The sequence below is a fragment of the Nyctereutes procyonoides genome, unplaced genomic scaffold (assembly GCF_905146905.1).
Source record: "Nyctereutes procyonoides isolate TBG_1078 unplaced genomic scaffold, NYPRO_anot_genome, whole genome shotgun sequence".
Taxonomy (NCBI): Eukaryota; Metazoa; Chordata; class Mammalia; order Carnivora; family Canidae; genus Nyctereutes; species Nyctereutes procyonoides.
The window spans coordinates 13706784-13850962 of NW_026575037.1; the positions used below are offsets into that span (position 1 = coordinate 13706784).

A 144179-nucleotide genomic window follows, 5' to 3' on the forward strand; every position below is an offset into this window, starting at 1 on the left:
TCGTCCTCTTCCTTAAATCACTCATAGCACTACTGAATTGAGGCTGAATAGATAGCTTCAGAAAAAGGCTCAGGAATAACAGAAAATGCAAGTAAGGTAGGAAGATGCAACTTACTTATTTTAGCTAACAAGGTACAGTTTTTGACAAATGTTTGAGCAGTCTATATGGTGCATATACTTGTGCATATACTTGTGCATATACTGATGACACTCTCTTGCTCTCAAGAGGTGTATGGTAATGTGGAGTGTGCTAACTACTGTCAGGGTACACACGATGAATGAGAGCATAAAAACGGGGCATATAAATCAGTATTGGGGGAAAGAAACTAGTGAAGGTTTCAGAGAAGTTCTGCCTAAGAAACTGAGCCCTGAAGAATAGACAAATAAGAAGAGCAGAGCATAAAACTGGGGAAGGGGGGGGGGCAAGAAAGGAGGAAATATTCCAGAAGTATCTAAGAATGTGCAAAAGAGGAGGGCACAATATGTCAATGGTGAGGGGTGGTTTCTGCCTAGTTCTGCTCAGGTGACAGGCTATCTTCCCTACAATCCCCAGAAGCCTGCAAGCACCCAGGACTTTTCTGAATCCAGGACAAAGAAAGATCTTCATTGCAGTTTTCTTTTAGCTGATGGCAACATTCTTACCTTGTTTTCCTACTCAGGACTATTATCTTCTTCCCAGGTGGCTAATGCCAGTAGAATCCTCATAAAATCTTACTCTATGACCTTGATGAAGACAATATAGCAGGATAATCCATTATCCATTCAATAGAAATGCTTCCTTACATCGCCAACATAAAGGCCACTTTCCGGGACGCCTGCGTGGCTCAGCCATTGAGCGTCTGCCTTCAGCTCAGGGCATGATCCTAGAATCCAGGGATTGAGTCCCACATAGGATTCCCTGCATGGAGCTTGCTTCTCTCTCTGCTTATGTCTTTGCCTCTCTCTGTGTCTTTCATGAATAAATGAAATCTTTAAAATAAAACAATAAAGCCACTTTCCAAAGACCTAAGATCAAAGGGAAACTGGATTTTATACCTTTAGGTATAAACTAATGGCATGAACTATGCAAACAAGTTACAGTTCTCTTCATAGAATGAAAATCAAGTTTACTTCCAATCTTTGTTTTGAGAATGGGAGGTTTAGAAAACTTCCCTAAATATGTCATTAGAAGAAGGGAAGCAAATTAAGTTTCTAGAAATCTGTAAGACTAGTACTGCGTTGTGGTTTTCCCTGGACCAGTGTTACCACCTAAAGTTACAATATACCTAATTTCTATAAACCCTAGTTTCTATTTTCAAGCTCATGACTTATTAAAATTTCCCTTTCAAAAGGATAATAACATAAACAGAAAATAGAATGTTTCAGGCAGCAGTGATAAAAAATACAGATGTTCTTGGGTGCCTGAGTGGCTCAGTTGGTTAAGTGTCTGACTTTGGCTTAGGTTACGATTCCAGGGTTGTGGGATCAAGTCCTGCATTGGGCTCCCTGCTCAGAGGGGAATCTTCTTTTCCTTACCCCTCTCCATTGCTCGTGATCTCTCTCATAAATAAATAAAATCTTTAAAAAAAGGCAAATAGATACAATACAGATGTTCTTGAGCATGTGTTCTCAGTGGGGACAAATATTGGTTCTTAGAAGGCAAAAAATCTTATTCTTCTTATGTTTAAAGGACAAAAAGATATATAGTAAACAGATATATAGTATATGTGTGGTATTAGAATTTCAAGGGAGTACAATTAGGGAAAAAATATCTAAAAAGGCTCTTTAGCGAGGTGAGAAGGCAAAATTTGAGAAACAATGCTGTAGATAGATTCTTTTGCCAAGTCAAGAAAATCTAAATTAATTCCAATATAATAATTCAAAATACCTGCATGAAACAGAAAAGCGTGGTAATTATATTTTTAACCAATATACTTGTGAATGGCTCCAATTCTTTGGCCTTTGTTTTTCTCAGAAGTTACTAGAATTGTTCAAGTGTAAAGAAAAATTCTAGGATTAACTGGGAAAAAAAGGACTATGAATCATTAAGTTTACAACACACAGAATACAAACCAAGAAAGTAAGTTTATTTAAATTACTAAAATAAGCTTCTAAAGTCATTTACAGATCACCTGCTACAATTATTTTTCCTGAAAGATATAAGTAACATTTATTTCTTTAAAATTATTTTGGTCAGAGAAACATTTAATAAAAACATTTGTTTCTCCATATAATATATGTGTATAAAATAAGCTTTTTCAAAAACTCTTGTTTTAGAATCATCTATAAATCAGATGGCCTGACTCCTGATAGTCAGGAGCAAGTTTCAATAAAGGGTATCAATTTATGAATACTGGTTGTCCTAGTTGGAAGAAACCAGACCACACTCCACACTATCAGGCATGGGATCCTCAAAAGGTAAATGATAAAGCCAATGACTGCCTCTAGTATTCTAAAACCAGTATTTTCACTTGAAGGTTTGTAGACAATAAAAACAAAACAAAACAAGGTGGATCTGGAATCTTAAGATATTAAGAAAAACCAAGCAATCGATAAATGAGAAAGCTTAATTACAGAAGCAAGGTGACACTTGAAATGCAACAGTAGTACAGGAATGCACAATAGTACATTTCGACATTCTTCACATATGGTAAAGTTCACTTTCTTTTTGGCTTGAGACACTCTTAATAAGATTCATCATGTGCACAGTGAATCTTTACATTTGTCATAAGAGCGTCATTAAAAGACTTTAAAACTGCACGTAGAAAATCAAATCCTTCTTTGACAGTCCAGGAAAGCTGGTTGACCAATGGTTTACCAATTCTGGCAACTATATTTCTGAATTTAAAACAAAGGCTTTAGGATATGTCCAAAATAAAATGCTCTGAATTGACCACACCCTTCAGAGTCAAATGAACAAATATGTTAAACCTTATAATATACATGCTTCAAAATCCTTGGGAGGACCAAAAATTTCTTAAAGGAAAACAAGGACATGTGAAAAACAAATCCCAATAGAATTCACTGAGAATAGAGTTCATATGGCTATGCTCGAGTGACCTAAGTCTCAGTGGCTTATTTTAAATTTCATCTTGAAGACTTCTTCCCCCTTTCCTCCTCATTCCACAATTTCTCTCTTCCCTTGACTCCTTCTCCAGACCTCCAAAAACAAAGAAAAAAAAATCCAAACACACACTCAGATGACCTTTCATTACTCTTGTTCCTGTAAGGGGAAGGTAAGGAATCTACACCTAAATGATGTAAAAGAAAACAAAATGGGAAAACCCATGGCTGTATTTAGAAAGCTGTCTTACTAATAGCAAACTCTGTGAAAAATCTAACTTAAAAAATTGGGAGGATTCATAGGAAGGAGCCCAATACCCCCCAACCCTGGTCTGGTCATACCATAGCAATAATGACTCAAACCCCGAATCTAAACAGATCCTCTATGGGACTGCATATGATTTACAGTCCTCAGAGACCATTAACACAGATCTCAGTGGAAACAGGGAAATGATTCTCTCAAGTAACAGATAATTAAGTTGAATAAATGATTTAGATATTCCATGTTTACATAAGAACTTCCTTTAAAAAAACAAACAGTTCTTTCAAAAAGAGCCCTGAATCCTGTTGCTGGTTAGAAAGTCTGAAAAATTTTTAGAACTTGAGACATGATTTTTGTCCTTTGTCACTCTTTATAAGCAGATGCCACTTTTCAGGGCATTTTCAGGTTGGACAGGCAGGACCAAGTGAGAAATACGGCTCCAGAGTCCACTTAATTTGTCTGGGTCCATATGTTTGTAGGAGTTGGGTGTGTCAGAGTTGGTGAACTTGACTTTGAGAAAATCTCTCACTTTTTCCTCAATTTCCTTTAGGCCTAGACTGGTTCCCAGTGTGTCTTCCTCCAACAAGACAGTCAGGACTAAGGCTACATCTTTGAAGGCTGCATTTTCATGGTCACAATATTTATAGAAGATCAAAGTAGAGCCTGCAGGCAGTGACTCAAAGCGGTGTACCACAGCTGCATTCTGGCCATTCTTGAAGCCGTTGCTCAGTTCCCAATCTACCTCTTGTTTGACAATATCACTGTCTTGAGTAGCTTTGCCCGCCCCATCAATCCGGATGGCACGGACACTACGGAAAGAAGAGTAGGCATCCGCAATTTGTTCGCTCAGACACCTAAGTGCTTCTTCAGCATCTCGAGCAGCAGTGAGCAGCAAGATGGCAGGCTGAGGCCGAGGTTGGGAGCTATTAAGATGTTTTTCAAGGAATGTAAGGCTCCTTCTCCACAGTTTCTCATCTTGACCTTGATACTTACTCATAAGTTGTTTCATCTGGTTCTGGAATTCTTGAACAGCAGTGGTTTCTACCTCAGGAGTAGTAGTGTACAAAAAACTCCCAAGAACAAAAGCAGCTATCAGAACAGCTAGCCACCACCACTTTATCTTGATAAAGGATGCACTTTTGGGTTGTCCAGTCACTTCTGCTCAGGAAACAAACAAACAAACAAACAAACAAACAAACAGATTCAAATACCATTTTCGTAGATTCAAGAACAAGTGACTTTTAAAATCAGTATTAATCTTCAGAAATATTAGATAAGAGAGGAAGGAATTTAAAGAGTGGAGCTGGTAATTTACTATCTTAAAGAAATGTTCTTCACATGTATTTAAGAAAATTTCACATCCATAGGTTTTAGGTGTATGTGTCTCTTCAATGGCAAGATGATAAAAAGCCTTAGAGGAAAAAGTAGAATTTAAATATATGAAGTGTCAAAGCAAGTCAGAAATAATATATAATCTATAAAGCAAAACTATCATTACCACTGCTAGTATCTGGGAGGTAAACAATAAAAAGGTCAATTGATAAAATATTTATTTTTTACTTTATTTATTTATTCATGAGAGGCAGAGAGAGAGAGAGAGAGAGAGAGACAGAGAGAGGCAGACACACGGGCAGAGGGAGAAGCAGGATCCATGCAGGGAGCCCGACGCAGGACTCGATCTTGGGTCTCCAGGATCAGGCCTGGGCCGAAGGCGGCGCTAAACCGCTGGGCCACCAGGGCTGCCCGATAAAATATTTTTTAATTTAGACATTCAGAATTCATACAGGTTATTATCCAAGGTGGAGTGTTTCTGAAGTATACAGAGGGATTAAAAAAGGATGCACTCTAAGTGAACATCATCCATATAATATATGGAGGTAGCTGTCCCTTTAGTTGCACTGATGTCCATTCTTCTGTGGAATGCAAGCTAACACTAGTAAAATCAAGCTCGCAACTCATCTCTAATTATTATTGGCAATAATGATATCAATTTACATTTATCTAGTGCTTTTCAGTTTATAAGCACTTTCTCATGTACCACTTCATTTAGTAGGATAGCAACAATAATACTTTTATACTTTCTATTTTATTTGTACTATGGACTTTTAAAAAAAGATTTAGAATTTTTTATTTTTATTTTTTTAAATATTTAATTTATTTATTCATGAGACACACACACACACACACACACGAGAGAGAGAGAGAGAGAGAGAGAGAGGCAGAGACACAGGCAGAGGGAGAAGGGAGAAGCAGGCTCCATGCAGGGAGCTTGACGTGGGACTGGATCCCACGTCTCCAAGATCACGCCCCGGGCCGAAGGTGGCGCTAAACCGCTGAGCCACCGGGGCTGCCCTGTACCATGGACCTTTTAGAGGAATAGTTCTCAAAGTGTGATTGGTGGGTGCCTCAAGATCCTTCCAAGAGGGTCCTTGAAGTTAAAACTATTCTCATAACACTAAGATTTACTGATTTTTCCTATCATTTTCATTGCATTGGATTGATGGTGCAAAGCCATGGTGGGAAAAGCAACTGATGACTTAGAATCACAGGACAGTGCTAATGTAGTCTTTGTATTCATAGCCAAGAATTTAAAGTTATCAGTGAAACTGCTTCATCAAGCAGTTAAAATTATTCATCTTATTAAAATTCAACCCTTGAGTACAAATCTCAAATGGAATATATGAAGAACTGGGAAATATACATAAAGCACTTCTGAAGCCTAGCAAATCACAGTTTTCTCAAGGAAAAGAATTTTGTGCAACTGAGTCGAGCTGAACTAGTACTTTTAACAAGTGACAAACTATGGTTAGTCAGACTTGAGTATTTGGCAGACATTTTCTTGAAAATGAACAAAATGAGTCTGTTGTTTCTAGGAAAACAACTGACAATATTTTTTGTCAATTATAAAATTTATAATTTTTAAAAAAAACTTTAAAAAAAGATTTTATTTATTTATTCATGAGAGACACACAGAGAGAGAGGCAGAGACATAGGCAGAGGGAGAAGCAGACTCCATGCAGGGAGCCCGATGCGGTACTCGATCCCGGGACCCCGGGATCACGACCTGAGCCAAAGGCACATTCAACCACTGAGCCACCCAGGTGCCCCGAAAATTCAGAGTTTAAAGTAAGAATTAGGATTATGGAAATATTGTATCCGCCACTATAAGCTTGACAGCTCCCAAATCCTTCAAGACGTTTTGTTTTGAGATTGGTGGTGATATCAACAAATGTGATCTTTTATTCTATTTGACAAATGTGTCAACATTTGGAAGATCTTCATAACTTAGTGAACCAGTATTTTCCAAATGATCAGTGCATGATATTCCATTCAAAGTACAAGAAAGACCACTGAATTTTAATGTAACAAAACACAAAAAGTTCATTAATATAGTTTCAGATCTTACATTTTAAGTAACTTGTTGAATTTTGGACAGTATCAAAAGAGAATATCCAAAATTATCTTTAGACTGTTAAAAACTACATTATCTGTATAAAGCTAGAGTTTTACATATACCACAACCAAAACTATATACTGTAACAGGATGACTACAGAAGCAGATATGAGAATCCAGCTCTGTTTTATTAAGCTAGACATTAAAGAGATTAGAAAATATAAGCAATTTGTCACTATTCTTACTAAATTATTTAAAAGTAAATAGGTATTTTTACAATTTTTCAACTTTAATTTCTAGGTAAATATGGATAGGTATAGCCCATATTTTTTTTTTAAAAAAGCTCTTTAAGGTATTTATTAATTTTGCTAGTAGAAAGTAGTTTTGAGACCAAAGTGAGATTGACTGTGAAGTTATTTTCTTCTTATTCACTAAGGATAATATATAGGCTTAGAGAATTACAGAAACTTGCTGCAAGGCTCTAACAGGAGGTTATGTTAAGTGGTCCAATCTAATCCAAATACAGGTCTGCGGACTCTCAAACCCATGGTAATCCTATTACATCATGTTATGTGCCATCTTTCTTTTGACTCAGCAAGGTTCGCCTGGTTATTAGTATTAGTAGTTCTGCTTATTAACTTACTTTTGGACTTACGGATAAATAAGTGAAGGGGAAAACCAGATATTGTTTCATATAGTTTGTCCTTAAAGAATTTCACTGCTAGTAAAATATGTACTTTTTCCTCTTAAGTGCTTACAGTACAATTCTTCAGATAGCACTGTTTTTGTTTTTTGCTGTCAAAAAAATTAAAACAATTAAGAATGACCAATTTTAAAAACTCACTTAATAAAAACTGAACAAACTTACGTTGGCTGGAGGTTGACGGAGACCTGTTTCCAAGCTCTGATTTCTGAATGCTGTCATCTAATGATAGGAGTAATAAAGACTATCAATTTCTGGTTCAGAATTTAAGTATTTCCAACAGAGGAAGAAAATACAAATTCCACCAAGAGAATATAAGGCAGAAATCAGACAGAAACGGAAGAAAAAGCAGATCTAAGTGCCCATTAGACTGACAGCTCCTTGAGACTCAAGAGTTATTTCTGTCATAATTATTCACAGCATGTCATGGTGTCAAGAGTATAAAGGATACTCTTCATACATTTGTTTTATGAAAAAGCCTTAAAGTATTTGACTCAAATTATTTAATGGAAGTAGTGAAACTTATGGCACAAAGTTGAGACCAAAGAAAAGTACAACTAAAAGAAAATAAGACATGTTATACCATCTGAAAAACTGCCATGTTTTGGACTCCTGCCTGGTGATGATGCTGCAAGAGGGGAAAAAAGGACAAAATACGGATTATGAGTTACCTGGATAAGTGGTTTTAAGGTAAATGCAATCTTAATCCTCACTATTCTCTACCTCAGACTGACTCAAATATTTACTCTGGTGCCTCTGATCATTTCAAATATCAGTAATATTCTAAAAATTATATTAAAAACTTTCACCATTTCAACAATCTGTTTTATTTAGGTTTGTAGTTAAACAACAGATTTCAAAAATAATTTTCTCATGACTCCATCAAATCTCCACTTCTATCATTGTTTTTAGCAATGATAGCAAACAAAAACTATCCTCTTTCCTTTTCTCTTCCATCCTTCTTGACATGAGCATAGATTTTTAACATAAAAGAGAGAAGAAATAGAAGGACGTGGTTTTGAAGGTGGAGAGGCTAAGTTACTGACTCATATGACCTATATTTAACAATACTGCCATCTATCATTTGCCTGGAGTTTTATAACTTACGTATATATAAATGACCTTCCTGGTGTTTACCAAGAGCTTTCATTTGAGAAACACTGGACTAAACTGGAGGTATAAAATTAGCACTGTTAAAATATAGAAATAGCCTTATTCTTGATCATATGACAAAAAAACTTCAAATGAAACAAAAATGACATCAACCTTCACTCTAAAGGCATATTGTTTTACAATTACTTGTTTAGCCTAGGAAATTACATCATTTAGAAATTTCTAAGTAAAAAAAAAAAAAAAAAAAAAAAAAGGAACTTCTAAGTTAGGCCACCAAAGCTAACAACTCTAGTACTAAAACAAACAAATTCCATCAAGTGATGTTTTATCCTGAATACCTTACTCTATGGTTGCAAAGATCAAATGAAATAATATATATTATTATAATATAATAACATATAACTATAATAATATGATAATATTGCAATATATATTATATAGAGATCAAATGAGATAATTTTATGTAACACCTAACTACAATAGAACTATAATATATAGTATATTTATAATACTAGTAATATAATTATATAGCAAATATAATACTTACATAACCCAGAGAACAGTTTAAATTTTAAAGTTTAAAAAATTAAGAAAATAATCCCATTTACAGTAGTATCAAAAAGAATAAAATACTTAGTAATAAACTTAACCAAGGAGGTGAAAGACTTGTACACTGAAAACTATAAAACACTAAAAAAATTAAAGCTGACATAACTAAATGGAAAGATACTCATGTTCACAGATTGGAGAATTAATATTGTTATAATGTCTATTGTACCCAAAGCAATCTAAAGATTCAATACAATACCGATGAAAATTCCAATGGCATTTTTTACAGAAATAGAAAACAATCTTAAAATTCATAGGAAACACAAAGGACTCCAAATAGTCAAAGAAATTTTGAATAAGAAGAACAGAGATGGGGGGCATTACACTTTGACTTCAAAATACATTATAAAGCTAGATTAATCAAAACAGTATTGTACTGGCATAAAAACAGACAGAGACCAACAGAAGAGAACAGAGTCCAGAAATAAATCCATGCAGATATGGTCAACTGATCTTCGACAAGGGTACCAAGAATAAACAATGGGGAAAGGACAGTCTCTTGAATTAATGCTGCTGAGAAAACTGGATATTCACAAGCAAAAGAATGAAACTGGACTCATATCATACGCAAAAAGTCAACTCAAAATAGATTTAAGACTTAAACACAAGAACCAAAACTACGGGGGGGTTGCCTGGGCAACTCAGTTGAAGGAGCGTGTGACAACTGATCTTGGGATCATGAGTTCAAGACGCATACTGGGTGTGGAGATTGCTTAAATAAATAAAACTTAAAAAACAACAATAAAAACAAAACCATAAAACTCTCAGAAAAAAAACAGAGAAAAGGCTTCCTGACACTGGCCTTGGCAATGACTTCCTATATATGATACCAAAAACACAGGCAACAAAAGCAAAAACAGACCATGGGATTATAGCACACTTAAAAAATTGTTGAGCTAAATTAAAATCACACCTCACACCTGTTAGGATGGCGATTATCCAAAAAGCAAGAGCAAGGTATGTACAGAGGATGTGGAGAAAGGGAGCCCTTGTATACTGTAGGTAGGAATATAATTGTTACAGCCACTATGGAAAAGTATATGAAAGCTCCTCAGAAACTGAAGAATGAAACTACCATATGATACAGCAATCCTACTTTTGAATATATAGCCAAAGGAAATGAAATCAGGATCTTGAAGAGATATCTGTATGCCCATGCTCACTGCAGTAATATTCACAATAGCCAAGACATGGAAGCAACCTAAATGTTCCCTGATGGATGAATGGATAAAGAAAATGTGGTATATACAGTTAATCCTTGAACAATATAGGTTTGAACTCTGCAGGTCCACTTATATGTGGATTTTTTAAAATAAATACAAAAAATACAATTTTTTTTGAAGATTTGCAACAATTTGAAAAAACTCAAAAGTTGAATTACATAGCCTAGAAATATTTTAAGCCATTAAGAAAAAGCTAGGTATTTCATGAATGCATACAATATATGTAGATACTATTTTATCATTTGCTACCATAAAATACACACAAATTACAGAAAGTTAAAATTTATCAGAATTTACACACACCGATTGTATATGGTGCCATTCACAGCTGAAAGAAATATAAACAAACATAAAGATGCGGTATTAAATAATAATTGCATAAAATTAATGGTAGTGTATACTTTAATAAGGCCATAGTTTTTACAGAAAAAGCCATCAAACCTCAAACAATAAATTCCTGCTGGAGAAAACGGTGTCCAGATACATATGACCTCACAGGATTTACAACAGAGCCAATCAAGGAAATCATGAGACAGCGTGAATATGGCAAACCAGGGAGGGGGTGAGAGGTTTCAAGATATGGATCTTAGATTCAAATATGCTACAAAGCTATAGTAACCAAAACAGTATGGAACTGACACAAAAACAGACATATAGATCAATGGAACAGAATAAAGAGCTCAGAAATAAACTCATGATTATATAGTCAATCTTTGACAAAGGCAAGAACATGCAATGGGAAGAAGACAGTCTCTTCAACAAATAATGCTGGGAAAACCAGACAGCTACATGCCAAAGAATCAAACTGTACCACGTTCTTACACCATACACAAAAATAAACTCAAAATCAATTAAGGACTTAAATGTAAGAGCTGAAACCATAAAATCCTAAAAAAGAGCACAAGTAGTAATGTCTCTGATATCAGCTGTAGCAACATTTTTTTAGATCTGTTTATTGAGGCAAGGGAAACAAAAGCAAAAATAAATTATTGGGACTCCATCAAAATGAAAAGCTTTGGCACAGCAAAGGAAATAATCAAGAAAACTAAAAGACAACCTACAAAATAGGAGAAAATATTTGCAGATGACATATTTGATAAAGGGTTAATATCTAAAATATAGAAAGAACTTCTACAACACACACAAAAACAAATCATATAATTAAAAATGGGCAGATGACATGAACCAGGTATTTCTACAAAGAAGACATACAGATGCAAACAGACACAAGAAAAGATGCTCAATATCACTCATCATTGGGAAAATGCAAATTAAAACCATAATGAGATATTACCTCATATCTGTCAGAATTGTGAAAATCAACAAAAAGAAACAATTATTGGCATAGATGTAGAGAAAAATAATCTTGTTGTATGGTAGGAAACATTTGGTAGGAAGCAGATGCAAACTGGTGCAGCCACTGTGGAAAACAATATGGAGGTTCCTCCAAAAATTAAAAATAATTACCACCCCATGATCTAGTAATTCCACTAGTGGGCATTTACCCAAAGAATATGAAAATACAAATTTGAAAAGATACATGCACCCCTATATTCACTGCAGGATTATTTACAATAGCCAAGTTATAGAAGTAGTCTGTGTCCATTGATAGATGAATGGATAAAGAAGATGTGGTGTCTGTGTGTGTATAAAAACGAATGAAATCTGGCCATGTGCACAACATGGATGAATCTAGAGGGTAAAATGCTAAGTGAAATAAATCAGAGAAAGACCACTACCATATAACTTCACTCATATGTGGAACTTTTTTTTTTTTAAAGATTTTATTTATTTATTCATGAGAGACACACACAGAGAGAGAGAGAGACAGAGACAAAGGCAGAGGGAAAAGCAGGCTCCATGCAGGAAGCCCGAAGTGGGACTTGACCCCGGTTCTCCAGATCACGCCCTGGGCTTAAGGTGGCGCTAAACTGCTGAGCCACAGGGGTTGCCCTCATATGTGGAATTTAACAAAGAAAGCAAACAAAAGAAAAAGGATAAAAAACAGACTCTTAAATATAGAGAACAAACTGATGGTTACCAGAGGGGAGATGGGTAGGAGGATGGGTGAAACAGGTGAAGGGGATTAAGAGTATTACTTACCTTGATAAACTGAGTAACTGCTGAGTCACACTATACTGTACATGTAAAACTAATATAACACTGTATGCTAATTATACTGGAATTAAAAAAAATGATATGGATCTAAGAGAAACTCAAGAGCAAATAGACACACCAGAGGAATTAAGAGAAGATGACTTGATAGAGATGAGTGCTCCTGAACTGAGGAAGAAGACCTAGAAGAAGCAGTGCCAGAAAAAAAAGACTGACATTAGATAATCTGGCAGAAGGACTCCAATTTTAAGACTGCCTTCAACTTCTTTTACAACATGGACCCTTTCATGACAGAGGCACTGAAACTAAAGGAAATGGTGGAAGACAGTTGGTACCATATAGACACATTTTTCAGAGACATGAGAAGGTAAAAAAAAGTCAGACAGAAATCACATATTTTGGAACATGCCTCCCCTTCCACATTCTCCATCTTTTCAGCCTCTGCCACCCTTAAGACAGCAAGACCAATCCTTCCTCTTCTTCCTCAGCCTACTCAATACAAAGAAGACAAAGTTGAAGACCTTTATGACGATGCACTCCCACTTAATGAACAGTAAATAAGCATCATGCTGTACAGTTAATGAACTATCTGTTGTATTAGTGTGAAAAATCTAATACTTGTATGGCAAGAATTGTAGGAGACGTTTTTGTGTTATCATCTTCTCTTTCAAGTATTCATTGTGTAGAGCATTGTGTGCAAGACTTACATATAGAAGAGGATAGCCTATCCTTATATAGGCATATGAGTGATGTTTAATATAAAATTAATAATGTCAGTTTTCTTACTGTTTCATTACTTTGCTTTTAAGGAAATAGGATACTGTATACCTTTCTCTTTAGTAACCAGAGAAACTATCAGCCTATCATTACAGGTAAATGTTTTTTTAAAAAGAAACAACATTCCCAATACTGTGTCATGAATATGACTATAATACTGTATGCTATGGAAGCTTTATAATGATCCATTTATTAGTGTATAGGTTAGGCTACTATGAAGCGATCAAATCAACTATCCTAGGCTACCATAAAACATGCTGCTTCTTCATTATCAATTCATGAATCATTATACCTGTAAATAAATACTCCTTTTTCACATTATCAAGTTAATTATCAATTAACACTTTAATGTCAAGTGTTAATAATACATATAAAATCTACAATGTTTTGCATCATATAAGACTATAGAGTTGTAGGTCCTGACAGACAACTCACTTTGTGCAGAATCTAAAATAGTCAATTCACAGAAGCAGAGAGTAGAATGGTGGTTGAGGGAGAAGGGGGGGAATGAGGAGGTATTAAAGGGTACAAAGTTTCAATTATACAAGATGAAAAAGTCCTAGAAATCTACTATAAATTATAGGACCTATAGCTAACAACACTTTACTGTGTATTTACAAATACAGAACTTATGTTAAGTGCTCTTATCATACAAACACACACACACACACTCACTCACTCAATCAATCAATAAATGGGTGGGAGGAAACTTTTGGAGGTGATACGCTTATGGCATTGATTGTGTTATGGTTTTTAAGATGCATACTGATCTCCAAAGACATCGAGTTGTATACTTTAAATGTATGCCAATCATACCTCAATAAAAGGACTAAAAAAGTTATTATATGAGCATGGCAAGTAGAGGAACCTACAGTGAAAGACCGTATGAAAAATTATCTTAGAAAAAAAATCCATCAAGATAATGCTTATCTTGAATAGCTTACTCCTTGTTGCAAAGATCAAATGAGATAATATATGAAAATTCTGGAAAGTGTTCTTCTATGATGATTTTAATGATGAATAATAGCTCAATAAGTTATTATATAACATGTAATATTTATAAAATTCACAGAATACAAACAAACTTAACAGGCTATAAATTGCTCAGGTGAGCATTCTCTAAGAGATCATTTCTATCCCTCTTATTAAAAATATTATTAGAAATAGTGACAAATTCCTTAAACAACACACACACACACACACACACACACACACACACACACACCACTTTTTAAAAGATAAAGCTCGAGGTTTTCTAGTCTGAAGAGTAACAGTAACAATTACTCTGTAAAAGTCAAGAGCGGATGGCATGAATCTTTCATAGTTGTTATCATTGATCATTACACTGGAAAATAGGAAAAATAGACAGTCGTACCATCTTCCCCAAAAGGTTAGAACACAGGCAGAAACCCAAACTGGAATCTATCTACCTGGGAACTGGTGCTAACATTGGGTGACAATAAGGACCTAAAATCCCAGATTTTTTTTTTAAATCCCAGATTCTTGAACACTTAAATCTAAAACTGAATTTTTTTCTCACTAAAGCAAGCAGAAATGTAACTTTAATGAACTATGAAATTCAGAATGCCAAGCAAACAATTTTTTAGATGATTTTGGATTGAAAAGGAATCTAGGAGCACTGGGTGGCTCAGTGGTTGAGCCTTTGATCCCAGGGTCATGGGATCAAGTCCCACATCTGGCTCCTCAAAGGGAGCCTGCTTCTCCCTCAGCCTATGTCTCTGTCTCTCTGCCTCTCATGACTAAAATCAGAAAGAAAGAAAGAAAGAAAGAAAGAAGAAAGAAAGAAAGAAAGAAAGAAAGAAAGAAAGAAAAGAAAAGAAAGAAAAGAAAGAGAGAAATCTATAAGGCTGTATGACAACACTGCAGTCTTCCACTTTTATTGAAAATATTTTTTCACTGTTCACTGTTATCTTTTTTTTAAAGATTTATTCATTTATGTATTCATTCATTCATTTATTCATGATAGATATATAGAGAGAAAGAGAGAGGCAGAGACACAGGAGGAGGGAGAAGCAGGCTCCATGCCGGGAGCCCGACGCGGGACTCGATCCCGGGACTCCAAGATCATGTCCTGGGCCAAAGGCGGCGCTAAACTGCTGAGCTACCCAGGGATCCCCTCACTGTTTTTATCTTAGTCCTCATGTGGTTAAAGGTCTAAAAAATTCTGTTATCTGCACCTTACTGTGCAAATTTCTGGTATGTAATTTCTATATAACTCTCAAAGTTCTCTCTATATGGTAGATGGCTATTAATCAGTATACAGTTATTTAAGTCTTAATAAGTACACTAAGACAAAATAGGGATGCAAACAGATAAAGTACTAAGACTTAGCTATCAATTTATCTATTTCTACATTCCAATCAGATCTTTAATATAATTATTTTCCCTTCGCTTTGCATTTGCAGTGTCTTATCAGAGGAAATAAAAATGGTACATTTTTTGGTGACAATGTGTACTATACTTCACTTATCTGGAAGAAATTTATCTGTTATTAATTACCCAGAATGTATAGTTAAGAACTAAGAAATAAAAAGTCTCTGAGCTTTTCATAGTGTATATACTTAAACTCATCCATTTTTGCTTCTGAGAGTTTATTTCTCAGATCTACAAAGTAAGTTTTAAATTTTTTTTTTTTCGAGAAATGGAGGGAGGGAGAGAACAGTGCAGACGTAGGGGGCAGAGAGAGATAGAATCTTAAGCAGGTTCCACACCCAGCCCAGAGCCTGACTTGGGGCTCAATCTTACAACCCTGAGATCATGACCTGAGTCAAAGTTAAGACTCAGGCACTTAATCAACTGAGCCACCCAGCTGGCTTTAATTTTTGATACTTTTTATAAATATAATCCTACTAAGCTAAATAATTAATATTTGCCTTCCTAATTACAATAGGTCAGAAAGAGCAAAGTGTAAGAAGAAATGGTTTTCTGATAGCAAGGTACATACAACCATTAAGAATGACAGCTAACACTGAGAGACACCTAACTCTGGGAAACGAACAAGGGGTAGTGGCAAGGGAGGTGGGCGGGGGTTGGGGTGACTGGGTGATGGGCCCTGAGGGGGGCACTTGATGGGATGAGCATTGGGTGTTACGCTCTATGTTGGCAAATTGAAAAATAAATAAATAAATAAATAAATAAATAAATAAATAAATAAATAAATAAATAAATAAATAAATATGACAGCCAACAATAAAGCAATGACAGAATGTTATTTCAGTTTTAGACAGCTGAAGAACTCACATGTGGGAAAAAACTTCACTGGTGGAAAAGAATGAATTGTGACCATCACTACTTTGCTGATGGAAAAATAAAAGCTATAGAGATTTGTTTATCACAAAATAATCTTGTCTTATTACAGTCTGTCATTTTGCCCCCCCCTCCTTTTTTGTTAAGGTTTTATTTTTAAGTAATCTCTACATCCAACATGGAGTTTGAACTCACAACCCTGAGATCGAGTCACATGCTCTACTGACTGAGCCAGCCAGGTATCCCCCTACAGTTAGTCACTTCTTGAGCAAGAGATATGTGATAGGGATTTTTATATTATCTAAATAAAAGGGAATACCTAATGATCTTGATATTTATTGTGATTAGATGAGTAAAGAAGGGATAAAGGTTAAGGTTTTTTTTTTTTAAACAGAGCCAAAATTTATTGTGGACACAGCTACAGAAATTATGATAGATACTGAATTCAAAGCATGATTACTTCACCACATCTATCTATGATATTTCTTAAATTCTGTGACATTTAATCCATCCTAAACATGAATATACTATTTGTAGATTTCATACTTTATTACTTAATATAGTGGGCAAAGAGAGTTGCTCTAAGTGGGTAAACAAGTCTGCTACAAATAAAAAATAGGTACTGTCAATAGAGTAGAATTTCATGATTATGTATGGACTGGACTGCTGCTAGACAGAACTGACAACTTGTGAAGTCTATACCCATCATTCACTGGCTTTCTTTTCTTTCTTTTTTTAAAGATTTATTTATTTATTTATTTATTTATGAGAGAGAGAGAGAGAGAGAGAGAGAGAGAGAGAGAGGCAGAGACACAGGAGGAGGGAGAAGCAGGCTCCATTCAGGGAGCCTGACGCGGGACTCGATCCCAGGACTCCAGGATCGTGCCCGGGCCAAAGGCAGGCGCCAAACCGCTGAGCCACCCAGGGATCCCCATTCACTGGCTTTCTCACACCACTATTTACACTTTAGAGTCAGACCATCTCCTGCTATTCCAAACAGATGGAATAAATAGTAATCATAGCTGTTCTTTATTAATGAAATCACAATCTAAATGCCTGTCTCAAAAACTGAATATTTTTCTATATTGAATAATAAAGAAAAACAGCAAATAAACTTTATATTACTTCAGTAACAGGTAGAGATTTATCAACTTACTTTGCGTTGTAGTTCTTATTCTTGTGGTTTGTTCAAACCATTCCTGAGTTTCTTTTGGATATGCTGAGCCTGAAGCAAATACATACATACATATATATAGATATATTTATATTTATATACATATAAATACATATATCATATATCATTTCACAAACCTTGAAAACATATACCATACAAATTTACAAGGTAATTCTATCAGAAAGCCAAAACAAAGTTGGGGAAAACAACAAAAGCAATAGGTTCAGAAGTAAAAGATAAGGTTAAAGGATCACACCAGTAAAGGATGAGCCACTACTTACAGCAAAACAGGCAGCAAATAAAAATACAATCATCTAATAGACAAAACTATGTACAAGTCCTTTGTTCTGGTCTGAGAATGACTGAGTTCAATAATACTTGAACTTAATTTCAATATTATTTAAGAAGAAAAAAAACAATCATTTATTCTTGCAAATAAGTTACTTTAGGTAAAAGTCCTAAACGCATTTCCATATCACAGAATAATTACACGTTTGGTACCAATGTGTGGTGGGATTAAAAGGCAAAAATGGCAAAATAAACTTAACTTAAATCCTATTCAAATCTAAATTTGACAAAGTCAAAATTGCTTGACTGATAAAAGAACAGACAACCAATCACTTACTTAGCACAGAAGTTTGCTTATCAAAAGTTTTGAAGTTTCGACCTACAAGAAAAAAACAGAGATAGGCTCATACAATACTTGGAAATAAGAACAGTGATGATACTGCACAGACATTTTACTTGTATACTATGGATACTATAAACCAAAAAAATCTCCACAAAAATCAGACCTTTCTTTCAGCCGTCCCAAACATATGCATTATATTCATTTTTTTTTTCTCTTTTCTAAACTTCAAAGTATCCATCCAAGTATTGGATAATAAGTCAATTTTAGGATCAAGTCCATCAAAAATAATAGTTGTATGTACTGAATGTTTACCAGGTATGAAGTATAATTTTACTTAATTCTCACACTTTATGTGATTGATACCATTATTTCTATTTTATAAATAAGGACACTGAAATTGATCACTTGCCCAAGATTACATATCTAGAGGTAGTAGGGATAAGATATAAACTCAGGGTGTCATATATGTTAATATATACTATGTAAGCAATATTGCAGAGATTTCAAAGTTGTTATGAAAGATGCTACTTTTTCTTTTGAAATGGTATCTAAGGACAACTGTAAAAGGAATACAATGGGATGATTAGAAATGAATTTCAAACAATTATAGCAAAGTAAATCAAATCTGCCCTAAAGTTACTGTTCTACCCATCAGTACAAGTGTCACTGTAAATTTTCAATTTTTCTTCTGTATACAAATGCAATATATGCTTGTTGTAAAAGAAATACAACGTTTGGGGCAGCCTGGGTGGCTCAATGGTTTAGCGCCGCCTTCAGCTCAGGGCAGGATCCTGGAGACCCGGGATCGAGTCCCACGTCGGGCTCCCTGCATGGAGCCTGCTTCTCCCTCTGCCTGTGTCTCTGCCTCTCTCTCTCTCTCTCTCTCATGAATAAATAAATAAAAATAAAAATCTTTAAAAAAAAAGAAAAGAAATTCAACGTTCTAGAAATATCTGACTTAAAAATTCATAAATATCTATTGAGTGCCTACTACATGCAGGAATACCATGGTAAATAAGACACAGGAATATTCTTTCAGATTTGTTCTCAGTCTCTATCAACAAAGTACTTTTTAAAAAAGTAGATACATGCTTCTTAAAATGTGTTTCGTTGCTTTTAAATAAGTACTTTTTCTAAAAAAATATTTTATTTATTTGAGAGTGCATGTGTACCTGTGGCAGGGAAGGGCAGAAGGGGAAGGAGAGGGAAAAGAAAAGAACATCAAATAAACTCTGCTGAGTACAGAGCCCAACAGGGGGCTTGATCCCACAAACCTGAGATCATGACCTGAGCCAAAACCAAGATTAGACCCTTAACAGACTGAGCCACCCAGGAACCCCAAGAAATACTTTTTAAAAAAACACCTCTGACTTAGGGCTGTATCTTATAATCAAAGATATGTCATAGTTTAACTAGATGGTTTTTCTAGTAATACATAAAATAATGGCATCTTAGATTTGAGGACATATATCTTGATCATCTATTCATTAGTATACAAAGTATTCATTTTTCATAACTAAAAATTATTCCACTCTATGCATGTAGCATAATTTATATAGCGAGATACTTTTAAGAGCTTCCAAAAATCAAAGATTTAGAATAACAAAAGGCAAACATATAAGATGATTCAGCAAGTAATTTTCCACAAGATTTATTTTTGTGTCTCAGTGGCTTTTATCAGTTTTAAGTTCAAACCCAGAACCTTCTAAAAACTAAATATATATAAAGTGAAATAGAGTGGAATTCTATAAACACAATGATTACAAAACAGATTTCCAAAGACTTTTTCTTTAAAAACAATCTCATATTTCAAAAAAGGTGATGTGGAAAGAAAAGTCCCTGTATATTTCATATACAAGGATATTTTAGGTTGATTAATAATTAACTCAAATTCTGGGACTTGATTTATTTATTTATTTTAGATTAACATTCTATTTATTTACTCATGAGAGACACAGAGAGAGGCAGAGACACAGGCAGAGGGAGAAGCAGGCTCCCTGCAGGGAGCCTGACGTCGCACTCGATCCTGGGACTCCAGGATCAGGCCTGGGCAGACGCTAAACCGCTGAGCCACCCAGGGATCCCTGGGACTTGATTTAAAAATGAAAAAGAAAAAACTGTATCATTTCTGCTTAACCTAAGAAAATACATATCCACTGTAGATAATCAGCCAAATACAGAAGGAAAATGTCACCAATTATTCTACCATCCTAAACAAATCATTGTTATTAGCACTTTAATATATTACTTTCCAACCTTTTGTTATATTTTCTCAACATAGTGAGAATTTTCGAGACTATAAGCAAGGCTGTAAGATTTTTATATACCTATTACCTAGCTTACCATTAACTTTTTCTGTACCTTGGTTTATTATTTATTTATTCAACCTTCCAAGCTTTTTTTTTTTTTAAAGATTTTATTTATTAATTGGAGAGAGAGACAGAGATAGTGACAGAGAGCACAAGCCAGAGTGCACAAGTGGGGAGGAGGGGGAAAAAGCAGGCTCCCCACTGAGCAGGGAGCCTGATGTGGGGCTCCATCTCAGGACCCTAGGATCATGACCTGAGCCCAAGGCAGATGCTTACCCGACTGAGCCACCCAGGTACCTCCAATCTTCCAAACTTTCGTATTAGAGCTCAGATCATACTATATATGAAATTTTATATCCTTATTAGAATATATCCATGTAAATAGGCTCAAACTACATTAAGTTAAACTAAAAACACTAACAAATTTATATGAGAAGCAAGGGACATTCAACAAGTCATGGAATGCAGATTCTTTTTAATTTTTATTTATTAAAGATTTTATTTATTTATTCATGAGAAACAGAGAGAGAGAGAGAGAGAGAGAGAAGCAGAGACACAGACAGAGGGAGAAGCAGGCTCTACGCAGGCAGCCAAATGTCGGACTCAATCCCGGGTCTCCAGGATCACACCCTGGGTTGAAGGCAGTGCTAAACCATTGAGCCACCCGGGCTGCCCAGATTCTTGTTTTTTAAATTCAAATTCAAGCTTGGGTACAGGGTTGAAGCAAATTCAAGATGCTGGATGAGTTTTATTCACTATACCTCTTTTTCAAAACTTCATGTTAAATAGGAAAACAGAATCTTCAAAAAATAAAAAATTTGGGGATCCCTGGGTGGCGCAGTGGTTTAGCGCCTGCCTTTGGCCCAGGGCGCGATCCTGGAGACCTGGGATCGAATCCCACGTCAGGCTCCTGGTGCATGGAGGCTGCTTCTCCCTCTGCCTATGTCTCTGCCTCTCTCTCTCTCTCTGTGTGACTATCACAAATTAAAAAATAATAATAATAAAAATAAATAAATAAATAAATAATTTGACACCACACACAGACTTTTAAGAGTTTAAGACATGGTTTTACTTACTTTGTGATGACTGCCAAGATTCTGGATATTGACTTGATAATCTGGTGGTTTGATCTAAAAAAACAACAACAAAAATAGACATAGTACACTATAAAGTATATTATACTTTTTAAATGCATATTTTTATAAGAGAACAATGTGTAATCAAAAGAGCAAAAGTATTCCATAAAACTCCAGGGAATTCAACACTTGGGGGCACAATTTATTTTTAAAAAGTTTCTAAAGAGTTATGTTGTACCTAAAAAATAATGAACTATTTAATTATCTCTTTTCCCTAATGACTTTCTAAAGCAAAAAAAAATGTAAGACATAGAACATAGCATGAGGTAAGGGAGATAATAAAAGCTTTGAGTTGGGGAACATTTTTAAGGTTCATAATGGATCTTCTTGAAATCATTAATATCCATTTGTCTCAAACTTTTCCTGTAAGTGGTCAATACATTATATATTTTAGTCTACTCTTCCTTAAAAACTTGTTTTCATATAAAAATGGAAATCATAACTAAATCTGTTCAAAAGTGATCGGATTGTTACCTTGGAAGCAGAAGGATTTGACACATTCAGGGGTGGTAGCTAAATATTTTTGTTACCATATTCCTATTACTAAAAAAATTTGAACATCCATCTCTAAAATGTATTATATACATGTACTACTGAAATATATTAACTGATGTGTTGCATTATAAAACAAAAATAGACATCTTAAGTGGATGAAATAAATATAGATATACATAAAATTCTAATATTTTCTTCCTGCATTGCAATGGATTTTTTTTTGTTTTGTTTTTATTTAAATTCCAGTTAGTCAACATACAGTACAATATTAGTTTCAGGGGTAGAATTAAGGTACTCAGTACTTCCATACAATCCCAAGTGTTCATCACAGCAAGTATACCCCTTAATCCCCATCACCTGTTTCACTCATTCCCACCCCCCTTGCAACTATCAGTTTGTTCTCTATAGTTAAGAGTCTGTTTCTTGGTTTGCGTCTCTCTCTTTCTCTCTCTCTTTTTTTCCCTTTTACTTGTTTCTTCTTGTACCTCTTCACTGATAATTAGTCCAGAAAATAATCTAGGAAGATTTATATTCTTCTTAACATGCTCCTCTTTTTGTTCTTTAGAGTTTTCTTCTGCATGCAGGTGTGTGCTTCACTAAGAATTTAATAGAATTTTAGGTGCGCCTGGGTTGCTTAGTGGTTGAGCATCTGCCTTAAGCTCAGGTCGTGATCCCAGGGTCCTGGGATTGAGTCCTGCATCAGGCTCCTTGCAGGGAGCCTCCTTCTCCCTCTGCCTATTTCTCTGCCTCTCTCTGTATCTCTCACGGATAAATAAATAAAATCTTTTAAAAAAGAAAATTTATTAGAATTCTAAAGGGATCACAGAACCTGTGGTTTATGTAGTTTCAAAGAGCTATAAGCTGGTAACAATGGCATTAAACTATTGGCTATATGAATGGCTTAATCAGTCTCTCATTTTTAGAGCTTTGTGTATACATATACCAAAACTAATAAGAACACTTAATTTAAGTGTTTTCTACATGACAGGTACTTTCTAGGTGCTTGCACATGTGAATGAATTTAACCTCTTAATGAGGTTAATTTAACCCCAAATGAGGAAACTGAGGAACACAGAAGTTAAATAATGGCCTGAAGGCACAAACCTAGTAGTAGAGGAGTAAAACCCAGCGATTCTGGCTCAAGAGCCCATGTTCTTAACCACTATGCTAAAATGGTGCATAACTTCTTTGGTATTTCTGTATCAAGAAAGAATGGGGGAAAATGAGGAAGGGTGGGAAATATAAAGAATACTCAATGCCCATAAACCAGATTTGAGCTTATTTTTAAAATGGAATGATGAAGTAAAACAGGAATTATGGAAATTCTCAAAAAGTGGTGAGACTTAAAAAAAAAAAAGTGGTGAGACTAAAGTGGAGAATTACTCTTTCATAGGACTAAAATTTAAAATTATTCATAACTGACAGAGTTTACAAATTGGTTCAGCATCCTCTTAAGCCTCAATTGGTATTATTTTTTCTCTTCAGTCAACTCTTCCCTTTAATAAAACACAGATTCACATGAATAATCAAATGGTTATTACTAATCTGGGGTTAATCTGGACAATCCAGGGGTAAAAGCAATTATCTAGGTATATAAAAACTTCCTAAAAGCTAACTAACATTCCTTTTTTTTTTTGTGCTAACATTCCTAATAGTGTAATGAGTATAACTGCCAATGAGATCAGTTTCTCTAAGATTTTTAAATTTTTAAAAAAGATTTTATTTGAGAGAGAAAGAGTGAGCGCGCATATATGCATGCACATCAGTACACAAGGAGGGGGACAGGCAGAGGGAGAGGGACAAGTAGACTTTCTACTAAGGAAGGAACCCAACATGGGGCTCAATTCCAGAACCCTGGGATCATGACCTGAGCTGAAGTCAGACGCTTAACTGACTGAGCCACGCAGGTGCCCCTCTCTATAATTTTTTTTAAAAAACTACAAATAACTCTCTTAAGCCCCCAAAATATCTTATATTCCATACATAATCAAAGTAGGCTGAAGAGTGACTTGTTTAGATATTACATGGCATTACAGTACTAATCGGATGCACATATGGAATCAGTAATTTTAATAAATATTTAAAAAGTATACAGCTTTTTAAAAAGTCATTATAAGGAAAATACTTTGCAGTATTTTAAAAAGCATATTCACAAAATACCTTTATTTTTTATTTATTTATTTATTTATTTATTTTACAAAATACCTTTATATTTTAACTAAAAAGACAGCTCCTAAGATATAGTCATATGTATATAAAGCAAAGTTACCTGCAGAATCAAGAGAATCCCCGGATCTGATCTTATTAGTAGTAATATCACTGTCAGAGCTGTCTTGATCATCCTGTTCAGTTTCTCCTAAAAAGAAGTAAATAAGACACTAGTATATAGTCTATTCTAATTCTCTGAAGATCTAAATTAAAAAACAAATAATTAAACATTAAAATGAAGCCTCTCTAATTATCAGATATAGAATTGCTATTTATTATGTTTACTATTCTGGATCACAGTTTTTCATATAAGCTAAAACCGAGCTTATTACTGTTCTCTGAAGCACATAATTCTATCTCAAACAAATATTCAGAGTAGTATCTACAACATTATATCGAGGCTTTATCGTAGAGTTGAAGAGTAAACAATGAGTGTTAAATAGCGGAAAAATTTTACCTTATGAAGGGAACTACATGTTGCATGTAAATTCAGACAAGACTAGTATATGCACACACATGTGCTTACATGTGTCCATCTGTGTTTTGGAAAGGAGGTATACACACACCCATATATAAACATTTCAGTATGCAGGTCACCCTTAGATTATGGTGGGCTTTAAAAGGGACTAGATTTTATTGTGCTATTCATAGACTGATTATGAGAATTTGGAAAAAATGATTAATACCATAATCAAAGGCCAGAATACGCCAGAATCGTTTATTAGCTTTACTAACTGGTAACTCAGAAAAAAGATCCTTAAAATTCATAAAAAGGTTATCATCACTCACTCTATCCTATTTCACCTGCCCAATTATGAGTTCAGGCAGGCATGGATTTTTGTTTTTCTGAAGAAAAACACACTATTTTCTCCTCTCTCTGAAGTACCTGTCAAAATTGCTCATGTTAATAGGGAAAAAAAAAGATTTAGAATATTTTAAAAGAAAATACCTCCTTCAGAAAAATTGACCTTCTGTTGGACACTGGTGGCTTCTAGAAAAGAAAAGCAGACATATCATACATAATATCAAAAGCTAAGGCTCAACCATAAACAAAATCATGTAATTTAGAAAAGTGAACATAAAGACAGACTAAGCTTTTTTTCCTATTAAACCTTAAGAAATATATATTATTTCCCTCTAGGTTATTTCAGAAATAAGTCTGACATAAACTAGAATCAGGAAGAGTTTATTCTTCCTTCAGCCACAGATTCCATTTGTACTCTAAAATATGACCTGTTCACTGAGGGGGGCAACGGGATGAGCACTCGGTGTTCTGCTATATGTTGGCAAATTGAACTCCAATTAATACATACACACATACATAAATAAAATGTGACCTGTTTGCAGAAAACATTAAATTCTCTGTTAACAAATATTCCAGTCTCTATAGATTTGCTGTATTCTCATTCTATTTGCTAGATTCCTACACTCAAAGTCAAGTCAACTTGCCTTAGTACTATTCTCTTAAATTTTTTTCATGAATATTTCCATTCGTACAAAAAGGTATCACTCCCTTTTTTGGAGTTTTCTAAGCATACAACTATTATTGTACTTCTCTTATGTACAGCAGTTTACTTTCTTCATTCCTATAATTAATCCCATAGCACACACAAGATGTTTCCTTATTAAGAATCAATGGTTACCTCTTAATGTTTCCTTATTAAGAATCAATGGTTACCTCTTAAGTCATTATCTTAATATCTTAATAGTTAAGCCCTTGATATTTGCCCTGCTAGTTTAAAAAAAAAATCTTCATGTCTGCCATATGATTCCCATAACGTCACAAGGAATAGTCTCCTAGAGAAGGCTCAGAGATACTAAGTGACTTTTCTAAGGGTACCAGAACAAGTGATAAAAAAAAAAAAAAGATTTGAACACAGCTTCTTCTAATTTCTAGTCTACTACTTATCTACTACTGCATCAGTCTTGTTTATAATGGCATATAGTCAGCAATGATAATTATTTTTTTTTTGATTGGAGCAATTTAAGGTTCACAGCAAATTTTTTTTTTTTTTTGTAGGAGCTTGTTTGTTTGTTTTTAAAGATTTTATTTATTCATGAGACAGGGTGGGTGGGGGAGAGAAAGGCAGAGACACAGGCACGTGTGACTCTATCCCAGGTCTCCAGGATCAGGCCCTGGGCTGAAGGCGGCGCTAAACCGCTAAGCCACCGGGCTGCCCTCTCTGCTAGCCTCCATTATCAACATCCCCAGCAGAGTGGTATATTTGTTGGACAGTGGTATCACTGATGGACCTACATTTACACATCATTATCACCCAAAGACACTAATTTACATTATACCTCACTCTTGGTGTTGCACATTCTGTGGGCTTAGACAAATGTATAATGACATGTATCCATGGTATATTTTCATGCTCTAAAAATCCTCTGTGCTCTATCTTATTCATCCTTTCCCTGTCACTATCACCACCCTCAAACCCTTGACGACCATTAATCTTTCTACTATCTCAAGAGTTTTGCCTTTTCCAGAATGCCATATATGTTCCTGAATGTCTTTTCATGGCTTGATCATTTCTTTTCAGCATTGAATAATACTCCATTGTCTGGAGGTGCTAGTTTTATCCAGTCACCTACTGAAATTCATTTTGGTTGCTTTCAAGTTTTGGCAATTATGAATAAAGCTGCTATAAATGTGTTTGCAGCCTTTTGTGTGAACATTAAATTTTCAACTCCTTTGGGTAAATATTAAGCAGTGTAATTGCTGGATTGTATGGTAAGAATGTGCTTAGTATTGTATGAAATCATCCAACTGTCGTCAATGTGTTTGTACCATTTTATATTACAACTAGCAATGAATGAGTTCCTGTTATTCTACATTCTTGTTAGCATTTGGTGCTACCATTTTTCTGGATTTTGGCTATTCTAATAGGTGTGTAGTGGTATCTTATTTTAAACTGCTCTTCCCTGATGATGTATAATGTAGAACATCTGTCATGTTTATTTGCCATCTGTGTATCTGTTGTTGAGGTGTCTGTTAAGTCTTTGGTTCATTTTCAAATCAGATTTTATCATTGAATTCTAAGAGTTCTTTGTATATTTTGGATAATTGTCCTTTATTTGCTCTGTCTGTGGCTTGTGTTATTCTCTCATCATTGTCTTTTGCAGAGCAGAAGTTTGTAACTTCAATGAAGCTCAGCTTACCAGTTCCTTCACGGGTTGTGCTTTTGGTTTATATCTAAAGAGGTATCCCCAAACCCAAAGTCCTTTAGGTTTTCTCCCATTATCTTCCAGGAGTTTCCTAATTTTTTAAAAAAATTTATATTTAGGTCTCTGATACTTTTTGAGTTAATTTTTGTAAAGGGTTTAAGATCTGTCTCTAGATTCACTTGTTGCATGTAGATCCACTTGTTCTAGTGCCATTTAAGACTATTTTTGCCTCCATTGTATTGCCTTTGCTCCTTTGTCAAGTATCAGTTGACCACACATGGGTCTATTTATGGGTTCTGTATTATATTCTATTGATCAATTGGTCTATTCTTTTACCCATACCACACTATCTCAATTACTGGAGCTTTATAGTAAGTCTTGAGGTTGAACCCTCCTACTTTGTTCTTCAATACTGTGTTGGCTATTCTGGGTCTTTCAATTCTCTATATAAACTTAAATTTTTCACTATCCACAAGATAAGTTACTGGGATCTTGATTGGAAATGCACTGTGTCTATACATTAAGTTGACAAGAACTGACATCTTGACAACAATCTTCATATCCATTAATGTGGAATAGCTCTCCATTTTTTTTTTTTTAGTAAATTCTTTTACTTCATCAGTTTTGAGGTTTTTCTTATATACATCTTGTACATATCTTCTTATATTCATACTTAAGTATTTTACTCCCAGGGCAGGGGATGCTTTGTAAATTGTATTGTTTTTAATTTCAAAATTTTCTTGTTCAGGGATCCCTGGGTGGTGCAGTGGTTTGGCGCCTGCCTTTGGCCCAGGGCGCGATCCTGGAGACTCAGGATCGAATTCCACATCGGGCTCCCGTGCATGGAGCCTGCTTCTCCCTCTGCCTGTGTCTCTGCCTCTCTCTCTGTGACTATCATAAATAAATAAAAATTTAAAAAAAATTTTTTTTAATTTTCTTGTTCATTGCTATTATGTAGGACAGTGATTAGCTTTGGTATATTAACCTTGCATCCTTTGACCTTGCTATAATTGTTAGTTTCTATTTTTTGTCCATTCTGTTCGATTTTCTACATTGATAATCATGTTACCAGTGAAAAACGACAGCTTTATTTCTTCCTTCTCAACCTGTATACCTTTTGTTTCCTTTTGTCTTAACTGCATTAGTTAGAATTTCCTGCACAATGTTGATAAGGAGTGGTAAGCAGGGACATCTAAGCCTAAATATGCATTTAGGTTCCTTCAGGTCTTTTCATGGCTTGATAGCTTATTTCTTTTTAGCACTGATACTAATACAGAAGCTTCCAGTTTCTCACCATTATGTCAGCTGTAAGATTTTTTGTAGCATTTTAAAGCTAAGGATGATCCCCTCTATTCCTAGTATACTGAGAGCTTTTATCATGAATGGGAGTTGGATTCTATCAATGCTTTTTCTGCATCTATCAATATGATCATGTGATTTTTCTTTTTTAGTCTGTTGATGTGATAAACTTTCAAATGTTGAACCAGCTTTGCATACTAGGGACAAATCCTACTTGGCTGTAGTGTGTGTTTTAAGATTTATTTTTTTTTAAATTCAAGTAATCTCTACACCCAATTTGGAGCTACAATTCACAACCTCCAGATTAAAGGTTGCATGCTCTGCTGACTAAACCAACCAGGTGCCCCTAATTTGGATTCATTTTGCTAATATCTTGTGGAAGATCATTCCTGCTGTGTTCATGAGATATTGATCTGTAGTTTTGTTTTCTTGTATTTGTCTGGTTTAGGTATTAGGGGAATACTGGCCTCACAGAATGAGTTAGGAAGTATTTCCTCTGCTTCTATCTGTAGTCATTTATCTTTTTTGGTTTCTTTTTTCTTTTTTCCTTAGTTAGCCTGGCTAAAGGCTTTATCCTTTGAAAGATAATTTTGCAAAATACAGAATCCCAGCTTCTTTTCTCTCAACATTTAAAATAATTTACTCCATCTCTTCTTGCTTATATGGTTTCTAAAGAGAAGATGAATGTAATTCTTATCTTTGTTCCTTTATAGGTAAGGTATTTTCTTCCTCTAGCTTCTTTCAGGTTTTCTTTATCTCTGATTTTCTGTAGTTTGAAAATGGTAAATACTAAGGTGGGTTTTTGTTGTTGTTTTTGCATTTATTTTGCTTAGTGTTTTCTGAGCTTCCTGAATCTGTAATTTGGTGTGAACATTAACTTGGGGAAACTCTTAGTCATTATTGTTTCACATATTTCTTCTATTCCTTTTTTTCTTCTTCTGGCACTCCCATTTAAGTGTATGTCACACATTTTATAGTGGTATACTTGGATGTTGTTTTTTTCAGTCCTACTTTCCTCTGCTTTTTGGTTGAGAATTCTACTTTTTACAATTAAGATATAATTGACACATAATATTGTGTAAGTTTGTATATTACATGTTGACTTGATACATTTATATACCATCTTTACCACAACAGCATTAGAGTTAACATCTCTATCACATATTAGCATTTATTTTAATATTCTATCAGTATGCCCCCTAGCACAGAAATTTTTTTCTCAGCCATGTCCAATCTAGTATCAGTGGGTTTTTTTTTTTTTTTTTTGATCTCTACTATTTGATTCTTAGGATTCCTATTTGTTTACACTGTCAATCTGTGTATGCTGTCTAGGGGAGGGAAAGGGCTCCACAGTCCTGTAATTCTTTCAATGAGTTTATGTCTCTGAACTGTGAACTTCACAAGTGGTTTTCAATATTTTTCTTTCTTCCTTAGGTGAGACAGGTTGTCTAGAGTGGCATGGAGTAGGGTATTTTCCTTCTCCCAAGTCAGTTGGGCTCTGATGATACTTCAGTAGGTCAGGCTCTGGTTAACTAGACTACCCTGAAGGCAAGCCTTGTTAAGTACAGAGTGCTCTGGCATATTTAAAAATGATTCCTTTCCCCCCTTCTCCTCTCCAAAGCATGATTTGGTCAAGTTCCTAGAGGTAAATCTCACAGTATAGTAGGGACTCTGTGACAACTGGGTTCCCTAGGCATTTTTAACTCTAACTTCTCCGCACTGAGCACCCTGCAATTCATAAGTTACAGTTCAGGTTCTCCCCCCACAGAACTGGTTCCTGCAGAGGTCTCACTGAGCCTTTGCTCTTGGGAAGCCATGATAACCTGTATTTGTCTCTCTACTCTAGGAGGCAGGGGTTTGTCCTGTGTTCTCTCCTTTCTCACATACCCAAAAAGTTTTTGATTTTTCAGTTGTGTTTATCTGTTATTAGGCTGGCATGGTGACTTCCAAGCTTCTTACATGTGGACGGGAGGGAAACCAGAAATCTCAATAATTTTTAAAATAAATTGATGAAGAAAAGGAAGAAGGCTGAACTCTTCTGAGGTTCCAATAATTTCTAAGTATAACTCAATTAAAACAGCAGCTTTGCTAAAGTTACATTTATAGTGGGCATTACATTTTATATAATTTAAAAATTACTTGGTATAGCAAAATTTAAAGCTGAATTGATTTTAGAATCTGTATATTCCTTCATTGAGCTACCAGCAAAAAATGAATAGTGCAGTTATCTCTCCCTTTTAGACCCCAATTTATTTCTGGATACTTTTTAAACTCCAGGTCAATTTGTTCAGAGACAATTCATCTAATAATTAATCCCTCATATACAAGTTGCTTAAAGTTCAGTTTCCTTTGTTTATGTATGTGTTATCTAATTAGCTTGGGGAGAATTTAAGAATTTTTTCATCAACTTACACAAGGGACCTCCCCATTTATTTTTTATACACTTAATAAGTATTCAATAAATCATGGATTTTATCTATTTTTGAACACTTTTAAAACTTTGATTCTAATCTTTAAAGGTCCTTTCTTTAGAGTTTTATGTTTCTAACAATATTTATCAATATATTCAAGACAATAATGTGAAACAAGGTTTGAGAGTATCACTAATATCATTGTGCTTCATTCATAATACAATGATATCTTATGGATTGGATGTTCTAAATAAAAATAAATCCCATAGGATTATTTGATTTGATAATAACCATCATCATGTCAGTCTACCCATTGTCTTGCCTATATTCACATTTTTTTAAACATGGTTTTCATTTTAGGTCAAGAATTCCAACTCTACTATTAGAATGTCATCCTAAAGTCATTTAGCATAAGATATCTCAGAGTTAGAGATAGCTAATTAGAGACTGTTGACTCTAATGCAAAGGAGTTTCTCATATTATACAAACTCTGAAGATGTCTATTACAAGACATTTACAAGTATTTGCAAATCTCTTTCCCCATTCTGCTTGCTACTCATTCTTCAAAACTCAAGTCAAATGCCATTTCCTCCATGAAACCTTCCCAACCTCTCCTGCAAAGTAGGGCACTTCTCCAGGCTATCACATACACATACCACCATTTTAACACATTACAATAATTTTTCTAACTTTTCTTTTCTATTAGATCATGTCCTGTAAGAGCTAGAAAAAAAAATGTTATGGATCTTTATGGTTCTAAGCATTTAGGACAGTCACTGATTTCATATATATATGTATAGTTGATATATATATATATATATAAAGTTGTTAAAAATAAATGTGTATCTAATAAACGAATAGATTTTGGTATCACAGAATAAAAACTCTTAAGTTAGGGCTTTTGTTAATATTTCTTTTTTTTTTATTTAAAAAAATTTTTTTTTAAATTTTTATTTATTTACGATAGTCACAGAGAGACAGAGAGAGAGAGAGGGGCAGAGACACAGGCAGATGGAGAAGCAGGCTCCATGCACCGGGAGCCCGACGTGGGATTCGATCCTGGGTCTCCAGGATCGCGCCCTGGGCCAAAGGCAGGTGCCAAACCGCTGCGCCACCCAGGGATCCCTGTTAATATTTCTCATACCATGACAACATTACTTAACAACTCAAGAAAATAGTGTGGAATCAGTGTTTAGTAATTAGGTTTCATGCAAGGTTTTAAACATTCCATTCTCATCCTTTTAACCTAAGCTGCAAAGAATATATATTTAAATACAATCTATGGGCAGCCCCGGTGGCACAGCGGTTTAGCGCCGCCTGCAGCCCAGGGCGTGATCTGGAGACCCTGGATCGAGTCTCATGTCAGGCTCTCTGCATGGAGCCTGCTTCTCCCTCTGCCTGTGTCTCTGCCTCTCTCTCTCTCTCTCTCTGCATCTCTATGAGTAAATAAATAAAATCTTTAAAAAAAATAAATACAATCTATGATGAATCAGCAGCATCTAGGATGATATGAAAGCTTTAATTTCACTTCCCTCTTTTGTATTCATCTTCCTTTATATTAAACTCCTTGGCTTCTACATGTAGATGGCTAAAACACTTATTTTTTTTTTAAGGTATTATTATTCCCTATGCTCATACAGAAGCTTTAGGAAATTAAACTCTTGTTTGGAGCAGTAAATCTTTAATAAAAAAATTAAAATATTATAAAAGTTGTGGCAAAGCAGGGAGAATAGGCTGGGTAAGATGTACTAGAGTACATCTGCCCAAGGATGGGGATGTCCTGGTTAAGGGGGGTAGAGCCTGGGCCTCAGGCTGGCAGCTTCACCATCCAGGGTCCTCAGGACTCACCACTCCCCTGCACTGGTGTCCCCCAGATTCACTGTGAGAACATGGCATCAATCGGTCCAGACATACTGGCCACTGACTTTACCTATTACCTGGTTCACAAAAGGATGCCATTCCAATAGGATCACAAGAGTGCCAAGAAAGCTGTGTTCATGGCCAAGACCAAAGAGGTCACTCTCAACCAGCTGTTGCTGATGGAGCTATAGACCATCAGCCCCCTGGTCTTAGGTGACATGAGCTGCCTGTGGTACTATGTAGAGCTGCCTAGAGTGGTATGGCAGGCTCCAGTGTTGACTAGCAGATCAGACAGGTGGAAGCAGTGCTGCAGGCCCAGCGGGCCTAGAGTCTTTCCCACCCCATTTCCAAATAAAGTGGGTCCAAGAGGAATAAAAAGAATATAAAAGCTGTGGCACTTAGTAGACAGATGGCAATAATTAAAGGAGCTGCTGAGGAGGTACTACTTTCCCAATAATCTCAACCAATTAGGAAAAGGTACTTTCAGAAGTCCTATGCATTTGCTGTAAGAACAGATCACCTACAACTATCTCTTCTGGTGAAACAAACCACTAAGTGTACCCCTTTCTTTTGCTTGGCCACAGTTTTTAAGGAAAATACAAAGTTCCAGGTCTCTGATACAAATTATTAGAGAATTTCTATTCCTAGAGACTTAGTGAATGTGTTGGTGTGAGAAGTGAAGGATATTCAAGGAAATAAAACTTTGCTTATTTTGTGTTTTGCCTATTGACAAATATAGGAAGATTTCAGAAGTGAGGCTCTCATGCTTTCTCAGAGAAGATGAGAGAATATAAGAGTCATTATGTCTCCATGACAGTCTCTAGGGACAGTCTTCTTGTGCTATCCATACAGGTACAAGATGTGTGTGTGTGTATATATATATATATATATATATATATATACAGGTACAAGATGTGTGTGTGTGTGTGTGTATATATATATATATATACATATATATATATATATATATATATATATATAGTGCTACAATAAATCTATGTCCAGGCAAGTATGTAACTCTCTAAAATTTACTCTTAAAACAAACAAATGACACTTTGGGTGATTTGCTGTCTTTATTTCTGCCACCGTTATAAACCAGGGAGTGGTAAACTTTTTCCATAAAGGGCCAAATAGTAAATATTTGAGGCTTTGCAAGCCACATGGGGTCTCTTTTCTTAGTTCATGGGCTATACAAAAACAGGATTGCAGGGTCAGGTTTTACTCAGAGGCTGATCCCCTGTATAGACACCTTTAGGATTATTAAATGCCAATCATGCTTTTGAGGACAGAGTCAGAATGGGGCAGCAGGAAGGAGAGTATAAAGAACAGCTGGAGATTATCAGCAGTATTCAAGCTCATGAATAGCCATTTTTAATACTCTAATAGGTACTAACATTACTATGAAAAAGAATCTGAGGATGCCATTTTCTATTAACCCTGTAGAATTTTTTTTTTAAACCAGAAGGCAGTTTTTAAAAAGTTAGTTCTTATTATAAAGTACTTATAATTTCTAAACCTAGCATAGAAAGGAAAAAGTGCTAGATTATTTCAGCTCCAACTTCTCTTCCAATTAAGATACTATCACTTAAAATTTTTTGAAGTTTTTGAATAGAGAACTTGAAAATTTCTGGTGGCTATGAGTTACACATGAGTTGCATGCTGTAAGGATCATTTTCAGTACCCAGACACTAAATCCTGAAGTCTCTAAGAAACAGCCTGAACTTAAATGAAAGATGAATTTCAAAGAAGTTGCAATTCATTATTTTAAAAAAAAGGAAGCTTCCTTCCTTTTGAGTCATCTCTAAATATAGAAAAATACTGTAACTTAAAACCAAGTCCGACCACAATCAATGTAGGTTCACTTAAAGCCATGGATCTTGGTATCTCACATCCAACATGAGGCAAACACTGGAAACCATTTAAACCAGTTCAACAAATGTGGCAAAGGACACTGAACTTCCTAAGAAAAACATCTCGAATTCACTTTCTAAATTAAGAAAAAATGTGAATGTATAAGCTGATATCCGCTTTCCTCTCAGGAGTGTGAATTTTAAAAAGTCTAATAAAAATTAAAATGCATTTGTTATTACATATACATATGTAAGTTTAAATAATATAACAAAAAACATAATTTCAGATAGAATAAAAAGCAGGGTGATTAAGAAAGATCATGGCCATAGGGACAGTGTCCCACAAGCTGAGATAACGAACAACATAATATTCTAAAGCCCATGACAGAATATGTACATTCTTGTATTCTGATAATCAAAATCCTCAAAAAGAATCTAAATGAATTAGAGAGAAACAAACCTAATTCACTCATTTTAGTATTTCCATTTGTTTTGTATGCCGAATCTGCAAGAGAGATAGCAAGAAAATGATTAGAGCTTAAAAGGAAATGCATTCATATGGTTTTTTTACCACAGGTTCTTCATCAAAACCTTAACAGATCTTTATCATTATAATACTTAAAAGAACAGTTATCCATCCATTAAAAAAAAAAAACCATTTTAATTCTTTCTTGAAGGAAAGGATTGAGTAGAAATCTAATGTAAAGATAAATAAGGTTCTTTTTCAGTTCCATGATAAAGCACCCTTATGGGCTAATAAACCTGAAAATGAAGCAGAAGTAGATTGCTTGGAATAATTTTACTAGTTTTCATTCATAGTCACAAAATCAACTTAAGAGCAACAATTTTTAGAAGTTGTAGTCAAAAAGAAATGTAAATGATTTTGATCAATTTTATAGCCCTGAGCTATAAAGCCTCAGTCTTGATTTTTTTTAGTAGCATTATGCTGGGAAGAGTAAAAAGTCCCTGATCCTAGTTTTTTTTTTTTTTTAATTTTATTTATTTATGATAGTCACACGCAGAGAGAGAGAGAGAGAGAGGCAGAGACACAGGCAGAGGGAGAAGCAGGCTCCATGCACCGGGAGCCCGACGTGGGATTCGATCCCAGGTATGCAGGATCGCGCCCTGGGCCAAAGGCAGGCGCCAAACCGCTGCGCCACCCAGGGATCCCACCTGATCCTAGTTTAAAATCATCATGCTAACAAAAGGAATCATAGCAACATATAAGAACAACCTCTTGAAAAGAATGAAGAAGCCCTTTATACACGTATATGGAAAGATATATTAGTATGTTAAGTAAAAATAGAAACTGACAACAGGAAGGTGCAGAAAAGAGTGTTTATTGGGCTAACGTTTGTGTTAAAAAGAAAGGTAAATATCATTTATACATGAATTTCCTTGTATCGCCATAGAATAGCTCTAAAAAAATACCTAAGAAATTGGAAACATTGATTGCCTCTGATGAGGACCCTGAGTGGGTAAAGGATAAAGGGGCCAGGGAGACTTTCACTGCATATTTATAACTTAAAAATTTTGAACCATATGAGTACATGTACTAACCTATTTAGAAATAGAATATATTTATGAAACAATTAAACCAATAGACAAAACAATCTCTTACCAGATCTTGGACTTCTTAGAGGGGGTCTACACAGGCTGATTACAGGATCTTCACTCACCAATATAAGAAAAGAAAACATTTTTAAAAATATGAAATGTCAAACATACTAAATTATACAATCATCTATTTATCCAACAAAGATTTTTTCTGAGCCTTTCATTATGTTAAGTATGGGAATATAACAGTGCCACAAAAAAATTTATGAACATGGTGGAAAAATATGCAGTTTTCTCTAACAGACAATATTTATATAAAAAGAAAAGAATACCAAATAAAACTTTTCTGAATTTCCCAATTAAGAACCAAAATTTGCACTGTAGCACCAACTCAATTATTTATTCCATTTGGGGCTTACTCTCACTACAGATTATTCCTGGCATATTTTAATTTGGGGGGTAATTTCCTGAGAGTTAATATAATCCCTCCAACTATTTAATCTTGTATGTACTCAAGAAATGCAAACTCTGATTTTAAATAAAATGTTAACATTAGCCAAGATTTATTTTAGACTGTCTATGGTTAGGGTTAATGGGGAAGCCAATACCATTATATAAAATGTTAACCTAGTAAACCAAGGTGTGTTTTCTCAAAGAGCTTCAAACAACATAAAGTCCAATATATATTTAAATTTGGATTATGTTTATTTGTCTCTATAAAAAAACATTCTGTTTGCCTCTGTATAACTGTGAAAACCATTCTGAACTGGCTATCACTGGTCCCCTCCATTACATAAGCAGCCTTATGTTTGTTTTTATAAAACTGACTTAGCCCCATGTCCCCTTTAAAGTATCTAGGTGAGAAAGTTTGAAGGGCCAGCCACTCATTTATTCAAAAAATACTTACTGAGCATGTTTCTATGCATCTTAAAAGAGATGTAGAAAAGCAATTAAATTGATTTTATGTAGCTCAAAAAAAGCAGATCAACAAGAGAAAGTTATAGCAAAGTAGATTTTAGTTCATTAAATAATTTTTAAAAATTTTATTTAAATTCAATTTGCCAACATATAACACCCAGTGCTCATCTCATCATGTGCCCTCCTTAATGCCTGGAGCAAATAAATTATTGTTGTTATCTCCAAAATAGAACAGATAGCGAGGGAATGATTTCCATTTCACTGAAAATGTCAGGCACTATAATGAATGGATAACAAAAGGACACCCTGCACTGACGGAAACTTTGAGTAGATGACTTCCCTAAATCTTTCAGCTCTAAGATTTTACAAAATATCTTAGTTGCTAGTGTTTCATGCATCAGGTATTTAGAACTTATAGAAATAGCTTTAAAAATAAATCTTGTACATGTTCATAATTCCATCATTTCAACTGTCCTTGTTTCCTCTTCTGTATTCCCACCCTTTTTCAGGTTCAGTTAAAACCTAAAGCTCGGGATCCCTGGGTGGCGCAGCGGTTTGGCGCCTGCCTTTGGCCCAGGGCGCGATCCTGGAGACCCGGGATCGAATCCCACGTCGGGCTCCCGGTGCATGAAGCCTGCTTCTCCCTCTGCCTGTGTCTCTGCCTCTCTCTCTCTCTCTCTCTCTCTCTGTGTGTGACTATCATAAATAAATAAAAAAAAAAAAAAAAAAAAACCTAAAGCTCAACTTAATCTATACACACCAATTACAATTTCAGTTCCATCTTTTAAGAAGCATTTTCTATATGCACCATGATGTACATAGCCTTATATTAGATACTTGAAGGAGACAGAGTACCAAACAGAGGTATTAAAGAATAAAATAGCAAGCACCCTTATTTTGTAGCAATCTTCGTCCCTTGTCTGCTTTTGCTCACCACTGCAACCCCAGCATCTAGCATGGGGACTGGCATAAAGTAGGTGCTCGATAAATATCTGGAGAATGAATGAATGCTCCAAAGAATCAAATGTTCAGCAGCCAAAGAGTCAAATGTTTGTGACAAAATAGCAGGCATTCAAAAATATTTATCTATGATTTACTTACATAGATACCACATCTGTTAGAACAAAAATATTTAACTTAAGTGAATGAAATTCTCCTAATGTAATTTCATATTGTAAAATTAGCTTCATGATTTCCAGAAAGGAATGAATCTGATCACAGAACAGTTATGTAAATATACATGGACTGAACTGAATGAACAACCCAAAGGCTATTTTAATGTGAAAATATTTCAATTTTGGAACTTTGAACAAGAGTTCAAACTATATCCCTCCTTCTAAACTAATACAATCAACATTTACCATGACTTATAAAAACAGGATGACAAATGATGTAGTTGTCTTTACTAGGTTGTTTTACAAGGTGGCCCCTTGGTTTAAGTCTTTATTCTTTTTTAAGATTCATTTATTTATTTTAGAGAGAGAGAGAGAGCACGCACATACATACAAGTGAGGGAAGGGGCAGAGAGAGAGAATCTTCAAGCAGACTCCCTGATGAGGAGGGAGCCCTACTCAGGGCTTGATCTCATTACCCAAGAGTCATCCAAGTTGAAACCAGGAGTGGGATGGTTAACCAACTGATCTACCTACACGTCCTGCTCTAGGGTGTTATTCTTTTTTTTTTTTTTTTGTATATTTTTTTATTGGAGTTCAATTTGCCAACATATAGCATAACACCCAGTGCTCATCCTGTCAAACGCCCCCCTCAGTGCCCAGTCACCCAGTCACCCCAACCCCCCACCTACTTCCCCTTCCACTACCCCTTGTTTGTTTCCCAGAGTTAGGAGTCTCTCATGTTCTGTCACCCTCTCTGATATTTCCCACTCACTTTATCTCCTTAAGGAGTTATTCTTAAGAGCATCTTTGGACAAATTTCTCTCAGACCAATCAATGATCCTCTATATAATTAGAGCAGTACTTTGAACACCAAAGTTAAACTGAAAGTCTATGATTCTGTAAAGAGGAAGGGCCTATACTTAAACTTGTACTTAAAGCAGTCCTCCATCAAAGACTGACTCCTGGGTGCCTGGGTGGCTTGGTTGGTTGAACATCTGACTCTTGATTTTAGCTTGGGTCATGATCCTGGGATTGAACCCTTCGTCGGGCTCCCCACTCAGCAGGGAGTCTGCTTGTCCATCTCCCTTTGCCCCTCCCCCTGCTCTCTCTATAAATAAAGAAATAAAATCTTTTAAAAATGCCCCATTATCATAATTCCTCTGCTAGACAGACATTACAAGCATTTATTCAATAATTTCTTTAACTCTTTCTCCTTTATGGCATGAGATGGGAGCATGCCAAGTACTAGATACAACATATTTTAAAACATTGAGTTCTTGGTATCCCAAATCTCTCAAAGACGCACCTATCCTTATTTCTAGTTCACAGGGAACTACTGATATATTCCAGATAATTTATGCATGGTTTTCATCAATCTACATAGGGTAACGTTTTGTCTTTTCCATTTCCAATTATAACATAAGCTTCGTGAGAAAAAGAAATGCTTTAATCAAAATTTGATTAACTTCACATTTCTTGTAATGTCCCATGAGGAGGGGAAAAAAACCCTCATACCTGTATGTTTTCCTGTGTACAGTGATTTTGCATACACTGTATCATTTCTGCAGTGGCATTGTGGGTTAGGCAGGAGAAATCATATAAAGGCCTGAGGCTCAAGGTAGCTGGGTAACTCAACCAAAGTTCAGTGCTCTTTGCACAATATTATGTCCCTGTGTACCTCATTAGCAATTCTTAAATGTGAACCTCAAAAGAATGCTGAAGATATATATCATACTTTTATAACAGTCTACAGGCTGGTCCTCAACAATCTTTATGTCAACTTACTTAGCACCATAATTTTTATATATGTTTACTCTATATTTTAAAGAAGAAAAGTTTGCTTATCTAGGTATAAGAGATATGCAATTAAATCTACTATAAATAAAAATCTCAAGAATATGGTTTTTCTAAATGGCTGGAAATATCTAATTTCAGTATTTATTACTCAAAGCACTTTTCTAAGAGAGTTTATAATCTTAACACAGTAACACAGACATTAAATATAAAGGGTGTATTTATTTGGAATTAAACTTGAATCTTATAAATTGAGAACAGAATAGGTCAAATTATAAAGCATAATCTTATTTTTAAAGATTTGAGAGAGAAAGAGAGAGCACATGCACAGGAAGATAAGAGAGATTCTCAAGCAGATGCCACACTGAGTGGAGAACCCAATGCAGGGGTCGGTCCTAGGACCCTGAGATCATGACCTGAACAGTCTGATGCTAAACTGACTGAACTACCCAGGTGCCCCAAAGCATAATCTTATCAGAAGCAATGGATAAGGAAAGAAGTCAAGATATGAGTTTAAAAAAAAAAAAAAGTTAGCAATAGTCAGTTTCATAGCTACCATTATTTATGGTTGTGGGACTTCCCTAGCAAAAAAAAAAAAAAAAAAAAAAAGCAATTTGAAAATAAAGGAATGGATGCCTTGGTGGCTCAGTGGCTGGTTGAGCATCTGGGTGTGGTCCCAGTCTCAGGATCAAGTCCCACACTGGGCTCCTTGCGAGGAGTCTGCTTCTCCCTCTGCCTGTATCTCTGCCTCTTTCTCTGGATCTCTCATGAATAAATAAATGAAATCATAAATAAATGAATTAATGGAACTGAAAACCAAAGAATAAGGATAATAAGCATTAATAACTGAACTAAATCCTTTCCCCTACTTTTCAAAATAGTTTAAACAATTTTAAAATGCAAGTAACTATCAATGTAGCCTACTTCTGTTACACTGATACTTAGATATGAATATTTTTACACTTTAACATCTCTGAAATTGGGATGCATCATACCATCTATGGCATATTACAGTTTAATTGGCAGCATTTCTTCCTTCTAGGTGTTATGTAAAACAATAATGGTGGATCTTACAACTGATGACATTTCAGATCTCATGAAACATTGACCATATCATCTCATGATTTGACTTTCCAGGTTACTTAATCCATTTTATCTTATTTTTAAGTAGGCACCATGACCCTGAGATCAAGAGTCTCATGCTGAGCCAGCCAGGCACCCCCCACTTAATCCATTTTAAATAGAAGGTAATGTGGCATGTTCACGCACACCACACTAATGAACTTCACTGAGTAGCTAATTATTATACAGGATAATGACAATGAGGTACTTGGGGAAAATGAAAAGGCTTTGGAGAAGACAAACCTGGGTCTGAATTTTGGTTCCATCACATATAATGTAATGGTAAGGAAGAGTCTTAGCTTCTCTGAGCTCCAGGTTTCTCACCTATAAAATGGGTACATCTATCCTGCAGAGTTATGTGAATGAATTACCTTATACAAAGTGGCTGGTAATTCATAGCTATCAAGTATTCACCCCATCTTTTCTTGACATATGCCTGTATGGCTTAATTCAATAAACAATCTATAGAAAAGATTCACTGGAAATCTGGGTAAGTTATGATTTGGGACCCTTGATGAATCAGGCTATAATGTGTACATAAAAAAGAGCAGCTGGGACACCTGCGTGGCTCAGTGGTTGAGCATCTGCCTTCCGCCCAGGGTGTGATCCCAGAGTCCGGGGATCCAGTCCCGCATCTGGCTCCCCGCCAGGAGCCTGCCTCTCCCTCTGCCTGTGTCTCTGCCTCTCTCTCTATATCTCTCATGAATAAATAAATTAAGATCTTAAAAAAAAAAAAAAAGCTGGCAGATAAGGCAAACAACAAAATCGCTTTTCTTACCTGTAGTTTCTTGTATTCTCTGGATAGTTTTCTTCGGGACTGCTTGGCTTAAAATAGTTTGTGTAGATGGTTCATCCTCTAAAGAACAGACATTACATATGTCAAAATTCAAAAGACTGACATTTGGGTCCAGATTATGCACCCTAACAGCAATATATAAACAGAAAGGCAAGTAATTCTTTAGAAATGTGTAATTAGGTCCACCAAAACTACTACTCTTAAAAATATAAAAATAAACTATTCACCTTTGATGCTTTATAATAAAACCATATTAATTTAGAAATTTAAAAGACGGTCCAGAGTTTCAGAAATGTCGAAGAAAGCAGAAGTGTGCAAAATGTTTAAGATCCTTATAGAGTTATTAAAACAGAAGTAAATCCTTTATGTATTAAAAAAGTCAGCTTCTATAACTGCACGAGGCTCTGTGCCAGAGTCAATACAATGTAACCTATTTGTTGCCTATCGTGGGCAAAGCGCTCTTCAGATACTGAAGGAGATGGAATCAACCTTAAATAGGATGGGATCTTTGTCCTCAGTAAATTTCTAATCCCAAAAGAGAGATAGAACATACACATAGGCTAAAATGTCTGGAGTAAGCTCCACCCCATATTAACTTAACATTTTCTTTAAAATAAAGTTTTCAAAATCAAGGCATCTTCAGATGTGTCAGTGCTGCATGGGTCAGCAGAGACGAGCGTTGCCTACAGCTCTGCTGTGAGCTGAAGATGCACTTCCTTCTTCCTATCGATCTATCCATGGTCTACCACCAAGGATGCAATCACTTTGTGATTCAAACCCCCCCCCCCGGATTTTTACCTCATTGGTGCCTTACATGGGCCTCCCACGAAACTACACCCGTGATTCAGATAGGGGACAGGGAAGTGGGCGGGAGAGGAAGGCTCAAGGGAGTTGCTTCACCTGTGCCTCACCTAAATCTACACGCTCACTTTGCCAACATCCTTTCGGCCCATTTAGAGGAAAACTAACTCAGAATCTTCCTTGGTCAAGCTAAGTAACCAGTGAGGTTGCATCGAAGCCCTCCCCCCCCCCGCAAAAAAAAAAAAAACCAAACAAACACGTGGCGAATTTTTGCAGAGACCACCCTGCCTGAGAAAGAGCGATCAGCTCAAGCTCATCAGGCATCAGGGATCTTCAAGTTCAGGATAACTCGCCTTACCCCCACCTCGGTAGGAGTATTCGGGTGGGGTCTCAAGTCCATTCAAAAAACGGCGCGCTCCCTCCAAACGCCCACTCACCCAATTTCTCCCTCCTCCTCCCCCGACCTCGGCAGCGATGGAGAAAAGCCTGGGAGGCTACCCCAGAACCATCACTCTCAGCTGGGGACTCGTGGCCTCTGAGAGTTAGAGGAAATGGAAGTGGCTTTGGTAGCAACATCCGCAGAACGGAGGGAACCGACGTGAAAGCGAGCCTGAAGTGTTTCCCTGCCCCGCTGGCCCCCCCGAGCCGCCGTCACCCCCCTGCCCCCCGCGAAGGCCCGCAGAGAGAGGCGGCCCGGAGCCCCCTCCTCCCCCGCAGGCCGGTGCCCGGCGATGCGCGGAGCTCGCCGCTCCGGTCGCGCCCCCGAGCCGCTCCAGCCCTCCCGCCTGCGGTCGGTCGGGGAGCCCCCCGCGCCGCGAGCCCCGGGAGCCCCGGCGGGGATGCGCTGCCCGGCGAGGGGCTGCGCCGGGACGCACGCGCACACGCCCCCGCCCCCCCCCACGCGCCCGCGCCCGCGCCCGCGCGCTGCGCTCGCTCCCCGGCTCGCCGCGGAGACTGTTCCCTCCGGCGGCCTCGCTCACCTTCAGACGGATCAAAGTCCCGTAGCCCTCTCCTGGTCGTCACCGGAGACGGTGACTGCTGCTGCTGCTGCTGCTGCTGCTGCTCCTGCAGGCGGGTCGCCCTTCGCGTGTTCATCTCCTCGGCTCCCTGGAGTCGCGGCTGCCTCCGCTGCCGAGACCGAAGGTAGTAGGCGCTTCCTCGCACTTCCCCTTTCGCAGACTCAGGCCGGAACTCTTCTAGCGAGAGCCGTCTTCTCCCCGGGGACTTTTCTTTGGCCACCGGGGGCTCGAAGTCGCCGTACACTTCTGGCGGCTCTTCCGAGAACCTCACTTCCCGCCGGCCGTGGCGCGACGGCGAAGGAGTTCCGTACGCAGGCGCGTCACTGCCGCCGCCATTTTGAGGGGCGAGCCGGCGCCTTCCCTCCCGTATGGGGGCGCGGGGTGTGACGTACATCCGCCAGCCTTCCCTCCCCAGCTCCGCCCGCCGCCCGTCGCCCGCCATAGTTGTTGACGTAGCTTGAGGCGATCGCGAAGGTGGTTTGCGGAGCGGGGGGGCGCGTCCGTCGGTTCTCCTGGCGTTGGTGGCGACGGCTGTTGCGAGGGTGTGGTTGCGGCGGTCAGGGAGGCAGTTGAGAGGCGCCGGGGCCGCCGCCTGCGTCGTCGCTGCGGTGCTGCGAAGCCGCCTCTGGGCCCATGGCTCGTCCTGAGGGCTGTGGGAGAGAGAGGCAGTGCCGATGCCGGGTCAGCTGCTGCGGGTCACTCCCGCCTCCTGGCTGAAGGCACCAAAGAGGAGGAGAAGCGGGAGGACGACGTCGCTGTCCTTGGCCTGGGGGGAGGGGACAGCCGGCTGCGCCGATTGCCTCCCCGGCCCCAGCGGCTCGCGGCCGCCGCTGCCCACGCGGGAGGCGCGGGTGCTGCCCCCCGCCCCCCGAGCCCCCGGGAAGGCAGCCCGAGCGAGAGTCGGGTGCCCAGCTCGGAGTCCTCGCCGCCCCGGAGTCGCTCTGATTTGACCGCTGCCTTGGCCCTGCCTTTCCAAGTGTTTCTATAGGAGTCACCATGCGAAGACAACTTCTGCCAATGCTGTCTTTTCTTGGGGGGAGGCGCGTGGGGGGGGGGGTGGAAAGAAATTGTGGGATTTAATTCTTCTTGGAGAAACTGCTGCGACGATCGGTACACTGAGCGATGCCTGGCCTTTCTTTAACGATTTCTTTTATAAGGTGCCTGTTACTGTGGCTCACTCTTAAACATCATAAAAGCCTCATAATGTCGTCATTAAAGGATGTGAACCTTTGTAGTGCCGATGTGCAAAGTGCACGTTATGAACGTTATTAGCGCATGTAAAAACATTCACCGGTGCAGTTTTTTTGTTTTTTGTTGTTGTTGTTTTTTTTTTTTTTTTTTTTTTTTTTTTTGTGTGTGTGTGTGTGTGTGTGTGTAGAAGCTGGGCTACAAACTTGAGGAACTCCGGGTTTTGGGGGCATCTTTAAAAAGAAAGGACAAGCGGTTCTACCACGTGTTACTGAGCAGAGAAGATGATGTTCGTATTATTGTGAATAGTCAGTTCACTGCGTTACCCAGGATTCTTGTAAAGGCTCAGGAAGGAAACTTACGGGTTTGGCTTTCCCAAGAAACAAATGAGGAATCTTGAAATCAGGGGCACGATGACTTGAACACCTATATATTGCTTAGGGTTTTCCCCCTCTTTGGGTAATAAGAATGCATAATTCTAGCGCTGCCATTCCTGCCTCCCACACCTAGCAACGTTACAAATACCAGCCTTGATCACTTTAACTTTGAGGTAAAGCTAAACTCTTGTCAAACCAGATTTTCTGCTGTGGATGTTTTCTAGACTCTAAGGGTGGCCCCAAAGACGTGACGTTAGAGGCAGTGGATTCGTAGCCAATAGCGTAAGAGGCTTGCAGGTCATCAGTACCGGGAAGAGGCATGAGCTCTGGATGTTAGACAATTAGTTTGGGAATTTGAAAAATACAAAGGAATTAAGTGGATCACAAGACAAGACAGGTAAGAGTCCAATACCTATACCTATGTTGGCACAGAATAGGTGTTTGATAGATGTATACATTAAATTAATATGTACTCTTTACCCTTAGGGAATTTGCCATTTATTAGGGAAAGACCTATACAAAAAATTCAGATTAAATGGCTGGCATCAATTTATATACCTAGCTGTTGTGCCTAGGTCTAGAAATCCAGTGTTGGTGACACTGGATTTTTTTTTCTTTTCTTTTTTTTCGATTTTATTTATTCATAGAGACACAGAGAGAGAGAGGGAGGGAGGGAGGGAGGGGGAGGGAGGGAGGGAGGGAGGGAGGGAGGCAGAGACACAAGCGGAGGGAGAAGCAGGCTCCATGCAGGGAGCCCGACGTGGGACTCAATCCCGGGTCTCTGGGATCACGCCCTGGGCTGAAGGTGGCGCTAAACCAGTGAGCCACCTGGGCTGCCCCGACACTGGATTTCGAATGCAGCTATTTTTAAAGAAAACATCTTATTTTAAAATAACGTGATTTCTGTATTTGATTTTTTTGTTTAGAGTAAGCAGAAATCCAGTTACTTACTGGAAAAGCATCCATCAGTTCATTGTGCATAATCACATTTCTGATCAGACAGGGAAAGAACTTTATGTAGAAGGGCAACACTGTTATTTTTAATAAGTTAAAGATGATTAAAATACTCAAAGTAAACTAAAGGAATAGTAGCCACCTCCGTTTTTCCCCATTCTCACAAGCGATGGGAAAAATCTTTTAAAGACTGTGAAAGTGTACAAAGTACAAATGAAAGCGCCTAGCTGGAAATGTTATACCAAAATTAACTAAAGTTAAATTCAACGAAGTGAATGGGGTATAGTAAATAATTCTTCCACTTATTCTTTGTTGAATCTAAAATTACAGTCAATTAAACAGCTTCTAGGAGTGTTCCCATATCCTATGACTTTTGCGGAAAGAGAATGATTGAGAGATGAAGGCACCAGAAATCACCACTACCTGAAGAATCATTAACTGAATAAATATTTGAGCGTCTGCTGTGTACTAGATAGACCCTGTTCTACGTGCTGGGGATATGGCAGTGAAAGAATAGAGCAAAAGATGACCCTCCCGGCCTTGGAGTTTACATTCTACGGGAGTCAGATAAAAATTTAAGTAAAATAGGGTATTGGTCATTTTTTTTTGTTTTTAATATTTATTAATTGAAAAATGTATAAAATTCCACTTCTATCCCAAGGAGGTGTCTACGGCCATACCACCCTGAACGTGCCCGATCTCGTCTATCCCAAGGAGGTAGCTGCTGGGCCTTAAGGATCTGGTATGATACCTAAGTGCCTTTTTCAGGAAGGAGAGAGATGTGTAGAAGTGAGGCCAAAGTTGGGAACCCCACAGCCTGATCAGGCCCAATCCTGCTGAGGCAGCGTGGCCCATAGCACTTGGCTCTTCTGGCCACAGGAATTGGGGCAACCACAAGAGTGGGCCACTCTGAGAAAGTTCCCTCTCGAAAGAGGCCCCCAGGGTTGGTGGGGGAGTTACTTCACTGCTCCCTAGGGCTTATGGCTGAGTTCCTCCAGAGTGAGCAGAGGAGAGGCACATACAGGGAGACAGCCCTCAAAGCAAAACTGAAAAGAGCCTGGAACTTGGACCTCTCTTCCCTCTCCCTTCTGCGTGCAAATCCACTCCGGGTGAGTGAGTGGGGGTGATTGCATTTCTGTGGATCCTTTCAATTAAATGGTCAGCTCACCAACTGAGAATTATAAGAGGGAATTTTTTGGTTTTTTTTTTTTAAGTACTTTTTTTAAATGAATTTTTTTGTAGTTATTGTATATGTACCAAGAAAGCTATAACTTAGGGTTTGGTTGTGTCTTTGTTTCATGTTTTTTATTTTTTTTCTCCTTCAGTTTTGTGTTTTTTGGAATGATTTGTTGATTTTTCTAACTTTACCAAAGTTTGCAGCTTTTACCTCAATAGAACAGGAATATTTTATTTACTTTTGAACAGGAATATTTTAAGTCACATAACTGCAGACAAACTGGAGAGATACTGTTTTAAAAGTTTTTCTTTTCTCCTTACTAGGTTTGTTAATGTATTAGGAAGAAACCACGAAATCCCATGTAGGCTTTTTCTAAAAAGTTCAATATTCTTTGTCCAGATTTTTAGATTCTTAGAATAAATGCCCTTTACAGATGGAAAAAAAAAAAAAGAAAGTAAGCTTTAAGAGAGATTTTCTTCTGTGTTTTGAGTTGGTGTAGAATAGGAATTTTAGACTTGACTGCCCCTGACCCATTGATTGTGTCTTCTAGGGTAAATTCCTTGTCATCTCTCAATCTTCACATTTATAGAATTAAATAGCAATTTGTTACTCAACATTTACTACTGTCATTTAGCAGCTACACCGTTACATACGTTAATTAGCACATTTACTCACAATAACCTTACGAGGTATGTATGTAGGAGCCTTGTTCCCATTTGACAGGAGCAAACTGCGGTTTAGATTAAGCAGCTCGTTTGAGGACACACCTAGTAAAGGGAGAGGCCGGTTCCAAGTCACGTCCGACCGGTGCTTGCCAGTAGTGGGTCGTGCGCCTCGCGGAGTTGCTTCCACGGGTTGTTGCAGCCTCTACATTTTTAAGGCCTGGGGTTGGCGGTTGTCTTGGCAGAGATGCGCGCCCTCCCGTGGGACTGCGGGGAAACTGGACCCCGGCCGGCCGGCCGCTCGGCGGGAGCGCGCTCCCCGCGCCCCTCGGCGGCGCTCGGGCAGGTGGCTGGGGGGCGCGCTGGGGGGGCGCGCCGGGGGGGCGCGCCGGGAGGGCGGGCGGGCGGGCGGGCGGGCCGACTACCAGTCCCGGCATGCCGTGCTCCTCCCCTCCCCGCGGAGGTCGTGTCACGTGGGCGGGGCCCGGGACGACGTTGGATCCGCCGCGTCCGAGGAGGGGTGCAGCCTGGCGTCGCGGAGCCGAAGGAACCCCGCGGGGCTCCCTGACGTTGACAGTTGACCGTTTAAGGCCCTGCTGGAACTTGTAAGTAAGGAAAATGCATGTACAACTTTTCCAAGTGCTAATATTCGGTCTGATAGCTTCCTAGGAAAGGCTTTTCCCAAACGATCCCTCCCCACCCCCACCTCCCCACCGCAGAAAACCTTGATCGGAGCAGTTTGGGGGCATATTTTTGCTTTGGAGTAAAAGAAGAGAAATCATAAACGTCAAAATAGAGTAAGGTGGGAATAAATGTGTGGTGCGGACTTTGAGAAGCAGAATTCCGATAAGGCTCAGAATGTGAACTGGAAGGCGGCCAGTGCAGGTGGCGCTTACACCCTCCACCTGCGTGCCTCCGGCATCTCCTCGTTCGTCGTCTTGATCCTTACAGAACTGCTATCACCCCCCACCCTCTTCAGCCTAGTGGTGCTAAAAAGGGCGGTTTGAAGTTTTGTTAAGATCCTACGATTACGGTTTTGCTGACGTATTATGTATATATTCTTGGTTGTATTTCATTTCCGTTGAGAAAGTTCACCCCTTTTTCTGTTCCTTCGAGAAAGTGCATAGTACTTGTTAGACTTTACACATAGTTACAGAGGTTATCTTAATCTGGTTGTACGTACTGCCTTTGTTTTGGTTTTACCTGTCTCTGGGTTTTAAAACATTTTTTTGGATCCGTATGAGAAATTCTTTACTCGTCTATTTTTTTCTTTTTTTTTTTTCTTAAGAATTGGGGCCGTGGCAGAGAAAAGAAGTAGGGCCATGGAATCTATCCATATTTATCAGTTTTATTTTTTAAGCACATGATTAGCATATACATGGCCAGTGGAAAAATCATGTAATGAAAAACGGAACTTCATGGTAGAACTAAAAATGTTCTTGGAAGCGTCTGAGTGTGGATTACAACGGCTTGAAAGCTGAAATTTGCTACAGAAACTTTTAAGGGAGATCCTCTCCTCAGTAATGTTTATTATGCTGAAGGCAGAGTCCACAGCTTGATTACCAACCACTTTTACTGCTGGTTATCACATCACCATGAGTGACTCATTGAAACTCACTTATCTTCTGTACTGGCATAGAGATACTCACGAATAAACAAATTTAGGTAATAATACTTGAGGATTATTGGGTATTTTAATAACGTGTCCTGTATATAATTTGTTCTTGCCTAAGAAGACATGTTAAAGCAAATACCACGGAAATCCACATCTGAACTACCCCTTGAATTTCCTGAAGGGAAGTTTGCTCAGAGAAGCCTTAACTGCTTTCTGCTGTTTTTCGTTTTGCATTTAGAATTTTTAATTGTATTAATATTTCCTTAGTATTCTACATCTTATGATTACTGCTACTGCTGTATCCCACAACAGAAAAGTCTGCATAGTGACTATACTTTATCGTAAGTTTTATATAGCAAATCAGATTTTTTGTGAATAAAGAATGATGTTCCCAACATTGGCCATAAGTACAGAATTTGGAGTCAGAGCTGAGTGTGAATTCCTCTGTCGCTGTGTGAGTTGGGCAGATTGCTTTATTGCTCTGAGCTCCTTCCCTCATCTGCAAAGTGGAGATTCTTCGGGTTATTTGGAGTATTAAATGGGATAGTTTAAGAGCTCAGTGGATGGGAACTATTATTACTAATTGGGCTACTTTTCTCTTTACTAACACTAAAGGAGTTGGTTCATGATTTTGATAATCAGAATAGAAAGGAAGAAAATTCCCCTATAATCCCACTACCTCAACAGATCAAATTGTTTTGTTTTTTTTTTAAATATACTCTCAGGCGAGCTGCCTGGGTGGTTCAGCGGTTGTGCTTATGCCTTCAGCTCAGGGCGTGATCCTGGGTCCAGGGATTGAGTCCTGCATTGGGCTCCCTGGCGAGGAGCCTGCTTCTCCTTCTGTGTGTTTCTGCCTCTCTCTGGGTGTCTCTCATGAATAAATGAAATCTTAAAAAAGTAAATAAAATAATACTCTCATTTAGCCCTTGACCATAGTAATATGTAATGTAAATGTAGTAACCTTTTTTTGCAAAAAGTAAAATATAAAATATTGGTTAATTTCTGAGAGTTCTGTTTTATTTATATAAATAGAGCTGTCTGGGTCCACCTTTATTCTGATCTAGTGAAGAAACAGCCGAACTGTCCTTTAGCACAGTTTCCACTTGCTCTCCCCATTCTGAAAAATAAAATCTCTAGTGGCACTTTTATTTAATAGTTCAAATATTTAATAGTTCAAAAGAGGGTTTCTTTTGTGCCCTCATAATGGCAAATGTGGCACATTAACTCTTTAACCCTCACAGTGCCTCTTTCATCTATTAGTGTTAGTGTTTTGGGGAGTTAAGAAAACCAAGGCATAGAGAAGAGTTCAGGCATAACAGTTTGACTTTAGAGAACAGTGCTGCAAGGGGTTTATTTTTGCAGCTTCACTGTATGAATGTTAGGTCATATGTGTAGGCAGGAATTGATACTGGAATCTGACTTACAACTTCTTTGTATAAAAGTATAACAGTGTTTGTAACCACATCAAAGAAATTTTTATAAGAAAATAGTGAATTTTAGTGAGTTTAGTAAAACAAATAGTAGTAGTAGTAGCTGTCCAGATTGTTGGTTTTCAAACACTATCCTTTGATAAAAGGACCCAGGAATTTTTTTTTTGAGACATAGTTGACTTCAGGGCTGGAGCAGGGAGCCTGGGACATCTTGTAGTGCTTGAAATTAAGGAAATGCTCAAAAAAGTTTGGGGGCTTGTTGAAAGGACAGCCTGAAGGTGCTCCTAATGGCCAAAGTTGTAACAACTTAAGCAACAAAATGAATCAGATTTTAACCCATAGGACAAAGTAAGTATCCATGTGGAATGGATAGAGTTGGATAAACAAACAGGGAAGAAGGCACACTTTTTTTTAAGACTTTATTTATTAGAGCACAAGAAAGGTGGAGCATGAGTGGGGGAGGGGCAGAGGGAGATGCGGACTCCCTGCTGAGCAGGGAGCCAGATATGGAACTCAGTCCTGTGACCCTGGGATCATAACCTGAACTGAAGGCAAATGCTTACCCAACTGAGTCACCCATGCGCCCAGGGACAATTCTTTCTTATTGAGGAATTCCAGTGAAGGAATGAAAAGCAAGAAGTAGAAAATCATCGTTAGGCAAACAACACTGTCATAATTATTGCAGACAAAATCCACCTGTAATGCTAGTGGGTGAAAGTTTGAGGAGAATCAGGATATTTGCATGGTTTGAAAACATCTCTCAAGATAATTACTAGGGGCAAAGGAAAAATAGTAACTTGACAGGCGAGATACCATATTAACCCAATGATTGAGGCTAACATCACCAGTAGAAGAGCATGGACATCCTGAACTCAGTGATATGATGCAGTTAGAAGGATACAGTGTCATTTCTGTGGTGTTACTCTTGGCAAAAATGCAATGTTTATGTTTCTAATCATGAGGAAACATTATATAAACCCAAATTGAGGATCTTTCTACAAAATAAGTGACCATTGTTTTTGAAAGTTTTTTTTTTTTTTTTTTTTTTTTTACAAAAGACAGGAAACCATAAAGACCAAGAGACTGTCACCGTTTCGAGACTCGGGAGGATTATTAACTAAATGCAATATGAAATTCCAGATTGGATCTGGAACAGAAAAAGGATATTATTGGAGAAACTGGTGAAATATTTTTTAAAGATTTAATTTATTCATGAGAGAGACAGAGGCAGAGACATAGGCAGAGGGAGAAACAGGCTCCCTGTGGGGAGCCTGATGTGGGACTCAATCCCAGGACCCCAAGATCACGACCTGAGGCAAAGGCAGTTGCTCAACCAATGAGCCACTTAGACATCCCGAAACTGGTCAAATTTGAACAGTCTGTAGTTTAGCTAACTGATTTGTACCAGTGTTAGTTTCTTGTGTGTGTGTGTGTGTGTTGTGTTTTTAAAGATTTTTATTATTTGAGAGAGCACGAGAGAGAGAGAGAGATTATGAGCCAGGGGGTGGGAGCAGAGGGAGAGGGAGAAACAGTCTCCCAGAGCTGACAAGACATGGGCCAAGGCCAGGACCCTGCGATCATGACCCGAGCCGAAGGCAGATGCATAACTGCTGAGCCACCCAGGTGTCCCTTACACCGCCCCCCACTTTTATTTTTTTTAAAGGTTTCTGTTTTTTGTTTTTGTTTTATTCATTTATGAAAGACATCAGAGGGAGAAGAAGACTCCATGCAGGGAGCCTGATGCGGGACTCAATCCCAGGACTCCAGGATCACGCCCCTGGCCAAAGGCAGGCGCCAGACCTCTGAGCCACCCAGGGATCCCCACTTTGCAATATTTTTGTGACTTTTCTGTAAGTTTAAAATTTGTTCAAGGAGCGCCTGGCTGGCTCAGTTGGTAGAGCGTGCAGCTCTTGATCTTGGAGTTGTTGAGCTTGAGCCCCAGTTGCATGTAGAGTATTTAAAAGTAAAATCTTTTTTTTTTTTTTTTAAAGTCTATCATTGGGGTGTCTGGTTGCCTTAGTCAGTGGAGCATGTGACTCTTGATCTTAGGGTTTAGAGTAAAAGTCCCATATTGGGTTTAGGGATTACTTAAAAATAAATCTTTAAAAATTAGTTCAAAATAAAAAGTTTAATAAAAATGTATTGACTTGATGTAGATATTAAAGGTGATTAGGGGAATTGAGCTAAAACTGGGAATCCATTAGTGCTACCCAAATCTTAGCAAACTCTTCTTTCTTGCATTACTTGCTGCCTCTACTTGATCAACCTAAACCTGAGTTACAAGTCACGGGAGTTGCGAGGGTCTAAGAGAGATAAGTGTAAGAAGGAAAGGAAGAGTTTCTGTACTTGGAAAATCTGTTTAAAATCTGAACTGTTGCAAGTGTGTAGTCCCTATTTAAGAAACAGTTCCCTAAGGGAAGTAATTGGAATACTTTTTGTTCCTATTTTAGTACTTTTTCAAACTCCTTTCAAAACTATGGAAGTACCAGTTAGTAGAAAATACTAGAAAACAGTGGGAAATTGCGAAAATAATGCTGGCATATTACCCCAAATACAGTGCAGAGGAGTGAGCAAGACTTAGAAACTTCGTTTTAAACAGACACAAATAGCTGGTATAAGTATAGGTGTTCCTGAGCTTGGCGCTGGGTCCCACTGTTGAAAAGCGGTGTATTAACCTTTAAGGGCTATTGCTGGTGTTTGAAATTGAAACTGTAGACAGAATTGGAACTATGGCTTTTGGTCTATTAGGGCAAGGTCAATAAAATGTACAATTGTCTAAAGCAGTTGTTCCCTTTTACAGTATGCTAGCAATCCATACAAACACCTGTTTTGTCAGTTCCTGGAGTGAAAAGAGAACATTCAGCAGCTGTTTTCTAACTTAGGATCATTTTGTTTGTTTGTTTGGCTCATATGTTCTTCATAAGAGGGAACAGTGTATATGGTAAGTCATGCTGAAGATTGTAATCCATGTGTCTTCTCTCACTGCCTGCTAAATTAGAAATACTTCTCACAAAATAGTCTGAAGACTTTCTAAGAATAATTTATTTTGATAATATTTTTTAACAAAATTATTTTAGATTATATGAATTTAAAAAGAAGATTCCTGTTTATTCTCACATTCCTTAATCTTCTGTCATATAAATTCCAAGCTAGTTAAAAATATGAAACATGAAAGGTTTGACTTTGTGTATGAAACCTATCAGAGAAACTGTCTTATATCAAAAATTGACATTTTTGATTATTGGTTAGCCTTAGAATGTAATACTCCATGGAAGAAAATATTTAAAATGGGAACTCAGGGTTTAAAGCATTTATATATTTTCTGTGTATCTGTCTTTTGATTTTATATGTCATATGAGGAGTTAGCTGAGGCTGAATTCTAAGGGATATGTTTGCTTGGAGAAGTCACCCCAATCCTGCTCAGTCTTGAGACTTATATTATCCTACTATATAAAGAACAAGAGAATTTTTGTCTCTCAAAGGCAGATTTGAGCTCGCTTACTAACATTCATTCAGGAAATAACAAAGAATGAAATAGAATCAGTATTTAGAGAGGGTAATTAGTGTGTATTAAACTGCCATTATTAGTAGATATAAATTTCAGTGAATTAGAGTTGCATTTTCGTTTGCAGTTAAAGTGCTATTTTCTAAATTTTCTCCTAATGAAGTCTCAGGAAAAATCTTAAGTTTACTGTATTTCTTACACACAAAAAAAAACCTGAGTGGTGTTTTCCTTTTGTATAGCCATTTGTGCAGTAGAGAAACTCTTTAAACTTTGGCTTTGGGATCCCTGGGTGGCACAGCGGTTTGGCGCCTGCCTTTGGCCCACGGCGCGATCCTGGAGACCCAGGATCGAATCCCACATCGGGCTCCCGGTGCATGGAGCCTGTTTCTCCCTCTGCCTGTGTCTCTGCCTCTCTCTCTCTGTGAGACTATCATAAATAAATAAAAATTAAAAAAAAAAAAAAAAACTTTGGCTTTTACCCATTATTGCTGGTTAAAAGGTTTGAAAACCTTGCTACTTCTATGGGCCTTCCAGAATTTCATATGAACTCTACATTGCAGTCTTTTAATATCCATCTGAAAGCCTTTAGCCTTTACCCAAAGCATTGCTTCTAGTCTGGATTCCCTGGACATCTGGAAGTCTTGTAAGATTTTTCTCTATGTATTCATAGTACTTGGCATTGGGCCTAGTACATGGTTGGTTTCCTCAGGAACTTGAACAATTACGTTTAATAATCAGTAGAGAAACAGTGATTCTCAAGGTATTTTCAGCATTTTTACAAGCCTAATAGTAATCATATATTTACTTTAAATCAACTGCTTTTAATTTAAGCTAACAGTGGAGTTCAGGAAGGAAATAATACAGAATATCTAAATCTTTTCCAACTTTATAATAGAAGTATTTTGAATATTCATCTGTAATTTAAGATACTGAAAATTTCTAAACCAGAGCTGGTAACAACAATCATTATCAACTTTGTTAGAAGCTTTATTGGCAGACATCTGATTAGTAAAAAGAAATGTGAGAAAATGAAATTATTAGAAGAATGCTGGTTGTTTAGATATCCTTCCAAAATAAGATCTGAGGAGGGAGGGGTGTGCTGGAATAAAAATAGCATGTAGTAGTAAAATTATTAGGAACCATTAAAAACCTAATGGTTTTGAATTACTTCAGATTCCTTTGGGAGTCTAAAAGTATCTATTCTCTTTCCAGAAAAAACACGTATGTACATAAAAAAGTCTGATGTAATTTCAGGTAGTTCAGGACTTCCTTAACCCATCCTAGATCTTTTTGTGTGGAAGTGAAAAATTGTAGGGGATTTTCTGCACCCCCACCTCAGTACATACACACCCTTGAAGAGTAGCAAACAGCTTGTGGAGGGGCTTTCCAAAGCTTAACTGTTGCTGCTTCAAAGAGGCAGTATCTTATAGTTGCTAGGAGTATAAGCTCTGGGAACGAATCTACCTGGATTCAGATACTGATTTGTCTGCAGTGACCTGTGTGACCTTTGCAAGTTGCTCAACCTCTGTTTCCTAAGCTATAAAATTGATCGTTTTAAGGATTATGTGAGTTAATACAGGTAAAGTGCTTAGAACAGATAGTGGTACTTGGTAGTTATTATTAGTAAGCATTATTATCTCACAGACAAGAATTACTATGGAATACCTGGGCAAGTGAGGTTCTCTGGCCTACAACTGACTTGGAGGAAGGGTTCCTTTTTCTAATTTAGCACAAAGGCACCATATGAAATAAAATCCTTGCACATAGATGCATGCCTTTATGGGAATATGTATAGATAAACTTTCTTTTTCATACCAGCATTAGGTAGGCTTCTTTTATTTCTATGAAGAGATAGTTGCTAACAATTTTACGAGAAAACAAAGGTCTTTATCCTTCTGTAGGGCTCTTTTTTCCTCCATGTATTAGTCACTCTCTGGGCAAAGTAACTGCTGCTGCTCTTCTTGTCCACAATGTGAAATTTTGGTTTTGCTAAAATCAAAATTTCTTTCTTTTTTCTTTTTCTTTCTTTTCTTTTCTTTTCTTTTCTTTCTTTTCTTTTCTATTCTATTCTATTCTATTTTAATTTTATTATTTTATTTTATTTTATTTTATTTATTTTTACACACACACACGCAGAGAGAAGAAGCAGAGGGAGAAGCAGCCTCCCCACTGAGCAGGGAGCCCAATGCGGGGCTCAATGCCAGGACCTTGGGATCATGGCCTGAGCTGAAGGCAGATGCTTAACCAACTGAGCTACACAGGCGCCCCTAATTATCTTTTTCTAGCCCATTGCTACTTCTACTCTACTCTTTTTAAAAATTATAACATTGAATATAGATTCTGTATACAGTGAACCTTGTACCTCCACTGAGCTAAAAAAAATACTATCTTTTATGTTTAATTTTTAAAATTTAAATTCAATTAACATATAGTGTAATATTAGCTTCAGAAGTTGAGTTCAGTGGTCTTCAGTCTTCTATAATACACGGTGCTCATTCTATCACATGCCCTCCTTAATGTCTATCACCCAATTACCCCATCCCCCCAAAATATTATCTTCGAAATGCTTTGTATGCCCTCCCCAATCCTAGCCCCTCCCTCTCCCATCAAAGGTAAAGATTTTCTTTTTAGTTTTATTGAATATTTATTTCTAAATAACATATTGAAGCTTTACATAAATGGAAACCCTGTAAGTGTGTGTGTGTGTGTAGGGGGGTGTTCTGCTAGTTTTTATTTTTTTTAGTTTAATATTCTTGAGCTTCATCTGTGTCTGTATGTGTAGTATTCCATTGTACAGCAGTACAGGCATACTTTGGAGATAGGTTTTTTTTCCCCACCACTACAGTAAAGCAGGTATCTCAATAAAGGGAATCAAGTCAATTTTTTGGTTTCCAGTGCATATAAAAGTTGTGTTTATGCTATACTGTAGTACATTAATTATGAAATTAGTATTATGTTTTTTTAAAATGTACATACATTAAAAAATAATTTATTGTTAAAAAATGCTAACCATTTGAGTTTTTAGTGAGTCATAATCTTTTTACTGGTGGGGACGTCTTAGCTCGATGTTGATGGCTGCTGACAGGGTGGTGGTTGCTGAAGGCTGGGGTGGCTGTGGCAATTTCCTAAAATAAGACTTTAGTGAAGTGTGCTGTATCAGTTGGCCCTTTCGTGAATGATTTCTTTGTAGCATGTGATGGCGTTTGATAGCATTTTACCCACAGTTCTGTGAGTAAAATTGGAGTCAGTCTTAAGCCCTGTCACTGCTTTTTCAACAAAGTGTATGTATGTAATACTGTAATTTTTTGTTATTTCAACAATCTTCATAGCATCTTCACCAGGAATAGATTCCATCTCAAGAAACTACTCATCCGTGACCAACTCTTCATTCATTAAAGTTCTATTATGCGATTACAGAAATTCACTCACATCTTTAGGCTTTACTCCTAATTCTGATTGTCTTGCGATTTCCACCACATCTGTAGTTTACTTCCTCCAATGAAATCTTGATCCCGTCAGTATTCTATGAGGATTGGAATCAGTTTCTTCCAGAATCTTGTTAATGTTGGTATCAGCCTCTTCCTGTGAATCAGGAATGTTCTTAATGGCATCTAAAATGGTGAATCATTTCCAGAACGTTCTCAGTTTACTTTTGTCCAAGTCCATCAGAGGAATCATTCTCTATAGCAGGTATAGCCATATTTCTGAAATAATAAGACTTGGAAATCTAAATTACTCCTTGATTCATGGGCTGCAGAATGGACATTGTGTTAGCAGGCACAAAAGCAACATTTATCTCCCTCAGAGCTCTTGGGTGACCAGATAGATGCATTGTTAATGAGCAGTAATATTTTGAAAGAAACCTCTTCCTGCATGGTCTCAACAGTGGGCTTAAAATATTCAGTAAACCATGTTGTAAACAGATGTGGTGTCATCCAGGCTTTGTTCCATTTATAGAGCATAGGCAGAGTAGATTTAGCATCATTCTTAAGGGCCCTAGAATTTTTGGAATGGTTAAAAAGCCTCTTTAAAGTCACTGCCACAGTAGCCTGTAAAGAGTCTGCCAGGTATTGATTTCTCTTCTCTAGCTCTGAAAGTCCCAGATGGCATTATTCCAGTAGAAGGCTGCTTTAATCTACATTGCAAATCTATTGTTAGTGTAATTACCTTCATTTAGTAAGTTAGCTAGATCTCCTGCATTTCATGCTGCAGCTTCTACACCGGCACTTGCTGATTCACTTTGCAGCTTCTTTCCCTAAACCTCAGGAGCCAACCTCTGCTAGCTTCAGACTTTTTTCTGCAGCTTCTTCATATCTCTCAGCCTGCATAGAATTGAAGAGAGTGAAGATTTTGCTCTGGATTAGGCTAGGTTGTGGCTGGTTTGATCTTCATTCCAGACCTTTTAAACTTTCTCCATATCAGCAATAAGGCTGTTTCATTTTATTATCATTTGTGTGTTCACTGGAATAGCATTTTTAATTTCCCTGGAGAACTTTTCCTTCACAACTCTGCTGGTTGGTACAAGAGGCCTTGTTTTTAGCCTTTGAGCTTTGGACATGCCTTTCGTACTTAGCTTAATCATTTCTAGCTTTTTTTTTTTTTTTAAGATTTTATTTATTTGAGAGAGAGAGGAGAGGGAACAAGTGGGGAGAAGGACAGAGGGAGAAGCAGACTCCCTGTGGGGCAGGAGCATGATGTGGGTGGGGCTCTATCCAGGACCCTGGAATGATGACCTGAGCTGAAGACCGAGTCTTAATGGACTGAGCCACTCAGGTGTCCTAATTTCTAGTTTTTTATTTAAAGTGAGAGACATGCAACTCTTCCTATCTCTTGGACATTTAGGGGGCCATTGTAGGGTTTTTAACTGGCTTAATTTCAATAGGGAAAGAGATGAGGGAACAGCCAGTCAGTGGAGCAGTCCGAACTACATTTATTCACAGTCTTATATTGGCATGGTTTCTGACACCTTAAATAATACATCATAACATCAAAGATCACTGATCATAGATTAGATCATAGATCACCATAACAAATATCATTAATAATGGCAAAGTCTGAAATGTTATGAGAATTAACAAAATGTAACACAGAGACACAAGGTGAGCAAATACTGTTGGAAAAATGGTACTGATAAAAATGCAGTATTTGAGCAGCACGGTAAAGGAAAGTGCAATGAAACAAGGTATGCCTGTACCTCCATTTATTTATCCATTTTACCATTCATGACCATTTTAGCTGTTACTGCACGTAGTACTACCATGAATATTTTCATTCATATGTTTAAACACAAATGTGCAAATTTTCTAGGGAGTGGAATTACTGAGTTATAGAAAATGCATGTCTTTAGCTTTACTAGGCAATGCCAAATTAATTCCAAAAGTGGTTATACTAATTTATGCTCTTACTGTATAAAGAATCAAGTTACTTTTTTGTTCTTACTATTTCTGTTTATTGGGCATGTTATAGCAGTAAATAGACAAAATGCCCTGGTCTCAAAGAGTGTATATGTATATTTTAGTAGAGACAAATTGCTAAGATATTTAATATATCAAAATGGAAAATATAAGGCAAGGAGAAGGGGATGTTACCTCGGCTGCTCTTGGATCCATATGGGAATTAGAAATTAAAGGGATGAAGTACAACCAGGAATCCTTGGGCTTCGTTTTAGTGGTCAAGATAAACAGAGGTACAGGTATGATGAGATTGGTTGGTTCTGATGCTTTCAAGCTATAATTATAGTGAAGCTATAAGTGGGGGAGGGAGTGGAATTTGAGAATCTTGCCGGCAGCATTTTCAGGAGGCCCTCTTCACTCATCTATTAGTGATTAAGACTAAGGAATGGACAAGGAGGCTGGTGTTAAGTAATGTTATTCTGAGCACTTAGCGCTTGGGGGTCCTCTTTTGACTCTTGCTGATAGTGGTTTAGGGGACCACGGGAAGGGCTGTCTTGTCTGAAACATAAGGAACACCAGAGTTCTCTTAGTTCAGGAATACTTGGAGCTCTAAAGCTTTGTTGACTGTCCATGTTGGAGAAATGAAGGTTGGGGAAAGAGTGGATTTATTTTGAGTATTTGGAGCTTTAGGGCTCCCTCTTGAGACGGCCATTGGAGATAATGGAATCCTGGGGGAGGAGTGGTTTTGCCTAGAGTATGTACGGCCCCATTTGTCAAACTTGTTAATTTTTGCCAGTCTGGTGGATGTGAAATATTATCTTGTGATTTCAATTGTATATTCCCTCTTACTCTAAAAATCCAAAATTGTTTATCTTTTCTTTTTTTTAAGATTTATTTATTTATTCATGAGAGACACACAGAGAGGCAGAGACAGGCAGAGGGAGAAGCAGGCGGGAGCCTGTCAATGTCATGCCCTGAGCTGAAGGCAGATGCCCAACCTCTGAGCCACCCAGGCATCCCTGTTTATCTTTTCAATGTTAGACTTAGCTATATAACTTTACTACTAACTTTTATGTTGAACTCCACGGTTATGTGGGTTTTATATTCATCATATTTAGTACATATTGTCTATGTACTAAAATGCAAGATTTCCCAATTCAACAACTGAAACTTTTACTCCGATGACTCTTACCAGTGGACCCACAGGGAAATCTGTTATGCTCTGTGTTGTCACTATAAAGGTTATTGAGTCAGGAACCCTGGTGTACCTTTCTGTTAACTGCCTGAGGAGCTGAGTTGGCAGCCTGCACTGGTACATTGTTACCTAACCTCAAGAAATACTTCAGTGTATCCACACTGACCCTGTCTCACCTCATCCAGAGTTCATCATCACCTCAACACAGTAGCCCAGTGTTGCAGCACTGTTAGAGGCTCTTGATTGCCTTTTAAACTTGTCATTTTAAAATCTGAGAATCATAGCTACTGTTGATAGTCTGTAAGGAAAATGCTTTGGCTGACCACAACTAAGGCTGTCACTCCTCTGCTTTTCAGGCCAAATCTTTATACAGTTTTAGCACTCACGCCTTCCCCAGTGTCTCTACGTGCTCTCACAGGATCAAGCCTCAGAACGCACAAAAAACACTGGAGAAAAGCAAGGTATATGTTGTATTCTGATATGTTAACCACTCCCTAAGTGGTTATGTAGTTGTTCCATACATTCTAGTACATCACATTATTTATTCAGTGTCCTGAAGGAGTATAAAAATGGTGATAGTATCTGCGAATTCCAACTGATTTTCTAAGAATTACTCAGAACTGTTGTTCAAGACTGTATACCTTACTTGCCTTCTTAAATATATAATGTTCATAAACCTATAAAGATAGATGTAGGTATTGAGAGATGCCCCTTGGTTTCTTTTTCAGCCTTAAAAAAGGATTTTCTCCCAACTTCCTAGAGTTAGCTATCAAGAATGTTTCCTGATGATTTTGTAAGCGTTTTCCTGGTTGAATTGAAGTCTATTATAGAAAAATTGTCACTGTTGTTAATGTTATTACACACATTACAGGAATACCATATATGGTACCCATTTCACAGAAAAGATACACAATCTCAAAATTTTTACTAATTAAACATAATTATATAGACTGTATTATTACTAAAGTGCAAAAGGGGTTTGAAAAAAGAAATATAATCCTAAAAATATTAAACTAGTATGAATCTTAAGTGAACTAAAACCCTTCATAGTGCCCAAAATAAGCATAAGAATAATTCTCAATGGATAAATTAGTGTGAGCCCATATGAAATTGTCATAGAGAAACCGACAAGACAGTTCTCATCCACCTTGACTGGTCCAAATGATTTCCAAATGCATGTCTCTAATGATACTGTGAGCAACTCAAAGCCCATGTGAGTCGTCTGAAGTTTTATCATTTACAGGTATGTGAAGCATTCCCAGACCCTTCAACCAACTCAGCATCAGCTACTTCTTTGTGACTGGGTCCTGATTAAGGTCCTCCCAAGAAAGACTTCATTGGATCCACGCTCAAGAAGACTCTACCAGGTTTTCCTGACCCCCTTCGTCGCTGTAAAGTACCAAGGCCTTAAGACTTGGGTACGTGTATTACAACGGCAAGTGCCAGCGCCCACAAAAGACCTATTGGACCCACCAGCTCCTCTGTTTCACCAAGCAGACATAATAACTTACCAGCAAAGCAGAGTAAGCCAAGTGCCTCTGCATGACACCACCAGCTGATAACACACAAGAAAACATAACCAATTTAGAGTAGAGCCTTATCTTTTCTTGAGAAGCTGGGATTTGAAGGGGCTGTTCTGAGCTCTGTGCTGCTAGTAAGTGACTGATAACATTATAGACTGGATTGGTCCCTGAGTCCAGAGACTGAGTTGCAATTGAGTGAAGAATAGACAACGAAGAATTGCACGGAGGGGCAAGCCACATTTAATTCCGGTCACCAAGTATTGTTGGTTGGACTGAGAAATTGCTAACCCAGACCTGTAATAGGCCTGGTTATTTGGGTATCTCTCTTTGTCATTGTTGCCTTTTACTGTTACATTGCTTTCTGTGTTATCTCTCTAGGGCCAGATGTTCTCAGATAATTCACATTGCCCGGACTGTGGACAACAGTGGTTCCCTAGTTTAGAACTAGGCCATTGGTTGTACCAAACTGAACTTGTTGAAAATGAATGTTACCAAGTATTCTTGGACCGTATTAACAGAGCTGATTATTGCCCTGAGTGTTACCCTGATAATCCTGCTAATAGAAGCCTTGTTCTTCCTTGGTCTTTCCCACTTGAGTGGGCTCCCCAAAATCTTACTAGATGGACCTTTGAAAAAGCTTGCCACCCATTCCTTCTGGGTCCTCCACTGGTTCGAAAAAGGATACATGACTCTAGAGTAGCTGGCTTTAACCCTGCATTGCAGTTAATCTTGACCAGAACAGACAAAACCTTGAATAAAAAACTTGGCCAAAACAAATAACTTCTTAAATAGTCAAAATCATGGACACTCTAGAGTTGGTACTAGTAGCCCAAGGAAGAATGGAAAAATGACTCCTTTCTAAATCTGATTTAGACTGTCACTACCTTGGGGAATTGCTTAAATTGTTGGATCTGCTCCCATCGTCTACACATATTTTGTTCAGCATGAATTTAATCAGTATTCCAGCCAGACTGTTCATGTAGAACCAGTCTAATCCATGTTCCCTATGTTTTGGAACTAGCTTACCCATCCTAAAAAGCCCCACAGCCTTATTACAGACCTATGACAGGATAGTCCTGGAGGAGAGGCCCTATACTTTGTGTACCATAATGATACTTCAGTGATAACTTCTGTGGGAAAGCATTCTTGTAGCTGGATTATAGATTATTCCAGTAAGAGAGCTAGATATTTTAATAAGAAATTACATTGTTATAAATTCCATCTCTTACATTTTAACCAGTGGTAACACCTACACAGGATACACACAAACATGCAGAAATGCCACTATCTTTACTTACTTGGCTCTGCATAAGCAAAGGCTATCCTGTCTTCGTGGTGACTGAACTTAGAATGTCCTCCCCTGGAAATATGAAAGTACTTGTACTGTGAGATAGGTGACAAAGGAGTTTTCAAGCTTGACTCATAGATACTATGAACAATCTAGAGGAAGCATCTTTCTGAAAACTAAGAATGTCTTGCTGGACATTGATTGCATTCTCCCCTTCACTTGTTGATGAGAATCATAGAACTAGAGTATAGGAGAAACTTAGAACTAACATCTGTTAAAAGCATTTTCAGAGGCCACTGAACAATTTTTAAATTCCACTTAAGATACAAGATAATCCAGTGCTTGTGTAGTAGCTCAGCAATGCTCCTAAGGTCCCAGGCTCTTTCTGTTTTTCCCTCTGGGATCCTTATCATGGTGGCTTCTGTTCTTACAGTTGTTTGCTCAGTGAGTAGAGTGTGGCTGTTGCTGTTCCAGACATTTCATTCCCAAGCAAAAGCTTTTCCTTTTCAAGTCTGTCTCTTTTATTTGGGAAAAAGTCTGTCTCAGAAGTCCCTCAGAGATTTCTTCTTACATCTCATTAGAAGTACTGGTTCACAAGCCTGAGAACTCCTTTGGGAGTGGGGTTAGCAGTGCCTGGGTAGGGCACATTGTCTCCCCTAATAAAATAGGGCTCTTTTAGGAAGGGTGGAATAAATGGCTGTTGGTATGCAACAAATCATGCCTGCCACATGATGTGAAACCTAAAGTTATTTGTTTGTCTGTGTAAAGGATGTACTCTAGAAATATACCCTGTATCTGCCTTATGTCTATCACAATGGAAGTTCTCTTCTGTTACATTGCTGAATAAACTGTGTGGACTGCTAAATTGAGTGAAGACTAGTTAGTTTATCATTAATCCTTGGTTAAGAACTCCTTTACTATCCTAAAGCTCTTTCTAAAAAGTGAAAATTTATTTAGAGGTACTGCTTTTGATCAATATTATTGGTCCCTAAGTTTTTTCAAACACATACTGATAAACTCTCTGCATGTGTAATTTTAAGTATCAGCAAACTGTTTTAACCAAAGATTGTTTTAACCAGTCTCTCCTTTAAGTAGTAAAGAAAAAGTAAATGGTTTTGTACTGTTGATATCCAAATCAGTACCTGGATGAACTTGTCAAAATATGCAAATTTCTTGATCTTACAGAAATTGTGATTCCTTTAAATCCTTAAAGCCTGGGAATCTGCATTTGTAGATAGTGGCACAGGAAATCCTTACACAAGTTGTTCGTGGCTACTTTGAGAAGTACAGTCGCGGCACTTCCAGGTGTTAGTTCTCTGGCTTAAAAGGATGGGAACTGAGTACTCATACTGCAGGGTAGTGATAGTTATTGTAGTTGTTGGTAACATAAAGAGGTTACATGTCAGACATGCAGGTAGGTCACTGTGGTTATTTCAGATTGTAACTCAAGTCACATTTTTCTCATTAAAATAATTAGGACTGTTGTAGTTCTGTGTGGTGTCATTATAAGCTATGTGTGAGTATGTGGGCAAGAGAGGAATAAAAAATATTAAGTATTAAGAATACCTTGCCTTATATTATCACACACCTGTTACATGGTCAACTCTCAGAAATGACCTCATGTGACAGAGTTCATAAAGTTGAGCAAGGAAGAAAATTTAGAGAATTTTGTAGCTCTTCAGCTTAGATCTTTTTATATGACTTGACTTGGCTTAAAATATTCTAGAATGCTCCCAATTCATAATTATGATATTGAACTTTAAACTACAAATATATTCCTAAAATTAGGTCTCATAACAAATGATTTGGAGGGTTATCCACTTATTTTAGATTATGTGAGCCATATTAATCTTCCATATGTCAGAGTTGATACTATTATTTATATATATTGGTGGCCATTTTAAAAATGACTTTTATAACTATTTTGGGTTATTTTATGGCCGACCGGGAGTGAAAGACATGTGCTGAGGTAGCCTGGGAAGGAAATAATCTATTAAAGAGAAGGCTAACCTTGGGTTGGGGGTGACTGACTCATCTCTAAGTGATAGGAGGAGAAAGAAGCCCAGGCAAGCAGACCGGCAAAAAAAGAATTCCATGGAATCCAAAGAGTATGTGGCAATCAGCATGATACACATATCTGTGAGAGTGAGATGAGCCATACCCCTTCTGTATCTTTTGTCTTTCCTGCCAGCCTTTGATTCTCCATGGAATCCTGAGAACACAACTTGAAAACTGCTTATTGTACAGAATAAATAATGGCCTTGCAGCCAGCTGACCTGTGTTTGCTTTGAATTCTGGAAAATGACTTTGGGCATTTTAACCTCTGTCTGTCCAGAGGTTACTTGTAATTTATTATATTACCTGAGACTTTCCAGAAAACCAAAATAAGCAGTTTGAGAAAAGTTGAAGGATACATGTAGATTCAACGAGGTTATACGTACCAGAGTTACAATTCAGAACTAGATTCAGGGCACTTTGCAATATGTTTATTATAGGCTTTTTTCTTTTTTTAGTGTCATGGTTAAAAGCTTGGATGCCACAGTCAGATTGAGTTCAGGTCCTGACTCTGCCTTTACTAATGTGTTTTCGGATAGGATTCTTAACCTCTGTGTATGTCAGTTTCCTTGTCTGTAAAATACTAAGAATATTAATGGTCCAGTCATCATAAGACTTGTGAAGATTAAATGAGTTAATACATAAAGTGCTTTGGATGCTGCTTGGCATAAACAAGGCGCTCAATAAATGTTAGCTATTATTTTTGTGTACACTTTGTATGTTGTTTCTACAGCAGAATTATAAATTGTTTGAGGGCCAGAGTATCTACTTTTTATCTCTAGAGCCTAAAATGACACCATTCACTAAAATAAAAATGTTTAAAAATAGAAAAAAGATGTATGTACTTAATTGGGCCCTGACCGCCATACACTTGTCACGATAGCATTTATATCTCAGTTGCCTGATACTGGATTGACTGATTGTCTTTTGTCCTTCTTAGCTGCTAAACCCCCCTCCCCTTTTTTTTTTTTAATTTACCACTTAGTGGTGCCTGGGTGGCTCAGTCAGTTAAGTGTCCCAACTTTTGGTTTTTGGCTTGGGTCATGATCCTGGAGTCATGAGATCGAGCTCCACGTTGGGATTCTCTCTCTCTTCCCCCCTACCCTTTCCCCACTCATGTTCATGCTTCCTCTCACTCTCCCTCTCTCTAAAATAAATCCTTCAAAAAAATTTACCATTTAATGTTGCTGATTCCAGTGCTTCCTGATCCCTGCCTCTTCTGTCTTCCCCACGTCTTCTAGGTCTCCATCCTCTCCCTCCCTCCTACCTGGTCCCCATGGTAGGACCAGAGGTTTTCAGGATGAGTAGAGGTTGATTAAAGGCCTGCTGCTCATCCAGCCCTGATTTTGTTCTTATGGGCAGCTTTTTCTTGTTCTGTCTCCTCCCAGCTGGTTGTGACAAACCATGGGAGGCTTTGGTTGAAGCATGCCTCTATGACAAATTTATTGTTCGTGAGCTCAACGAATTAGCATTACAGGCCTTGCCTTTTGATTCTTACTCTTCCTCACAGAGGCTGATATTTATTCATTTAATGTTTACACCAGACATATAGAATAGTCCAAAAATAACATTTACCAGGCACCTAGATCTAAAATACATTAACATTTTGCTACATTTGCCTCAATTTTTTTTAAGATACTTGTCCTTATTCTACTCCTGTCTTTCCATTAGCAAAGGCAAGCACCAGATGGAAGTCAATGTGTATCCTTTCTGTTCATGTGTTTAATTTTTTATTTTATAGTATTTTTTTTAAAGATTTTATTCATAGAGACACAGAGAGAGAGAGAGAGAGGGAGGCAGAGACACACAGGCAGAGGGAGAAGCAGGCTCCATGCAGAGAGCCTGACACGTGGGACTCGATCCAGGATCTCCAGGATCACGCTCTGGGCTGCAGGTGGCGCTAAACCGCTGCACCACCGGGGCTGCCCTATTTTATATGTATTTAAACAATGGTTCAAAGCAATAAAAGAATTAACTGCTTTCTGAATTTTATCACCCAGTAACATATCAGTAACACACATAAAGATGTAATATTCACTGATTTGTAGAATTCCCCCTATGACACTTAATTTTGTATGTTGGAGTCTGCTAACCTTGGTTGTATTGCTGCCATGCAAAGGTCAGGCAATGTACCAGTCATTGAACACACATACCAAGTTGTCAAAGCGTGGTCATTGGTACAGTGAGAAGGAACAGAAAGGATACATCTTAAAAGAGCACAAAGCAATCACCTCGGCAGAGGAAGTTAGGGAGGCAAATTTGTGTCTCTAGAGAAATCCCAGGATATGGAAAATGAGGAAGGCATCCCTCAGCATACTGCCTAGTACATTCTCTGTAAAGGAAGAATAAAACTATTGCTTTAACTTGTTTAAAGCCCTCAGTGGAAACTGTTAAAGCAAAATAATGAATTTTTCTACAGGTTTGAGAGTCACAGGGAAGTACAAATAGCTACCAGTGATGAGTCTGTGTTTTACTTAAGTGGCAAAATGAATCATAACCTCCTATATGGGGCACTGAAAACCAACATTTCACAATTAAACTTCAAGGGATTTGCTGAAAGTAAATGTCTTTTGTGTCTCCTGAAGCACATGGGTCTTCATCAGAGCTTTTTTTTTTACAAAAGATACCATCAAAGGTAACCTTTCTTTGGACAAGATTATGGAATGGTTTTCCTACAGCTGCACAACATTCTCCAACATTCCCATTTTCCATCAGGATGAGGCTCTACCTCACTTCCATTAAGCAATCCAGAGGCTCCTAATGTACACATTTCCTCGTGTGGATTGGACACTGCTCAAAAGGTTTACCTGCTTCGGGAATAGTGGCCTCAAGATCTTCCAGCTACCCCACCAAGTGACTTCTTGTGAGGATGTGTCAAGAACCTCTTTGTTTATATCACTTCTTTCTGGTAGCCATGAGGGAATACCATTTCAGCTATGAACAGGGATGTGTTACAAAAGGCCTGAATGAAATGGGCTACAGGAATGTGTGCCTCATGACAAGAAAGGTGTATACTGAACATTTGGAAGATGACAGAAATTATCTGTGATGGTTCCTTTTGCAGAGTGTTTATTGGCTGCATCCTACCTAGTTAGCAAGTAATAATTTTTGAAAGCATTCAGTTCTATTTGTTGGAAATAAAGTTTATTGAGGATATTCTATCTGCAGTAAAATGTACAGATTTTAAGTTTGACGACAGATGTAACCACCACGTCAATAAAGATATGAAATACTTTCCTAACCCTAAAAGGCTTCCTCATGACCATTTCCAGTCCGTACTCCTTCCCCCAGGAACCACTGATGTTTTCTGTCACCATAGACCACAAATAACTATTTGCCTATTCTAGAACTTCATATAAATGGGATCATTTAGCATGGTCCTCTATGTGTGACTTTTTTCGCTTACCCTTTTTAGATCTATTGATGTTGTGGTTTGTATCAGTAGTTCATATTTATGCCATTTTCACTTCTTTTGAATCACTGTAGTATAAATTTGTTTCTTAAATTGTATATAAAATTTCTAATGTCCTTTTACAGATTTTTGAGATGTAATTCATTTAGTTGCCATATATATTACATGGTAAGAATATGCCACAATTTTAAAAAATCCACTTCCTTATTAACTGACATTTAGGTGGTTTTCTCATTTTTTCCTCATTTTAAACAATGCTGCCACAAACATCGGTGGGTGCTGGAGGGAAAGTTTCTCTAAGGCATATATCTAATGTAACATTGACAATTTGTAGAACATGAATATCTTAACTTCACCAGATATTGCTGTATTGCTCTACAAAGTTGTAGTAACAGTTTACCTTATTGCTGTTGGGGCTTAAGAACTCTGTATATCCAAATCCTCACCAACAGTTGATATTGCCCGACTTACAAATTTTTGCCAATCAGTGGTTGTAAAATGCTATTGTATGTCATCATTAATTTGTTTTGCATTTCATTGACCATTCTTCTTATTGATTCATTAGACCATTAGGTTTCCTCTTTGTTTTCATAGTTTGTTAGAACTCTTAAACTCTTTTGCCCACTTACTTTTTCATGATATTAACTGCCTCTTACTGGTTTGGGGAGTCTTTATGTATTTTGGATATTAATCCCTTGCTGATTATATGTGTTGCTGATATTTTTTTAGTCAGTTTTAACTTTGATTTTTATAGAAATTAACATTTAAAAAATGTGATCACATTTGTCAAATTTTCCCCTTATGGTTTGTGTATTTTATATGTTATTTAAGAGAACTTTGAGATTGTAAAGATATTTAATATGTTCTTCTAAAAATTGAAAGTTTTGCTTTTTACACTTAGGTCTTTAATCTGGAATTGATTTTTGTGTCAGGTGGCAAGTAGAAATCTGATTTTTTTCTCCATTTGAATTGTCACCTGTCCTCAAACCACTCATTAATCCATTCTTGCCCTTTGGTCACTTAGCTGGTTTCCTTTATGTGTGTGTGCATGTATTTCCTGGCTCTCTTTCTGTATATTTTGTTCTTGCACCATTGCCCTTTTGTTTTTATTTACTATAAGTTTATAATAAGTCTTAATATATCTGGCAAAGATAGCTCCTCTCCTTCAGAATTGTATTTTTATTTTTCCTTTAGAATTATCTTAACTCTTTTAATCCTTTACTGCTCTTTGTGAATTTTAGGGTTAGCTTGTCCATTCTCTAAGAAACCTACAACAATAAAAAAATTCTCTTGCAATTTTGTTTCAGTTTACAATGAATCTATAGATTAATGTGGAGAGAATTGACATCAGTGGTTTATAGAGTCTTACTGTCTCTGCACATGACATATACCTCTACTTAGGTCTTTTTAATTCATTTTTATTTTTATTTTTTTTAGAGATTTTATTTATTTATTCATGAGAGACAGGGAGAGAGAAAGAGAGAGGCCTAGAGACACAGGCAGAGGGAGAAGCAGGCTCCATGCATGAAGCCCTATGTAGGACTCGATCCCGGGACCCCAGGATCATGCCCTGGGCCAAAGGCAGGCGCTAAACTGCTGAGCCACCCAGGGATTCCCTACTTAGGTCTTTTTTAAAATCCTTCAATAAAGTTTTATTCTTTTCTTCCTAAAGTTCTTTTTTTTTAAAAATACAGCTTTACTGAGGTATTATTTACATACCATAAAATTCACGCCACTCTAAAGTTGCATATCTGTTGTTAGATTTATTACCAGGTACATTTTAGTTTTTATTATGAGATTCCTTATAGTTATTATGAATAGTACCCTTTCTAAAATTTTTGTCACTGGTGCATAGGAAAGTTGTACCTATTGTTTTCTTGGTTTGGGCTGGCAGAAAAATATTGTATTAAGAGATCTGAAAAAGACTGGGGACTTTTTAATTTTCTTTTTTTTTTTTTTTATTTTTTTTTTTTTATTTATTTATGATAGTCACACACACAGAGAGAGAGAGAGGCAGAGACACAGGCAGAGGGAGAAGCAGGCTCCATGCACCGGGAGCCCGACGTGGGACCCGATCCGGGGTCTCCAGGATCGCGCCCTGGGCCAAAGGCAGGCGCCAAACCGCTGCGCCACCCAGGGATCCCACTTTTTAATTTTCTATCATAAACTAGGATAGGAGAGAAACCCTCATTGGAACATATGGTAATGCAAAGGAGTGTTGGAAGTCCATTCTCAGGAGATTGAAGAAGATAAAAGAGTGACCAGAAACTCTCCAAATCTTAGACCTGTTCCTGAATGTTCATACCAGCAGAAGGAGCCCTTTTTTTTTAACTTCTCTTCACATTTATAATTGGCACCACTCTATACATTCATACATACGTTTATTTACTCATATTCTTTTAAATTTAAATAGGGAGTTCTTCCTTTACATTAGGCATTAAGCCTGGCATTTGGGATTAAGATTTTTAACTTGTAAAATTAAATTTTCCAGAAGAGTGCTATGAAAAAGACAAAGTTTAGTTGGCTAGCCTCTCAATGGGGCTATCAAAAATAATGACCCTTTCCAAACCTCTTTCACATATACTTTTGTATTTAATACTCATAGCAGTCCTCAATCATTTTTAGAGATAAGGAAAGTTAAGTAACTTTAGGTATTATTGTTCCTGACAAAAAATATGATTTAACTATATGTAAAATGATAGAATGTTTTATTAATAATTGCTTCTGACTTTGATTCCTTTTGTATGTAGTTCATAATAATTTGTACATTAGTCTTTTTTGAACACTACATGGAAAGGCCTTGAAGACATCTAGAAAGAATAAGGGAAACCACAGTAAGACGGCAGTGATGAAACTCCAAATGTGTGTTTCCTTCTGATACGAAGGCAGCTACCTTAGTTTGTAGATGTACTATACTCTCTGTTCATTGTTACTTAGTCATGATAAGTGGAAGCTGCTGGTAGGATGAGAGATTTATATGGGATAGAAATTGACATAAAGGAAATCTGTAGTAATTAATTGAGCAATGACTTAAATTTTTACTCTTCGGTTACTTTTTATTCCATTTTCAAAGACGTCGTCTTTAAGATTCTGGTCATTTGGCATTTTCCATCCTTTCAACACAATGGAATGTATTCGATTATGGCATCCATGCAAGATTAATAATCTGAAGCCTTTTTTCTATTTGTAGTCAAGGATTTGAAGATCCTCACCAAAGCCAGAAAACATTTCTTTTTCACTAGAAAAGTTTCAAACAGGAACTATTACTCAAACTAAATAGATTGAGTAAATGAACCTGAAATTGGCATTTCTTCCATGTATGAATTAAAAAATCATTTAATTTTTTTCATTTTATTTTAGTCACTGTATATATGCCTTATTTCCTGGGTCCGCGGGAAGCATGAGTCTGTTGGGACTTGGGACAAGAAGAAAACAAGACCTCTTCACAAGAAAAACCAGACACTAACAAAAAGTATCCCAAAGTCTGAAGAGCTAGACCACAAACATGGCTGACAGGGATCCTGCAGAGGGTAAGACTAGTCTGTACAGCACGGATTTTTCCATATTTGTGCTGTAGGAATCTAGAGCTGTGCTAAGAGAAGACCTCAAATGACGGAAGCTTGAAGTTTGGAAGTAAAAAAGAAGCTAGCTTAATTGATTAGTTTGTTATGATTATTCTTACTCTTGTATTTACTGAAGTCCACCATTATGTCAGATTCGAATTGTGAGGAAGATTAATGTTTTAGAGACTCCAGTAGTATTAATTCAAAACCTGTAGTATTGAAAAAATATATGCATCTTAGGGACCAATTTTTAGAGCTATATTTTTATTTTTATTTTTTTAGAGCTATATTTTTTTTAATAAAGTGAATCATTTTATTTTTTTTATTTCTTTTATTTTTATATAAATTAATTTTTATTGGTGTTCAATTTACCAACATACAGAATACACCCAGTGCTCATCCCGTCAAGTGTAGAGCTATATTTTTAAAAATAAAAAAAAAGTAATGTGCCATCTATTTAGAGATCTTTGAATTATAGGGAAAAAGGAAATTTAAATTTTTCATCTTGTATATATATGTAGGAGATATAAAATAGAATAGGAAGTATATATTTCAGAAGAGGGCATATTTACTTAAACCTTTTATTTAAGGATATTTTAAAATATATAGGAGAGCGCTATAATGAATTCCCACGTACTCAACATTTAATTCCTTTTTTTAGAGTTTTTATTTAAATTCTAGTTCATTAAAATACAATGTAATACTAGTTTCAAGTGTACAGTATAGTGACTTCAACATAACATAGGTTATAACTGAAAGTTAGATTTAATGCCTTGGATTTCCATTTAAATATTCCAGGCAGGCAAGAAGACATTAAATCATTTTGTTGTTAGATACTTTAGTTTACATCTCTTAAAGATAGATTTTTTTTTAAAGTAACCAAATAGCATCACACCTGAAAAAATATTAATACTGTTTTTTTAATATTTAATCAGAATGCACATTTTTCCACTTGTCTCAAATCTTTTTTGTCCTCCCTAATGTTTTTTTCCTTCACAGGGTTTTGCTTTTTTTTCTTCTTTATAGTGGGCCACTCACTGCATTTGATTGATCTTTTAGGTTGCTCTCTTTTAAAGCATTATTATAGAAAATGTCAAACATTCATGATAGTATAGAAGGAAATGAAATGGATCTCATGTACCCATAAAATGGCTTCATCTGCTGTCAACATATTGTTTCATCCGTAGTCTCCCTTCTTTCACTCATAATCTTGAATTGAAGAAAATTCTAGACATGTAATTTAGCCATAAATATGTGATACTTGTCTCTAAAAGGATGTTTTAAAAAATTATCACAATATATTGTACTTTTTTTTTTTAATTTTTATTTATTTATGATAGTCACACACAGAGAGAGAGGCAGAGACACAGGCAGAGGGATAAGCAGGCTCCATGCACCGGGAGCCCGACGTGGGATTCGATCCCAGGTCTCCAGGATCGCGCCCTGGGCCAAAGGCAGGCACTAAACCACTGTGCCACCCCGGGATCCCCACAATATATTGTACTTAAAAGATGAACAGTAATTCCGTAGTATATATCTGGCATTCAAATTCTCTGATTATCTCATAAATATTTCAACAATTTGTTCAACATTAGATCTAAACAGTGTGGTCACACATTGCATTTTGTTGATATATTTGATGTCTTTAAGTTTCTCTTAATATGTTGGAAACCTTTCTCTTTTTTTTTTCTTTTCATTGCCATTAGTTTTTATTTTTTGCTGTTATTAAGGAACCAAAGTCTCTTGTCCCTTTGAATTTCTCACATTCTAGGTTTTACCAATTATATGTCTGAGGCATGATTTAATGTATTCCTCTGTATATTTCATGGAAACTGATACCTCTAGAATCTTGATCAGATTGACCAGTTGTTTGGCAAGAATACTTCATAGGTGGTATAATGTACTTCCCATTGCATTGAATTGGGAGGTTAATAATGTCTGGTTTTCCCTCTTTCTGTGATGTTACAATTGATCAGTTCTACAGTTTTATCAATCTGATTGATTCATTATAAAATTTCTCACTAGCTTTTTTATAGTGGTTTTGTTGCTGTTGACAATTACTGCCTAGATTCATTATTTTATTAGGGAAGAGGATATTTTTAATACAATCAAAAATTGGTTCTGTCATTCAGAGTAGTTTTAAATTAGTATTATTTGTTAAATTTATTAACACATAAATTTGTCTTAATCAGCTTTACTGAAAACCAAGAGAAATAATGTTTAAGAAGAGTGCCTTATAAACCATAAAAATCTATACACATATTACTTATTATTTATCAGGGATCTTGTTAAAATACAAAAAGAATTGGGATTTTTTTTCAATAAAAATTATAAATTTTTATCTCAATAGTCTCTCAAAAGGATTTGAAAAATGACCCGCCAATAAGTTCTCAGGCACAGGAGATCGCAGTCCCAGCAAGTACCACCAAAGAAGCTCAGACCCCTGACCTTGCCTCTGATCTTAACAAAGTTCACCAAGAGGTAGAAACAGTAGGTCCAGGAAGTACAGACACAGATGATCTATCAGAAAGTCCAGATGAAACAAATTATGAGAACTATCCAAAGGATAAAACAGAACATGAGAACAACCAGAGTTTTCAGGATGAAGAAGAAGAACATCAACTCTCTTCGGAAAGTCCAAGTGAAAAACCCTTGGATCCAGAACCCACCTGTTCTCCAAATGACAAGGTAGGAAGAGAAGATGCACTCTTCTGGAGCAGCTCTGCAGCCCTGCCTGAGGAAGTGAACAGCGAACCTGGAGTGTTACAGGAGCCACCTGCCATAGACCCTCAGGGTACCCAGAGCCCTGCTTATTCCCCTGCAGCACCGGAGAGCCAGAGTACAGCGAGGAGGCGACTGCAGGCACCAGGTGAGAGAGCCCATTGGACTTCTGTTTTGTATTGCTCTATTACAAGCATAGGTCAGGGTCCTTCTTTTTAGAGAATTTCTCTTCATAGGATCAAGGCCTTTGGGCCTTGCCCAAGGTCACTTAAAGAGATATGACTCAGCTGACATTAGAGTGAGGTTTTTCATCTGCTAGACTAGCTCATTACACCACTTAGGTAGCTTCCAACACATTATTTTTTTCCAACACATTTTTAAACAATATTTGTATTTACTTATTGTTTGTAGTAATGTACAATTTTTAAAAGGAGGAGGTACATGACTTTTTAAAACTTCACTTCTGGCTTTTTCTTTGGAGCATATTTTTACTTAACATTTTTAAAATATTTTTTCTTTTTGAAAACTAAATGCCACATAAATCTAGAGATGGGTATATTTAAAAACCAGCATCAGTGGTCCAGTGCCCTTAACTCAGTCATTTTATAGGACTTTAAGTGAATCAGTTAATTTCTCTTTACATAATTTTCCCCACTTGTCTATTAAGGTGAATAAGCATCCTGTCTTCCCTTATGAAGATAATAGTTATAGTGGTTAAGTCCTTAACTGGAACTCAAAAGAGAGGTGGATTCTAGTTGTGGCCCTACCACTTGCTAACTTGGGTGACCTTAGGCAAGTGTCTTAACTTCTGTTACTTCAGTTTCCTATTTATAGAATGAAAAAGTTGGATAAGGGATCCCTGGGTGGCGCAGCGGTTTGGCGCCTGCCTTTGGCCCAAGGCGCGATCCTGGAGACCCAGGATCGAATCCCACATCGGGCTCCCGGTGCATGGAGCCTGCTTCTCCCTCTGCCTATGTCTCTGCGCCTCTCTCTCTCTCTCTCTCTCTCTGTGACTATCATAAATAAATAAAAAAATTTAAAAAATTAAAAAAAGAAAAAGTTGGATAAGAGATAAACTAGCTGGTCTCTCCCAGCTCTCTCTGTCTATGATTGCATGTATGGGTTTGTATTTTATAAGTACTTGGAAGAACTCATTCTAAATGCCTATTTGCCAAGTGCAAAGGGATATAAAATCTAAGACTTTCTGTTCATCAGGGACTTGACTAAGGGCTTGAAGGAAGTTCCTGTTTTGCTATAAATCAGTGACTGATCTCAAATATATGTTTCTTTTCTTTTTTTTTTTCAAATATATGTTTCATTCACTAATCATTAGAATAGTCTAACTTCATTGAAAGCAATGACTATGTCTCTGCCATTCATTGTGTTTCTGTGGCACCTGGCATAGAGAAGCAACTTTATGAATAGTTGTTACATGAAATGAATGTGATTTGTATGGAGTATTCTAATAGAATAGAGGAAGAATAGAGGAAGAAAATACAATTTTAAAAGTGCAAGCTGTGGGCAGTAACTTAATATAATGGAATGCTGATCTAGCAGATGAGAAACCTTGTTCTAATCTCAGTTTAGCTACATCTCTTTATGTGACCTTGGGCAAAGCCCTTAATGTCCCTGGACCTTTTGCCATGATAGGTAAGGTGGAGCCACAGTGGGTGATATTAAAGATCCTTTCATATTCTGCGATATGATAGTTTAAATTCCTATTTTTGGGGGGTGTGATATGACTAAATACACAATCCTTTATAATTTTTTTTAATTTTTATTTATTTATGATAGTTACACACAGAGAGAGAGAGAGAGAGAGAGAGAGGCAGAGACATAGGCAGAGGGAGAAGCAGGCTCCATGCACCAGGAGCCCGATGTGGGACTCGATCCTGGGTCTCCAGGATCGCGCCCTGGGCCAAAGGCAGGCACCAAACCGCTGCACCACCCAGGGATCCCCACAATCCTTTATAGATGGAGATGATCTTACTTCTTTATGTTAATAGCATATACCATTTTGAGTTATTTTTCCAGTAAGCACACACCTTGACTGTAGAGTGACTTAGAGTGCCCTCCTTTTCACTCACACATTTTTTAAGATTGATGTCTCACCCTACCTACATTTTTATGTAGTTCATAAGTTTTCTTAACTTGGTATTCCTTGCTTTTTATACTTCCTTCACTAAGAGGTTCAAACTTGCTTTTGTAAGCTGTTCTGTAACTGTACAGTAATCTCTCTTATCTCTAAACTTAGAGTCTCTGCTATTTGTATACTTGGGGTCTTGAGGAGTCACATAACTTGAACCCTGAAATTAGAGTGTCTTTGCCTTATGATGTTGAGTCTAGCATACAGCTAATGCTTCTTTTTTTTTAAAAAAAAAAAAAGCATTTTATTATGTGTGCTTTATTTATTTTTTAAATAGCTGTCATTTATTTATTCGAAGTAACCTCTATGCCAAGTATAGGGCTTGAACTCATGACCCTAAGATCAAGAGTTGCATGCTCTACTGACTGAGCCAGCCAGGTACCCCTAGCTAACACTTCTTTAGTCCCGTTTTAATTTTGTACATTGTCAAGACACATTGTAGATAGGTTTGGCTGCAATATTAGGATGCTTGTTGCTTTGTCCTTGATGTAAGGGCCAGTGGGAAATAGTGAATTTAGCAACAGTAACCTTACATGAATTTCACTACTTCATTTTATTCTTCTAGGTAGAATCAAAGTAATAGCCTTAAGGAAAAGACAGGAAAAAAAGTTAGCTTTGTATAAGAAGATTTTTACAAAGTATAGTAATCCTCTCAGTCTAGTAAGTCTTTGGTAAGAGGTTTAAAGTATATGATACCCCGTTAGTGTATTGTCTAAAAATAATGTTCCTTTGTCCCCTAGAAGCTGAAAGTCATCAGCAAGAAACACAAGAATTGGAAGAAAACAAACAGAATGCACTGGATACCGTAAGAAAGATGAATACAAAGAAGTTTTTGAATTATGGTGAGAACAAAATTGGTCTTATTTTATAATGTTGATTTACATTCAGAAATCCTCAGAGAAAGCACCTAGAAAACTAGCAGATTTAAGCAGTTTTAACATTGTTTTGTATGCTTTTAATTCCAGTAGAGTTAATACATGGTGTTATATTAGTTTCAGCTGTGCAATATAGTGATTCAGCAATTCCATACATCACCCTGTGCTCATCACAACAAGTGCACTCCTTAATCCCCATCACCTGTTTCACCCAGCTCCCTGCCCTCTCCCTTCTGGTAACCATCAATTTGTTCTCTGTAGGTAAGAGTCTATGATCTTGGTTTGTCTCTTTTTTCTCCCTTACTCATTTGTCTTGTTTCTTAAATTCCACGTATGACTGAAATCATATATTGTCTTTCTCTGACTGACTGACTTAGCATTATATTCTTTAGCTCCATCCGTGTTTCAAATGGCAAGATTTCATATTTTGTTGGTTAATATTCCATTGTATGTTTGTGTGTGTGTGTGTGTGTGTGTGTGTGTGTGTGTGTGTTTACCACATTTTCTTTATGCATTCATCTCCTGATGGACACTTGGGCTGCTTCTATAATTTCTCTGTTGTAAATAATGTTGCAGTAAACATAGGGCTGCGTATATCTTTCTGACTTAGTGTTTTTGTATTTTTTGTGTAAATACCCAGTAGCACAATTACTGGATGGTAGGGTAGTTCTATTTTTAACTTTTTGAGGAACTTCCATATTGTTTTTCACAGTGGCTGCAACGGTTTGCATTCCCACCAATGGTGCAGGAAGGTTCTCCTTTCTTCACATGCTACCAGCATGTATTGTTTCTTGTGTTATTGATTTAGCCATTGTGATAGGTGGGAGGTGATAGATAACCTATTTGTAGTTTGATTTGCATTTCTCTGATGAGGAATGGTGTTGAGCAAGTGTCTCTTGGCCATCCAAATGTCTTCTTTGACATGAACAGAAGTATCTGTTCATTTCTTCTGCCCATTGTTTAATTTATTTGTTTTTTGGGTGTTGATTTGTGTAAGGTCTTTATAAATTTTTGATACAAACCCTTTATCAGATATGTCATTTGCATATGTCTTCTCCCATTCAGTAGATTGCCTTTTAGTTTTGTTGATTGTTTCCTTTGCTGTGCCTAAGCTTTTTATTTTGATGTAATCCCAATAGTTTATTTTTGCTTTTATTTCCCTTGCTTCAGGAGACCTATCTAGAAAAATGTTGTTCTAGTCGATGTCAGAGGCCTTACTACCTGTGTTGTTTTCTAGGATTTTATGGCTTTATGGTTTTAGGTCTCACATTTAGGTCTTTAATTCTTTTTTTTTTTTTTTAAGATTTTATTATTTATTTATTCATGAGAGAGAGAGAAAGAGAGAGGCAGAGACATAGGCAGAGGGAGAAGCAGGCTCCATGCAGGGAGCCCAACGTGAGACTCGATCCCGGGTCTCCAGGATCACGCCCTGGGCTGAAGACAGCACTGAACCACTAAGCCACCCAGGCTGCCCAGTCTTTAATCCATTTTGAATGTGTTTTTATGTATGGTAAGAAAGTGATCTAGTTTCATTCTTTTGCATGTAGCTGTCCAGTTTTCCCAGCCATTTGTTGAAGAGACTTTTTCCCAGTGAATTTTTGTTTCCTGCTTTTTCAAAGACTAATTGGCCATATAGTCATGGGTTTATTTCTGGGTTTTCTTTTGTGTTCCATTGATCTGTGTATCTGTTTTTGTGCCAGTATGATACTGGTTGATTACTACCACTTTGTAATATACCTGGAAGTCTGGAATTATAATACCTCTAGCTTTGCTTTTCTTTTTCAAAATTGCTTTGGCAGTTCAGGGTCTTTTGTGGTTCCATATATATTTTAGGATGATTTGTTCTAGTTCTGTAAAAAATAGTGTTGATATTTTGTTAGGGGTTGCATTAAATCTGTAAAATACTTTGGGTAGTGTAGCCATTTTTATGATATTTGTTCTTCCAGTCCGTGAGCGTGGAATGTCTTTCCATTTCTTTGTGTCATCTTCAGTTTCTTGCATCAGTGTTCTTTAGTTTTCAGAGTATAGATCTTTCACTGCTTTGGTTAGGTTTATTCCAAAGTATCTTCTTATTTTTGGTGTGTCAATGGGATTGTTTTCTTGATTTCTGTTTCTGCTGCTTATTAGTATACACAAATACAACAGATTTCTGCACATTGATTTTGTATCCAGCAACTTTACTGAATTCAATTATGAGTTCTGGTAGTTTTTGGTAGTACCTTTAGGGTTTTCTGTATAGAGTATTGTTTCTTCTGCAAATAGTGAAAGTTTTACTTCTTACCAATTTGAAAGCCTTTTATTTCTTTTTTGTCTAATTACTGCGACTTTTTTTAAATGTATTTTTTTAAACGTTTGGTAATAAGTAATAGTAAAAGAGAGCAATAGAGTTTGAAGGATTTTCCTTTAGGGGTCTGGCAGATATTTTGCCATCCTTAACAAAAATGGGAATTCCCATAGGAGGAAGGGCTTTCCATAAATAAGAAACTAAAACTGCTTTTTAATTACAGAGTATTAACTTCTCAAAGGGCATTTTTTACATTTTGACCCTTTCAGAAAAAATGGCCCATTGTAGGTATTAGGTACTTTGAGAAGGTGAAAGACTATTGCAATAGTTTATTTCTAAATCACATTATTAGTTACAGCAACAAATACATAAACTTAGCTTTTACCTTTTAACAAAAATACTGTAACTTCAAATAATTAAGATAATAGAGAAGAAGTGTTTCTGGTGGACCTTAATTAATATCTCAAACTTTAAAGGATATAGACAAACTCACCACAACTAGTAAAATCTAACTCGTTTTAATTTTTCCCCAGGTTTATTTTCTGATCTATGTTCTAATTTTGTGTTTTATTTTCCCATTCTCTGACAGGCTCCATCTTTTTTGGCTTCCTGGTTATGACACTTTTTTTGCTAAGTTGTGTTAATAGCTTCTATTCCTCTCCAGCCCAGCAAGTGCCCAAAAATCCAGCTTTGGAGGCCTTTTTGGTTCAGTTCAGCCAATTGAAAGATAAATTTCCAGGCCAGAGTTCCTTCTTATGGCAGAGAGGACGTAAATTTCTCCAGAAGCACCTCAATGCTTCAAACCCTACTGAGCCAGCCACCATCATATTTACAGCAGCTCAAGAGGGAAGAGAGACCCTGAAGTGCCTGAGCCACCTCGTGGCAGATGCCTACACCTCCTTCCAGAAAGTCTCTGCCATTCAAATTGATGGGACTGGAAGAACCTTGCAGGACAGTGACACAGTCAAGCACTTGGTTGATGTGGAGCTGAGCTCGGGATTTGAGAATGGCCAGAAGGCTGCCGTGGTACACCACTTTGAATCCCTTCCTGCAGGTTCTACCTTGATCTTCTATAAGTATTGTGACCATGAGAATGCTGCCTTCAAAGATGTGGCCCTAGTCCTGACTGTTCTCCTAGAGGAAAAAACATTAGAAGCAAGTGTTGGCCCCAGGGAAACTGAAGAAAAAGTTAGAGATTTACTCTGGGCCAGGTTTACCAACTCTGACACTCCTCGCTCCTTCAACCACATGGACTCTGACAAATTGAGCGGGCTCTGGAGCCGCATTTCACACCTGGTGCTGCCCGTCCAGCCTGTGAAGAGCATAGAAGAACAGGGGTGCCTTTTATAAGTTAAGAACAGAATTGGTTTTTGAAGGCATGGAGTTATTAAAAAGTCAGTTTATAAACCTGTTTCTCTGGAAGGAGGTTGATGAAAAGCCTGGAAAGCACAAATGAGCTTATTTTAGAGAAAAAAATTCATTTTTTTTACCTTTTGTAAAATCTTTCTAAGCTTGACAAAACTTGACTTTTTTTTTTCCTGGCCTTTCAAGTAAATCAGGTTTAAAATATGCATAAAAATGTAATTGAGGCTCTTTTTTTTTATTTAAATCTAAAAATATAGCAACAGAATCATTACATGGGAGATAAAATCTTCTCAGAATGACTACAGTGATTTTTGTTTCAGAGTCTAAGGAGCCTTTTGGCTAGTGTTTGGACTTGGACTAGAGTAATTACAATTTTATGAAGCAATGGTAATTTAAAAAATGTTTTTTCTATCACGTTAAGTATTTTTTAAACTGATTTTAATAACCTAGTCATGGGATTATATCTTATACTAATTTGCATTTTTAACAGTATAAAAAGAAATGTGAATTCAAATACTTAGCTATATGTAAGGCACTGTGCTTTTATTCCGTTAATGGGCTGAGGTGTAAAAGCAACTATCCTCAAGAAATGTTCTTAAAAATTGGAAACAAGGAGGAAATTATTTGTAATCATTGGAAATGAAGCAATTCCAATGGACCATATCTTTACTTCAGCTTTCTTGAATGCTTTAGAGCAGTGGTTTCTAAGCTGTGTCTACTGACAACCCTCCCCTTTTTATCAGAGCATTTCGCTTTTGACTGCTCTATATAGTGGGAGTCTCCATAAGATTTAATTGGAGCAAAGAGTTCTCCTGATAATGAAATTTGAGAATCATTGATTAAGTGAAAAAAGCATTAGAAGATAGGAATAAGGGGAGAAAAATAATATATTAAAACTTATGAGTTAGAAGATGAAATAATAGGTTTATTATACAGACATGCTATTTATAAAAGATAAAGACATAAAGATGAACAGCAGAATGTATAAACTGGTATTTGCTGAGTATATTTCTGATGCTTTTGTTAATTTCTGTTAATCATCATTTCTGTCTCCCCTGAATGGAATTTTATAATTGTCTCGGATGAGAGTTTGAGTGCCATTTAAGCAGAACAGATTTTAATAACTAATTGAATAGTAGATTTTATCTGGGTACAGTAGCATAACTTCACCATGCTATCTACTTGTTACACAGTGATGGAACATATAAATGCAGCTCATTTGTTGACTAGATAGTTGAAAACAACAGTAGGTTAACAATTAAAGAAATCCAAGAGACACTATACTTCCTAAAAGGAAGCAGACATGGTGAATAGATTCTAAGAGGTTTGAATGCCCAATAGTAAATGTTGGACCGTGTTCTGTGATTATGAGAAAGATTGAGAACAGTGTTGATGGAGACAGTAGTTGTTAATTTGCATTGCAGCTCTGAAGGCAGAACTCTAGTAAAATTGTATAAAGGGTCTGTTCCATGACGTGGAACCATCACCATGATCTTGGAATATCTCAACTAGTTTTTGGCTTCTCTGCTGCTGTGAGAGCAGAATATGTATGTATAGTGTGTGTGTGTGTGTGTGTGTGTGTGTGTGTGTGTGTGTATCTTTCCCGTGTTTCCAAAAAGCTTTTCATGTTTTAATCAGAAGTCACATGATTAAAACATGAAAAGCTTTTTGGAAACATTGGGAAGATACAGGGATCTTTACTGATACCTAAAAAGAGATTATAAAGACATGGGGGAAGAATCTATTGGAAAATATCTGTCACAGGAAAGACACATACATCTGTTCTATCCAAGGCCTTAAGTGGTGGTCAGTTGAGTGTAGGGCATACCTAAAAGAACTGTTTTCGTTTGTGACTTTGTGAAGGAATCTTTCAAATAGATTTGAGTAAAGACCTGCCTGAACAAAAGGACAGAGCATAGTAAATATAATATCAGTATCAATCCAATACAGAATCAGAGGAAATTGAAGAAAAATGTATATACCGTATTTGAATTTTTTCCTGTATTTCTAGATCTCAGGTGCCAGCTAGCATTCTGTCACACAAAACCAATGGTGCCTTGTAGACTTGTTCTGTTGGCCTGCTGACCTGTGCTACCTCAGATCTATGAAGAACCAGTATGAAATGTGCATACCCAATCTACCAGTGTCTCAGATCACAGATGAGAAAAACATTTTTGTTTCTTCATTCAGTTGAATATGATTTTTTATCATTTTCTTTCAATATAATTTAGAAAAAGATTGTAAACTGGCACTTTTTCTTTTAATGTTTAGCCTTTGTTAAAAAAAAAAACACTTTTCCTTTCATGTATAAGTGCAATCAGCTGAAACTGTTGTCAGTTTTCTATCCACTATTTCAAAACTTATATTAAAAAGAAGCAGTTTATTAGTTTTGGGTCTATTCATGAATAAAATGATTATTTTTAAAGCATAAAACTTTATATTTTTTAAATGTACAAATAATTAAAATGTATTATCTAATGTATGCTTAACATTAATTTCTATTCAGTTATTTCTTTTTTTTTTTTTCAAGTTTACAGATTTTCTTTTGCGTATCTGGGATTTCATCTTTCATTACTTTTGCGGTTTTGTTTTTTTTTTTTAGAATAGTGACTCATGGGCATAGGATATCATACATGATACCATACATAACTGTTTAATTATTATCACAGAAAAATTGTAATTACATTCTGCATTAATATAAGTTGCTTCCTGAGTGATATCAGAGTTCCAGAAGAAACTGGTGTAGAATCAGACACTGGTGTAGAATCAGTCCAGACACTGGACTTTGGAGTTTTTTTTCTCCTGTGAGGTAGTTTTAAGTTTCTCAGTTAGTTTTGAAGAGTTGGCAGAGAAGTTTCAGGGGATTCCTATGGCTAAAAAAATTAATGCTGTTGTTTCCTTTTGTATCTTTTAAATCAATAAAATAGCTTAAATGTATTTTGTTTGAAAGCCTCCAAGCTTTATGGTTGGGCTCAGCAGGCCTGTGACCTATCATCCTCCAGCTAATGACCTGGTTGAAAGTGCTAGCTGCTGCAATGTTTTTGACCCTTTCACAGTTTTTAATTGTTTGAGTTACACTTTTATCCATTAAAGACAGTAAGCATAATGAGAACTGATGTTAAAATATAACAAGCAGAGTATGTGAAAGTGATAATAATACAGCAAGGTGATCTTCACTGGGACTATATTTGCATGTACCTGACCAAAATTTTTATGTAGCTTATGTAGATGTCTAACGTTTCAAAAACTAATGTTAAATAGAAAACATATCCCATTAGAGTTATCATTTAATGAGAATAAAACATAACCACACATAGTTTATTTGTAGAGAAGTATTTAGAAATAGCAAGATGAAGAAACCATTTTTAAATATCTTCTATCATTTCTTTTGTCATAATCACCAATAAGTAAATCACTTGGTAGCCCTGATTGCCAGAAAAGTCTGCTATCCCATCATGCCACCAGCCAAAATAGGGACTGACTGGCACCCATTAGAAGCTGCTGCCACAGAAAAAATTCCCAGGGATGGGCTCTTTCCACAGTGAGTTTCTGCAACTGTTGGGAGATTGGTATGAGTTCTACAGGCCTGCAGAGCCCGTAAAACACATCACTTGATGACGGCGTGGGTGCAGGCTATGTGTGCATAGATCATATAAGGGTAGCCAGAGACCTGGAACAAGACAAGTGTCTGAAGAGTTTGCATCACAGGAGCAGACCCTTGGGGCATCTGCCAAATCCCAAACTTTAACTTGCGCAAATGTATACATTCCCATGAAGACCAAGCTAGAGGAATTTGTGGTGCCTTGCCATGGCAGGGCCAGGCTAGTTGGCCAGGATATCTTACAGTAAGAGACACCTAGGAGGCTTCATTGGTGGGAAAGCTTGGGGTTCCATTGAGGAGCTGGTCCAAATAGGGACTGTCCTCAGTTTGAAGGTACTGCCTCAAGAGTTTTGGAGGGTAGGCTCCCTTTACCCTGGAGGCCATTAAAGTGGTTGAGGTCCAGAGCACCAAGGCCTTGAGGGCATCAACATCCCAGGGCCTGAGGGGGTGCTTGCTGACTGGGACTGCCCGCCCATGTGCCAACTGCAATTTAGCCAGGGACCTAGGACAGGGCAAGGGTCCTTAGAGGCCACATGACAGGAGCAGGCTACTAGGGATCCATCTGCCTAATTCAAAACTTAACCTGCACAAAGGCATCTATTTGCCCTTAAGGCAGAGCTGGATATATTGGGATTTTGTTGCCGGGACAAGGCCTGCAGAGGTGGCCTGGCAATATATTCACCTGAGGGGCTTGGTTGCTATAGAAGTCGGGGACCACATGGGGCCCGCACTTCAACACGAGGATTGACTGTTGCCAGATTTGAGCAGCAGCCTCAATGATTTTCATGGGTGGGCTCCTGCCATAGTAGGCTTTCCAGGTGGTTGAGGACCAGCCTGAGCTCTACAGGCCTGCAGGACCATGGCTGCCAGAGGTCAGCTGACAGGGTGTGTAGGATACATACATGGGTCATGCAAGTCATTGTAGACAGGGGCATGGAACAGGCCAAGTGTAGGGAGAAGCCAGATTTCACAAATGCATCATGGGGGCTTATGGCATTTGCCTTACTTCAAGCCCTAACCTTGACAAATATGCATATTACCCCTGGAGGCAAAACTGAAAAGAACCTGAACCATCTTGCCAGGACAGGCCCAGGCAGGCCAGCTGGGATATCCTCCACTTAAGAGATGCCTGGGAGCCTAGATGCCTGATAAGCCCTGGATCCGTCAAGCAGGCAGTCAAAATGAGGACTTAATGTTACCAGTTTAAAGGTGGTGGTGGGGGATGGGCCCAAATTCCACAAGCTTAGGAGCTCTAGCTGCCGGAACTTGGCCAACAGTGTGTACTGTATGAGCTGTGCAGGTCAAGGAGGCCATGCAACTTGTAACTGGCAAGTGTAGAAAAGGCCAGGTCTACAATGCAGGCTCTTGGGGCCTCATGGCATCTGTCTAATTGTAAATCCTAACCTATGCAAATGTACATTTTGCCCTAAAGGGAAAGCTGGAGGAATTAGTACTGCATTAACATTAATAAGGCAGGCCTGATGGCCAGCCTGGGTATCCCCCATAAGAGATACATGCGAGCCTGGATTGCTGGAGAAACCTGAAACCACATCAGGCAGCCAGCAAATGGGGACTTTCTCCAGTTTGAAGCAACAACCTAAGAAAGATTTTAGGGGGTGGGGTCCCTCCACCATGGAGGCAATACAGATGGTCAGAGACCAACTGGTGCTCCACGGGGCAGGAGGGCCTCCACTGCCCCAGGCAGGCTATAGGGGTGTGAACTGTGCATGCAAGGGCCAGGCACAGTGCCGAGTGATGGTTGCTCAGAGTGGGTTGTTGAGAGCTACAAGGCCTCTCCCTAATTCTAAGCCTTAACCTACAGTAACATACATATTGTCCCGAGGGCAAAGCTAGAGGAACCTGGACTGCCTTGCCAAGGTGGGATGAGCAAACTGGCTGGGATAGCCTTCACTGAGAGGCACCTGGGATCTTGGATTCCTGGAGAAACCCAGGATACCATTAGGCATCCAGTCCAAATGGGGACTGTTGCCAGTTTAAAACTGTTCCCTCAGGTTTCGAGGGGCGCTCCCTCTGCTCTGGAGGCCATGCAGATGGTTGGGAAGGACCGCTGATAGGGTCTGCACTGATTAGGGCAGCCAAGAACCTGGAATTGGACAATGTCAGGAGAACCATATCTCAAGAGGGATCTCTTGGGGATCCATGGCATCTAACTGATCTCTATATGAATGTGCATATTCCTGCTGAAGGCAAAGCTAGAAGAGTGTAGATCGCCTTGCCAGGGCCAGATTTCAAGGCCTGGCCAGGGTATCTTCCAATAAGACATCTGAGAGCCTTGATTACAGCAGAGGCCCAGGACCCCAACAGCCAGCCAGTCCACGAGGGGACTGTCATACATTTTAGCTGATGCCTCAGCGATTTTCAGGTGGGATCCCTCCACCCTTGAGGCTATGCGGGTGGCTAGGGATGGGCCTGAACTCCACAGTCCTGGAGAGTTCCGGCTGCCCAAGTTTGGCTGACAAGCCTCCTACTCTGCATGCACAGTCCATGGCAGTCAAGGTAGTCAGGTACCTGGCACACACCAAGTGTAGGGTTAGGCCAGGCTTGGCAGTGGGGTTTCATATATCCAAGACATCTGGCTAATTCCACGCCCTAACTTACACAGATGTGCATATTCCCCCACAAAGCTCCCCTGGGGATCCTGGACTGCTTTGTCAGGGGCTGGTCTGTGTATCCTCCAGTAAAGAGACACTTGGGAGCCTTGATTGTGGCAGAAGCCTGGGACACCAGCAGATAGTAAGTCCAAAAGGGACAGGCTCACCCATTTCAGCAGCTCTCTCAGAATGCTAAATGGTGGGTGGGCTCACTCTACACCTGAAACTACATGGAGGTGGTTAGGGATGGGCGGTGGCTCCATAGGCCTAGAGACCCAGGATGCCTAAGGGTGGCTAATGGGGTATATACTCTACACATGCAGATCATACAGATCAGAGAATCCAGGGACCAGGACTGGGCAACGTCAGGAGAATCTACCGTCCAGAGAAGGCTCTTGGGGGGTCCATGGCATCTTCCTGTTTCCAAGCTCTAACAGATACAAATGGGCATATTTTCCTTGAAGGCAAAACTGCAGGACTCTGGGCTGCCTTACCAGGATTGGTCCTGGCTGACTCACTGGGGGTCTCCTTCACGAAGAGCCATCTGGAGCCTGTAAAGCTGTAAAAGCCAGGGACTCCAGCATGTAGCCAGTGTGAAGGAGGACAGACGTTGCCAGTGTAAAGCTGCCTCCTCACAAAGATTTTTGAAGAGTAGTCTCCCTCCAACCAGAATGTTACATACTTGGCTGGGGACCAGTCTGAGCTCCACATTCCAGGAAGGGCTCCTACTTGCTCAAGACTGCCCCTGTGTGGGCCACACAGGTCAGGGATGCGCTGGCCCTTGACAGGACGTTGGGAGAAGCCTGGTAACAAGAGGGGGCTGTTGGGAATATTGCAAGCCTCAACTCACAAATTCACATATTACCCCTGAAGGCAGAGCTTAAGGAATCTGGGCTGCCTTTCCAGGGTTTGGCAGCACGGGATGGCCTGGGTGCCCTTCCTAAGGGACACCTGTGAACCTTGATGACTGCTCAGCCCAGTCCCCAAAAGGCATAATAGAGTCTAATAGATAAGTGCTCACTGTTGCCAGTGTAATGCTCCAACTCGGAGAGGTTTTGGGTGGGCTCCTTACCCCCCTAGAGGCAATGCAGTTTGTTGGGGCCTGGCCAAAGCTCCACAGGCCTGGAGCATTAAGGCTGCCAAAGGCCAGCAGACAGTATGCATATGCACATGCTTGGATGCAAGGGTCCGTGTAGCCAACAAGACCTGGCAGTGTGAAGAGAATTCAGGTATTAAGAGCAGGCTCTTGAGCTTAAAGGCAACTGCTGGATTCCAAGCCCTAACCCATGCAAATGTGCGTATTACCACTGAAAGCCTAACTGGAGTCATCTGTAATGCCTTGCCAGGGTTGGATCAACAGTTGGCCAGGGTAGCCTCCAATAAGAGATACCTGGGAGCCCTGATTCTACAGAAGCCCGGGAACCCAGCGGACAGTAAGTCCACGTGGGCACTGACTTGCTCGTTTCAGCAGCTACCCCAGAGCCATGTCCTGAGCAGGCAGGTGCGCTCCCTCCATCCTTGAGGCTATGCAGGTAGTTGGGGATGGGCTCTAGCTCCACAGGCCTAGAGGGCCCCAGCTGCCCAAGGGTGGCCAACATGATATGAACTATGCGTGCATAGGATGAGTAGATCATCATTGTCAGGGACCTGGGACAGGGCAAGGGTCAGGAGAGGCTGGGTCATGAGAAAGGGCCCTTAGGGGTTTAGAACTTTGGCCTCATTGCAAGGCTTGCCTACCGTTGTGGAATAAGGCCCCTCGCCTTCCCATCCCCCAAACCCAGAGTCACAGCTGGAGGTTTTTCAACTTCCTTCTGAGGAAAAGGCTGGCCAGGTGGGACAGGGTATCCATCGATTAGGAGTCACGTGGGAGTCCTGGTTCCCTTTGAAGCCAGGGACCACATCAAGCAGGAAAACTGCATGTGGCCTATTAATCATTTTTTGGCTGCTGCCATGCCAGAGCAGTTTTTGTGAGGTGGACTACTTCCATGCAGGAGGCTTTGCAGGTGATTGAGGCCTAGCTGGAGCGCACAGGCTTGCAGGGCTGGATTGCCTAGGCCAGCTTACAGGTGTGTGTACTGTACATATGCTGAAGATGCAGATCAGGGTAACTAAGGATCTGAACAGGGCAAGATCACTCTTGGGGTGGCAGGGCAACTGCTTGACGCCCAGCCCTAACCTACCAACCTAACTGGAGCCTTCTGAGCTGCCCAGCTGGGGTAACCTCCCATAAGAGACACTTGGGAGCCCTGGTTGCTGCAGAAGCCAGGGACCCCAGCAGACAGTAAGGCTACGTGACACTGATTATCATCCATTTCAGGGGCTGCCACCATGATGCAAGGGGTAGGTGGGGGGGGGGGTCTATCCATCCCTCTGGCTAGGCACTTGGTTGGGGATGGGCCCTGCTCCTGCTCCACAGGTATAGAGAGCCCCATTTGCCTGAGAGTGGCTAGCGGATTTGAACTGTGCATGCACGGGACACACAGGTCAGGGTTCCCAAAGCCCTGGAATAGGGTGAATGCTGGGAGAGGCTTGGTCACAGGACCAGGTTATTGGAAGTACCTGGTATCTGCCTGATTCCAACTCTCACTCTACACCAACGTGTATATTCCCTCTGGAGGCAGAGCTGGAAGGATCTGAACTGCTGGCCTAAGCGGCAGGGCAGGAGCACTAAGGCACCTTGCAATCTGAGCATCCTGGGAACCCTACTTGCTGTTGGGGCCTCACTTCATCAGCCAGTCTAAGTAGGTATTGATTACAGCTGCTTTAAATCTGCCACCTTGCAAAGATTTTCAGGTGGTGGGCTTTCTGCGCCCCGAGGCCAGTCAGATGGATGAGGTCCTGGAGAGGCCCATTGCGAGTTATCGGACTGCATATGAGTAAACCTTGAAGGTCAGAGAGCCAGGAGTCTGGAACAGTGCAATGTTGGGAGAGGTCTGGACAGGTATTGCTGTGGGGGGGTAGCTGGCATCTTCCTAATTCTTTTTTTTTTTTTTAAAGATTGCATTTATTTATGAGGGAGGGAGAGAGAGAGAAAGAGAGAGAGAGGCAGAGGGAGAAGCAGGCTCCATGCAGGGAGCCTGATGTGGGACTCGATCCCAGGTCTCCAGGATCACACCCCGGGCTGAAGGCAGCGCTAAACCGTTGAGCCACCCGGCCTGCCCTATCTTCCTAATTCTAATCCCTCACCTACACAAATGGGTACATTCCCCTGAAAGCAGAGGTGGGCTCATCTGGGCTGCCTTGCCAGGGCTGGATCTGGTGGGCTGGCTGGTGTATCCACCAATAAGAGACACCTGGGAGCCTGACTGCCACTGCAGCCTGGTCCCTATCAGGTAGCCAGTCCTCCGGGGGCCTGTCTGTAGCCCATTTCAGGGAAGCCCTGGTCTGGTGTTGAGAGGGGTGGTCTACTTCCACCCTTGAGGCAATGCAGATGGTTGTGTTGGGGCCCCACCTGGCCAGTGGCGGGTGAGGGGACATGCAAGTCACGCTTGCCAGGGACCTAGAGCAGAGCAAGCAGTGAGAGAGGCTGAAGTCTAGGAGAGGCTTATGCAGGTCCAGAACGTGGGCCTAGTCACAAGGCTCACCCACCATTGTGGACTATTCCTCCAAAGGCAGAGCTGGAGGTTTTACAACTCCCTTTTGAAGGAGGGGCGGGGCAAAGTATCTCTTGATTGGGAGATAGCTGGGAGTCCTGGTTCTTTGTGAAGCCTGGGACCCCATCAGGCAGCAAGTCCATATGGAGATTTACTGTCTTCCATTTGCAGCTATTTGCTAGGAGAAATTTTCCAAAGATAAGCTACTTCCCACCACAGGCCAAGCAGCTGGTTGGGGCCAGGTGGTGCTTTCATAAGCTGGGAGCGCTGGGTCAGCCCAAGGCCAACTTAGCAGGTGTATAACGTACATGTGTGGGCTGTCTCCACAGTGGAGTTAGTGGCCTGGAGCAGGGCAGTGTTGGGTGAGGCCAGGTCAGAGGAGGAGGCTGTTGAGGGGAGAAGGCATTGGCCTGACGCACAAGGTGGGATATTTCCCTTGAAGGCAGAGCTAGAGATTTCTCAACAGAGCCATGCAGGGCCTAGACTGGCAGGCAATTGTATTTTCCATGTGGGGACCCCTGAGAATCCCGGGTTTTAGAGGGCCCTGGAACCCCATCAGTCATCAAGTCCACAGGGGGACTGACTGTTGCCCTTTTGCAGCCATGGGCTCAGAGTGGTTGCCTTAAGGTGGGCTTCCTCTACCCTGGAGTCTATTCAGATAGCGGGCATCCTGCCTGAGCTCCAGAGGCCAGAGGGCCTTGGCCACCAGAGAAATACTGACAGGGTATGGACTGTACATGACAGAGTATGGGCAATGTAGCCTGTGACCTGGGACAGAGCAATGTTGGGGGGGGGGCTGGGTCACAAGAGCGGGTATTGGGAGTACAGGGCATCTTATTAATTCCAAGGCTTAACCTACACAAGTGTGTGCATATTCCCCTGAGGCAGTGCTGGAGGAATCTGGACTGTCCTGACAGGGTGAGGGGACAGGATGGCTGGGGTACTCTCTGATAAGAGACACCTGGAAACTGATTGCTGGAGAACCCTGGGACTCCATCAATGGTTAGTTCATATGGGGACTGACTGTCACCAGTTTAAAGCTGTTGCCTCAAAAATATTTCAGGGGGTGGGGTCCCTATAACTTGAGGCTGACCAGGTCACTGGAGTCCAGGTGTAGTGCCACAGGCCCGGAGGGCCGCCTGTGTCCCAAGGCTGGATGACACAAATGGACTATGCATACACAGTTTGCACAGGTCAGGATAGCCAGGGATCTAGAACAGGGCATTGTCAGGCAAGGCAGATTCACAGGATGGGGCTTTGGGGACCCTGGCCAAATCCCAAACCTTCATCTACACAAATGTGCCATACCGCAGTGAAGGCAGAGTCGGGGAGTCTGGCCTGCCTGGTCAACACTGCATTCTGAAGGTTGGTAGGGGACTGTCCTTCAGTAAGAGACACCTATAGCCTTGATTGCAGCAGAAGCCCAGGACCCCTATGAAGCAGCCAGGCCACATGGGGCCTGACTGCCACTACTTGAAAGCTGTTGCCTTAGAAATATTTCAGTGGGTGGGCTTCCTCTGCCATAGAGGCTCTGCAGAGGGTTCAAGACTGCCCGAGTTCCATAGGCTTGAGGGCCTTGGCTGCCCAAACCTGGTTAATAGGATGCGTATTGCTCATATGTAGGCTATGCAGGTGAGGAAAGGCAGGATTTTGGAACTGAGGACATGTGAGGAAAGTCTAGGGCTCAAAGTGGGCTTTTGGTCGCCTGCGACATCTGCTTAATTCCAAACCCTAACCCGTGCAAATGCTCATATCTTTTTCTGAAGGCTGAGCTGGAGTATCTTGACCACATGGCCAGGGTGGAGCCTCATGGGCTCTTTAGTCTTCAGCAAAAGATACCTGGGAGTCTAGGGGCATCTGGGTAGCTCAGCTGGTTAAGTGTCTGACTCTTGATCTTGGCTCAGGTTATGTTCTCAGGGTCTTGGAGTCGAGCTCCATGCTCACAGAGGAGTCTGCTTCAGATTTTCTCTCTTTTCCCCCTGCCTGCTCTCTTGCTCTCTGTCTAATAAGCAAACAAATTTTTTTTAAAAAAATAAAGGACACCTGGACATCTTGATTATTGGTAAGCCTGGGACCCCATCAGTCAGCCAGTCCAGTCAGGGACTGCCACCAGTTTAAAGGTACCACCTCAGAAAGATTTTTGGGGAGTGTGCTCTCTTATCCTGGAGGTTACGCCCAGGGTTGGGGACTGTCCAAGCTCCACAGGCTTGGAGGAACTGACTGCCCTTGGCCAGCAGAGGAAGCACATTCAGTACATGAATGGACCTCGCAGATCATAGTAGCAGAAGCCTATTATAGGAAAAGTGCGGAGTGAGGTCAAACCACTGAAGCAGTTGGTGACACCGGGCATCTGGGTAATTCTGGGCCCTAAATACACATGCACATATTCCTCCTGAAGACTTTTTTCTTTGGGAAGGCAAATGAATGCTCAGACTGAGTCTGCCTTCGTCAACAATGTGTTTAACACGATACAGTGGATTTATGAATTTCACAAGCATATAGGATGTCTTTTAATAAACCATAAAGACATAATCCAGACCAATGGTAGATTAATCATACAATCATTCCAGGAAAGGGGAGTTGAAAGGAATAGAGTCCCACTTTAACTGAGGTGTGCCTTTATATGAGTTGGCATTGGGGGAAGCCAGCTTGGTCAACTGGGAACTGACTTCCAGCTGCCAGTGCAAAAGTAGAAGTCCTGCATTGATGGAGCATGGGCCGCGGTGCTAGAGAAGAGGGATGCTGGTGTTGATGGGAAAGAGAATCTTCCAGGAGCCGCAACATGGCTTTTACCACTGCTGGTAAAAGAGCCGCCTTTATTGCTGCAGGATCTAAGTGCCCCATGGTTCTCAGGTTATTTCAGGTCACCAAATTGTAGCCTTGCTCATACCAAACACTGTCGATCATCCTCACAAACTCCGTATTTGCAGTCTTAGTGTCCCCTCATCACTGTGACATCTTCATCTGTTTTTGACAAACTCCAGCAGAGCCACTCAGCAGCTGAGCAGCAGCTCTTATCCATGTGGACAGAGGAGATGATGACATCCTGACACACCTTACTTCGTTTTTGTATGGTTGATACAAAATGAACAAACCTTTTAGAATTAAAAAAAAAAGAAGAAGAAAAGAAAAGAATTTTGTTGGAATCCAAGTTAAGACAGCTGCTGCTCAGGATACACAGTCTTCATGAAGATCCAGGAAAGGAACATTTGGGGTAGGGTTATACACATTTTTTACATAATAAATACTTACAAATCATTAGAAAAGGACATTTCATAAAGTTGCACACCATAAGTTTCTAGTATAGGGAGGGCTGAATGACCTTAATTTTATGGAAACCAAGGATGTTTCTTCCTTTTTCTTATCTTTTGTGTTCAGAATGCTCCTTTTTTGGTTACTTTCCTTAATGAAGTAGATGTACAATGTATGCTCCAGCAGACATTAGAGCACATGCTCTGAGGTTTTGCCAAGTCATTTGGACTTGTTATATGTTGAAGTATAATTTCCTTGGGAGCCCAGGAGCAGGGCCCACAAACATCAAAGACTGAAAATTTCTGGGGCACCTGGGTGGCACAGTTGATTTGACTCTTGGTTTCAGCTCAGGTCCTGATCTCACTGTCATGGGATGAAGCCCTGTGTTGGGCTCCACACTCAGCACTCAGCATGGAGTCTATCTTCCCCTGGTCCTCCCCCCACGCTCACGTGCAAGGGCACATAGTGCTTCTCACTAGAATAAATAAATATTTAAAAAGAAAGTTGAAAATTTCCTTGATCAATATCAGACAATTTTGCTTCTAATGTATGATTTACAGTTATTAGATTTTATTAAATGAAACATCTTTCTTTTTTCTTTCCTTCCTTCCTTCCTTTTTTTTTTTTTAAAGATTTTATTTATCTTTTCATGAGAAACACAAAGAGGAGAGAGAGAGAGGCAGAGACACAGGCAGAGGGAGAAGCAGGCTCCATGCAGGGAGCCTGACGTGGGACTCGATCCCAGGACCCCAGGATCACGCCCTGGGCTGACGGCGGCACTAACCGCTGGGCCACCTGGGCTGCCCCCTTCCTTTCTTTCTTTTTCTTTTTCTTTTTTTTAAAGATTTTTTTTTTAATTTTTATTTATTTATGATAGTCACACACAGAGAGAGAGGCAGAGACACAGGCAGAGGGAGAAGCAGGCTCCACGCACCGGGAGCCCGACATGGGATTCGATCCCGGGTCTCCAGGATCACGCCCTGGGCCAAAGGCAGGCGCCAAACCGCTGCACCACCCAGGGATCCCCCTTTCTTTCTTAATCTCCATATCCAATGTGGAACTTAAGCTCACGACTCCAAGGTCAAGAGTCACATACTCCACTGCCTGAGCCGGCCAGGTGCCCTATATTTATTAGATTAATTTTAGGACATCTAATGTGAAATATTTCTCTGGTTATTTTAATAGTTGCTTTATCTTCCATTGACCTCAAATATCTTTCTCCTTCTATTGACACATCATTACTTGTTCTATTTTTACACATCCTATCACGTTGCATTTCTTATTTTTCTCTGACTCCATTAGGCTACCATGAGATTTGGTTCAGCACATACTATCCTGGTCCAGTTTCCTATGTTATATATAATTGGTAGAGGAGGCCCCAAGGCCATAATCACATGTCCTTGTATCATAAGTATGTCTGGCCAAAGGTTCAGCAGTAGTAAAGGTATTTGGGTTCCATTCCAACAACATATCCGTAGAAGCGTGTTTTCCTTCTGTCATAAGGCAGCTTCCTGTGGCCTATCGACTACTCTCCCTCTTGATACTGGGGAACTGCAGAAGTGTGGTACCTAGTGTCCTGTTTCATACTTCAGGTGTCAATATCTGATTTCACAGTTTCCTAAGGAATCACAACCACTATGAATGTGTGGTATCTACTCTACTTCTGGTTGACTTGTCTATTTTTTTTTTTCATTTTAAACAAGAAGTTTATTTAAACAACAAGACGCTTGACTTGAAGGGAAAACTATCTAGGATTCATTTCTTTTAGAGTAATTTATCCCTACTTAAAGACAGATTGCCCTACATGTAACAGCTACGTACAAAAAAGTTATAAAACTGTCCTTGGGGGCAGGGGCGGGGGTGAATGGGTGACAGGCACTGAGGGGGGCACTTGACAGGATGAGCACTGGGTGTTATTCTGTATGTTGGCAAATTGAGCACCAATAAAAAATAAATTTATTATTTAAAAAAACTGTCCTTGGTTTTACAATGATAAATGAAAAACATTAAAATTCTCCAATCGAACAAGGTATGCAAGGATTTTTATGTTGTTCTTTTTTTTTTTTTTTTTGTTAAACAGTGAGAGCAAAATAACTTACTGGAATATAAAGATAAGAGCTGACTGAGCATGCCACTCATGGAGAGAGGGGGTATTTTCACAGAAGCAGTATTTTCCCCCATCCCATCTCCATTTGATGTCGATCAAAACATACCATTGGCCATTTAGTTAAAAAAAATGCAATATACTTGTGCACATACACAGTTACTTTATGTACAATAAAGGAATGGGGAAGGGGAAAATGAAAGAATAGAGAAAACTATACTGTAGTAGTCAGGATGTGGTGGAACCAAATTATGGCTTTCTATTTGAGAATGTCTTCTTGGTCTGGAGGAACAGAGTTCTGGAGTAAAGTAGCAGGTTCCCTTTTTAGTAGACACCTCCTGTCTGCTGCTGGAACACATCAATTGTATCTTCATCCTCCATTGCCAACTGTGCAGGTGTGTCTGTTTCACTGATTGGCTGCCCATCAAATCGGAATCTGATCTGCCTCATTGACAAACCCTGTCGTTCACAATAGGCTTTCATTAGTTTACTAAGTGGTGTATGCCTCTTAATCTTAAACTGCACCACAGAACCATCCTGCCCCGCCACCTTCAAATTAATATGATCATTGTTCTCAGTCTTCACTCCTTCCTTGGGCTTTTCATTGGCCATGGCAAGTGCTGGGGTCTCCTCAAGCTGCCGCTTCACAAAAGAGGTACCAGGTCTGCACCGAACGAGCACACAAGCATTGACTTGTCTATTATCTCAGGAGACCAGTACTGCCCTGAGATTATAGCTTTTCTAAGATTTCACATATCAACCAATCTTAACTTCAACATTGACAATCTACACTTGGAGAAACATATTTTGTGGCATTTTTTTAGTGTTTCATTATTTTTAGCATTTTCTTCAACTGCTTTATGTCAAATTTCCATTGCTCTATTTACTTCCATGTGAAATTCATTTACGTATCGTAATATACTGTTGATTTTAGCCATCTGTGTACACAATGTTGACAAAGTTGCCATGCATGTGTGTTCAACTGAGGCTGTGTGGTTTCAAAATTTTCAAAATCTAATGTGATTTGATCAATTTGGAAACAAGAAAAAGTGGCTGTTATTTTTCCTCCAATTAAGCCTCCTACTAGTCCAATAAGGAACTATAAGCGTTTCTTTCTTTTTAGTGAATCTGGTTTTATCATAGATTGTAAATTGGACATAAACAAAGGTAGATAAAACTGAGCAGAATTTGGGGATCTATATCTGGCTTGAAAGTCCTCTATATTAAATTTCAAAGTATAGGCTACCACTGTAGGTTCCAATACAATGGGGAGAAGTTTTATTAATATAGGTTCCCATACTCTTAGGGTAGAACTCTGTGATGTGAGAAGCCTGATGTGTACCATGACAGACAATGATATGTGTTCTAGGTTAAGTTCCTATATGTCCTCCGTACACTTTACAGGGTGTCTCTGTTATTTTAAAGTCTGGATATAATGACTGAGGATCTATTCTTATTTTTCTAATAGGTAGATAAGGATTAAAGAATATAAGTTGGGAATGTAGTAAATGATCCATTTTTGGCATATTTATATTTAAAGATCTAATTGCCCATTCTGCATAATCAGCAGCTGCTTTTATAATGAAACGCTAGAATACAGAGTAAATGAGGATTTAAATTGGGGTCATTCTCATGGAGTCTCTTGCCATGTGTGCAATGCTGCACTTGATTCGGTAAGATAAGGGAGAAGAACAAAAGTCATCACCTCGTCTTCTTGTTATATAGGTTGGGTTATAATATCAAAGTCAGTTAGTAGTTCAGGCCAATCTTTATCCTTTACATCTGAAGCCTTTAGGGGTGCTATAGTAGCAGGTGCTATAATTTCCCCAGGACCATATCTATCATTATGTTTTTTAAATCAGTCCTTTCCCTTTTGGGGGCACTTGGGTGGCTCAGTCGGTTAAGCCTCTGACTCTTGATTTCAGCTCAGATCATGATCTCAGGTCCTGAGATCAAGCCCTGTGATGGACTCCATGCTGAGCCTGGAACCTGCTTACAGTTCTCTCTCCTTCTGCCCCTCTCCACTCATGCACTCTCTCTCTCCCTCTCTCCAAAAAACAAAAACAAAAATACAAGAAAACCACAGAAAACCTTTTTCTTTTCATTTAGATTCTGGGGGATTCATTTAGATTAACAAATTAGTGCTAATTCTTATTCTGTGGATGCCTGTAATGCTAATTCAGTAGGATTTTTTCCTTGTTCAGGATCATTGTTGATTCTTCGAGATTAAAGTGGAGGTTTCCATTGCTCAATCAGCTTCACCAAGTATTTGGTTTCTTCCCTGATTGAAGGTTTCCAGCAAGTAGATGATGCTCATAAAGAGGGGTGGAGTGGAAAGGTTGGGCTTGGTGATGCTGGTGACATTGCTGATGCCGATGAGTCCTCATCTGCAATAAGGTGACTGGGATGGTGATCTGTGGAGAAAGTAGAGGATGTCACAGACAGTGGACTTGTATTTGGACCAGAAGGTGGGGTTTCACTTTGGAACAGTGGTGCACTGCTATTGCTGCCCCGTCAGAGTATCTGTAGCTGCAGTGGGTATGGTACCTAATAGTGAGCGATAGGCAGCATGCTGTACTGACCCACTTAGGAATATTAAGAGTTAAAAATTCATAGCAGAAGGGCGCCTAGGTGGCTCAGTCAATGAAGCGTCTGCCTATGGCTCAGGTCATGATCTCAGGGTCCTGGGGTTGGACCTGAGTCAGGCTTCCTGCTCAGCAAGAAGTCTGCTTCTCCCTCTCCTCCTGCTCCTCCCCGCTGCTCATGCTTTTTTTTTTTAATAAATTTTTTTTAAAAAGAAAAAAAGATACATAGCAGATTCATGCATGACAAACAAAGGTAGTGTTTATACATCTTTAATTCTTTCTCATTGTTCTTGCCACTCAGGAAAATCTGTTGTTATTATAGCTCAAGCATAATTGCCCTGCATCATGCTAGGCTAAATATTAGGCCCCTACTATAAAAGATGTTTTTTCATGCCTGAAATTTTTATAGTGGCATCATATTATTTTCTTTAATTGATGTAATAAACTTTTTCCTCTGGTCTTCCAGTAGGTTTTATTAGTAGCACATGCCACTAATAAGTAATAATCTACACTTTTCCTTTTAATTTTGATTCTGGGGTATTAATTAAGATTAATTAGTGCTGGAATTCACTATGATTTCCAAGAAATCAAGAGCTGGATGCTTAGTAGCTGAGCCACTCAGGCGCCCTTATTTATAATTATATTTTTAATTGTTTTCCTCAGACACATATCAATGTATTTATTTATTTATTTTTTCATTGTGTTTTTTAAACATAAATTTTAGGAATCTTCACCGTGCTAGTTTTCATAATAAGTTTGTCTACCTGGTTATTAAATTTGGTTACTTCAGACTTGTTCTTCTGATGTGCAGAGACTTGTGTGAAGAAAATGGAGATGTCAGTTAGTAGTACTTTCTGCCATATGTCCTTACTTCAGATTTTCCTATTTCCTATTTTCCAGTTGTTTCCTGATGATGTTCTTGACCAAAGGGGTTATTTCCTTAGTGATTGCCCATGAGTCTAAGAAAAGAAATACTTCAGGGGGCACCTAAATGTCTGCCTTTGACCCAGGTCGTGAACCCCGGGATCCTGGATGGAGTTCTACATCCAGCTCCCCAGAGGGAGCCTGCTTCTCCCTCTGCCTATGTCTCTGCCTCTCTCTGTGTGTCTCTCATGAATAAGCAAATAAAAATCTTTAATTAAAAAGAAAATAAATACTTCATTTTGATTCTCCTTAACAGATTGGTAGCCAATTTTATGGCTGTTATTTCAGCATATTGTGCTGATTCTCCTGAGCAGACCATGAGTAGCCTTGAGGCCACAGCATGCCAGTGTACTCCATGTGGTATTAGGGGGACTGACCCATCTGTAAACCATGTCTTATTGAATGGTGTGGACCAGGGTGGTCCCTACGACCCAACTGCTTGAGGTTAGATAGCCTCAGAAATTCCAGCAAATCCATCACTGGCAGTTTATCAGGAGTGCCAACCCTTCATTTGTACACCTGGCTTGGAAATTATTTCCATATTAGGGCTTCGTTGTCAGGAATACCCACTCCAGAATAAGCTATTACAATTTAAGTATAGTTTATTTTCTGTTAGTGGCTCTGCATTTTGTAGAGTATCCAGGTGAATGTTTGAATTGATTGATATCTGCTCTTGGACCATGGGAACTTGTTAGTGCAAAATGCAAATTGGGTGAAATTTTGGGTCCCACAACTGCTTGGGTCATTGCTTGACACAGGCTTCTGCTTGACACGAGAGACTCCATTTTGCTCTCTACAGAAGGAGTCACCTTTTTAGACCAAGTGACTTGTTCTGTGACTTTGTGTAATTGAGTTTTAACTTCCCCTTAAGCGTTAATCCAGGCACAGCACTTCCTGGCCACAGAACAGATACTTCCTTGCTCAGCTAAAAGATAATCAAGACTATTCTGTTATGAGGGATGCAACTTCAGCTAGAGAGCCTAAGGATCTTTGTTGGGCTGCTACTGCCCTAGCAGTAGAGTTGGCAACAATTTTAGGAGTTAAGGAGAAGTTCTTGATCATAGCTTCACCTACATTTATTTTTAACCAGGGGATATAAGGACCTACCAAAAGGAGTGAATCCTGAATCGGGAAAGTCTCCTGGTAGGTCCTTTTTAACTAAACAATGTAAACTTAGGGTAGCTGACCAATGAGATATCTTACTTTGCTTGTGAAAAGTTAGGGGCACAGTTAGATTTTCTCCTAGGCTAAAATAAAAGGTTTTAAATTCCAAAGGTTACCCACTTTTGCCCCCCTCTCTACCTCCTAACAATGGCTTGAGAGATACAGGTGAGGGCATATCTTTCCAGGGCAATGTCAGGGTAAAAGAAAGGAAAAGAAAAAAGAAAGAGTTTTATGTTTAAAGTATGAGGATTTAAAAATATAAATAAAAAAATAAAAATATAAACAATAATAATTACTAATTAAAAAAATAATGTATGAAGTCTTGATGTGTCATCTTGGACCTACCTTGGAAGCAGTCTACCTTGATGTGAGCTACCTCTCTTCCTCATCGATTTGACTTAGAGGTCTCCAGCATCTTGTCATTTTGCAGCAGTGTCAGTGGTCAGGAGCACGTTGTAAGGTCCCTTCCTTGTGGGCTTCAAGGCTGTTTTCCTTTGATGATGTTTCTAGAATCCCCAGTCACCAGACTCCAGTCTGTGACCAACAGGTTCCTTTGAATTGGGATCCAGGGGGGCTTCTTTGATCCATGGATGACAGGCTTGAGTAAAGACCTTTGGAATGGTTGCTGGTCATGCTAGCATGAGACAGTAAGTGTCAGCAGAAGGCTGTACATTGATAGGATTTCAAGAAGTTTGCAGGGTTTTTGTGAAGGTTCATACGATTTTTCCAGTGGAGTACGTGATTAGATCACAGGAGATCTTTCCCCAAGTGAGAAGTAGACTTTTTAAGGTTTTTTTCTTTTTTGCTACTGTGGGGGCATCAGCCTTGCATCAGGGGAAAGCTTTAATCTATCTAGAAAACACACATATTGTAACAGGAACATATTGTAACCCACACTAAGTGGTGACAAATGAAGTCCAGCTTCAGGTATTTTAGGGGCCCCAAGGGAGGAGGTTTGAAGCCTCTGGGACAAGCAAAAACCAGATTTACAGGACTATGGGCCAGGCAGATCAGAAATTTTTGCAGTTTTACAGAAGTCTCTCTCCTAATGTCAATTCATAATTTGAGTTCACCTTAAATGCCCTGCAGTGGGTAAAGTAATGCAAAAACTGAAAAATGGTATTTGCCAGGGAGCTTGGAAGAACCAAGTGGCCATCTTGGGGTTCCCATAGCCCCAAATGTTTGTTTAATTTGTATCTATTTTTTACCCACCTTAATTTCTCCAATTTAGAAGTGGACTGTTACAAGGACACTGGGATGGCAAAAGTCTGGAATGAGAGGTCATATATATATATTAGTCTCTCTCATTTTATATATATATATATATATATATATATATATATATAAAATATCTCTCTCTCTCTCTCTCTCTCTCTCTCTATATATATATATATATATATATATATATATATATATATATAATTAGTTTAACATGTAGGGAAGGAAAAATTCTTTCCATGCTCTTCAAGTTCTTTCAGTTGGACTAAGAAATGTATTTAGACAGATTAACAGGAGGAAGAACCAAACTTTTATTACATGTCCAGAGAGTCCTGATAATGAAATTGAGAACTAAAGATATGATCAAGATAGGCATTTTTTATACATTTTAGACAAAGAGACAATAAATTTGTGAGGAACTGACTGGATAAAGAAAACAGGTGTCTGGAAGCTTTTATTAAGTAGGGAATTCTAGGCAGAATTTGGGTTGAAGTAGGAAATTAGAAAAAAGATAATGAAGTGTGTTTTTTTTTTTTTTTTTTTTTTTAGCTTTCTTAGCTTTAAAGTCCCTATCTCTGGTAAGAAGGATGTCTTTTTACTTCTTAGTACAAGGAGTATATTTTTTTTAAAGGTTTTATTTATTTATTTGAGAGAGAGAGAGAGCAAGCAGGGGGAGAGGCAGAGGGAGAGGGAGAAGGAGGTTCCCTCCTTAAGAGGGAGTCCAACCCAAGGTTCAATCCCAGGACCCTGAGATCATGACCTGAGCTGAAGGCAGACACTTAACCAACTGGGACACCCAGGTGTCCCAGGAATATACCTTTCTTTTTTTTTTTTTTTTAAATTCTTATTTATTTATGATAGTCACACACACAGAGAGAAAGAGAGGCAGAGACATAGGCAGAGGGAGAAGCAGGCTCCATGCACCGGGAGCCCGACGTGGGATTCGATCCCGGGTCTCCAGGATCACGCCCTGGGACAAAGGCAGGCGCTAAACCGCTGCGCCACCCAGGGATCCCAGGAATATACTTTTCATATAGGAGTTTAGTCTCCTGTTTTCAGGGAGAGTGTCTTTGAGTGTCTTTGTATGAGCTGCCTCCTAAACAATTTTTATTTAAAATAATCAATATTTTCAGTGGCACATTTTGGATGACCTGCCCTTGGTCCCTACAAGCAGATCCCTTGGAATATTCCAGGTAAAAAAGACTTCATTTAGAATTTGACTTTGGGAAGATGGTCAAAAAGATCACCAAAAGGTTTTAAAGTATTTATCTAAATAGGATCACAGATCATGAATAAACTTAAAAGGTAAAGAAATCTTTACAGTCTTATCAAAAGCAGACCAAAAGTCCAAGAAAACTTTGTTCTTTCAACAGACAGAAAATCAAATTCTAATTGTGTACCAGCTTTCTTTTGATATTAAAACTCGTTTAAAAAATCAATTTATTTTAATCTTAAGCAGTTTGACCACACATTAAAATTCCTTTTTTTAAAAAAAATTCATTTTCCAACAAATGCATCTCCATTTCTCATACCTTGGCCCCCCGACTGCCGCTTCTGAAAACACAACTTGCTTTTCTGGCATACAGAAATTATTCCTTTATTATTTCTTTTTAGTAGCTTTAATTATACATACTAATTAGAATTCTTAACCCTTCAAAAACTCTTCAAAAACTTAATATCTAGTGAAAGCTAAGAAGCAATTGTAAACTGTCATACGGTTTACAGCATTTAAAACATTTTTCAAACATATGTATACATTTAAAAATGTTTCGAAGTACATGTTTTTAAAATTTTTCCCATGTATCATTAACACATCCAAATATATTTTAGTTTCTTTGAAATAAGCCAAAAGTTGATAAACCTATGCTTGGTAATTCATGTTTTAGTATTTTGTCTTATTTGGAAGTGATCTATGTGGGGCATCCTGATTGGATGGAGCCTTGGCACAGGCAGTTAAAGAATTCACTCACCCCTGAACAAAAGAGATAGAAGTTTATCGAGTACACCATAAAGGAGTGGGGGCAGGATAGCAAAGGAGAGACTGTCTTTGGTGGTGAGGGGCTATAAGTACAGGGTGGAGGGAGGGAGTATGGGCCCTATAGAATTTTCTCTTTTTAAGTAACTGTGCTGGTTATAAGCAGCTCATTGGTCAGTTACCCTCTCTGACTTAATGAGTTTGTTTGCAACAGCCAGGTGGTCACTTGGTCCGCCTTGCTCACGTTTCCATTGCTTAAGCCTATTACCTAAAAGTGGCCTCTACAGTCTAGATATTTAATTAATGTAACATAACTCGCCATTTAACTTAGCACAACTTTAATGTTTCAGGTTACCAAAAAGATTTTAAAAAACTGCTTTAAAAACTTACCTAACTTTTTAAATTTAATTTACTTGTTCTTAACGATTATGTTTCATTACCCACAAAAACTTTATTAAACAAAGTCAGCCATTACCCTGGGCTATTGTTTTTATTCGTGGACAGATCTTGTAAGAATCCAGTTGGCTAGTAAACTCAAGTAGAATAAAAGTTTTATATTTAATGGTGGGAACTCTAAAGACATGTTTGTTTAATTAAGCTGTCAACCTTAAATGAGCTTTTATATCAAATATTTTTCCAGATCGCATGAGCTTGGAAAATATTTGGGTTAGTTTCTATCTTTTTGAGAGTTTATTTTTTAAAAAATATGTATTTATTTATTTTTAGAGAGTGAGAGAGAGGGCACATGCTAGCCTGTGAATGAGGGAGGGGCAGAGGAAGAGGGAGAGAAAGAATCTCAAGCAGACTCCCCACTCAGTGGGGAGCCTGCTATTGGCTCCATCCCAGGACCCTGCTATCAGGACCTGAGCCAAAATCAAAAGTCAGACACTTAGCCAACTGAGCCACCCAGGCATCCCTCTGAGAGTTTTAGAATGCCCAATCCTTACAAGCATTTGCCTCCAAATCAACTAAATAGAGCTCTTTTACAAATTAATTTTAGCAATACCACCTAGAGGTAGAAAATACCACCTAACTACGCTGCATATATATAGACATAGATGAAAATACAGATATAGAGAGCTTACAGCTTCTGTTTTAAAATTATCGCCATATTGAAATAGGCACAAAATTTACTAGTTACTGGGTCTGAGTTTGTTTTTCTGGTAGATGGAATCAGTTAAGTTTATCTGTTTAGATGGCTGAAGCTTTTTTTTTTTTTCTAAGATTTTATTTCTAAGATTTTTATTTTATTTATGAGAGACACACAGAGAGAGAGAGAGAGAGAGAGAGAGACAGAGACAGAGACACAGGCAGAGGGAGAAGCAGGCTCCATGCACGGGAGCCTGACGTGGGATTCGATCCCGGGTCTCCAGGATCAGGCCCTGGGCTGAAGGCGACGCTAAACCGCTGAGCCACCTGCGCTGCCCAGATGGCTGAAGCTTTAAAAAGCTTTTTTTTAAAGCTGAGCTTGGAAAACTTTGAAAACTTTGTCTTAATATACACTACCTAATGTTCTGAAATAGCATGTTTTTATTCAAATGGCATCTTGAAACAATCATTATAGAGTTCAGGATATACAATGGAACAAAGATTGGCAGAAGATAAGGTGGTTTTGCTGACAATGAATAATTAGAGTCCTGACTCTGCTTCTTACCAGCCATGCAGACTGGAGCAAGTTATTTAAATTTCCTATACCTCATTTTTTTTTTTTTACATGAGAAATGGGTGTGGCACCACCTATTTTGTGGGGTTGTCATGACAAAAATACGTACATTGGACAAAGAACTTGAAAATAGATTGGATTTTTAAAGTGGCATGTGTTAAAGTAGGATTATGTGTGTTTGTGACTTCAGAAGAGCTTGCACAAGAATTAATAATCCACAGACTTTTTCTCTTGGAACTTATGTTAAAGTAACAGTGTTATTTTTTTCATTTGTAGAGAAGACACTTAAGATTTGTATTTGTCCTTGGCAAGTCAAGTTCCAAAAGACTTATCCCTCTTGTTTGTTTTTTTCTTAATAAGAATTACTTCTCTGTAATTTGCATTTGAAAGAGATGGACTAGATAGAGTTCCTGGAGAATACCAGGTGGAATATTGCACATTTACATTTTAAAGGTACAGGGGAAAAAAGGCAAGTTTTTCCTAGAAGGACTTGTGTTCCCTTAGGACCAGAATTTTTACACTTATAAGCTTTTTGAGATTAAAAAAAAAAAAACAAACAAGGGGGGAGGGTAGGTTTTTGAATCTGTAAAAAGGACTTGTGGTCTTTGAATTGTTTCTGGAACCACACCTCTGGTCCAGGGAAGACTAGATTTATAAAAAAGGACAACTATTTTTTAACTCCTCAAAGAACCAGGTTGCCACCTAAATGGTATCAAAGGACTCACATACTCGTCCACCTATGAAAATGCCTTCTTTGCCTCTGGGTATATACGGTTTAGAGAAGAAGACCTAAAAAATTTCCTATAAGGCTCTGAATATCAGTTTCCAATTTGGCCAGATTACTGATGATAGAATTATTAAATCCTTTAAAATGTCTTATCAGGTTTTCAACCAGGACAAATAGTAAATATTTCGGGCAGGATTAAGCAGTCTTATGGACCAAAGAGATGTCCTTAAAGAGAGTGTAAAAGATACTATCTTTGTAAGGTCTAGAGTCATTCCCAAAGGTAGTCACAGATAGAACTCGTCCCAGGCAGACAGAAAGCCAAGCCATGTTCTTAGGATGTAAAATGAGGCAAGCAAGAAGGAAAGAGCTAAGGGTGCCTGGCTGGCTCAGTCAGTACAGCATGTGACTCTTGGTCTCTGGGTGGTATGTTTGAGCCCCCTGATGAGTATGGAGATTACTTAAAAATAAAAACCAAACCAAGACAAAAAAAATCCCCACACACTCTTGAGAATCCTCCTGAGATTTAAGAAAGTCTTTAACTTGACCAAGGAGTGACAGAGACCTGAAGATCACCTGTAGCCTGAGGGGTCTTATTTTAGTTAATGAATTAATTACTTTTCTCTTTTCTCTCTTTTTCTTCTTGTGATCTGATTTTAAAAGGTAACTTTAGGGACACCTGGGTAGCTCAGTCAGTGAAGCATCCAACAGTCACTCTCAGGGTCATGAGTTCAAGCCCCACATTGGGCTCCATGCTGGGCATGAAGCCTACTTATAAATCAATCAATGGTAACTTTAACAGTCTCTTCAGAGTGGAAAGGCAATCCAGACAGATGAGTACTGATGAAGAGGCAGGCAGGCAGGATCAACCCCCTACTCCCAATCCTGCCCCAAGAGGAAACCACCCTTAAAAGGATTTTACACCTGGAAGATGCCCTCCAACCTTTCCCACGTGATGGATAGATGACAAAAACCTGATTGGATGACAGGGGCATGGAGGGTTAATCAGATTAGAACAGCCCGTCAACAAGCCCAGTTTCTTTTTTTTTTTTTTTAAATTTTTTTAAATTTTTATTTATTTATGATAGTCACAGAGAGAGAAAGAGAGAGAGGCAGAGACATAGGCAGATGGAGAAGCAGGCTCCATGCACCGGGAGCCCAATGTGGGATTCGATCCCGGGTCTCCAGGATCGCGCCCTGGGCCAAAGGCAGGCGTCAAACCGCTGCGCCACCCAGGGTTCCCCACAAGCCCAGTTTCTACTGTTTTTAGGAACTCTGGTGGCAACTCTATCAGTTCCCCTCCCTCTTTGAGAGCTTTGTTCTCCTATCATTCAATAAACTTACTTACTGATCAGTATACCTTGCTTTGCTGTACACCACTCTGTCTGGCTTACTTCTTCATTCTTCGAAGCAGTGTGACTAAAGAATGGCGGGCACAAAGGAGAGGGAAATCCTGTAACTCTACTCAAGAACAGAGGCGAGTAGTGAGAGTTATGTCAGTCTTGCAGTCTTGTTTAGGAATCCTTTCTCTTTCTCATTCACTTTTTGCAATGAATCTTTTAATGAAACTGTTCTGGGATTTTGAAACCTTTTGGAGGCTTCTGCTTGCCAGTTAAAACATATCCCATTCTGCTTAATTTGGGAATCTTGGCTTTCAAGTGCACTTTTTAAATTATCTTATCTAATTGGAATGTTCCCCATAATGGCCATTGCAATGCCATGTTAAGTACAATTTTTCTATTTTGCTGGTTATCTGCAGGTTCCAGGGCTGTAGTTCTTAGACATAAAACAAACAGGTGTGCCAGAAGGTAGTATGCTCACTTTCGGATATAAAGATTCCCATTTCCTTTAGCTAGGTCTTTGGCTTTCTTGGAGCCAAACTAAAACTAAAACGGCTGCTGTGAAGCTGGGGATTGTGCATGGTTTACAGTGTGCTTGGTTTACAGTGTGCCTTGTCGTATGGAAGTTTTCTTGAGGTTGGTGGATGACCTAGTGTCAATCTAATCCTCCTGTGACAAACTCAGTCTAACATGAGACTTTTCTTGAGGTGGCAAGCCCTCTAAGAGCTCCTACATGTTTAACCTGTGCCCAACCAATTTTTGTGGCTTTTTGGCCTCCAAGATCCCAGTTAGCAATAGCCTTTGTTTACACAAAACCATACAAACATACCAGCATACCAGCAGTAATCAAAACAGGTGACTGCGGACTGGCCAAGAGAAGGCCATGGGGACCACCAGCAATTCCCAATTTGGACTAAATCAGCAGACTCCCTTCTGGGAGACTGCAGATGGGAAATTGGACAAAAGATTCCAAAGTGGAGTTGTGGACTGAACCTGTTGGACCCTGGCTCACGGGTGCCAACGTGGCCCGGTGGACGCCCCAGAGACCCAGACCCCAGACAGGCAGATGCAATTAGCAAGAGGGTTTATTGAACGTTTGCGCAAACGGGCTCTCCGCCTCCGAGGAGGAAAAGAGCCCCGATTAGCAATTACAGGGATCTTTTAAAGGCAAAAGGAAAGAAACTGCCTAAAGACAAAAGAACCGCGGGAGTCGCATAGCGTCCAGGTTGATTTCACAGAGGGTCAACATGAACCTATTCAGGGACATTCCAATCAGGGTGTGGGGGGAAATGGTTTTCTTATTGTGAACAGAATGCTTTTAGTTGCTAAAATTTCAGGAAGGCGCCTGGATGGGCTGCCTCTGGGTTAGGGCTGGCCCTACTTACAAGGGGGGAGGTTTCTTCAGACAGAATTGATTTTAAGGCTTCAAAGGAGGCTAATGTCTCCCAGGACTGGGAAATAGCTTCAGGCTGATATCTGGGAGAAGAGCATACAGAACTACAAAATCAGGAATCCTTTGGCCACAATAATCAGTTGCCCCTAAAAATTTTATGTAGCTTTCTTTGTTTTGGGAAGAGAGATGGACCTTATCGACTCAAGGTGTTTTGGAATCAGCTTTTAAATGCCCTGAGACGTCTCATGTCCAAGTACTTAACAGTTCTTTGCACCCTGGAAGTTTAGATCTGGAGCTTTTATGGCCTTATTTACCAAGTGCCCTTGAGAGGATGAAGGGACTATAAGGGCTCTCTCCTTAGTTTGATTACAGAGCAAAAAGCCATCAACATATTGAACCCACATGGGTAAAGGTTGACCCAAACTCTGGGTTGGCTTTAAGGACTTAGGGAAATATTGGGGGACTCACAATATTCTTGAGGTGTTCAAGTCCATGTTAATTGCTTCCCTTTATTTATTTTTTATTTATTTTTAAAAAATATTTTATTTATTTATTCATGAGAGACACACACAGAGAGGCAGAGAGACATAGGCAGAGAGAGAAGCAGGCTCCATGTAAGAAGGCAGATGCCTGACTCAATCCTGTGACTCTGGGATCACACCCTGAATCAAAGGCAGATGCTCAACCACTGAGCCACCCAGGCATCCCAATTACCTCCCTTTAAATGTAAATGTGAAAGGAAACTGTGAGTCAGGGTGCAATGGGATTGAGAAGAAAGCTGAGCAGAGGTCACCCACAGTAAACCAGGCTGCATTGCAGGACTTGACCTAAGAATAACAGCTAGATTTGGGACCCCAGGGTGCTGAGGAATTACAAAAGGCATATGGCCCTTAAGTCCTGTACAAATTGATAAATTTGGTCCCCCCCCCCCCCCCCCCCGAGACAAATTTGCCTTCTTTCTTTACTGGCAAGATTACAGTATTACAGGAGCACCTGGGTGGCTCAGTTGGTTAAGTGTCTGCTTTTGGCTCAGGTCATGATCTTGGGGTCCTGGGATTGAGCCCTGTATCAGGCTCCCTGCCCAGCTGGGAGTTTGCTTGTTGTGCCCAAGATTGCGAATCCGAGAAACCACCAAGGAGCCAACACTGATGCAAGCGCATGAAGGTTTATTAGCAAGCTCGAGCTTGGGTCCAAGAATACCCCACACAGCGGAGCAGGGACTTGGACCCCGAAGTGGTTTACAGCTGGGTTTTTTTATAGGCTGGTCTAGGGGATTTTCAGAAGGGGTGGAGGAATTTCTCAATTTCTGTTTACATTCTGATGTGGGGCTTTCAAGGGCATTGAGCTCTGTTCTCATTCTACTATGGGACTTTCTACCACGGGCATGGGCTCTGTTGTCTTTCTGATACGGGATTCTCTGCTGAGGGCAATTCTGAGCTCTGGTGTCTTTCTGATATGGGATTACCTGCGGAGGACATTGAGGACATTCTGCAGTTTTTCCCATAAAGTTCAGCTCTTATTCACAGGGGCCTAAGATGGCTGTACTTGTGCTAATGCTAAACTTTAGGTGGGATGGCCTTAATTTTTCTCGGCCTCCACATGCTCATCACTCTCTTTCTTGCTCTCTCAAATAAATAAATAAATAAATAAATAAATAAATAAATAAATAATTTTAGAAAAAAAAAGGATTGGGGTATTACAAGGTGAGATAGTAAAGACCAGGATCCCCTGTTTCAAGATAGAATCTATTGGGTTGATTCCTTGCATCTCTGGAGACAGGGTATTGAGCAAAGGATGGAAATGGTTTATTTGTTTCCAAGACTCACTAGCAGTCCAACATCATTTGTATGTGTACCCAGAGGCTAATTGGAATATCTTTTAAAGATTCATCCTCTTCAGAGGATTTTAGATTAGGGTGAGCTTCCAGTTGTTAAATAACAAAAATTCAACAAAGTAAATTTGAGGATCTAATTGGCTTTATTAATCAACTCATGAACTGGGCAGCATCCTATCTGGTAAGCAGAGAGACACTCCATTGAGTTAAACAAAAGAAATTTTGTTTGTTTGTTTTTTGTAGAGGGCATTAAAAGAGAAAGAAAGAAAGAAAGAAAGAAAGAAAGAAAGAAAGAAAGAAAGAAAGAAAAAGAAAGAAAAATTAATTTATAGCAAGGAATGCATTGTTTAGGAAAGGTTGTCCTCCTTGAGTGGAGTGAATGTGGTCTATGCTGATACTGACTGAGAAATTCCATGCTGATGGATGAGAAGTTTCACGTTCTTGGGGTGTGAACCTGCAGTTCAATTAGGTAGTAAGTCTTGGTTTTTGGACTTGGCTTGAGTTATGTCATTTTAGGCCAGTGGTTTTCTTTTTAACACAGTAAAAACCTGGTCTGATGGCAAGGAAATAACACTCTTCTCATTGCAATTTATAGTGGCATTAAATTTGCACAACAAATCTCTGCCAGGAAGGTTTGCTGATAAACAGGTGGAAACTAGAAAGGCATGGTGAGTGTTAAGAGGGCCTAAGGATGTTGGGGTGGGTTGAGAGGGGTAATAAGATTGTCCAGAAACTGTAATAGTTTGAATAGAATCAGAGGGAGCAGGTAGAGAGATAAATCTTCCAAGAGGATGATAGAGAAAGTTATATCTGTGTCAATTAAGAAATCCCATTCCTGATCCTCTACTTTAAGGTTAATGGGTTGGGGGTGGGGGTGCTCCAGGGTGCAGTTGAGGATGGGCTGACATTGTCATTTCAGGGGAAATTGTCTCTTAGAAGAAAAATGAATTTTCTGAGGGTGACCAAGTTTACGGAAATTTCTTTTTGAACTTTTATTTATTAACTTTTATTTATTTATTTACCTATCTACTTTATTTATTTATTTATTTATTTACTTATTTATTTATTTATTTTACTTATTTACTCATGAAAGACAGCAGAGAGAGGCAGAGACAAAGGCAGAGGGAGAAGCAGGTTCCCTGTGGGGAACTCTGTGTGGGACTTGATCTCAGGACCCTGGGATCACAACCTGAGCCAAAGGCAGACACTCAACCACTGAGCCACCCAGGTGCCCAGACTTTCTGTTTTAAAAAGCATAGGACAACCTCTCTTTCAGTCACCTGGATTCTTGTAATATCTGCAATTGTCTGGAGGTAAGTAGGGAGAGCTCTGGGAGAGCCTTGAATTACTCTCAAGAGTCATGCTTTTGCCTTTCCAAAGATTCGAAGCAGCAATTGTTGCTATTAATTCTTTTTTTTTTTTTTTCTCCTTTTCCTGCAAGCTATTTTCTAAGAACTCATTGGTTGCCCCACCCACCCAACCACACTGTTTTGGATATTGATTGATGGATAGATTGAGGAATTTCAATCTCATTTCTCCAGAAGATGGCCTGGGAGAGGAGAGGCTCTGGTCATGTTTCCTCTGTGAAAGGGATTTTCTCCAGGGCCAGCATGATAACCAGAGTAAAATCATCAAGCATTAAGGGGAGAAAGACATCCTTTTAACAGCCAATCTAAGTATCTGTGAGTGGGGTTGTGACTATCTACCACTCTTTCTAATTTCTCTAAATTCGATAGGATCGTCTAACAGCAGAGGTAAAGGGCTTTATTATTTAAAAGATCTTCAGTCCAGAGGACATGAATTCTTTGCAGTAGGGGTCCAGGATACGTGTGCAAAGGACATTACATAGGAATGCCTGAAAGTGGCAGAGCTTGATTACAAAGCTCTGGAAAATGGGGAGTTATAAGATAAAGCAAAATGAGCCTTACTGCCCCACCCCAGTGCTTCTGCCAGATTTACTTCCTGACACTCAGCATTGACACAAATAACTTGTATTCCCCAGTCCTGGAGATCCCACTGAAGAGCTCTCTGCAGATCTTGAGAGGAAAGGGAAGTGACAACAGGCAGCTGGTTGTTGAAGGGTTTTTCTGGGGAAGTTGGAGTTTTGGGATTTAGGACTGTTGTCAGTTTTAAGCTGCAGCCTCAGTGATTTTCATGGGTGGGCATACAAGACTATGCAGCTGGTAAGGGACCAGCTTGAGCTCTGCAGGTCTGCAAATGCACACATGTACCATGGCAGCCAAAGGTCATCTGATAGGGTGAGTAGGGTGCATACATGGACCATGAAGGTCATAGTAGGCAGGGGCATGGAACAGGTCAAGTTTAGGGAGAGGCTAAATCTCACAAATGGATCATGGGGGTTCATGGCATTTGGACAAATATGTGTAGTCCCCCTGAAGGCAAAGTTAGAGGAATCTGAACTGCCTTGCTAGGGCAGCACCAGGTGGGCTAGCTGGGGTACTCTTCATTAAGCTGGGGGAGCACTGATTACAGGTTTTGGGGATGATAAATTTTCCTCTACTTTTCACGGCTCTTCTAGTTGGTCTAGGAAATTGACATGAGACAGATTAATAGGAGGAAGAACCCCCACATTTTGATTACATGGGCATGAAGGCCCAATAATGAACTTGATACTGAAAGAATATTGAAGGTATGTGCTTTGTACATTTTACACTCCAGGGATGCTCAGAAGTCCATAGATAGTCTTTTCTACCTCTAATCACCTCTTGAGTAATTTTGTAGGATTAGTAGGTGAGGCGTATTTGGTATTGCCCTCCTGCCTTTTACAATAGTATTCCAAATATGTTTTCTTATGAAGATTGTTAGAAGAGAGAAAGTAATGGATCTCCTAAACTGAGAAGGCACTTTGAGACCAGAAAACAAAGCAGGTGACTCCATAGAGTTTACACAGAGTTTTACTCAGGGTAACTTATTGACAAGGAATCAGGCAGATGGCTATCCATGGCAGCTGCATAGTTATTCTCAGCAAAGTCCAGACCTTAGTCCACAGATTTTGTCAGTGAGCCCTCTTGCTAAACTATAGGTCCTAATAATTAGAACCACAAATAGAGAAGACTATTTAACTCATGCTCATTGTGCATATTTCATGTTACACTTGTGCATATTTCATATTACACTTTCTTAAGACATTGATGAAGATGTTTTGCAGTGACTGGTTCATTCCAACCACCAGACCACAAAATCCCTGATAACAATGGTTGAATGCCTAGAAGACCACACCCTGACTGATCCCTTCCCTGCCCACAATTATGGGCTAAACATACATTGACCCCCACTCATGATCACATGCTCTCTACCTGCTGTCTTACATATACTAGCCCCCCTGCTCAAACCTTTCTCTATAAAACTGAAGGTGTCCATCTTGCTGGTGGAGACATTGGTTGTTAAGGCTTGAGCCTGACACCTGCCCTGGTGGCTGGCAGCTAAAATAAATTTCTCCCTTTCTCTTTTCCAAACCCTAGTCTCTTGAGTTAATGGCTTCTGTTGTGATAGTTTTTCTGAGTTTGTTCAGTAACATTGTTGGTAAACCCATTCAGGAGCTATGCTTTTGATTTGTTCAGAATTTTGGGATTCTCCAGGATGGAGCAGTTGGCTAGGGCAACATGCCAGGACTTACCATGTTTCCTAAGTTAGTGGCTGTGCTAGATCATTCAGTAACAATTTTACAGAGAGAGGGGACATGCAGAAGGGCATTGTAGTGAGATTAAAGGGTTTGCATGTACCTAATTGACATCTAACCTTTAATTAGATCTTGTGGCACCATCTGTGTATCAGGAAGGGGGAAGACTATGTTAACTCTAACAAGTTCATGGGAGGCCAAAGCAAGCTTTCTCATCCTGGCATTGGTGGACGTTTCTAAGGTATGTATACTAATCTCCAAGGGGCCAGAACATACAACCCAAAAAAAGTCATCATGTGAACACGAGCAAGATGGAGGGCCAAAGATGGAGTCAGTATAGTTGGCACTCCTTCAGAGATGCTTAATAGAAAGTTCCAAATAGTTTTTAATACAGTAAAGCAGTATTAAGACAATTTCTGTGGGTTCAACTAGATGAAGCAATCTATTAGCTCAATTGGTTATTTATGAAACTTCAAAGATGTTTTGGAATAGGGACTATAGGGGCCAAGGGTATGCTGACCCAAGAGAGCCACTTTGGCATGATTATTTTGAGTTAAAAAGCAATCAAATCCTAAATCCCAGCAGATTCAGGAAAAGCTCTATCTCTTCCACAACTCCCTGAAAAGAAATTAGTTATAGGACCTACTTCAGGGATCCCTGGGTGGCGCAGTGGTTTGGCGCCTGCCTTTGGCCCAGGGCGCGATCCTGGAGACCCGGGATCGAATCCCATGTCGGGCTCCCGGTGCATGGAGCCTGCTTCTCCCTCTGCCTGTGTCTCTGCCTCTCTCTCTCTCTCTCTCTCTCTCTGTGACTATCATAAATAAAAAAAAAAAAAAAAAAAGGACCTACTTCAGGAAGAGAGCTATCACTGTAGATTACATTATGAAGTAGGTGTGGTAGACAGGAAGGGTCCTGGCAAGGCCTGTTTGATCAAGGTCCTTTGTTCCATTGTTCCTGAGTCACCCAGCAAACATTTATTTACCATTTACTCTTTAATTCTTTCTGAGGATTGCATCCTGATCTTTGAAGACACAAACCCCTAACCCCTTCTCCTTAATGCAAGATGACATATATACTTCATTTTGCCTGTCTTTAGAATTTCCATGTCTGTGTGTATTTCCTGTATGTATGCCTTTAAATTTGATTTAGCCTTGTTTAAAAAAAGATAATTATTGTGGCCAACGTTAGCATCCAAACTATATAACAGTTCTATTAGTATTTTCTATTCAAAGCTGTTTATAATTTCAGTAGGTTGCTATAGATGGCAAACAGTATATTAAATTTAATGTTTGTCAAACTAGTAATGGGCTTTAGCAGGTTTTGGTCAATTACAAATTTAAGATAATTTATCATTCATATTTATAATTTCACACCTGGCATGAAGTATGATATATCCCACAGCACTGACCAATGTTAATTATTTACATTGGGTTAGGTTGCTGACAACACCAAATGTTTTGTGTTGGGAGGCAAATTAATGCTCAGATTTTGTCTTTGCCAGAAATGTAGTCAACACAGGTTTGCTGTGGAATTTCACAAGCCGATAGCATTAAGGATAATGCCTTTTAATAAGCCAACAAAGAAATAACATATTCTAAATGAATGACAGATTAATTACTCTATTGTTTCAGGCAAGGGAAATGAAAAGAAAAAAGTCCAAATTCAGTCGAGCTGTATCTTTTGTTAAACAAAATTAAATTGAGTAAATTTGAAGATCTAATTGTCTATATTAAGTGATTCATGTACAGACAACATCCCATCTAGCAACTAGAGAGATGCTGGGAGGAGTTGTATAAAATATGAGGGTTTTTTGTTTTGTTGTTGTTTTTTTTTTTTAATAGGAAGAAGGAGTTGTAAGGAAGCTATTAACAAAAGAAAAGAATGTTCAGGCCAGGTCAGGACATCTTTTGTGGGAAAGGGAACAGCAGAGTTTACTTTCATGCAGAGTACCTCACTGGGTGCTGATAAGCAAATTTCAGATTGACATTTAAAAGGTCAGTTCTTGGCGTGCCTAGGTGGCTCAGTTTGGGCTCTAGATATCAGCTCAGGTCTTGATCGTGGGGTTGTGAGTGCAAGCCTCAAGTTGAAAAAAAGTCACATTCTTGGGATAGCTTAAAACTGTAATTTAGTCTTGGTCATATCTTGGGGGGCAAAAGACTAAATTTTGTGTTTTTAAAAATCACTTTATATGAGTTGGTACTTGGGAAAGAGGGATTAGCTAACTGAGAGTTGAAGTCCAGCTGCCAGTGGAAAAGTCTCATGTTGCTAGAACACATTGCTAGGGAATGAGGGTCTTGACAAGGAAGATGATCCTCACAGGGACAGCGCATGGTTTTTGCCTCACAGGGACAGCGCATGGTTTTTGCCATTGCTGGTAAAAGAATTGTCTTTTACTCTGCAGACACTAAGTGCCCCAAGGATTTTGGAGAGCTATTTTCTATTTAATTTTTAAATTTTTTTTTTGTTGTTGAAGTAGAGTTGATACACAATGTTACATTAGTTTTAGGTGTACAACATACTGATTTGACCAATCTGTAGTCATACTATGCTTACTATGAGTGTAGTCACCATCTGTTACCATATGCTATTCCAATTCCATTGACTATATTCCCTATGCTGGACCTTTCATCTCCATGGTTTATTCAGTGTATAACTAGAAATTTGTTTTCCCCTGCTTTCCCCTGCTCTGGCAACCATCAATTCTCTGTAATTATAGGTTTGTTTCTATTTTTTTTTTTGTTGTTGTTGTTGTTGTGCATTTGTTCTTTTTAGATTCCATATACAAGGGAAGTTACATGGTATTTGTCATTCTCTGTCTTATCTCACTTAGCATAACGCTCTCTAGGTCCATCCATGTCATTGCAAATGGCAAGATCTCATTCATTTTTATAGCTGAGTGATGTTCCATTGTATATATATCTCCTCTTCTTTATTCATTCATCTATTTTTTTTTTATTCATTCATCTATTGATGGACACTTGGGTTGCTTCCGTATCTTGGCTACTGTAAACAATGTTGCAATTAACGAAGGGCGCACATATCTTTTTGAATTAGTGTTTTGTTTTGTGTAAATACAAAGTAGTGGAATTACTGGATCATATGGTATTTCTATTTTTAATTTCTTGAGGGACCTCCATACTGTTTTCCATAGGACTTATACCAACCTAATATTTCCACCAACTGCAATGAGGGTTGCTTTTTCTCCACATCCTTGCCAACACTTGTCTTTATGATTCTAGTCATTCTGACAGGTGTAAGGTGATATATCTCATTGTGCTTTTGATTTGTACTTTCCTGATAATTAGCGATGTTGAACAACTTTTCATGTATCTGTTGGCCATCTATAGTCTTCTTTGGAAAAATGTCTGTTCAGGTCTCTGCCCATTTTTTAATTAGGTTGTTTATTTATTTATTTATTTTTTGGTGTTGATTTGTATGAGTTCTTTATATATTATGGATATTAACCCCTTATCGGATATCATTTATAACTATCTTCTGCCATTCACTAGGTTGTCTTTCTGTTTTGTTGATGATTTCCTTCACTGTGTAAGAGCTTTTTTTTTTGGTATAGTTCCAATAGTTTATTTTTGCTTTTGTTTGTCTTACCTGAGGACACATATGTAGAAAAATCTTGCTAAGGCTGATGTCAAAGAGATTACTGCCTATATTTTCTTCTTAGATTTTTATAGTCTCAGGCCTCATACATTTATGTCTTTAATCCATTTTGAGTTTTTTTTTCTTCTTTTTGAGTTTGTTTTATGTGTGGTATAAGTATTCCATTTCCTTTTTTGGATGTAGTTGTCCAATTTTCTCAGCATCATATAATGATAAGACTGTCATTTCTTCAATGTATATTATTGCCTCCTTTTATCATAGATTAACTGACCATATGACCATGGGCTTATTTCTGGGCTGTTTATCCTATTCTATTGATCTATGTGTTTGTTTTTGTGCCAGTACCACACTATTTTGATCACTACAGTTCTCTGGTATATCTTGTAATCTGGGATTATTGTGATACCTCCAGCTTTGTTCTTCTTTCTTAAGATTGCTTTGGCTATTGTGGTCTTTTCTGGTCCCATACAATTTTAAGATTATTTGTTCTAGTTCTGTGAAAAATGCTATTGGTATTTTGATATAGATTGCAATCTATAGATTGCTTTTGGTAGTATGGACATTTTAACAGTATTTTTCTCATCCATGAGCAGGGTTTATCTTATCATTTATTTATGTTGTCTTCAATTTCTTTCATCCATATTTTATAGTTTTCAGAGTACAGGTCTTTCACCTCCTTGGTTACGTTTATTCTTCGGTATTTTACTTTGGTGAAATCACAAATGGAATTGTATTCTTAATTTCTCTTTCTGCTACTTCATTAGTGTATGGAAATGCAACTGACTTCTGTGTGTTAATTTTGACTCCTGCAATTTTACTTAATTCATGTATTATTTCTAATGGTTTTTTGGTGGTGTCTTTAGGGCTTTTGATATATAGTATTATGTCATCTACAAATAGCAACAGTTTAACTTCTCACTTACCAATTTGGATGCCTTTTATTTCCTTTTCTTGTATGATTGTTGTAGTTAGGATTTCTAGTACTATGTTGAACAAAAGTACCAAGAATGAACATCCTTGCTTGTTCTTGATCTTAGAGGAAAAGCTTTCAGTTTGTCACCATTGAGTAGGACATTAGCTGTAGGTTTGTCATATATGGCATTTAATATGTTGAGGTATGTTCCTCTGACCCTATGTTGTTGGGAGTTTTTATCATGAATAGATGTTGTACTTTGTCAAATGCTTTTTCTACATATATTGAAATGATCATATGGGTGGTTTTTTTTTTTTTTTGGTTTAAAAAAATTTATTTATTTATTTATTTATTTATTTATTTATTTATTTATTTGAGAGCATGCATGAGTGGAGGGAGGGGTAAAGGGAGAGGAAGAAAGAATCTCAAGCAGACTCCATGCTGAAAGCAGACCCTGACTTGGGGCTATACCTCGTGATCCTGAGATCATGACCTGAGCCAAAATCAAGAGTTGAGATACTTAACTGAGCCACCCCAGTGCCCTTAAATGATCATATTTTTTTGTTTTTGTTTTTTAAAGATTTTATGTATTTATTCATGAGAGACACACACACACACAGAGGCAGAGACACAGGTAGAGGGAGAAACAGGCTCCACGCAGGGAGCCCAATGCGGGACTTGATCCTGGGATCCAGGGACCCCAGGAACACACCCTGGGCTCAAGGTGAGCGCTCAACAGCTGAGCCACCCAGGCATCCCGATCATATGGTTTTTATCCTTCATTTTGTTAATGCAGTATATCACACTGATTGACTTGCAAATACTGAGCCATTCTTGTATGCCTGGAATAAGTCCCACGTGATTGTGATGAATGATCCTTGCTAATATTTTGTTGAGGATTTTTGCATCTCTGTTCCTTAGGGATGTTTGTCTGTAGTTTTCTTTTATGTAGTGTCTTTGTTGGGTTTTGGTTTCAGGGTAACACTGGCCTTGTAGACTGTATTTGGAAGCTTTTCTTCTGATAGTCTGAGAAGAATAGGTATTAACTCTTCTTTAAATGTCTGGTGGAATTTGTGAATCCATCTCATCCTGAACTTTTGGTTTGTTGGGAAGTTTTTGATTACTGATTCAATTTTGTTACTAGTAATTGGTCTGTTTAGATTTTCTATTTCTTCTTGATTCAGTCTTAATATTTGTTTGTTTGTTTATTTATGTAATCTCTACACCCAACGTGGGTCTCAAACTCATGACCCTGAGACCAAGAATTGTATGCTCTTCTGACTGAGCCAGCCAGGCATCCCTATTCTTGATTCAGTTTTAAAAGATTGTATGTTTCTAAGAATTTATCAATTTCTTCCTTGTTGTCTAATTTGCTAGCATACAATTTTTTACACTAGTCTTTTATAATCCTTTGTATTTCTGTGGTATTGTCAATTCTCTTTCATTTCTTTCTTTCTTTTTTTTTTTTTTTTTAAGATTTTATGTAGGGCGGCCCGGGTGGTTCAGTGGTTTAGCACCTGCCTTGGGTCCAGGCCGTGATCCTGGAGACCTGGGATCGAGTCCCATGTTGGGCTCCCTGTATGGAACCTGCTTGTCCCTCTGCCTGTGTTTCTGCCTCTCTCTCTTTCTGTTTCTCATGAATAATTAAAAAATAAAAATCACTTAAAGATTTTATTTATTTGTTCATGAGAGACATACACACACACACACACACACAGAGAGAGAGAGAGAGAGAGAGGCAGAGACACAGGCAGAGGAAGAAGCAGGCTTCATGCAGGGAGCCGGACATGGGACTTGATCCCTGGAATCCAGGACCATACTCTGAGCCAAAGGCAGATGCTCAACCACTGAGCCACCCAGGCATCCCTTCTTTTTCATTTCTGATTTTATTTGGGTCTTCTCTCTTTTTGATCAGTCTGGCTAAAGCTTATCAATTTTGCTTATCATTGCAATGAACCACCTCTTGGTTTCAATGATCTACTACTATTACTATTGTTATTCTCTATTTCATTTATTTCTGCTCTGATCTTTATTATTTCCTTTTGTTTACCATACTGGACCTTTCTTTATTCTTTTTCTAGTTCCTTTGGGTATAAGGCTAGATTGTTTGAGTGTTTTCTTATTTCCTGAGGTAGGTCCATATCACTATAAATTTCCCTTTTAGATCTGCTTTTACTGCATCCCAAAGATTTTGGAACATTATATTTTCATTTTCATTTGTCTCAAGGTATTTTTTTTTTAAATTTCTTCTTTAAATTCTTAGTTGACTCATTGGTTGGTTTTGCTTCCCAGTGTGTTTTTACAGTTTTTTCTTGAGATTGTTTTCTAGATCCTAGTTTCATACAGTTGGTGGTTATATAAGATACATGATATAATGTCAGTCTTGAATTTACTGAGACTTGTTTTGTGGTCTAATGTGATTTATCTTAGAGAACATTCCATGTGCACTTGAATGTGTATTCTGTTTTTTGGCAGAATATTCTGTACATACCTATTAAGTCCATCTTGTCTAATGTGTCATTTAAAGACACCATTTCTTTATTGATTTTCTGCCTGGATGATCTATCTGTTGACATTAGTGGGTATTAAAGTCGCCTACTATTATTGTGTTATTGTTAATTTCTCTCTTTATATCTATTAATATTTGTTTTATGTATTTAGATGCTCTGATGTTGGAGGCATGTTTGCAATTGTTGGATTGATCCCTTTATCATTATGTAATGCTCTTTGTTTTAAAGTCTATTTGAGGGGTGCCTGGGTGGCTCAGTGTGTTAAGTGCCTATCTCTTGATTTTGGTTCAGGTCATGATGTCTCAGGGTCATAAGATCAAGCCCCACAACAGGCTTCCTGCTCAGAAGGGAGTCTTCTTGAGATTCTCTCTCTCTCCCTCTCTCTCTCTGCCCCTCCTCACTCATGATCTCTCTCTCTCAAAGTAAATAAATAAATCTTAAAAAAAATTCTATTTGATATAAGTATTGCTACCCTGACTTTTTTTCCACTTCATTTGCATGGATTTTTTTCCCCATGCTTTTCCTTTTTAGTCTGTCTTTAGTTTTTTTTTTTTTTTTTAAAGATTTTATTTATTCATTTGAGAGAGACAAGGAGCAGGGGAGGGGCAGAGAGAGAGGGAGAAGTGGACTCCCTGTTGAACAGGGAGCCTGATGTGGGGCCCAATCCTAGGACCCTGAGATCATGAGCTGAGCTGAAGGCAGACGCCTTATCAACTGAGCCACTCAGGGGCTTTTTAAAGATTAAAATTCTCTTTAATCTTTGACATTTTAATTGATATTATGGTGTCATGGTTTGGATCTCCTTGGGTTCACCTTGTTTGAAACTCTTTGTGCTTATTGACCCTGGATGTCTATTTCCTTCACCCAGGTTAAGGAAGTTTTCAGCTGTTATTCCTTCAAATACGTTTTTTTTGTCCCATTCTCTTCCTCTTCTCCTTATGGGACCTCCATAATGTGAATTTTTGTTTGCTTGATGTTGTGCAAGAGATACCTTAACCTATCTTCATTTTTACTTTTTTTTTTTTTTTTGCTTTTCAGCTTGGGTGTTTTTCATTACCATTGCATTTCCATTCTGCATCTGGTAATCTGTTGATTCCTTCTAGTGTATTTTTCATTTCAGTTATTTTTCAATTCTAATTGGTTCTTTTTTATATTTTTGATTTTTAAAAAGATTTTATTTATTTATTCCTGAGAGAGAGAGAGAGAGAGAGTGAGTCAGAGACACAGGCAGAGGGAGAAGCAGGCTCCATGCTAGGAACCTGATGTGGGACTCGATCCTGGGACTCCAGGATCATGTCCTGGGCCGAAGGCAGGTGCTAAACTGCTGAGCCACCCGGGTTGCCCTATTTTTGATTTTTTTGTTGAAGTTCTGCATTCTCCCATTTTTCTCTCCAGTCCAGTGAGTATCTTTATGATCATTACTTTAAACTCTTTATCAGGTACATTGCTTAGCTCCATTTCATTTACTTTTTTTTCTTAGGTTTTATTCTTATTATGTCTTATTCTTACTATGTCTTATTCTTTCATCTGGAGCCAAAGTGGTACATGCTTGGAGTGTTCTGCGGTGCCTCTGTTGCCTAGATAAGATGGCTGGAGCTGTAGTGAGCATTGACCAGAAGTGTCCTGGGTGTGCCATGCTGGGGTCATCTTGGCTGGGCTGGTGTGTGCTAAAGGTCCAGGACTCACTGAGGTGATAGGCTGGCTAGGGCACACTATCAAGGTGGGGTGGGGTCCACCGGCCCCTCCAACCTTGAGAGAGTCCCAGTAGCTCTCCTACCATTTGGCAGAAGTCTAAGGCTGGATCCTTTATAACCTAGTTGCTCTTTTAAACCATGCCTTTTTCTGTGTGCCCTTGGGCAGGTCAATCTGCTTATGGTCCCTTAGTACTATCCCTCCCCACCGTAGTTTGCAGCATCCGGGGTGTGGGTTCCCTTCATTATCATCTCTCTGTCTCTCTTGCTATTCTTTATGCAGTCTCTTTCCCTTTTGTTGGCACAAGTTCTTCAGCCATCCCTCAGTTCTTCAGGAATCACTCTATGAGGAGGCATAGATCAGTGTGTCTGTGGAAGAGGTACATCAAGGTCCTCCTGAGTTGCCATCTTGGACCAGAACTTAGAGGGCTATTTTCAATCAGCAAAGGGCAGCCTTGCCCACAGTGAACTCTCTTGGATAGTTCTCACCAACTCTCAGTATTTGTAGTATGAGTGTCTTGCCACATTTGCTTCTTCATAGGTTTTTATTGATAAGTTCCTCCTAGGGGTCTCTAGCAGCTAAGCTACTGAGTTCTCATTGGTGAGAACAATGAGATGATGACATCCTGGCACAACTTACTTCATTCTTCTACAAAAACGACTTCTAAAACCTTTTCTTTGTCTTCGTCATAAATAAGTAGATTTGAAATCATTTCAACGAACATACAACAAATGTAAAGCTGGAGGAATCTGGACTGCTTTGACAGGATGAGGCTGGGCGGGGTGGCTGGCTGGTATTCTCATTTAGAGACACCTGAGAAACTTGGGTTTACCCAGTAATCAAGACCCCATCAAGTAACAAGTCTAGATAGGAGTTGACTGTTGCAAGTTGAGTGCTGCCATCTCAGATTTACAGAGGGTTGGCTCCACCCTCCATCCATCCTAGAGGTTAAGCAGGAGGTTGGGAACAGGCCTCAGCTCTAACTGCCTATAGCGCCCTTGCTACTTAGGCAAGCTGAAGGTGATAACTGCCCTTGCAGGTATGGCACAGTTCAGGGTAGAGGGGACCTAAAATCTGGCAATGGTCTTGAGAGGCTGGGTCAGAGGAATGTCCCAAGAGGACAAGGCAGATAAGTATTCTTAAGCCCCAACCTGACCAATGGACAATATTCTTCTTGAATGCAGAGTTAGAATTAATGCGCTGAAGTGGCAGGGAGGGCTGGCATGGTATGATCTCATAAGAGGCTTCTGGGAGCCCAGATTGCAGAAGCCCCAGACCCCTCAGGAATTAGCTATAAACATGTACTCTCCATAATTTGCCCATGTGGCTTCAGGATGAGTTTCATGGTTGGCCCACTCAACACTGGAGTCTGTGTAAGTGGCTGATGCCAGACACCAGCTCTCCAGGCTTGTATGCTAAAGGGGCTGAACTGCGCATGCCTAGAAAGTGCAGTTCTAGGGATGCCTGGGTGGCTCAGCAGTTGAGCGTCTGCCTTTGGCTCAGGGCTTGATCCCAGGATCCGGGATCGAGTCTCACATCGGGCTTCCTGCATGAAGCCTTTTTCTCCCTCTGCCTATGTCTCTGCCCCTCTCTGTGTCTCTCATGAATAAATAAATAAAATCTTAAAAAAAAGAAATATAAATAAAGAAATAAAAGAAACAAATAAATATATAAATAAAACCCCTACTACACAGAAGACACGAACAGAAATTTCACCAAAGAAGGTATCCACATGGCCAATAAGCACATGAGAAAATGCTCTGCGTCACTTGCCATCAGGCAAATACAGATTAAAACCACAATGATACCACAATGATACTTTATACCAGTGAGAATGGTGAAAATTAATAAGACAGGAAACAACAAATGTTGGAGAGGATGTGGAGAAGGAGAAGTGCAAGGGGTCTTGCACTGTTGGTGGGAATGCAAACTGGTGCAGCCACTCTGGAAAACTGTGTGGGGGTTCCTCAAAGAGTTAAAAATAGAGCTACCCTATGACCTAGCAATTGTACTACTTGGTATTTACCCCAAAGATACTGATGTAGTGAAGCGCTGGGACACCTGCACCCCAAAGTTCATAGCAGCAATGTCCACAACAGCCAAACTGTGGAAGGAGCCACGATGTCTTTCTATGTGGTCTATATATGCAATGGGATATTACTCAGCCATTAGAAAGGACAAATACCTACCATTTACATCGACGTGGATGGAACTGGAGGGTATTATGCTGAGTGAAGTAAGTCAATCAGAGGACAATCATCGTATGGTTTCACTCATAGGGGGAATATAAGAAATAGTAAAAGGTATTATAAGGGAAGGGAGGGGAACTGAGTGGGAAAAATTAGAAAGGGAGACAAACCATGAGAGATTCCTAACTCTGGGAAATGAACAAAGGGTTACAGAAGGGGAGGAAGGTGGGGGGATGGGGTGACTGGGTGATGGGCACTGAGGAGGGCACTTGATGGGATGAGCACTGGGTGTTATACTAAATGTTGGCAAATCAAACTCCAATAAAAACGAATGAAAAAAAAAACCCACCCCATTACACATTAAAAAAAGGTTCTTTCCCCTTTCTGCTGACAATTTGATTTTTATCAGTTTAACTGTCATGTCCAATATCTTGTGATGCGTATCTAGAAATGATGTGAGGCAGTTTTTATAGTATCATTACTGATTTACTCTTAAAGGTCAGCAAAATCGCTTATGCATTACATTAAATGAATATAAATTCCTTTAACATAATCTAGTTATAATAAACCATATGGCTTATGGAAATTACTTATGAGATTCACTTTGTTTATAGTCTCATCCTCACTTTGTTCTATTGGACTGGGAATGATAGAACAGGCAGGGCAACAGAATCCCCACATTATTATTGAAGAGGTTGCTTTTCAATAAAAATTTGCAAAATGGGACAACTTTTATGCTGATTGCAGAGCTATATGTGTCTGGAGAGCTGCCACCAGAATTCTCAGCCTTGCAAGTTGTTGTAAGAAATGTGGAAAGTTCTTTCAGGTAATGTTTGTTTCCTGGCTGCAAATCTGAAGACAAGGCAACTAAGTATGAGCCTAGCAGAATGATTATATCTTGACCTTGAGTTCTTATCACTGTGCACCTACAAGGCAGATAGGGTGGTTGCTTTGCATTCCCCATTTCAGCCGGCCACACAGATCCTTTTGTTGCTTAATTGATTATGATATAAGAGTAGTGGCTTTCAATGCCTTAAATCATTCCACAGTAAGAACATAAAGTATATTATGATCCATCATATACCTACATATGTAAAACCATATGCGTAACAACATTGAAACAAAAGCTTAACAAACAGGTATATTCTATTTTGCGTAATATGAAACCATTCCCTTTAATTTATATATAGATAATAAATCCATTTATAATAGATAAATCTGAAGATATATATTATTCATAATCTACATATACATGTATTTTCTATTTTTAAAAATGTTAACCATAATTCATCAATGGTCTGTGATTACAGTCTGCAAAATAAGAGGTTACAGTAAATCTTTCCATAACAGAAGAAAGTTCTCCTAGGAGTTCCATCATTTCTCATTCTCCAAGGGGGTACCTGCTGCTTTGCTTACTTTATTTCAGCATTAATGCAGAGTTTGTGCAGGGTTAACTTATGCTTAATACTCTAAGTGTTCTGACAATTTTTTAAGGTTCATTTTGTATTCTCAGTTGTGCTAATTAAATTAATTAATTAATTTAAAAATATTTTATTTATTTATTCATGAGAGACAGAGAGAGGCAGAGACAGGCAGAGAGAGAAGCAGGCTCCCTGCACGAAGCCTGATGTGGAACTCAATCCCGGGATTACGCCCCGAGCTGAAGGCAGATGCTCAACCATTGAGCCACCCAGGCATACCATCAACTGTTCTAACTTTAAAAACTATTTCTAATCTTTATTTTTTATTTTTATTTTTCTAATCTTTATTTTTAAGTGAAAATTAGGAAGCAGGCAGTTATGAACTATCATATATAAGCATCCTATATAATGTATTAGTATACATTAGCAAACTTATAAGGGAATTAAAACATTTTTTTGAAACTTTTTTTCCTTGTAACAAATTTTCTTCAGTGTGGCACAAAACATATTTATTAGTAGATCCAAATTCTTTTGGTGTCTGTAAAAATTAAAATGCCTGTAGAGAGCAAAATGGAGTGTCCCATGTCAAGCAGGAGCCTGTTCAAGCAGGAGCCTGTGTCAAGCAATGACCCAAGCAGTTATGGGGACACTGCTGCCATGAGATATCACAGAGACCAGCGCCAGCTGGTGACACCCCAGAACTGACAACGAGCAGAATAAAAAGAGGAGGCCTGTGGGGGTCCCAGACTGATTCAATCCCTTTAAAAGGGGGAAGATTTTTATGGCAAACTGTCAGAATCCTCAGACATGACCCCTCTATGTCTGGCCCCTTACAAAAGGCAGCTGTGGCCAAAGGCTCTGCCCCATTGATCTCTGAACAGAGCTGAGATCCTTCACTATTTGTACATAAGAAGCAGTAAGTGCCCGGAGCTGACCCGGACCAGACTGAGGCCTCACCTCGACTGTGAGCTCACAGATGGACTTCACGTTTGGTTCATTAACTTCCTACACCCTTCTGTTGCCTCGTTTGTTGTGTGGCTTGTCTTATGTTCTGCTCTGTGTGCCGGGTAAGAAGCCAAGTTTACCCACAAGGTGAAATGCCATTGACTTCAGAGTCCTGAACCTGCTTTACAATTGTGATTAACTTTGCTTTATGAATGAAGAAAGCTGACATTGTGGAAAGACACAGCTCGTGTGTGTGCCTTCATAGGGTGCTCATGACAAAGCCAAAAGTAGATAAACTTATGTTTAGTCTTTAATGTTTGTCTTATTTGGAAATAAATTAGATATTCAACAAATATCCTTTATTTAGTTTGATTTAGTATAAACAGTGATCTTACTTACATTTATTTAAATTATTTGCTTTTAATCATTATACTTGGATTATACATTAAACAGCTAACCATCACCTTATTTCTCTTACTGACAAAGTTTGTAACATATAGTATGAGCTTTGATTTGTAAACCCAGGTAGAAAAAGTTGTTTATCTACATTAAGTGTAATAAACTTAATATAATAACCCTGAAAACATGCCTGTTTTTATTAGACCAACAATTTAAAATTTAGGTTTATTTATGAAAGATTATCTATGATCATATGAACTTGAAAAACGTTTGGGTTTGTTTCTATATTTCTTTAGACTATATTTGATTTCTCTTAATTCTTTTTTAGGTTTTATTTATTTATTTATAAAACGATTTTATTTATTTCTTCATGAGAGACACAGAGAGAGGCAGAGACATAGGCAGAGGGAGAAGCAGGCTCCCTGCAGGGAGCCTGATGCAGGACTGGATTCCAGGACTCCAAGATCACGACCTGAGTCAAAGGCAGATGCTCAGCCACTAAGGCACCCAGGCATCCCTATATATATATATATATATATATATTTTTTTTTTTTTTAGATTTTATTTATTTATTTTTGTGGGAGAGAAAGAGACAGAGAATGAGCACGAGCTGGGGGGATTGGCAGAGGGAGAGGCAGAAACAGAGCCCCCACTGAGAAGGGAGTCAGGCCCGGGCCCCTGGGATCATGACCTGAGCCTAAGGCAGATCTTGAATCACCCTGGTGCCCTGACTTCTTTAAAGTCTTAATTTTTTTTTAAGACAATTACTTAGAGCTCCTTACAATTTAATTTAATTTAATAATTAAACTTCATATCATCTAGAGGTAGAAAAATATTGTGTACCTATAACATACATTGTATAGACATGTAACATAGAGATCTTATAGCTTTTGTTTAAAACTATTAACTATGTTGGGGCATCTGGGTGGTTCAGTAGGTTAAGTGGCTGACTCTTGATTCTGGCTCACGTCCTGATCTCAGGGTCCTGGGATCAAGCCCTGTATTGGGTTCCGTGTTGAGTGAGGAGTCTTTTTGTCCCTCTGCCCCTCCCTCGGCTTGTGCTCTCTCTCAAATGAATAGATAAAATCTTAAATTAAAAAAAAAGAAAAAAGAAACGTTAACTGATGTGGGAAGGATGCTAGGATTTGAAACTGATGGCCAAGAAAGAATTCTTGAGATGTCTTTGGAGCAAAATGGGGGTTTTATTAAAGCACCGGGGACAGGACTTCTTCTGGGGCAGAAAGAGCTGCACTGGGGTCATGAGGAGTGGCCCATTATATATTCTCAAGTTGAGAGGGGGCTAGGGAGCATAAGCCTCCCAGATATTTTGGAAACAAGGTTTCCAGGATCCTGAGGGGGTTAGCTCTTGTTAGGAAAAGATCGTATATCGTATTAGTAAACCCTCAGTCAGGAGATGCTTGGGGGATGTTTGCTAACATGTGTCTTGGGGTGAGGGGGGGTTAGAGAGAAAGAGTTTCCAAAGGAATTTTTATATGTTAAGGAACACTTACAGGATCCTGGAGGGTCGGCTAAGATTGTCTTGCCCTTAGCAAAGTATTAACATCCAGGCCACTGAGCCCCTAGAGGAATGTCACTCTGTTTCAAGGACTTGTCAACAGGCTGTAGGTAGTAAGGAAGTTTAATTTTTCTTTGCCTTTGTTTCCCACATCATTAACCATGTCTCAGGTATATAAATCAAAAGGAAAAAAAAAGTTGGATTCAAACTGTATTTCTGGCAGATGGACTAAGTTAAGGTTATGGGCTCTGTGGCCAAAGTTTGCATGCTGTAAGGATTCTTTTAGAACTGTTAGAGTCATTTTGTCTTTTAGAAGATTCTACATATCAATCAAAAAATGCATTTCATTGTCTCTAAGAAGTCTGGAATGCTCTCTCTTAAGAGTGCTCCTTAGGATGGATTTATCTAAAACAAGGGTTCCCCAGAAGGGTCATTATAATTTCTAAATATCCAGAAGTTCACCCATTTTTCCGGAAAAGCACCAGACCTGGTCCAGGAACAGGTGGAACCCATTTTGCCTTTGGAGTCCCTAAAATGTCTTTAACTATGGGGGGCCCTGTTTCCCAACAGCTATGCAAAAGCCCTGGGAATTATGTGCCCCCTGCCCCTCCCCGCCCTTGCCTTTTGAACGGGATGGGTGACTGGGTGACTTACCAGCCAGCTTCAACAAACAGAAACAAAAGAGGGAACACATTCATAAGAAACATCCTGAATAAAGCCTGAGAGCTTAAAAAGCTCACTTGCCCTCACATTCCAGGGCCAGCAGCAAAGCAGTGAGTCAAACAGGCTCTGTGGGTATCTCTGTGGGCACTTGTTTGCTCACCAACGTTGGAGTTGGGGGTTTCCTCTGGATCTCATTTCGAATACACCATTTAATATCAACCCTAAATATAAAATAGCCAGGGCAGCCTGGGTGGCAGAGCGGTTTGGCGCCTGCCTTCGGCCCAGGGTGTGATCCTGGAGACCAGGGATCAAGTCCCATGTCAGGCTCCCTGCATGGAGCCTGCTTCTCCCTCTGCCTGTGTCTCTGCCTCTCTCTCTCTCTCTGTCTCTCATGAATAAATAAATAAATAAAATCTTAAAAAAAATAGCCAGTTATTTTCCTAGCAAATTGAGTTTATTTGGGAATAGCAGAGGAACTGCAATTTGGGACAAGCAAACCATGGCCAACCACAGGCAAGTATGAAGAGACAAAAGGAAGGTCAGCTGTTGTTTTAGGAGAAATTGTGGAAGGTTTTTAAAATAACAGTTCACTGGAGAAGAAGAATTTGAGGTGTGGTGTCCCATTGGCTGCAAATGGTGGTCAGTGCCTTGTTGCTGGGGCAGGGAGGGATCTTTTTTTCTTAAAAGTAGGAGATAAATTTCTTTTTCCTTTTCTTTCTTTCTTTCTTTCTTTCTTTCTTTCTTTCTTTCTTTCTTTCTTTCTTTTTCTTTCTTTCTTTTTTTTTTTTTAGGAGGAGATAAATTTCTATGTGACAAGTGTTCTCTCTTGTCAAGAATTACCTGCCTTTTATCTGTAAGAACACGGTAGCTCCCTCATCAGGGCTTCTGATTCTGCTTTTTTTTTTTTTTTTTCTTGAGAGAGAGAGAGAGGTGGGGGTGTGGGTGGCTGCAGTTAGGGGCAAAGGGAGAAGGAGAAAGACAATTCCAAGCAGGCTCCATGCTCAGGCAAAGCCTGATGAGGGGTTCCATCTCATGACCCTGAGATCATGACCTAAGTTGAAATCAAGAGTTGGGCACTTAACCGACTGTTTGCCCCTCTGATTCTGTTTTTAATGAGGTTTCCTTTACTCATTTTTATAGGAGTACCTGGCATCGGCCCAATCTCACACCTTAACCTATACCATGGTGCATATCACCACTAAAGACAGAGTTGGAGTAATCTAGTATCTTGAAGGACCAGGTCAGAGATACCCCGGACCCCGGAGTCACCTTGGAGCCCAACAAACAGCAACTCCACATGGAGGCAGATGATTACCCATCCAGCTGGTGCCTCTGACCCACGTTCATTGTTCAGGGTTGGGCTCCTTCCACCCTTGAGGTAACGTAGGTTGGTGGGGATGGGTCCTGGCAGGCAAAGAGCAGCTGAAGGGTTGGGTACTGCACATGCTCGGTTCGAGATTTGGGTAGCAGATTCCTAGGACAGGGTGTTGAAGAGGGTGTGAAACAACCAAAACTTTATTTATTCATGAGAGAGAGGCAGAGGGAGAACAGGCCCCATGCAGGGAGCCCGACATGGGACTCAATCCCAGGTCTCCAGGATCGTGTCCTGGGCTAAAGGCAGCACTAAACCACTGAGCCACCCAGTCTGCCCCTCAACCAAAACTTTTATCTGGGGTCTTAGGGATTGCAATCTGGGAGGCAACGAATTGACCATATTGAAAGATTACCACCAGCTAGGTGTAGGGAGTATAGTTTGTTTTGAGAGAATGACTGATGTCTTCAGAGTTAAACTAATACACAATTGGCTCGTCAGCTAACAAGTGTTACATTTTCTCTATTTCAATCCAAAGCAGAAAGGTGAGATCCAGAAGGTACGGAGTTGCAACTGACTAGTTGCGATTGACCGAAGTTAAAGGTTCCTGGTGTTCTGAGATCTGAAACAGGAGATGGGCATAGGACCTCCTTCCTCAGTGTCCCCCAGACCCTTTTTGGATTGACTCTCTTAGCAATGCTAACTGCACTTTGGAATCTTCATTCACAAGTTTGAGTATTGGGAAAGGCTGGGTCACAGGAAGGAGCTTTTGGGGGTTACCACATGTCCACCTAATCTCAAGGCCTACTGACCCACTGTGGAATATGCTTCCTGCGGGAAGTACTGCCGGTGATTGATTGATTGATTGATTGATTGCAGGTTTTTTAAACTCCTTTTCTAGGCAGGGGCCAGGTGGGCAGGACAGGGTATCCTCCATTAGGAGACATCAGAAACCCTGGTTCATTTTTAAATTTAATTTATTTATTTGAGAGAGAGAGAGAGAGAGAGAGAGAGAGAGAGAGAGATCACAAGCAGGGGGAAGGGGGAGAGGAAGAGAGAAGCAGATCCATGCTGAGCATGGAGCCTGATATGGGACTTGATCCCAGAACCCTGGGATCATGACCTGAGCCCAAGGCAGATGCTTCACCGACTGAGCCACCCAGGTGCTCCAAAAGTCCTGGTTCCTGGAGGAGCTTGGGACACCATCAGATAGCAAGTCCACATGGGGCTGGCTGTCACACATTTCTAGTTGCCTCAGCAAAGTTTGGAAGTGGGTTCCCTCCACACTGGAGGCTATCCAGGTAATTGGTGTCTGGTCAGGTCTACCAAAGGGCAGCTTCAGGGACTATACTGCACATGCAGGTCAGGGTAGTAAGGGATCTGGAAAGGCAAGTGTCAGGATAGCCTGGTCACAGGAGTACCCTATTGGGGTTTCATGGTTAAGCCTTAACCTACACAAATGTGCACATTTCCCCTGAACTCAGAGCTGGAGAATCTGCGTTGGCTGGTCTGGGCGGGCAGGGTGGGATGGCTGGAGAACAAGACCGGGGAGCCCTGATTGCTGGAGAAGCCTGGGAGCCCATCAGGCAGCTTCTCTGAATGGGGATTGACTATTGGCCATTTAAAGTTGCTGCCTCAGAAAGATTTTCTGGAGAGAGCTTGCTCTAGATGGAGGTTGTTTGGAGTCACCTGGAGCTCCTTAGGCCTGGTGTGCCCCCACAGCCCAAGGCTAGCTGATGAGGGAAACTGCAAATGTGCGTGCCAGGCAGGTCAGGCGAGGGAGGGACCTAAAATAGGGCAAGTGTTGGGAAAGGTTGGAGGTCCGGGTGGGTTCTTAGAGGCCCACAGCCTGTGCCCACAGCAGTATGCACATTCCCCCTGGAGGTAAAGCTGGGGTTTCTGGATTGCCTTGCCAGGATGGCCTCACTGGAGCTGGTGAGCTGGGACCCCAGCAGGCAGCCAGTCTAAATTTGGATTCTTTCTCTCTTAAAAGCTGCCACTGCAGAATGATATTCGTGGCTGGTCTCCCTTCGCCCTGGAGGCTATGCCATTGCTTGGGGACCTGCATGAGCTCCACAGGCCTGGAGGATCCAGGTAACCCAAGGAGGGCCGATGGGGTGCTTAATGCACATGTGTGGGCTGCTCAATTCAGGGAAGCCAGAGACCTGGAAATGGGCGAAATCGGGAGAATCCAGGTCTCAAGTTGGACTCTTGGTGTCCATGGCATCAAACTAATTCCAAGCCCCAACCTACACTAAGGCACATACTTCTTTATTGAAAGTAATGCTAGAAGAATCTGGACTGCTATGCCAGGGCAGGGCTGGGAGGATTGGCTGGGGTATCGTTGGATAACAGATACCTGGGAACCTTGAATGCTGGAGAAGAATGAGGACTGTTTGCTGCCTCAAGAAGATTTTCAGGTGATGGGCTCTGCTCACCCTGGAGGCTAAGCAGGTAGTCGGGAATAGCCTGAGCTCCATGGGCCCGCAGGACCCCCCACGGCTGAAGGCCAGCTGTCAAGGTGAGAACTGTGCATGCACCCCAGGCTCAGGTCTGTGTAGCCAGGGACCTGCAACTGGGCGATGTTGGGTGAGGCCAGGTCACAGGCAAGGGTCTTGGAGGTACCTCAGGTCTATCTAATCCCACCCCTAACCTACACGTAAACTATATTCCCTTGAAGGCAGAGCTGGGGGCATCTGTATTGCCTTGCTGGGGTTGGATTTCATGAGCTGCGTTTCACTATCTTCTAAAAAGAGACAGTTGGGAGTCTTCATTGCTGCAGAAGCCCGGGACCCCAGCAAACAGTAAGTACACACGGGGACCGACTGTTACCCATTTCAGCGGCCTCCTCAGAGCACTCATGGGAGTGGGGTGGGCTTCCTCCACGCTGGAGGCAATACTGGTGGTTGGGCATGAGCCCTAGCTTCACAGGCCTGGAATGCCCCTACTGGCCAAGGTGCCTGACCGGGTGTCCATTGTCAGTGCCAGGTGGTGCAGGTCAGGGTAGCCAGGGACCTGGAACAAGGCAAGGCTGAGTGAGGCCAGGTCATAGGAGCCTGCTCAGGGGAATACCTGGCATCTGCCTAATTACAAGGTTTAATTTACACAAAGGTACATGTCACCTCTGATGGTTGTTTGGTTTAGGCAAGCAAGTATTGCTCAGAGATTTTCTTTGCAATAGTATATTTAACACTGATGCAGTCTGTGGATTTCGCATGCTATTTGCATACAGGATACTGTCTTTTAATTAGCCAATAAAGAAGTAATATACTCCAAATCGATGTTAGATTAAATCATACTATTGTACTTGGCAAGCGGGGATGAAAGGACTAAGTCCAGATACAGTTAGGTGTACCGTAGAGGAGCTGGTACTTGGGAGACGTGGCTTAGCCAGCTGGGAGCTAAAGTCCAGGTGCCAGGGCAAAAGTAAAAGTCCTGTGTTGCTAGAGCACATTGCTAGGAAACAAGGGCACCCAAATTCACATTGCTCTATTTGCTTCCACATGAAATATGTGTAGTAATAAATTGCTAATTTTATCCATCTGTGTACGTAATGATGACAAATCTGCATTGCTGTGTGTTAAATTGAGATTGTTTGGTTTCAAGATTTTTAAAATATAATGTGATTTGATTGATTTAGAATTGAGAAAAAGTGGCTGCCATGGTCCTTTAATTAAACCTCTTTTCACTCCAACAAATAACTTTAAGGGTCTCCTTCCTCTTAGTCAATCTGTTTTTGGCATAGGCTATGGATGGGGCATAAGTGAGGGTGGATAAAACTGGCCAGAATTTGAGGATCTATATCTGACTGGAAGGTCCTGTACATTAAAATTCAAGACACAGGCTACTGTTGTGGGTTACCATGCCTGGGAGAGGTTTTATTAACGTAGGCTCCCATATTCTTGGGTAGAAATCTGTGGTGTGAGATGAAGCCTGAGGTATGCACTATGATAATGAAATGTGTTCTATGCTAAGTTTCCTATTTGTCCTTTATACGCCTTACAAAGTGTTCCTGTTCTTTTGAAGCCTGGACATAATGTCCATGGATCTACTGTTATTTTTCTTAAAGGTGAATATGGATCAAGCAGTACATGAGGAGTGTAGTAAATGAATATTCTTTTTTGCCTATTTCTATTTAAAGAAATAATTGCCCATTTTGCATATTCAGCAGTTGCTCTTTTATGATAAAATGCTGGCATACAAAGTGAATCAGGAATTAAATTGAGGTTATTTTCACAGAGACTCAGCCATGTGTCCAATGCTGCCCTTGTCAGTAGAATACGGGAAAAGCAAAAATCAGTGCCTACTTTCTTGGTATCTATGCTGGGTTATACTTCCAAGAGCCAGTTAGCAGCTCAGCCCAATCTTTATCTATTGGGGAGTGTTGTTCATGATCATTGTTGATTCTTGTGGAGATCAAAGTGGAGGTTTCTGTTGCTTTATCAGCTCCCTAAGTATTTGGTTTCTCCATTGGTTGAAGGTTTCCTGCCAGCAGATCATGCTGATAAAAAAGGGGTGGAGTGGAGGGATTGGGTTTGGTGATGCTGGTGATGTTGATGAATCCTCATTTGCAATAAGGTGAGCAGATTGGTGACCTGTGAAGGAAGCAGAGGATGTCACTTACATCGGGACCAGAAAGTGGCGTTCCACTTTGGAACAGTGGTGCAGTGTTGTTACTGTCAGAGGAGTATCCGTAGCTGCAATGAGTGTGTATGTAACCAGTAGTGAGCAGTGGGCAAAACGGCTTGGGCAGCAGGCAGGGCTCCGCACTGACCCACGTAGTAATCTTGATAGGTTAAAGATGCATAGCAAATTTTTACCTGCAATATAAAGATAATGTCCTATAAGTTTAAAATTCTTTCTTGTTGTTTTTGCTACTCAAGGAAATCCGTTGTTATTATGGCCATTATTGTCAGTATTTCCCCAAGCATGATCACCCCACATCATGGTAGGCTAAAGATGAGGCATCATCTAGTGTTGATGGTGGTGTTCTTCATACCTGAAATGTTTTTTAAGAATTTATTTATTCAGGGCAGCCCCGATGGTGCAGTGGTCTAGCGCTGCTTGCTGCCCGGGGTGTGATCCTGGGGACCCGGGATCGAGTCCCACATCGGGCTTCCTGTGTGGAGCCTGCTTCTCCCTCTGCCTGTGTCTCTGCCTCTCTCTCTCTCTCTAAATAAATAAATAAATAAATAAATAAATAAAAGAATTTATTTATTCATTAGAGACAGAAAAAGACAGACAGAGGCAGAGACATAGGCAGAGGGAGAAGGGAGAAGACATAGGCAGAGGGAGCCTGATGCAGGACTCAACCCCAGGACCCTGGGAACACACCCTGAGCCAAAAGCAGATGCTCAACCACTGAGCCACCCGGGCATCCCTTTATACCTGAAATTTTTATAGAGGCATCATATGATTTTAAAAATTTGATGTAATATGCTCTTTCCTTTGGTCACCCAATAGGTATATTAGAGACAGGTGCTGTGATTTCCTCTGTATTATATAGTCTATTGATGAATATATTCATATGTATGTGAATTTCTCAATTTGACCACTAGATGGCAGCATTCCTCCAGAAATTGTTCAACAGCAACACTTCTCAGTTGGTCTTTTAATGAAAATACAGTTCTATTTCTCCAATGACGATAGCTTCAGGACACATCTTGCACTTAGGAACACACATATAAAATTATGTAATTATAGTAATGTAACACATATTTTTTAAAAAAGCGATTCAAGCATTCTTTTTGTTTTCTGCTGCAAAGCAATTGAAAGATACACAGGAATAAATTGGAGTAATGAGAAAGGCATCATGAAAACTGAGACGTGAATGATCTACCTAACACACTAGATAAAAATCCCCTCCCAATTTCCAACACTTTCTCAACCGTGCTTTTATATAGCTGTCCTTGGACCTGGAATTTCTTCAAAATCCTAGCTTTTTCAGGTGTTACCTGCTCTCACACTTCACCCTCCCCTTCATCCTGAGGGCAGAGAAGACCATCTCTCCTGCACTTCCCTGTACCTCCAGTATAGTACCTTCCCATCGTCCAAGGGTTTATTTATTTCATCTGTCTCTCCCTTCACTGTGAACTTCTGAGCCTGGCACATGCAGGGAACCAATGATTGTTTGCTGAATGAATGCTAAACTTACCTAGTTGTGTGTAAACTCTGCTGTCCATTGTATGAGACGTTATTTGGCCAAAAAAAAAAAAAAATTTCCATCAAATCAAATTGTCTTCTTATTTTCTCCATACATTTCCAATACCGGCCATACCCACATAGATTCAAGTGCTGAAGCAAAACTTAATGACAGAGTTTCAGAGCCCTAGAAATTCTTATGTTTTTTGTGAATGTGAAAAACCTCTTTAGTTTTAAAGTCACTGTATTTTATGGCAATGATGAACATAAAAAGATGTATCTTATTGCAGAACTTTCTTGAACTCATTTTATAATTAATAACTAATGTTATGAATGAAACCAAAAGCTTCTTGTTAAAAAATTGAAGGGGATCTGAACAACGTATAGGAAATAGATCCCTTGGCATTACTACCAAGAGCCTTTTAGGAAATAGTGTTGTTACCTTTTCCCAAAGAGATAGGCTTCTTCTCTTCTAGCCTTTTAAGAAGGGAAACTAATCTAAACTTATTATAATGTTGGGTTACCTGGGTGGCTCAGTAGGTTAAGCAGCAGACTCTTGATTTCAGTTCAGGTCATGATCTCAGGGTCGTGGGATCGGGCCTCACGTTGGGCTCCCTGCTCCAGCAGAGGGTCTGCTTCTCCCTCATACTCTTGCTCTTTCTCTCTCTCAAATAAATAAAAAAGGATGTGGCTGCTGTCCTCAACAGCTCATACTCTTGAAAAAAAATAACGTTAGGTTCTGTGAGAAGTAAGCTATGTCGATCTCATTTGTGCACTGCATTTGGATTTTTGGGAAGTTTATCCAATATCAGAATTACCATAAAATTGTATTTAAAACTTATCTCCTGTAACTACAGATTCTGTTTACTGTTTGTAATACATATGTTGTATGTGGTGCAGAGTCTTCACCAGGCCCTAAGTGAGAGGAAAGCAATAAGGATTTGATGATTATGTATTTTCAGACTAGCATAAAAATCCTAATTTTGAATGAATAATTTAAGTAGACATTTTAGCTTAAGTTAAATTACAAAGTTACACTTTATATTTTGGTGGTGACAAGAAAATTTAAAAAAACCAACAACTAACATGTGTAGTACTTCACAGTCTGTAGAAAACTCTTATGTGCTGTATTTCATTTGGTTGAGACAAGAGTTTCCAAAGATAGGCAAGGTGAATATAATTTCTTTATTTAGAAAAAAGGAACCAGAAACTCATGGAATAATATAAGGGACTTGCTTAACATTATACAGTTAGTTATGTGACAGGCAGCCCTGGTCTCCTGACCTCTTGACCTCTGACCCCTCATGTCCTCCTAATCATCCAGGTGTCCTGGCCTGGAGCTGGAAGCTGAGGGGGTTAGTTCCATTTCAATCACTTAAGTTCCCTATAAACATTAGTGCCTAAATATTTTGAGCTTCAGTTTCCTTGTTTGAAGATGACTGTTAATACGTCTCTTCTATGTGATAAGGTCATGAAGTACATGAAAACTAGTGAGTCCTGTGTGAGGTATTAGTGGGATCCCTCAAAAAAACATACGCATGTACTATAATTGATCCTATAGACCTGTGAATCTAGGATCATTAATCATTGGGAGAGGGGATGTCTTTTAGGTAATAGAGGGCTTAGCTTAGATTATCGATTGTTAAAACATGGGACCTGAAATCAGATAAAAATAAATTTTAATACTGCTCAGCCATTTACCAATAGCATGACATCTGACCTGTTATTAATAATAATATTAGCAATTATATGTGTATATTTTAGGGGAATCTTTTTTTTTTAAACAATTTTTTTTAAATTTTTATTTATTTATGATAGTCACAGAGAGAGAGAGAGAGGCAGAGACACAGGCAGAGGGAGAAGCAGGCTCCATGCACCGGAAGCCCGACGTGGGACTCGATCCCGGGTCTCCAGGATTGCACCCTGGGCCAAAGGCAGGCGCCAAACCGCTGCGCCACCCAGGGATCCCTATTTTAGGGGAATCTTTAAGCAATGAACAGGTTTTAACACTTGGCTTAAATTTATAGCATATAGGAGAAGCTTTAATAGCAACAAACTAATTTTATCTTAGCTTAAAAAAAAATCTTTGGACAAAAGTTTATATGACATTAGCTGCTATAACCACACTGTGGCACTCCTTCCTTATGTAAGGCTTTTCATTTCAAATTTTCTCAGTAAATTGTGTTTTATAAAATGCAGTGTCATGTTATTCCTGGGGAATTGATTGTAGTTTCTTATATGTTCCTAAGTATATTAATAATTCACTACAAAGTTTCATAAATATTAACATCGTAATCCCAAACAACTGAAAGTAAAAAATCTTGATATTGAAAAATCAATTCAGAAAATCCTGTAGCCTCTTGCTCTTGATTGTGTGATAGTGTGTGTGCTTGCCTGTATGCATGTGTGCACAAAGCAGCTTAGTAGTGGAAGTGCAAAATTGCAGAGTCCAGCACACTAATTAAATAATATTTCCCACCCAACCTAGCATACTGACCAGCAAACTTGGTTCCCAGAGGTACATTGCCCTAATATGCTCTAACTTGAGATGTTGACTGAATGACTTAGCAGGAACAGAAACAAAATTCTAGCCTTACCTGAGAAGAGATGAACCTAAGCAACTGATAATATGAATTTGGGATCTTGTTGTATTCAAACGTATGGAATCCATGGAGTGTGGATATGACCCACAAGGCCCCCATCCAGGTTGCTTAGGAGTAGTTCAATTTTTTTTCCTAAGAGAGACTCTGAATGCAGTCTATGGAAGAGGAATAGATACTGGACAGGAATATATATGGGTTTGCGAGAGGGTAAAGCATCTAGAAGACTGACTTTCTCAGGAAGCCCAATCTAGACATACCTTAGTGGGGTAGAGAAGGTGAAGCAGCTGTGTCCCACTTTGCTTTGTAAGGAAAGGATGGTGGAGGACAACCTGCATTTATCTGGCTCTGGAGCAACTTGTGAAAATCTGTAAGACCCTGTTGCTCACGCTCTCAATATACATTTATTGAGCATCTACTTTTTTTCAGACACAGAGTGTCAAATACCAGGCATAAAGTCTAAATGCTTGTAGTTTAGTCTCAAGGAACATACACATACTAGTGTAGGAATAGACACAGGCACAAGTAAACAGTAATGGAAACCCAACTGTGGAACGTTCCTTGATAGAGTGAAATAATAAATGCTGGTTGATTGTGAAGTTATTTTATCAGATGTTCCAGCATAGGTCATGAATTAAAAAATTAAAAAAAAATCCTGTTAGCCTTTGCGACATGCTAGGTGTCATGAGAAATTCTTTATACAAATAATCCTGGTACTGACAAAACTTTGAGAGGGTAGATATTTTTATTCCTGTTTTGCAACTTAAGGAGTAAGCTTGGTCACTAACTGAGGTCTGATCCAAAACTTATGCTCTGAAACTACAGCTCTAGGCATTTTGCCTCCAAATTCAGTGATATTTTCAGTACCCAAAGGATGAGAGGATCATGGAATAAAATGGATTACTTTTGCCTCCAGTGGCAGGAGAAAGGGACGCAGCTAGTGCAGGCATATTTGGATGGAAGGAGTGACCTGAGTACAATAAACAGGTCAGCTCATGAGACTTTCTTCCAATCATTAGAATTAATTAAGAATACACTAGCACCGACTCAGGCTTCATATTCTGGGCTACACCCAACACTCCATTCATTCACTAAAGATTTTAATTGCTATAATATGTTGTTAATGACTCTACATTTATAAGAGCAATGGAGTCTACACAACGTGATCCTCATGGCGATGAAGCCAGTCAATGATGAGTCAGACAACTTCAACAGAAATGACTCATCCAGAAAGATGCTTCTCCAATGGTTTTTGTCATATTCTAACAATACCCAACCGTTTAAAGCCATTACCAGACCAAGATACTGTTTAAATCTAATTTCCTAGCATTTTGCCCCTTGAGTGTTCTGCTCTAACCATATAATTTGGAAGCCTAGAAGTTTCTTCTCCTAAGTCGTGCTTTTCCATCTGCCTTATACATATATATATATATATTTTTTCCCCCTAGTATATTTATTATTCAGATACTTGCTTAGCCAGTCTCCCCACTCTCTTCAGGTGACATTCATAAGTGTCCTTTATAAAGTAACAACCATACACTACTGCCTGCCTGCCCCCCTTAGGCTACTTTATTTTTCTCCATAAAACTTATCACCATCTAATATAATACGCTATATATCTGTGTGTTTGATTGTTGCTACATCTGGAGAGAGCAGAAAGTTTGCTTGCCTTGTCCACTTTTGTAACCTCAGTGACCAGGAAAATAAATATTTGTTGATGGAATGATATTGTGATTATTTTGCTA

The 144179-nt window shown here is 39.2% G+C and overlaps 4 protein-coding genes across 7 annotated transcripts; 2 read left to right on the forward strand and 2 right to left on the reverse strand.

Annotated features, from left to right (window-relative positions):
* Positions 1-2071: 2071 nt before the first annotated feature.
* TOR1AIP1 (torsin 1A interacting protein 1) lies at positions 2072-45151 on the reverse strand. Of its 2 annotated transcripts, none has more exons than XM_055319518.1 (12): positions 44130-45151; positions 42331-42408; positions 36668-36715; positions 35507-35551; positions 25408-25449; positions 24520-24606; positions 21696-21749; positions 18305-18346; positions 17662-17730; positions 7985-8029; positions 7567-7623; positions 2072-4462 (listed from the first exon to the last, which is right to left on the reverse strand). In XM_055319518.1, exons 1-12 carry the CDS (start codon positions 44608-44610, stop codon positions 3675-3677), a joined length of 1836 nt encoding a protein of 611 aa, XP_055175493.1. In that variant the 5' UTR covers positions 44611-45151; the 3' UTR covers positions 2072-3674. The 2 variants fall into 2 exon arrangements, with proteins under 2 accessions (XP_055175493.1, XP_055175494.1); XM_055319519.1 differs by lacking the exon at positions 44130-45151 and adding an exon at positions 43587-43759.
* LOC129506065 (torsin-1A-interacting protein 2-like) lies at positions 44227-85833 on the forward strand. 3 transcript variants are annotated; one of them, XM_055319522.1, is made up of 5 exons: positions 44227-44292; positions 73303-73472; positions 75856-76374; positions 79113-79214; positions 82121-85833. In XM_055319522.1, exons 2-5 carry the CDS (start codon positions 73448-73450, stop codon positions 82879-82881), a joined length of 1407 nt encoding a protein of 468 aa, XP_055175497.1. In that variant the 5' UTR covers positions 44227-44292; positions 73303-73447; the 3' UTR covers positions 82882-85833. The 3 variants fall into 3 exon arrangements, with proteins under 3 accessions (XP_055175497.1, XP_055175496.1, XP_055175495.1); XM_055319521.1 differs by lacking the exon at positions 44227-44292 and adding an exon at positions 49018-49131; XM_055319520.1 differs by lacking the exon at positions 44227-44292 and adding an exon at positions 62944-63082.
* LOC129506066 (torsin-1A-interacting protein 2) lies at positions 63076-65344 on the forward strand. Its single transcript, XM_055319523.1, has one exon. It carries the CDS (start codon positions 63572-63574, stop codon positions 63965-63967), a length of 396 nt encoding a protein of 131 aa, XP_055175498.1. The 5' UTR covers positions 63076-63571; the 3' UTR covers positions 63968-65344.
* Positions 85834-98201: 12368 nt separating the features above from the next.
* LOC129505983 (small ubiquitin-related modifier 2-like) lies at positions 98202-98670 on the reverse strand. The gene has a single exon (XM_055319368.1). The coding sequence runs from the start codon at positions 98668-98670 to the stop codon at positions 98383-98385; it is 288 nt and encodes a 95-aa protein (XP_055175343.1). The 3' UTR covers positions 98202-98382.
* Between the last annotated feature and the right edge of the window lie 45509 nt (positions 98671-144179).

Coding starts and splice junctions, on each gene's coding strand:
- LOC129506065 (XM_055319522.1), top strand. CDS start 73,448: ATGGCTGACAGGGATCCTGCAGAGG. Junction 73,473..75,855: donor TGACAGGGATCCTGCAGAGG/GTAAGACTAGTC, acceptor TTATCTCAATAG/TCTCTCAAAAGGATTTGAAA. Junction 79,215..82,120: donor AAAGAAGTTTTTGAATTATG/GTGAGAACAAAA, acceptor ATTCTCTGACAG/GCTCCATCTTTTTTGGCTTC.
- TOR1AIP1 (XM_055319518.1), bottom strand. CDS start 44,610: ATGGCGGGCGACGGGCGGCGGGCGGAGCTGGGGAGGGAAGGCTGGCGG. Junction 42,409..44,129: donor GGACTTTGATCCGTCTGAAG/GTGAGCGAGGCC, acceptor TCTGTTCTTTAG/AGGATGAACCATCTACACAA. Junction 4,463..7,566: donor TCCGTCAACCTCCAGCCAAC/GTAAGTTTGTTC, acceptor TTTCCTGAGCAG/AAGTGACTGGACAACCCAAA.
- LOC129506066 (XM_055319523.1), top strand. CDS start 63,572: ATGTTCTCAGATAATTCACATTGCCCGGACTGTGGACAACAGTGGTTC.
- LOC129505983 (XM_055319368.1), bottom strand. CDS start 98,670: ATGGCCAATGAAAAGCCCAAGGAAGGAGTGAAGACTGAGAACAATGAT.